This window comes from Erythrolamprus reginae, chromosome 5 (assembly GCF_031021105.1).
Source record: "Erythrolamprus reginae isolate rEryReg1 chromosome 5, rEryReg1.hap1, whole genome shotgun sequence".
In the NCBI taxonomy this organism is placed as follows: domain Eukaryota; kingdom Metazoa; phylum Chordata; class Lepidosauria; order Squamata; family Dipsadidae; genus Erythrolamprus; species Erythrolamprus reginae.
Window position 1 is genome coordinate 75842561 of NC_091954.1, and position 144179 is coordinate 75986739.

At 39.6% G+C, this 144179-nt stretch overlaps 3 protein-coding genes across 3 annotated transcripts; 1 reads left to right on the plus strand and 2 right to left on the minus strand.

The window, feature by feature from the left end:
* Window positions 1–3575: 3575 nt before the first annotated feature.
* RAB6B (RAB6B, member RAS oncogene family) lies at window positions 3576–57223 on the plus strand. Its single transcript, XM_070753177.1, has 8 exons — window positions 3576–3976; window positions 26547–26605; window positions 38593–38646; window positions 43063–43168; window positions 47848–47959; window positions 48832–48925; window positions 49455–49521; window positions 55092–57223. Exons 1-8 carry the CDS (start codon window positions 3907–3909, stop codon window positions 55154–55156), a joined length of 627 nt encoding a protein of 208 aa, XP_070609278.1. The 5' UTR covers window positions 3576–3906; the 3' UTR covers window positions 55157–57223.
* Window positions 57224–66299: 9076 nt separating this feature from the next.
* On the minus strand, window positions 66300–77282 carry SRPRB (SRP receptor subunit beta). Its single transcript, XM_070753179.1, has 7 exons — window positions 77058–77282; window positions 73649–73743; window positions 73375–73452; window positions 73064–73146; window positions 72338–72474; window positions 70707–70761; window positions 66300–68084 (listed from the first exon to the last, which is right to left on the minus strand). The coding sequence occupies exons 1-7, from the start codon at window positions 77191–77193 to the stop codon at window positions 67868–67870; spliced, it is 801 nt and encodes a 266-aa protein (XP_070609280.1). The 5' UTR covers window positions 77194–77282; the 3' UTR covers window positions 66300–67867.
* A 3802-nt stretch (window positions 77283–81084) lies between these two features.
* On the minus strand, window positions 81085–119282 carry TF (transferrin). Its single transcript, XM_070753178.1, has 17 exons — window positions 118976–119282; window positions 110337–110506; window positions 108421–108532; window positions 106492–106686; window positions 101915–102041; window positions 99792–99847; window positions 97559–97728; window positions 95143–95305; window positions 93468–93625; window positions 90819–90909; window positions 89077–89121; window positions 88233–88397; window positions 86049–86205; window positions 85078–85142; window positions 83088–83272; window positions 82326–82509; window positions 81085–81290 (listed from the first exon to the last, which is right to left on the minus strand). Exons 1-17 carry the CDS (start codon window positions 119016–119018, stop codon window positions 81250–81252), a joined length of 2127 nt encoding a protein of 708 aa, XP_070609279.1. The 5' UTR covers window positions 119019–119282; the 3' UTR covers window positions 81085–81249.
* Between the last annotated feature and the right edge of the window lie 24897 nt (window positions 119283–144179).

Sequence of the window (144179 nt, forward strand, 5' to 3'; positions counted from 1 at the left end):
TGGATTTGCACACATTATTTGCTTTTACATTGATTCCTATGGGAAAACTTGCTTCTACTTACAAACTTTTCTCCTTAAGAACCTGGTCACGGAACAAATTAAGTTCTTAAGTAGAGGTACAACTGTATTTCTAAAAAAATCTCTGTGGAATCTCTAATCCTGAGATTGCCTGGTAGTCTTCCACGCACATAATAATCAGCTCTAACCAGTCTTAGCTTTTTCAAGATCAACTAAGATCAGTTACATACTATTATTTCTTTGACTTGCACTTTTAATTTAGAATTTCATGGACCGACATGTATACACACACACACACACACTCGTTGTGATATAATGAAAAAAATATATCAGTTCTCACAGATTTGGGCTTGGGATTTTAAAGCAATTACCTTACCTATCAGATAGAATTGGTCCCAGTCAGAATATGATTATATGAAACAATGAGACTGATACTTTTCTTCACCACACTCCATCATCCTAGTTGAACTAACTTCAACTGATAAGTAACCAAAGTGGGAAAATATGCATGTCTTTTCTTTCCTGCTTTCATGTTTGTTAAAAGGCTCCTGGCGTGATTCCTAGCCACAAAAAGAATATGTACAGACATGTCTTTCTCATAAACAGGAACATGATATTGATACACATTGGAGTAGATGAAGAAAGCAGTTTTCTAAGGAATTCACCAAATCAACAAAAATCTCATTTATGTAGATAATTAGGGCATCAACAATGTTTAACCTGTCATATGAAATATTTTTAATAATACAGTACTTTGGTAGCCACTGTTTTATTTTTCACCTTAAATAGAATCAACAAGACTAAATGTCTCCCAGATGTCAAACTTACAGTGTAATGTTGCTGTTACATGACGTATCACAACATTTTTCCCTTCACAGAGCAGGGGTGGGCGTAGCTCGTGCATAACGCATCTGGACCGTGGGCTGCCAGTTTTGATACCCTGTTGGATCCAATATAAGTTACTATAACTCCAATCTTAACTACTCAAAAGTCTTACAAAGTTCAGTAGGTATTATTCTAACCCAAGTGAGTACAAGAATGCAAAATTTATTTTTATTTATTTATTTATTTATTTATTTTGTCCAATACACAATGAGTGTTTTAGTGGGTATACACATAATAAAATACATAATGAAGGTTATAGAGGATATACTCATAGTAAAATATATCTAAGAAATAATAGAAAAGAAGATATAGTAATAGAACATATCAATGAAAGAGTAGAAGAGGAGATATAGGAATAGAAGAAAGGTATAGAGATATAGGAGAGCAATAGGACAGGGGACGGAAGGCACTCTAGTGCACTTGTACTCGCCCCTTACTGACCTCTTAGGAATCTGGATAGGTCAACCGTAGATAATCTAAGGGTAAATTGTTGGGGGTTTGGGGATGACACTATGGAGTCCGGTAATGAGTTCCACGCTTCGACAACTCGGTTACTGAAGTCATATTTTTTACAGTCAAGTTTGGAGCAGTTAATATTAAGTTTAAATCTGTTGTGTGCTCTTGTGTTGTGGTTGAAGCTGAAGTAGTTGCCGACAGGCAGGACGTTGCAGCATATGATCTTGTGGGCAATACTTAGATCTTGTTTAAGGAGTCTTAGTTCTAAGCTTTCTAGGCCCAGGATTGAAAGTCTAGTCTCATAGGGTATTCTATTTCGAGTGGTGGAATGAAGGGCTCTTCTGGTGAAGTATCTTTGGACATTTTCAAGGGTGTTAATGTCTGAGATGCGATATGGGTTCCAAATTTAGTGGTACTGATCATCCCCCCAATATTTCTGCCTCCACACTTTCATCATTTGCAGTTCATGCTTGACCTGACTGATTTCTTCTGGTTACAGCTACTAACTCAATGAAGCAAGCTTAAGTGAGCTAATATCTGAACTTACTTTTTGGCTGCAAGTTAACTGCCATTTAACTGGTTTCAACAAGACTCTATTTGGATGATTAGAAATCATCTTTAATGTTAAAATAAAACTTTTGGAACCTGATAAAATTTTCTAGCGAATCGGGTTCAAAAAAGCAGGTATTGAGAACTGAGGATAAATTTCCTGACAGTGAGAAGGATAAATCAGTGGAATAGATTGCCCCCAAACATTGCCTCCATCACTAGAGGTTTTTAAGAAGACATTGGAAAGCCATTTGGAATGATTGAGCAGGTGATTGGATTAGAAGATCTCCACAGTCCCTTCCAACTCCATTATTCTGTTAGTTTAGATTATTAAAATACAAAGTCCTACCCAACTTATGTTAGAATTTTTAGGGGAAGGATAACACTTTGAATAAGTGTTGTTTCATGGATGATGCCCTGCAGTTTTCTTGGCAACATATTTTAGAAGAGGTTTGCCATTGCCGACTTCCTAGAGTTGAGATCGAGTGATTGGACCAATGTCATTCTTTGGCTTTGCTCCTAGCATGACTAGAATTTATGTTCTCCTGACTTCTAGCCTAGCGCTTTAACCACTACACCAAACAGTCTGTCATTAGGAACATGGGGTTATTATTTCATGTGTTTTAATTGCAAAAAAAAAATCAAAGGATTTTATATCAATGAAACAGTATAAAATATGAGTACTTGTGCATGCATTTAATGATTACCCCAAATCCACGAAGTCACTTGTCCATGTATCTCATCTGCTCACTACCCCTAATTTCCATTGCCACACCCAATAAATACAGCCAGGTAATGTCAGACTTGTGGCTGTGTTACCAGTATACATCTGTATCTGTATACATATATGTATCTGTATACATATGTATCTGTTTACCTACCTCTAATGGATAGATAGATAGATAGATAGATAGATAGATAGATAGATGACAGATGGACGGATAGATGGATAGATAGATAGAAAGAAAGAAAAACAGATAGATGATAGATGATAGATGGATGGATGGATGGATAGATAGATAAAGGACGGACGGACAGATGGATATAGATAGATAGATAGATAGATAGATAGATAGATAGATAGATAGATAGAAAGACAGATAGAGGATGGATGGATGGATGGATGGATGGATGGATAGATAGATAGATAGATAGATAGATAGATAGATAGATAGATAGATAGAGAGGGTGAGCGTCAATTAGAAACTGATGTTGCTAAAACCGCTAGAAAATAATTATAATTTAGGATCATTTCGTGCCAAATCCGCGGTTGGGGAAAATTTCATCATCAGCCAGCCAATTCGTCTGCCTTTTCCTACTCAAGGGACACACTTGTGGCTTATGTCGCACCTGCTTCCTCCCAGCAGGTGCCGGTTAGATGCTCGGGGGGGGGGCGGACACTAGACGGGAGTGAACGAGCTGCGACCGAAGCCGCTGGGCCTGTGTCCCTTCAGGAATAAGACGCCGGCAACTCCTTCGGGGGCTCGGATCACCCCCGCCCCGGGATCCCAGACGCCCGCGGGCCCCTCCCTCCCCTCCCCCCCGCAGCAACCCGGGTCCGTCAATGCACAAGCACACTCCCCGCTCTCCTGCAGCACCGCATTGGACTGCTGGCGCTCCAGCATGACATCAGGCTGGCCGGGAGAGGGCCAGAGCGCAGGCGCCGCGGACCGGGCGGGGGAAGGAAGGGAGGCGAGCGGGCGGCAGGAGGAGAAACGGGCAGCAGGCGGCCGAGAGCAGCGCGCCTCGCTCCAGCGTCTCCCCCGCAGCCCGGACTCGCGTCCTTGCCTGTCACCCCGCAGGCTGCACCCGGCTCTGGCGGCTCCCCTGTAGAACCGCCCAGCTCGGGAGCCTCCCTCCGCTGGTGGGCGAGGGCAGGGCAGCGCTAAAAGGGTCGCCCCGAGACGAGGAACCCCCGGTCTGCAGACGCCGCTTCTCCCCGCCCTGCCCCCTCGCTTTCCTCCCGGCGCGGCCCCTCTCTGCCCAGCCAGGCGCACCATGACTGCGGGAGGCGATTTCGGGAACCCGCTCAGGAAATTCAAACTGGTTTTCCTGGGGGAGCAAAGCGGTAAGTAAGTGGCCGGGCGCGCTTCTCTCCCCCCCCCCCCCACTTCCTCCCGCTCCCCCATCCGCTCCTGCAAAGTAGCCGGCGACCAAGGGAGCGTTTGCGCGCGGGGGGCTCCCCGGCTCGCTGCGGCAGGTGCCTCTTGGAAAGGCTCGGGCGCTGCGTTGCGCGGCGGACAGGGACGAGCTCGGCTGCTTCTCAAGAGGGTGGGAGGCTCGCTGTACCCCGACCGGTCCTCCTTTCAGGCGGCGGGAAGGCGAGCCGGGTTCTATTGCGGCAACTCTTGTGTTGCCGGGGCGCCGCTTTCTCGGGGTTGCCGGGCGGACCGCAACGCCCGCTTCTGCCTGGGAAAGAGCATCCGGGGAAGTTGGGAGGGCCGAGCTGCTCGCCAAGGAGAAACAACGGGGATAGAGGGAAGTCTGGAGGGGTGGCTTCCCAACGGTCCGCCGTCGCTTCGGCTTTGGGGAAAAAGGGGGCAGCCTCCCTGGGCTGCTTTATGGGAACTATCCGTGAGGGACGAGCGGACGGCAAACCTGCCATTCATGAAAGAAGCCCTGCTGTCTGCAAAAGAGATGAGGGCGGGCGGCAGATTATCGCCTCAGGTTATCACCTCAGGGGGATAGCGCAGGTTATTACCTCAGGGGATGTTTATTTATTTATTTTGGGGAAATCCCCCCTCCCCTTTTCGCCTTCCGGGTGGTTTTTTCGGGTTTTCGACCTCCCGGGTGGCACCGTAAGCGAGCGGGTGATCTCCCCCACCAGCCTTCCCGCTCGGCTATCCGGCTGCCGCTCCTTCTTTGAGGGGAAAGGTTTGCGCAAATAACGCAGGAGGCGAGATACGGGAGAGAGGACACACCCTACCGCTGGGCAAGTCTCTCCTCCTTCCCCCCCCCCGCCCTTTCCTCCCCGTCTGTGACCAGATAGAGAACTTCCTGGGTTGTCTCCGCCGCCAGGGAGGTGAGAGCTCTGTCTCCGGCCTACCCGACACTTAACGCCCCCACCCATCCTTGCCCCGCGCATCATTCCTTCCTTTTCTCTGAAAGGATGGAGAGAGTCCAGCAAACCTTTCCTCCCGTTTGCATCCAGAGGTGGGCTGCTAAGGTGGAACCGTGACATGTGCTCGGCCCCCATGGCTCTGAGTGCTAGTGGAGTCCAGTGCAATCCTGCTACTGCACCTGGGCAGGTAACAAACCTGCATGCGGACACGTGGGTGTGCCATAGGTTACCTTCGCTACCTGCCCAGGTGCAGTAGCAGGAGTGCTCTGGACTCCATGGGCGCACCTGCTTGTCCATATATGATTTCACTACTTGCCCAGGTGCAGTAGCAGGATTGCGCTGGACTCCATGGGTGCACTTGCTTGTCTATGCATGATTTCACTACCTGCCCAGGTGCCCTTCCAACTTAGTAGCCCACCTCTGGATGCATCTGTCTGTGGAGTCTACCTCGCAGACAAAAGGGAAAGGGCTTGCCTCAAGGTACCCTAAAACTGAAGATCCTGGCAAGCTTTTTCTCTAAAGCTGTTTTTTTGGTTGTTGTTGTTGCGTGTATTGCGTAAAGAGAGAGTACAGCCCAGCTGGACTGGACCCCAAAGGTACCTGCATCCTTTTTTCCAGTAGGATGCTCCAGAGAAGACTTGCCAAGAGCCTAAAAAAAGAAATGGGAAAGAGGGTTGACCTTCTTCAGGTCCTGTCAACTAAACAATGTTGGCTGGTGGGTCCACAGGGCAGAGCTTCTCTGTAGTGGCTCCGACTCTATGGAATCAGCTGCCTCTTGAGATCCGCACGACCCCCATCTTATTGGCCTTCTGGAAGGCTGTAAAGACCTGGCTTTTCCGACAGGCCTTGGACCATTGACCTCAGGGGGAGAGGAGATGATTAGTGAGGTTGGCCCATGAATGTATGGATGACTGTAACTATTTTAAATTGAAAGGTTTTTATATTGATCTATACGTGTTTTTGTTGTGAGCCGCCCTGAGTTCCTGGGGAGTTGGGTGGCATAGAAATTTGATTAGACAGATGGACAGACAGAGACAGACTGACAGACAGATGGAAATTTGATTGGATGGATGGATGGATGGACGGATGAGCTGCTTATAATGCAGTGCTGGGAAGTTAATTTTCCCAAGGGCCCACTTGAGAACCTAGGACTGTTGTGAAGGCCTGAACTTAATAGGGCTGTGACGTTGCATAGGCATACAGGCACGTTCATATGTAAATTGGAAAAAGAGAAATGCGTCACCTTCAAAATGGAGGCCATCTATGAGGGCTGGACTCAGACAGCCAAAGGGCTGGATATGGCATAAAATGGCCTTGGGCTGTAATAAAGATTGGATTTCTACAACAAGCTTAACCTTAGGCTGTATTGTTTGAGCAACAGTGTAATGGGTAACATACATACCTGCATTAAATCTTAGTTTGAACCAATTCAAGTGCAATCTATCTTGTCTGGCTTTGCAAATCACTCTGACAAATTCAAAACATCTTTTAAGCAAATGTTGAACAAATAAACTTGCGATTTGATGTGCTGGGCTAAATTCATTGAGGTCAGTAAGTCATGTTTGTGGCCTAATGTTAGTGAACACAACCAAAACTATGATTTAGTGCAATGCAGTCTTAGCCTCTGATTCAAACCATTGATGCATCTGGACTACTATTGTTAATCTGCCAGATATTTAATGGATGTTTATCCAGCCTCCATAATACTTAGGAGTACTGGGATTGAACCTGGAGCCTTATATCTGTGCAATTTGAATTATGGCCCTGTTACTTTTATCTCTGGCTCCAGTATGGCGCTTCCTTGTCCCACTGCTGAAAAACCACAAGCCGGCTTCTGCATTTATGGAAGATGGAGCACATGACTTCAAAGACTCTTGAGACCCATCATTTTTTTTCTCTTTCTTGAAATTAAGCATCCATGTCTACATCGTAACAATTAAAAAACACTAAAGGGAGGAAACATTATATACAAGGAGAAGAAGAACCTAGTGCACCCTTCCCTGCCAGGCAGTAAATGCTAATAGTTATGGTGGTAATAATTATCTTTCATGACACATTTTGTGACTATATGTATTACCTTTCGTATAGTGTGATAGTTTCAGCAGTTGCCACAAAATGCCTCCTGATGGGGCTGGCCCTCAAGAAAACATTCATCACTGAAAAAACAAACAACAACTACCCCCTAATGTTTACATAGCCAATATACAGTAAGTACAACAGGTTAGCCCTTTTATGTGATTGAACTGTTTTATATCACCATTATTGTGTTCCCTAGAGCAGTGATTTTCAACCTTTTTTGAGCTGTGGCACCTTTTTTACATTTACAAAATCCTGGGGCACACCACCAACCAAAATGACACCCTAAGACACTCTCCTCTCTTTTTCCATCCGTCTCCCCACCCCTTGTGTGTGTGTGTGTGTGTGTGTGTGTATACACACACTCTTGAACCATTTCCAAAAACAGGTGACGGCTGGGGTTTTTTTCTCTCTTATTCTTTGGGTGCTTTTTATCATATGCTTTAAATCAAGAGTCACTTCTCTCTCTCTTTTGTTTCTCTCTCTTTCCTCTCATTCTCTGTCTCAATCATTTTCTCATTTCTCTTTTTTCCTCCCCTTTTTGCTCATTTCTCTCTCTCCCTTCCTCTCCTTTTCTCTCTCTCTCTCTCTCTTGCTTTCTTTCTCTCTCTTTCTCTCTCTTGCTTTCTTTCTCTCTCTCTCACTCTCTTTCTCTCTCAGCAAAAAGTTGCGAGACTGGAACCTGAGCTTCCTTCTTCGCGGCACACCTGACCATGTCTCGCGGCACACTAGTGTGCCACGGCACACTGGTTGAAAAACACTGCCCTAGAGAGACTAATTCATTTTCTAATTTTGAAAATGTAAAGTAAAAAATGCTTTATCAAACTCTGAAAAAGATAGTCCCGTTTTTCCAATCTTTTCCAATCTGCAGCTCTTTGAATTGCCTGCTACACTTACATGTGAGTTGAAATAAACTTGGCAAATAGCCAAGACTGGACCGTGGATAGCATCATAATGTAGCCAGTGTAACGAATAGCTACATCGCATGGCAGATATTGTAAGCTGTGGACACTTAAGTTTACTGTTTCTGTCTAATGTTCTTACTGCAAGCTGTGTTTTAAAACATGATTTGGCCTGTAGGTATATGAGTTGGCTATATACAACAGAAAACAGCCACTTAAATACTATTCTTTCCATTTTCAACATACTGCTTTCAATGGCACTTAATGGCTGCTACCTTTCAGTAAGCCCATTATTGTGCTTTCAACAGCACCAGAAATTTGGCAAGGAAGAGGTCATCACATAGAAAAACAGAGGAAGTTCACTTGAGTAATTTTGCCCACTTAAAAGCAATGAGGAACAGGCACAAAGTACAATGTGACAAACTTGTTAAGATGGTTAGTTTAAATTAATTAAATTTCTATGCTGCCCAACTCCCTAGGGACTCAGGGCAACTCACAGCAAACAACAGGTATAGATCAATATTAAAAAAAATTCAATTTCAAATAGTTACAGTCATGGGCCAATCATCCCCCAAGATCAATAGTCCCAGACCTGTTGGAAAAGCCAGGTCTTTATAGCTTTTTGGAAGGCCAATAAGGTGAGGGGTAGGGCAGATCTCAGGAGGTAACTGATTCCAGAGAGTTGGAGCCATCACAGAGAAGGCTCTTCCCTGCGGACCCACCAGCCGGATCAGAAGAAGGCCAATCCTGTGGGCTCTTATCAATCACTGGGAGGTATGTAGTAGAAGACAGTCTCTCAGAAACTGTGTCCCTGAGCCATGTAGGGCTTTAAAGGTAATAACCAACACCCTGAATTGTGACTGGAGACCAATAGGAAGCCAGTGCAGCCCGCGTCGAATCATTTGAAAGAGAAAGTAATGCTGTAGAGCAGGGATCTTCAACCTTGGCAACTAAGACTTGTGGACCAACTCCCAAAACTATGAGAGTTGAAGTCCATAAGTCTTAAAGTTGCCAAGGTTGGAAATTCCTGTTGTAGAGTACTCTTGCATTTCTTAGTACCCTGTACTCTCTAGGCTCTGGTTCCCAAGTTGGTTTGGAGCACAAAAAATGTAGCCCCTGTCTCCAATTTTTAAAAATTATTTTGAAGGAATCATACAGGAGTTTTAAATACTGGAGCAACTTGAGTAGAAATGAGAAATGTGGTCCAGACACCATTTGGGGAGTTCCAGGTGTCAGAAATTATTCTGAATATGGATTTGAAAGCACTGGAAACTTTAAAAAAAAATAAGAAAGCACTTGAAACAGCTCCTAAAAATGAAATGTATCATTTATCAAAGCTTTCTTATGAAGAAAGGGGATCTCTGATCTAAAATATAGGAGTGGTTTGGTTAACAGACTTGATGCAGCAAATGGGTGCTTTTGTGCTAATTTTTAAAGAGGAAGGTATGCCCCAAGAGGATGGTCCCATATATTGACCTATTATACTGCTCATCAAAGTGATTATCCATAACTATTAGCATTTACTCCCTGGTAGGGAAGGGTGCATTGGGTTCTCTTTGGATATTATGGATCTTGATTTGCAGAACACTGTGGTAGCTTCATCACTCTGCCTTCAGCAGCATAATTCTTTGAGCTGTCCCTACTCAGAGACAAAAGGAATGTTAATTGCATTTTGAAAATGTAGCATTCAAAATTGTGCTAGAGCAGAAGAGGGGAGGCCAGGTGACCTTGCTGGGCTGCCTGGGCCCATGCATCAAATAGACTGCTATATTTAAAATAATTATATGGCTTTATATTGAACAAAAAATATTTGATTCATCAGTGTTTGCCATTCTTCCTTATATTCAGAACATTAATTACGTTAATAGCTTTGGTATATTTCCTCTTCTTCACCACCTCTCCTGATTGTGTCATCCTGTGGTTTCCTTGTCAACTGTATATTCTTGACCCATGGGGGAAAAAATCAGTTGTTGGCATGGATTGCTATCTGAGGCTAAAAGTGGAAGGAGATAGCCTCTTAATTTTGTTTCGGTTCTTAAGGCAGATAGACAATTGAAGTGGTATAGAAATGCATGCTCTGGTCTGAATGGGTCAGGGAGAGAAATGTGAAATAATCCAACATGCTTCTTTGTTTTTAAGCATTATTTCTAATTTCCTTTTTCTATAGCATGATAGGCTTAAGCCCCAGCAAAAACAAAACAAAGAAACAAACTTAAGCTGCATCCCTGGAAACACAAGCAGGCGTGAACCTACACATTGCAGCTATTCAATTGGGTTAGAGGATGTGATTAAGTGAATGAAAAATTAAAATATGTTTAACAGCTGAAAAATGGGTCTAGTAAAGAAATAGTGGCCTGCTTATTTGTGGCCATTGGGGATAATGAAAATTTTAATGAACTGAGAGTGTTCTCTCTTTTTTTGTGACTACCATTCATTTCTAATATAGGATTACCAATGGATCAAAAATATGATTTTTAAACATTTCATAATTTCTTCCCTTTAAAAACTTGCTGACCTCCATTTTTATACTATTCTTTCTTATCCACTTCCTTTGAATAGATAGCTTATGTCCTCTCTTAAAAACATAATGTTTTTTTAAGTTACTTTCAGATGCTGATGGCTACATGGAATAGCTAGGTAGTTTTCTTGGTAGAAATACTGAAATCGGTTGCCAGTGTCACTCTCTGATGTGTTCTATTGACTTCATTGTCTTATCTACCAATATGGAATTTGTTAGCCAGTATCTAGATGTTTAAAAATCATCAGGAACTGTTCACTAAGGTAGCCATCCTATTCATCTAAAAAGTTGTTCGTAGTAGATTAGGTACCAAATGTAAATAGTTATCAGATATTGTTAAAGAGAATTTAAAACTTCCGTTTCTTAAAGGGAAAGACATGGGGCTACTTTAAACTCCCTTTCAGTAGGCCTGGGTTTGATCTGAACCAACTGATTTGTGACAAAACAGAACAAATTTTGCCGTCCTTTTGGGTGGTTGTTCTTGTTTTTACAGTTCTGTATAGCAGCTATATCCATACAAGATTCTTTTCTGTTTGTCATTCTGTTTATAATAATGTGAGCAGTGCAGATTCTAAATAGCATTGCTGCATTTTCATGCATTTTACGATTTTGCTTTTAGTGGTATGTTCCTCAATGGGTTGTTGCAAATAAACTATCTTTTGGATCATGCATTTGGCGCTCAGTAAATCAATTTGTTTAAACTTTTTATTGTTGGGGTGAATTTAAGGAGGAGAACTCATTCTCTTCACTTTTAGGAAAAACTTACTGGTGCAGATCACTAATTAGCTCTTATCTATAATATTAAACATTTTGGAACTTAATTGAATGTTAATTAAAGCAATAGATATTAATGCAGTATTTCTCAACTTTTTAAGATGTGTGGACTTCAACACCCACAATTCCCCAAACAGCATGCTGGCTAGGAATTTCTGAAAGTTGTAGTCCACACATGAAAGTTTACTGAAAGTTCAGCAAATATCGCTGTTGATTGAGGTCCACAGGAAATAGTGAATTTTGCTGATCTGGGGGAAAAAGCATTGTCAGACCTGCTTATCCTTGGATGAAGATGCACCAGGAAATCTCACAGTCATAGATAAGCTGGAAAGTTCAAAGAACACCTGGAGGGGATAGCAAACCACTTCCTATTGTTGAGGGGGGGAAAACCCTTTACAGTTTATTTCCAAGAACTATCAAAAGGATTATCTTTCTAATACCCAATCATGGAAGTGTTTTGCAAGAGAAACAGGGTGACTTTCTTTCTTTTTTCCCAGATTACCACATAAGACTTCTCACCTCTTCACCAGCCTGGTCTCCATGATTGAAGAAACCCTTGTTAACATTATTAGCAGCACAGGGCTGCAAAATTTTTTACTACCACACTGTGGACGTGGCTTATTGTGTGGGTGCAACTTGCTGATCATGTGACTGGGTAGGAGTGGCTTGGTGGCCATGTGACCAGGTGGGAGTGACTTGACAATCATGTGACCGAGGAGTGACTTAAAGGTCATGTGAATGGGTGGGAGTGGCTTACCAACCAAGATAAGTTTTCAAATAGGTGCTTGGACTCTTTTTCAGTTGATTAAGTCACATTATTTGAATAGCAACAAAAAGGACAAATGATAGACAACATTATTTGTTGACGAGCACAGTAAAGCTTTAAGATTTTGTACTGAACCTGCAAGGTTCAGAGTGATAACAGATTAGGCAAGTAGATCAATTTTCTTTAATTGCTATAAAAGTTCAGTTCTAGATAATGATTAAAATGATTAAAATTATTTACTTATTTCCTATTTTAAAAGTAATTAGGGATTATACTAAGGTACTAGAAAAGGAAGGACACTAAAAAACTATTAAGTATTCAATAAGTAGTGCATAAACTTACTACCCCCACTTCATTCCCACACACACACCAGTGGGGGTAGCAGCCCATCACTGAGCACATCCCTGGGCAAATCTTCGAGAGAGTTATTAATTGAAAAAGTCACACTTTCCTGGACTGAATGTAGTTCAGTATTTTAGCCCCGTTCGATAGTTTCAGGAGGATAACTAAACAGGTGTTCTGTACATATTTATACTGTTTAAAGTCCCATGGTGCTCAATAGATCTTTCTCTTTAATAAGTGTGAATGAATTGCAGTGGGTTATAATGCCTTGTCCCCTTGCATACGAATGAGTCCTGTTTGAGTCTGGGTGAGATTTATCTCTGAGCACTTTCATGCCTGAATCACACATTAATTGGGTGTTTTTGCCCATATGTCAGGGAAGTGGCCTGAAGCTCATCACCAATCGGCAGGGCTCCCCCTGACCTCTCAACGCTTTCTTGATCACTTGACTGCTGGTTGCCTGGCAACTGAATAGCAGCATTCTGTATCTGTGTACCTGCTGTCAGGATCACACTTTCCCAAAGGCCAGCGGTTTACACAAAGCGAATGGAAGAATTTCTCTCCCACTGTGATGGGGCGGAAGTGCGGCTAAAGAGGCTGCGATGCTGGCTGGCATGATGGGGAAAGGAGCACGGTTTGCTATGAATGGCACATGTACTTGAACATTATTTGTTCCAGCCCACTGCGTGGAGAGCAGCTACTTGTGGGAGCTGCCAGAGTAAGCAGCCAAAAGTGATGCCTGCTCTTCGCCCCAGATTCTGTGCTACCATGGAAATGGGGCTGCTTGGTGCTGCACCCTTCCCAGTACATGTCTGAGTAACCTTCCCATCCCAGGAGCCACATTCTTTGTGACAGATGCTTTTGCTGCCCAAGCATGACTAATTGAGAGAGCAGACATGGGAAGAGTGGTTTCCACTCCATAAGACATCAGGATGGGCTTTAATTATGCATCAGGATGTTTGGCAGTACCATTGCTTATCTCTGGTGAGTTTTGTGTTTCCCTTCCCAGCTCTTATCATCTGCTGCTTTCTCAGTAAGTCAGTTTATGGTTTAACTCTTTCTTTCATTCATGCATTCATATAATGCACAAGTTCTTTTCTTTTTCCTGACTGAATCTTCTATTTCCCTGTTCCTTATTTGTTTGTTTTTTGTTTGTTTGTTTGTTTGTTTGTTTATTCATTCATTCATTCATTTATTTGATTTTTATGCCACAGTGATATAGAAGAAGTAATTTGTAATTTAAAAGTACATACCCGGTAAATATGTCTCTAGTTGTCTCCTGGTTCATTTTGGTGGAATGGATGCATTTCAGATCCCCTTTATTTTTATTTATTTTATTTATTCGATTTTTTACTTCTCCTTAGACTCAGGGCAGCTTACAACATGTTAGCAATAGCACTTTTTAACAGAGCTAGCATATTGCCCCCATAATCTGGGTCCTCATTTTACCCACCTCGGAAGGATGGAAGGTTGAGTCAACCTTGAGCCGGTGATGAGATTTGAACCGCTGACCTACGGATCTACACAGGCAACTTCTGTGGCCTGCAGTACAGCACTCTACCTGTGCCACCCCGGCTTATCATCTTTGGTACTCAATGCTTGGGACAAAACTGTAGATGTTCCATTGAGAAAATGGTTTTGCTATTTCCTACTGCAACAATATTAATAATATAATAAATAATATAGTGATAACAACATCCAATCTGGACATCTGGCTAACTGTGCAATGAAGCAACATAGCCGGAGCAGAAGAGAAAACACTGGAGAAAATTGCAAAATAAAATAGAAGTAGAATGACAGTATATCAATATAATAGGCACTTTGAAGGCAATCCCAAAACATAGGAGCATCACCTGAATGCCATTAGTACTGATAAAATCAGTCAAATTTAAAAGGCAACTCCCATGATAGTACCTGTAATACCTTCAAATCCACTCTAAATGTCTAGCTAAGTGGCTGACCAACCAAAGCAATTATTGTGGTGGGTCACACACTAAGCCAGATGTTTAGACCAGATTTGGCATTTTTGTCCACTGACCGAGTCCTTCCCAAGGACTTGGGATAGGGTGGTTGATGTTGCCAGGCAGATGTTTCTGCCAGTGCAATAAAAAAAAAAGTTATGGTGACAGTGAGTGTTCTTGAAAGACTGTTCTCTTGATATTAACCTTTCTCAACATGGCCAGGCCTACATATAGATAAATATTCCAGTTCTAGAGTGGGGAAACATTTCACTTTTTAAATCTTCCCTGCAACTGGGGAAATGATGTGCATTTTTGGCCAATAAAACTACATGACAGCAGGTCAGAGATGGTAGTTCCATCATATAAAAATAAATAAAATGCAAATAAATTACAAAAAGGTGTACTTTTTCATTAATATGAATATCCAACTGAGACTTAATAAGAGTTGTAAAATGCATTTAATGTATCCAATTGTAGCCCATTCATTAAATGTAACAGAAAGAATCACATTTAAGGCTTCTGAATAAAAGAAAGATCTTTGGGACAGATGTTTAAAACATTTTCCCCCAACTTCACATTGCCCACAGTTTCTGGAGGATGCAAAATTGGAGAAAGCACATCTGGATACTCCCTTTTCCATGAATCACTGAAAGATTATTATGAGAAATCAAGTGGTAAGTGTAATTGCATAGAAAACCTGTTCTACTAATGGTTCATATTTTCAAGTTGAGGGACCACAACTTGATTGGCAGTATTAATTGGCAATATTAATTCTAGTTATGACATGGATAAAATCATTTATTACCCAAAGATGCTAAGCATATCATCATAATATTCTTGTTCTGTATTTTTATCAGTTTTATGAACTTCTATAACATTTTCTTTGTTATTTCCTCTTACATGAAATGCTTTGAGTGATACACAAATTAATATAATAATTTAATATTCAATTCTGTAGGCACCAAGGGATTTGCAGAGCACTTTACAAGATCAATCAGTAAACGAAACAATATAGCTATAAAACTTTTTCAGCCAGTATAATAAAAAAAATTCAATGTAAATAAATAAATTTAACATTTAAGAGCATCTTTAAATCATGAAACTGATTCTTGATTAATGGCATCCTATTCTGAAAAAAACTATGTGTTTTGCAAGTCTCAAATCATGCTCATCTTGTTGAGCTTCTGATTATGAGTTCTCATTTGGACTATTATTGGCTCCAAAAGCTTTGTAGCATATGCAGTGAGAAGGGGATAGTTAAATGTCATCTGCTTCTGCTTTAATGTTTTAATCTAAGTTCTCAGATGAACTCAGAGCAGTATTTTCAGACCAGCACAACCATAGACATAAAAAATGAAATTAGAGTGCTTTATGGAACACTGATGATAATAAAAGATCCCAAGGATTTGTAATGGAAGAAATATGCTGCTTTGTAGTTATGAATATAAATTGGAAATATCTATCTTAGTAGCATATAAATATCTTTCAATGGTGCTATTAAGATACTTGATACCTTCTGCTTTTCCATCCAAATAATAATTTTGAATTTAGAACATTTATAAAACTGGTGAGGGTGTAAAGGGTACATCAAGTATCTGCATCTAAGATCTTTGTTCCTGTCCATTCCATTTTCTCCCTTTTTGCATTGAGCTAAAATGCCAGAAATATTCAAAGAAATCCCAAGGCCTTTTCTCACTGTACAGGAACTATAGCAGGAACCCAGAATACTACTAATCAGCGGCAACTGACCAAGAACAGGGAATCAAAATCAGCCTCCAATGGTACCCATCACCCATCACCTTGCTTCTTCATCTCAAGTTTGTGATTGTTTGTGATATAAACTTGCAGAAATGTAGGTGACAAGTTCAACATCCTCATAAAAGCCTATGGGGCATTGAAGCAGTTGAATGGCTTGTGGGAAAAGACAAGAAACAACAACAGCAACAACAGCAACAAAAACAACCCACCAGCAACCCCAAACCACTCCAAGGCAGAGATTGGCATTAGTTCCTGCCAACAGGAAATTGGAAACTTGGAATATGCATATTTCAGCTCTTGATTCTGAAAAAAAAGGAGTTGGACAGTCTCCAATCTTTTCATCTAAAATTGCAGTAAGATTAGAAAATGCCTTGTGTGATTTGCAGATGTTGCAGAAATGGCATGTGTGCTGCTATCTTTTATTTAGAGGCACCTGACCAGTAGCCCCGGCTACTCTGCTGCAGAAAATGCTAGAGCCTGTGCAATTTTTTTTTTACTATTTAAAAATGTGATGAAGAAGAGTAGCGCTCTGTTCAAGATCAGCAGCCTATCACAAGCAGACAGTTGTCTCTAGACAGACTATAAAACAGTTATTTGTTCAAAGTCACAATACCTTTTTCTCCTCTAGTCAGTGTAGCTCAGCCCGGACAGATTTTTCTTGTGTTCCACAGATATTGTCAAAGAGGCCTGTGACCTCCATGATGAATTGCTGAGACTGTTTTGTGCTAGACACCTTTGATCTAGTATTGATTTGGCTAGGCTGCCTGGCTAATGGATAAAAATTGTCCTTTTTTCTTTCCCTGCCTTCGATATCTTCCCAAGAAGAGCAGTGAAGTGGCAATTCTCTCTGTCCCTGCTTGCACAGCCCACTGAATAATAAAATAGCTAACCCATTTTAGTCCTTTATGTTGACTGAACTTAGATCATGTTGCTAGTAATAATTTAGTGTATTCCATGAAGCCCCCAGAATGGCTTATTTAAATTAATCATGTGCACACCTGCTTGTGAATAAAACATCTGGATTGGTTGCAGTATACTAAATTCTCATCTGGACTTCCAGATAAAGCTAGATTTTAATAGTGTAAAATCAGATCTCTGTAAGCTGATGTGTGATAAGAAACTGTTGCTTATTTGTATTAGGTTTCCTGGTTTCATTATGCATCTGTTTCACTTTTCATAAACCCCATCCTTAACAACCAAGTCAATTGAACCACAGTCCCTGAATGTGAAGCATTACGTGGTTTCTTGTGAAAGGAATTTTAGATGAATTGTTGGACCCTGGGATCTTGCATCTACTCTTTTTTCCTGCCGTTTTATTATTTTAGATTTGTAGGCAAAGAAAAATGGTAAGCTCGTGTTTCTGTGAAAGTGGCAACAGATGAAAACTCGGAAGAGCAAATGTTTATAACCTTTTCCAGTTGCCAGCTTGTAATGGTCAAAAAAATAAAAAAGGCTCTTAGGAGAGAAAATCTCTTGTGAGTTTTTGCAAGATTCCGGTGTTCTTGCATGAGTTCTGTGCCTGGAATACAAATAGCCTCCCTGTTCAGGGTTTGCTGAGTAACTGTTCATCGGTTTTCCAGGCAATGCATGTATGAAGCAGGTTTCAGTTTTTCCTTTGACTGACTGGACTTTGAAGAACTGGATTGACTGATGCAAGTGTTAGAGAGATTGGCAGTTGAATATTTGTCTCTTTCTTGGATTCTCTGCATGGATCCTGCGCTGAATGTGTGCAATATGCATTGCTGTATGTAATGTCAGTATTCCTACATAAAATCCATAGGCGAAATCAAGTGCTGGTTATGACCAAAAGAGCCCTACATGCTTAGGACCAGGTTACCTATGGCAGTGTCTCCCAACCTTGACAACTTGATATTTGGACTTCAACTCCCAGAATTCCCCAGCCAGCTGGCTGGGGAATTCTGGGAGTTGAAGTCCAAATATCTTCAAGTTGCCAAGGTTGGGAAACACTGACCTATGGGACCATCTTCTGCCTCATGCATCCCAGTGGCCAGTTAGGTCCCACAGATTTGGCCTCTCCAGGTCCTGTCAGCCAGACAATGTCATCTGACAGAGCCTAGGGGAAGAGCCTTCTCTGTGGTGGCCCTAGCCCTCTGGAATGAACTCCCTCCGGAGATACATACTACCCCCTCCCTCCTGGTCTTTCATAAAGCTTTGAAAACCTTTGAAGCGAACATGCGGATCATGAGCCATGAGATTGGATGAATTTGATGAATGTGGATGACTGCATGGGTTCTTTTAGATTTTTATTAATTTTGTACTGTATATGTCTTTTTAAAATAATTAGCTTTCTCATATATATTATGTGCATCTACAATGTTGTACACTGCCCTGAGTCACTTCGAGAAGAGCGGAATGGAAATTTAATAAATAAAATAAATATGATTTACTTAGGCCAAATAATATTGGAAGAAGAGAAACTTTTATTTTTTTTAAAAAAATTCCTGGACATGCTTTTGCCTTGCAGCAAGGATAGGAAATAACAAGTTGGAGAAAGCAGTTGCAGTGTAGGGCAGAGACAAGCAACCTTTAGGACATGTTTGGGATTTGGAGTGAATGGGGCTGGTTATCCAAAATGGCTTTCATGGTGACCAAGATCAAGAAGACAGACAAAGTAGCGATATTCCTCACATCCCCTGGCTCTTCAGGTCTTCCCTATATGAATTGATGTTATTTATTTTTGTTTTCCTTTTGCATTACTGTACTTTATTTACTTTATAACATTATTTTTAACTGAATATTATTTTATACTTTTTAACCTAGAGTTTGCATTCAAATTGAAATTGTCTGAATTATAAATGACTTCATTCTACATGTCTACTACTACAAAAGGTAGGAAAAAGCAGAATTGTAAGCCACAAAAGGGTAATCAACTAACTTCTCATTTTCTTCTACCTGGACCAGTATAAGGACCTCTACCCTCATTTGAAGATGCTACTCTCTGCATCTGAGGAACTTTATCTCATAACTCATGTACTAGAACAGTGATGGCAAACTTTTTTTCCTTGGGTGCCAAAAGAGTGTGTGTGCACACTATTGTGCATGCGCGAGTGCCCACACCCATAATTTAATGCCTGGGGAAGGCGAAAACAGCTCCCCCTGTCACCTGGAAGCCTTCTGGAGGCCAGAAACAGCCTGTTTCCCAACTTCTAGTGAGCCCAGTAGGCTCATGTCTTACCCTTCCCAGGCTCCAAAGGTTTCTTGGAGCCAGGGCAGGGTAAATATGCCCTCCCCATCAGCTAATAGCGGATCCATGATGGTTTTCAAGTAGGACAGCACTAGCCTTTTAAAGGTTTTAACCACTACATATATTAGAGCAACTGGTGTGTAGTCATTCAGTTCCTTGATGGTGGACTACTTTGGTAGAGTGTTTGAAGCTCTACTATCAGAGAGCAAGAAGGAACATAGCACATATCTAGCGATTTATTGAAGATTCAGATGAAAATGGGAGCCAATTGGTCAGCACAGACTTTTAAGCAAGAGGGAGTTATCTTGTCTGGGTCTGAAGCTTTTTTTGGCTTTTGTCTGTGAAATAGGTGTTGCACTTCCTTTTATGTGATCACTAGGGGCTGTGAACTCAATGGTATGGGGTCAGTTGTAAGAGGCTTGGCTGTTGTTGGTGTATCTGAGATGGGGGTTGTGGAGATAGGTGGCTGAAGTTTTCTTTCAAACTTGCAGTAAAACATGTTCAGGACATCTGCTATTTGTTGATTTCCTTCAGCCTCGGAAGGAGGTTTGCCATAAACTCTGACATTTGTTGAGAATTGATTCTTTAGCTTTTCCAGAGTAGCTTCTTTCTGCTGCTCTGATCTCCCTCGTTAATACATTTCTGGCCTGATTCTACAGTGTTTTATCATCTTTTCTGTAGGCTTCCTCTTTGGAATGACGTCGCTGCTTAAAAGATGCAACTCTCTTTTCAGCCACCTTGCCTAGCAACAAAAATACTGGTCCCAATTGTGGTTCTAAGTCAAGGACTAGCTGTCATTTCCCTTCTCTGTACGGCTGACTGACAATAAGCTTCTTCAACAAATGCACATAGCAAAGAGCAAGAAAAACCTGCTTTGCAGATTTCTGATATCAGGAAACTCACTGCTATTTTCTTTCTTTATTGGCATATTTTGCATAATTTTCCCTTCATACAAATTGATAAATCTTTTTATTTTTAAGGCAGTTTCTATGTCCTTGACGGGAGGCCTCATGGCCTTATCCTTCCTTCTCTGCTTTGATTTACTTGCAGTTACCTTCTGTTCCTAAAATGAAAGATATCAATACCTTATTTGGTCTTTGATTGCTAGTTTTTGTCCTGAAAACTATTTTTTTTTCATCCTCAATTCATTTTATTACCAATTTGCCCCAAATATTTTGGGCAGATTTCAGTTACCAAAAAATGTTTTTGAAAATATTTAATATTTTTAAATATCACTAAGGAAAAACAAAACCATTTTTTTAAAAAGTTAACTTTTAACCATAGGTAAACAATTGCTTATGAGAGAATTATATACAAAAATTATATACTGTAAGCATTCTAGTATATAGAATATATCTTGTGCCCTTTGCAGCATTTCAGTAAACAAATGAATAAAACTATTTAGCTCTATCAGTTTTCTTGAAATAGAAATTCTCAAATACTATATTTTATCTTTAAAAGTATTTTAAAAAACTAACACAGGCAAATAATCAAATTATTTCTGTCTGATTATTGTTCCAGCAGTTTTCAATCACTTTGTGGATTATCCCAGAAAATATTAGCGTACTTTCTTGCAAGACATATACAATGAATTCAGACACCTATTAAATCGGACTAACCTTTTTTATCATCTTGTTTATATCTATATATTAATGGAGGTGCTTGTTTATATTTAATAGGATATTTAGATTTTGATGTTTTGATACATTTAATTATTTTGTTATGTGTTGTTTGTGATTGCTTACATTTTATCAAGAAGAGAGGAGATTTGTGTCTGTTCTTTTCGTACTATTTTGCAACTTCCAAATTCTAGCCCTTTGTGATGAAACAAATAAGCTGCCAATGTAGAAACCCTCTACAGAGAGGGGCGGCATACAAATCTAATAAATAAATAAATGTATAGGATCCACCCCAGGGAAGCTGGGAGTTCTTATTTCATTATACAAAAGCCTCAAACCAGTTTGTATTTCTCATTTCATACATTTTAGTATAGTCTCTGAATTAACAACTGAATGCTGTTGTACAAAAGGATTCTTGGAAAGAGAAGATCCACAACTGGAACTTTTGCTATTTTTGTGTTATACAAAGTGAGAGCATGGTTGATGGAGGTGTGTGTGTGCAGGGGTTAACCTTTTTCCAACTAATGGCCCTACCCATAAGTCCCATAGTGGAAAATGTAGATTTAGGAGTTTGTTTCACCAATAGAATTAAAGTTAGCTACTAAAAACGTATGTGAATTCTTGCAACATTGCAACATCTACCAGCCAGAAGCAGGTTTTCAATTATTTATATTCAGAATTTTTTTCTTTGTTCTTGTTATAAGTCACCTTGACTTTTGGAAAAAATAAAAGCTTTAAATTCAATATGAAAAGTATAATTTCAGAATAATTGCTAAAATTCATTCAATACGTTTCTTCCATTACCTCAAAGATGTCTAGCTGGGTGTCCTATTTTACACAATCAATTTGAACATTGTCTGTTTTTTAAAGCCATTTAAATGGAAGCAGAAGCTATGTGTGCACAGATTACCTAGTTGTAGTTTTTCTGACATAGTGAGTTTCTTTTTAAAAGTCAAATTTACATCCATAAATTAACAAACATAAGATTTTATGTAAATATTCTTTATGTTATGCTCTGTATTTTTGGACTTTGTTTGTTTGTTTATTTGTTTATTTGTTTATTGATTGATTTGATTTGATTTGAATGTTGCCCCTCTCCGTAGACTCGGGGAGGCTAACAACAATAATAAGACAATATAAACAAATCTAATATTTAACTTTAAGTTAAATTAAAAAACCCTAATTTAAGAAACTAATATATACAGACATACCAAGCATAAATTTTATAAGCCTAGGGGGAAGAGAATATCTCAGTTCCCCCATGCCTGATGACAGAGGTGGGTTTTAAGGAGCTTACGAAAGGCAAGGAGGGTGGGGGCAACTCTGATCTCTGAGGGGAGTTCGTTCCAGAGGGTCGGGGCCGCCACAGAGAAGGCTCTTCCCCTGGGTCCTGCCAGACCGCATTGTTTAGTCCACGGGACTCCGAGAAGGCCAACTCTGTGGGACCTAACTGGTCACTGGGATTCGTGCGGCAGAAGGCGGTCCCGGAGATATTCTGGTCCGATGCCATGAAGGGCTTTATAGGTCATAACCAACACTTTGTTTTGTTAATTCCTTTTCCCTTTCTTGACAATGCATAAGTGGCCTAAGATAGAATTCTCAGTTGATGCTCATGATAGTACAGTATTATAAAATGTCATGGTACAGTAGAACCCCTCAACAAGGGATCATTCCTCCTATTTTTCCCTGTTACTGTTAAAAATGAAATTGTGTCTAGCATCGATAGTGATAGCTGCTGGAGGCAATATTGTTTGTTTTCTCCTTTCCCATTAAAGGAAAATCACTCTGCTATGTCCATATCTTGCCATACTTTTTTTAAAAAAAGGTGCTCAATAATTGTATCATTCCTATAAACAGTGTTTCCCCTCTTTCCCACAAATGAATCATATTTTTAATGATAGCTCTGGAATGCTGGAAATTAGCTGGCATTAAGCCTTATCCACTGAATATCGTGTTGAAGCAAAATACAGTATTTTCTTTTTTTTTCCCCAGCAGGAGATTTTGGTGGAATGGAAATGTGGGGGAAAAAATCCCACCAATAAAGATCCTTGCTGTTGCGCTCCTGCTGGTGTAACCTCCGCATAGGATGCTCATTAAACCTAAAGAGAGCTCCTATCTTTACAGCAGGCACAACAGAGGGAATTAGCATACTTAATTAAGGCTCTTGATGAATGTCTCTGTAAAGTTTCTTAATTAACCAATGTTTCCTAGGGGGGAGATGGTGTTAAACCAAGGTTGAGTTAAAATGTTTTCCTTTTTATGCATTTAATTAGCATAATCACAAGTGCTGGGGTTTTTCATTGTGGTGTGTAGAAAGGTAGATTTTTCTGAGATACGTTTTACATTTGGGAGCATGTCGCGAGAAGGATAGATCAGACCCCACCGTGTCTTCTCATGAGTTAGCAGAAGAAACTACAGACTATGGAAAGGTAATTAGTTGCCTAGTGAGAAACAAGTCACTCACCTATCTTAAAACTAAAGCAAATGCTGGAAACATAAAACTACAAAGAAAGTAACATTAAAGGACGTGCAAAAGCACACCATTGTGCCTACTGTCCCTATCTTACTGTCCTATTGCCTAATTTACCTGTACCAACCTTATTTATTTTTATTTATTTATTAGATTTGTATGCCGCCCCTCTCCGTAGACTCGGGGCGGCTAACAACAATAATAAAACAACATATAACAAATCTAATATTTAAAATAACTAAAAACCTTTATTAAAAACCAAACATACACACAGATATACCATGCATAAATTGTATAGGCCTGGGGGGGGATGAATATCTCAATTCCCCCATGCCTGACGACAGAGGTGGGTTTTAAGGAGCTTACGAAAGGCAAGGAGGGTGGGGGCAAGGAGGGTCTGCATGTCTCTTATTCCTTGTATCAGTAACTACATTGATAACATTAAATACTTTTCTTAAAGGTATACAAGCTACCTTGCTAATATTTATGCTTATATCAATGCCTACTACTTGGTACATGCTTGACAAACAAACAAACAAATAAAATGCAATGAGAATAATTGAAAATAACGCAGTAGCAGTTTTTGACAGAGTAGTAATATCTGCCTTGATAATAAAATAACTTGTGATATGAAAATGGTACTTAATTGTTCCCCCCCCCCCCCAATCTAGCCTTCATAGTAGCACTAACCTACTACTAACCTACTACTTAAGTAGCCCCTGTACTGGTTGGCTGGAAAGAAAATGTAAATATAGCATTGATTATATTACTGAGATGGGTAATGAAACATCTGCAAGTAATCAACCCAGCTCAGAGAACATCAAGGACTCCACAAAAAATATAAGCAATATCCCACAAAATCATGACTAAAGAATTGAAGATTAGGGCACATTTCTTAACACCTCCACAAAACAGTTCTCTGATGGGACTATGGATTTGCTTATTTATTTATAAAATGTACCGGTATACAGTATGCCATATTTTTTGGAGTATAACACGCCCCTTAGTATTGGGGGAGGAAAATAGGGTGGAGGGGGAATTCTGCCTACCAGGTATTCATCTGACTAGACTCCTTAGTCTGGTCAGCTTCAGCACATTAGTTCGCTGGTTTCGAACGTGTGCGTGCACTTTTTATCCCTTGATTGGGGATTAAAAACAGCTTCTAAAGCACAGCTGATCATTGGAGAGAGGAGCAATGAGAAAAACATGCAAAGCACGGAACATCACTTCACTCGCTAGACCTGTACAGCTAGTGCCTTATTAGGGCTGGAAAAAACCCTCTCAAAAGCTACATTTGGAGTATAAGGCCACCCAAATTTTCCATCTCTTTTTGGGGGGAAGGGGAGTTCATCTAGCCAATCAGCAGTCAGTATTTTCCCTCCAGAATGGAGGACCTGACTGAAGACTATGTGCTTCAGTCTCAGACTGTAACACTTCCAAAATGAAAAACCTGTTTTTTAAAAAAAACTGAATTGCTTATATAGTTTGCTTACAGGGTCTCTGGTTGGGTAGCTTTTTGTTTCTAGAGTTTCATACCTCATCGCTCTGTAGAGTCTGCATGCTTATTATTTCTTGTATCAGTAACCAAACTGAAAACATTAAATAATTTTCTTAAAGGTATACAAGCTAGAAATTTAAATCCATGCTGTTTGAATCCAATTATACCTGATTTTTAGTTTTGTCTAATTCTAGAGCCCAGAGTCAGGAATTTAGATAAAGGAATCAATATTGCCCAATAAGATGAATATCTAGCTTTGCAGTCCTATAGGGTAAGCAATGGTTTGATAATATGCCTGCAATGTACTGGACACCAAGAACCAGATTTTCTTTAGGAAATACATCTAGAGAAGACAAAAGTGGAGTGTATAGTATAAGCTTGACATATGGCATAATGTTATATCATGGTAGCTTGCAGTGCTTCAAATCAATCATATATTTGGCATCTATATGTTTTTAGTTTAAATCTTGTGTTCCATCTTTTCTCAGAATTACATACACCAGCTCTAATCTTGTGATTTCTCCCTTACTTAAGTTGAAAGTTCATTAAACTGCCTTTGATTCAACATTTCTTGTACTTGGATAGGTTTTTAATTCTCTAGAAAGTGACTGAATGCAATAAATTTCTAATAATTACATTAACAAAATAATAAACTACAGATAGATATTGTTATGGTTTGCCTTGTTGGAAAATGCCTGTAATAATTAGAATCTGTCCATAAAATAAGATGTTATGAAAAATATACCTATGATATCAGAATCTAGAGAATTAAAATGTCACTTTGAGTTTCTTGGGGAGATAACAAAGGAGAAAACTAATTCATTTTTAGTCAATCAAGTTATATGATAAAACAAAATTTCATCTTGTTATTTTATTATCTTATATTCCTTATCATTCTAGTCTTATTTTTTCCCAACATAAAATAGTTTTACTAAAGTTTTAACTTATTGAACTTTGGGGTAGCTTAGGAATTTAAAATTCCTGCATATTTTAGTATGCTTTACATATTATAAAATAATTGAGGATATACAGTACTTAGATACAGTATTTGAAATCTGGGGATTTAAAGAGAATGGACAATTGCTTAAGGAGTGGGGTTTCAAATGTTTCCTGTTTCCTAATTTGTTATGGCTACCTACTACCAACCCTCATACCATCCCCCCCTCCCATTTCCCCACATTAGAAAATGCATAGTAGAATAGTATAAGGTGTGGCAAGCCAAAGATCCCAAATAAAATGGCCTCAGCCTGACATATCTATTATTCAGAAAATTTATCTGGTAATCAAGCAGCACAACTTGCCAGTTGATGGAATAAGGTGGCTGCTTCAAAAGGAAAGGTGGATGGCCTTCATCTACTCCTTTGGCAACCATTTTGCTGTAACTCAAATACACAGTTCTTAGGAATGTCTGTACATAGCCTGCTCCTGTCATCCTTTTACAGATACAGGTTTAAGAAACCTTGTTGAATGTTTTTAACAATATTTAATATATTTTTGTCTTTGACCCTGAGATCTTTTGTGAATAATTGTCAAAAATAGGAAATAAATTTAAGCATCCCCCTTTTCACATCTGATTTGAATAAGAATTATGCTTCTAAAATACCTGCTTATGGGATATACAGGATTGTGACTGATTTCTCCACATTCATGGCTACTATTCAATATCTAACTGTTGTTTTTCTTTACAGTTGGGAAGACATCCCTGATCACAAGATTCATGTATGACAGTTTTGACAACACATATCAGGTTAGCTATTTTATATTCAATCACGTGATACAAGCTAATAAAGAGAAATGTTTCTGGGTTAACACGCTGTGACTGAGAAAGCTTGCATTGATAATAGAAGAATGTTTACTTTTCTAATTTTATTTAATAGCAGTGCTACATACTTATTAAATTGTTTGCTGCACAGTCAGCCAGATGTTGAGACTGGATTTAGCATTTTGTCCACCTAGCAAACCCTTCCCAATAGACATAGGTGGATGTTGGGTCATGTTAAAGACATTCTCACAGGATATAAGCTGTTCCAAGTAATATTAATTGCCTTTTGCAATTGACTAATGGTGATTTTTGGGGTGTATGGGGTGTTTAGGGAGTGGTAGCACCTCTAGTGTAGGGTATGTCATGTCCTTTTATGGCAGCTCATTTTAGGGCAGTTTTTAGTTTAGTTTAGTTTTATTGGATTTATATGCCGCCCCAATAAACAGCTCATTCACCTCTGGTCCTCACCTGTCACTTAGCTCTCACCTGTGACTTCTAGTAGCTGTAGCAGGTGTTGCAGCCACGCTCCAGGCAACAGCTTTGACACACTGGCCACACCAGGTTGAGAGGGGTCATTGGGTCATTGACCTTCGGTGAGATGAAGACTTGCTTATCCCGAGTATGTGAAGACAGATTCCAGCAGATTGAGCAGATGAAACCTACTAGAATAGGACAAGAATCATGAAAGCAATATTTGCAAGCTAAGTAATATGCTAAGAGCACAGCAAGACATGAAAGATGCCCTGGTCAACCCCTGCAACCAGCCCATCTCCAACTGTCTTGACTCTTGTCCTGCTATTGGAACAAGATGGAATCTGAGAAGAAAGAGTGAGGCTGACTATGTGCACCTCTCCCTCACTTTAATCCAATCCAGCCCTCTCTAGGACCACACTGCTCACCTCCATAGTAAGAGGTAAGGGTCTAGAAAAGGTGCCCCAAACATTGTTGCTTTATGGAACCCTGTCCAGCTTGCCACGGTTGGAGGAGATCCCATTTCATGCGGCCGAGTAACAAAATCTCAAAGAAAACGTAAGGTGACACCACTCACCATTGACACATGGATCGTATGTACACTTCAAGACAACTCCTTAGCAAATCGACCAGAAAGAAGAACAGCCCTGGTTTCCAGAGAGCTCGCAAGATTTAACATTGATATTGTGACCCTGTGTGAAACTCGTCTTGCCAACCAAGGTCAGCTTACAGAAACAGGAGGTGATTATACATTCTTCTGATGTGGATGCAGCAATAATGAATCCCGCATCCTGTCAAAATTTGGGTGCCCTGATAAATTCATCATGATGGTACATCAAATTCACGATGGTATGATGGCCGATGTGCTCAACAATGGACAAGCTTCAGAAGCCTTGTCCGTCACAAACGGTGTCAAGCAAGTGTGCATGTTGGCACTGACCTTGTTCAGCATAATAGTTTCAGCCATGCTGTCAGATATCTTCCAGAACAGTTCCTTGTATTAGCCTGAGATACAGGACCGATGGGAAACTGTTCAACCTGCGAAGAATCCAGGCTCTCACCAAGATAAAAGAGACTGTGCTACATGACCTCCTCTGCTGATGACTGTGCCTTGAATGCTGGATCAGCTAGCATGGATAATTTTACAGCAGCATGCGACAACTTTGGTCTTCTTATACAGAAAACCATAAAGAAGACCAAAGTAATATATCAGCCAGCTCCAAAAGCCAAATACCAGGAGCCCATCATCACAGTAAAGGGATAAAAGCTACAAGCAGTGGACCAATTTACATACCTTGGCAGCACTCTCTCCCATGTAGTGACAATTGACATTGAGGTCAACTGCAGAATCGCCAAGGCTAGCTCTGCATTTGACAGATTAACAACCAACATTTGCGACCGATGTGGAAGAAACCTTGCTACAAAATTCAAAGTCTACAGATTAGTAATTCTAACTACCCTGTTGTATGCCAGTGAGACTTGGATTGGATACAGGAGACACACTAGGCAATTGAACCACTTCCACATGACCTGCCTCCATAGAATTCTGAGGATCCAGTGGTAGGACAAGGTTTCAGACACTGAAGTCCTCTTCAGAGCAGGCCTGCCATCAATCCCCACCCCGCTGATGAAAGCCCAGACACCCTGGGCAGGCCAAGTTGCTAGCATGCCAGACCATCGCATCCCTAAACAGCTCCTCTATGGTGAGTCATCTAGAGGAAAGTAATTGAATGGGGGACAAAGGAAGTGATACAAAGACACATTGAAAGCCTCCTTCAAATCCCTCAATATTGACACCACCTCCTGGAAAATCCTGGTACAAGATCAACCAACATGGTGCATGCTGATCCACCAAGACTGTCAGACATCGGAAGTCAGAAGAACACTCATAGCAGAAGAGAAGTGAGCACTCCGCAAAGCCAGAGCTGCAAATGCTGCAACAATGGTGCTCACACATGTCTGCCCAACATGTGGCAGAACATTTTGTGCCCATATAGGCCTTACCAGCCACCTGCAGGCACATCACATACAGCCCACAACCCATTAGATGTCAAGGTCCTCTTCAAACATGATAGATGAACATGATCAATGGTGATTTTGTCAATGTTGATGGTATTCAAGCGATACGTCAGTTGTTTTGGAATTGTTCCCATGGCATGTATTACTTTTGGAGCTACCGTTACTATCTTTTGCTATAGTAGTTCTATTTCTATTTGCAGATCTTTGTATTTTGTTATCTTCTCCAGTTTTTTTCTCTTCTCTTCTGCTGTCTCCAGCTATTGCCACATCCATTATCCAGAGTTTTTGTCTTTTAAAAAATTATTATTCGCCACCTGAAACCTGAAATTTCCTAATCATCTTCAAATAAAAAGCTCATTGCAGTAGGCCAACCTTTCAATTAACAAATATATGAGTTACCAAAGCTAATCTGCCTTCTTCAAGGATAGATGTTCCTACTTTATGAGTCAGAACCTCTAAAAGACCATTCTTGCCACTAATAATATATGGCCATCCAGCATCAATGATGGACCCTGGACAACTCCTAGTGTACAATTATATAACTTAATGGAGAATTACAACTCTATCAAAATTTTGTATTTCCCAAAATGTCCAAACTCTGCTCCTAGTTATAGCTTCATCTAACTTGGATTCAGTTTCATTTATTTTTCTACATTCATTCTTTTATGCCTGAATAAATTAGCAAATCTGCTAACGGCAGTCCTGAGAAAATAGGAGAAGTACATTGAGAAAATAAATATAGCTGAACATTATCAGCATATACACATACTTATGATGCTGAGCCTTACTGAGTTCCATTAATTTTCTTGCTATAGAGGCTCATAAAGAAGGTTTTTTTAATATATTAAATTCAGTTGTGTTTGAAGGCCACCCACGAGCCACTTTGGTTCTCATTGGATTATAGTATCCTCTTATACCCAACCCCCAGTCTGTTGGAAGGATCCAAGCAAATTAGAGCAGATTTGAAGGTCAGGGACATTATGGAACTTAAAAGATAACTAATGAATTGTTTAGTGTTGTTCAGAGTAGCAGACATGGCTTGCCCAGAATGCCAGCTATTGGTGTTAGTCATGTTCAGTACACTCCTGTCTTTTAATTACTTCCTTTCCCCTAGAGAATGTTAAGAGGTTGTAGCAAATAATGGTTTCTTAGCAGTTAATATGCTATAAAACAGTGTTACTTCCTGCTATAGATAAAGCTTCTTCTGAATGGTAAGTAGCTTCTCTGGATTAAAAGCATTGAAAATCAAAACATAAGCAAAAGTTCTTCTAATCTGGATCAAGAGTAAGAAATCAGAAGGGGTGAGAAAAGCAGTCCTAATTGTGCCTTATATGTTAACCAGCTGCTGTGCTGGTCATTTTTCCCTAAGCTACAAAGCTCGTAGCTTCTAGGTAGGAAGACACTTTCTATGACCATGTGTTCATAGTTTACCATTTGAAACAGGTTTCAACCAGCCTAAAAGGCTGTTGGCCTTCAGCTATCATTTCTTCTGCCATCCTAGGTTTAAAGAGCCACCTGACTCAATCATGATGGCAATTTAATGTGGTAAACAAACTCCCCTTTCACCTTTTGACAGGCAATTTAAAATGCATGGCAGGAGCAGCAGCATTGCTTGAGTGAACCTAGAAGATTGATTTTCCTGTTAAGCCCTGCTTCAATTTCCACAATAGCTTCATGGGGCTTTACAGAGTGGCATCTTTTCTCACAATATTTTTCACATTATTTTATGGCTACCTGTATTTGATGCCAATAAAGCACATACAAGGGCTAGAGATGGGAGCAAAGTTAATTTAGTTTGTATTTAAATGCAGTGCTATCTAATTTTTATTTTTCAGTCAGTTCAGTTATTTAAGATTCACAGACCTCCAAATGTCTCAATGTACTTCTTCTAACAAATGCAAAGTTTGTATTCATGAAAAAAACCCTGTACAAAGTGCATATCCCCATGAAAATAATTTGTAAAAATGTATCATATTAATAGAACTTGTTTAATGGAAATATAGATCAGGTTACATTGTAAACTAAAATGACATAGATTTTAGTAATCTAATAATAATCAGATTTGATAAATGAACTTGAAATATTTTATAACATGCAAAACGGAGGTAATGTGTTCAAGGGTTGTAACTTCAGAGTGACTGTTCCTTGCTACAAAATTAAAATACTGCATATAAGGGGCATGTTGTAATTTTCATATATTCACCAAGTACAATACATCATGATGTACTCTATGCTTCATTGTGTCAGATCTTCTTATGAATGTATAGAGACACAACTATTCTTCTGAATGGGTTCTTTTGGTATGTGCCTTTGTCCTTGTTCTTTTTCCTTTCGTGGCTTTTCATCGCAGAGGAGGAAGTGTTCTAGGGGAAAAATATGTTTATTCTTGTCATAAAAAGTGTTTCTCTTAATGGCTAAGAAATTAGTGTAATAGCATAACTCAGCATTGTCTTCCTGATTTAGACTGTAAGGTAGGACAACTTTTTGATTTCTGATACATAATTTTAGCTATTTTCATGGTACGGCAGACAAAATGACATCAGATATGATATTCAGAAATTAAAGCAGCTTCATCTGTATTCAGAAAAAAATCACATCTAATTGCATTTAATTTCTACATCTTGCAAATGAATCAGATGGATGAAGCATCTAAACTGAAACTGGGAGATGAAATATATATCAGGGATAGCATATATGAAAATCAAGGATTGATGGAAATATTGTTTAGCTCATTACCCCCCTTTACAAAATGTTTTGCAGATGTTGCTAACTCTCAGAATTTGTTGTCCATCAACATTGCTGTTTCTCATATTAGCCAAGATGCCCCTAAAGTGACTACAGGTCCCTAACTAGTTTCTGCTGTATTGGTTCTCTTGCTATTGAGTAGAAAGTGACCAATTTTTGCATAATATATGTCCTTGGAGATTTAATTTAAATAATATTTCCAGAATACTATTTCTCCTTGTTCTACAAAGGAAATGCAATATCTAGATTTTCCTTGTTTTTAATTTGAAAATATTCATGTCTGGAGATTAAATCTGCATTCTTTGTTTCATGTATAATATGGTTTGTGTTAAACATATTTTAAATTAACCAGTTCTTGTAAAATCTTGGGAAGGCTTGCCCTGAAAAATGAATAAATGAATTAACAAGAAAGGAAAGACAAGGAAGTCATCTACAATTTGAATGAGTCTCCTGGCCAATAACAGCCATTGCAACCCAACAGCACATTTTGTATTAGAACTCAATTGAAAAAGGCTGCTTTAAAGAAAAAAAAAAATGCCTGATGCTTTCAAACAGCTCTGGCTTCAGACTGACTTTGACACTGATCTCATGTGGCAGGGATTTCACACAAGAATTGCCATACTGCTCCATTTAATGCAGCATGCATGTTCCAGGAACAACAAGCAAGACAATATTCCTGGAATGCAGAAAGATTTTTCTCTCTTGCTTTGACTATGAGCATTGGGTATACAATATATGATGAATCCATGCATTCATCAAGTACTTCAATAAGATTTGCTAGGAGTGTTTTGGTTTATAGTTCATGCTCTTAATTTTTGGGTATCATAGGTTTTCCCAGCTTGGCAAAAAATTGGCATTTTTTCCAATTCCAAAGAGATTACCTGTAATAAGATGAATAGCAGGAATTAGGAGACTGTATGAAACAATGTATGCATTAGTGGAGGTCCAGGTGTGTAACTTAATAGAACTTGTCTTGAAGTAAATGAGAGGGAAGTCCTAAAAGGACAGTAACCCCACCCTCCCCCAAAATAAGTATATTATTAAGGATTGCTGGAATGTATACCTATGCTGCAAAACTATTACAAGAATGAAACGATATAAATATTGAAGATAAATGGAATTATACATGACCAATCCCTACACACACACATATGAATACACACACAGACACACAGAGAGAGATACAGTATCTATTTCTAGTAGAGTTAGAGAAAATCCTTTGAAATTAATGCCACACTGGTATTGTATAACCATGCTTTTAACAAAAAATGATAGATAGATAGATAGATAGATAGATAGATAGATAGATAGATAGATAGATAGATAGATATATGGATATAAGGTTTATGCTGATAACAGCTAGAATTGTTATTCAGAAATCAGGACAGGAATTTTAACACTGGATTTTTGATAGTATTGTATTGTTTCAATGGAAGGACTTACAGATACAAAAATGCATGTTCTTTGGGTATAACATTCTTTTTAATTTATTCTGTAGAGGTTGTGTATTTTTTTTGTATAAAATTAGAACCAACAAGGAGGTACCTCAACAGCAGGGTGAACTTTGTGGCATGAAGATATATCATTATCTTAAAACCCTGCTGTTTGTTCGCATTTACTATACACTTGTTCTGTTCCCGGGTCTATTGCATTGGTATACTAATGTGAACATGCCTGATCATAAACAAATGAAAAGTGAAATGAAAAAAATTAATGTTTATTTATTTATTTTGCTCAGAAAAGCCTCCCACCCTGCTGTGTGCAATTATGTTCACTTTATATATAGATTAGGCTGCAAGTTCCAAATTACATCCTTGTTTTTAGAATATATTTCTTGCATATGACTAATTGTTTGGTTATCATGTTCCTCTTCATATTCCACTTGCATAACAATCACAGGCTGTATCTGTATGTATGTGATGGGACCATGTTCAAATCTGCACTCAATGCTCATTCAAGCAATCAGTATATCACAGCAGTGATACATTGATTTATTGATTGCATGGATGATGTGATATGTGATCATATCTGATATGATATGTGATCATATGTGATGTGATATGTGATCATATGATATGTACAATGGCACATATTAGCTTGCTTCATGGCACAGTAATCCAAAATGACTTTACAATATGCACCTTGTTGAAAAATGAGAGGAAGTACATGATACCCAGACAACTAATTTTATGAAAGAAATCCATTGTACTAAAAACAAGGATGTAATTTGGAACTTGCAGCCTCGTCTATATAAAAAGCGAACATAATTGCAAACAGCCCGGGGGGGGGGGCTTTTCTGAGCAAAATAAATAAATAAACATTAATTTTTAATTTCATTTTTCATTTGTTTATGATCAAGCACAGTATACTATAGTATACCAATGCAATAGATAAAAAAACAATAGCTAAAATCAACCTTTTTCTTAGTCCAGGTCAAAAATAGACCCGGTAACAGAACAAGTGTATAGTCATTGTGCCCAGCAAAAACTAAGGAACCAAAATAATAATAATAACCATCATCATCATAGAAAGAATCCCTCAAATAAGGCAAAATCATGTAATTTCAAATTTCAGATATGGAGGGAAATTTTTTTACAGGGTCTCAAACTTCATTTCGGGTCAAATAGACCAGAACAGAACAGCAGAGTTTTAAAGGAGAAGAAGTCTTGAATTTATTATGATATACTTTTTTTGTATTTACTTAAAATTAATGTTCAGTGGGTGTTGGCTTGATATTGCAGTTCCCTTATATACTTATTTAAATTCTGCTGCATTAAAAGTGGTATCTGGCAAAGATTTTCTGGCTTTCTTTCCTCTCGTCATTTTTCTATGATCTCACCTCCAATATGACCTTTGCAGAGAAATGATTTGGTGCCACTCCTATTCATCTCCCAGTAGCCCTCCCAACCCTTTTTGTTGTTCTGTCTGACTTTCTTGTCAAATGCCTTCTTCTTACTCCTGAGATTCAAAAGCCTTAAAACTCAAAAGATTATTTGTTTTTTTCTCCCCCCCTGATAGGAACTGTGCATATCAGGATCTGGAGCTTAATTAGCTTCCAGACCCTACTGCTTTTCTTTCTTTCATCCCTCTCTATCCCCTTCTGACAGCTGCAGCTACAAAGCAAATCAATAAAAGAGCCGTAAAGTAAAAGGATATTTTCTCCATCATCTGAGTACAGAACATCCCCCCAAAATATGAAATTAAACTATATTATTAAACCGTAAAGTCAAAGTTCTAAGAAACTTTAAAAAACTGAATCTAAATTCAGTCATTGCTTTCTGCATTTCTTAGAGCAGATATGTAAGTAAACACCAGATAAGACCAAGCCCATCTGAAGTAAGGAAGATGAGTGGGTGATGCTTGAACTACCTCTAACCCCAGTCATTTCTCTCTTGTCAGTTTTTTTGGTGAGAGGCTATTTCTATATGTGCTGCTATTTGGTCTTCACTATTACATTTATTAGGAATCAGTGATAAATATTTGTACTTTTGTGGTATGGATACAATAGAGAGCAATTTAAAAACAAGGTGGCATTAATATTTAGGTGGGAGGATATGTAGCTACTCAGAATTCATGCTCTCTGTTGCTATGGAAGTCTAATGAAGGCAAACACTAATCCCTCTGAAATGCAATTATTTTAGTGAGATGTTAGAATTTCAGCAACAACCAGAAGTTCTAAATAAGTATTAAATGGAGCTCCTTTGGCCATGGGAATATTTCTTCACTAAACAATGTCGTCTGGCGGGACCCAGGGGAAAAGCCTTCTCTGTGGTGGCCCTGACCCTCTGGAACCAGCTCCCCCCGGAGATTAGGATTGCCCCCACCCTCCTTGCCTTTCGTAAACTCCTTAAAACCCACCTCTGCCGTCAGGCATGGGGAAATTGAGTCACGTCCCTCAGGCCTATATAATTTATGTATGGTATGTTTGTGTGTATGTATTGTTTTTAAATAAGGGGCTTTTAGATATTTTTAAATATTAGATTTGTTATTGTATATTGTTCTTCGTCATTGCTGTGAGCCGCTCCGACTCTATGGAAAGGGGCAGCATACAAATCTAATAAATTGAATTGAATTGAATTTCTTTGTTTTCCCTTCCCTACTTGTTGCTTTTCACAGAAATAATAGGCAGGACAGAATAAATCCATCTGCCAGGGGCGTGAAAATGTGCAAATTAAATCCCATCTATTTCTTTCTCTGTTGTGCCACACTTGTAACTGGAAAGACTCTCCTTGATGTCTGAGCTGTATCACTCGGTAGCTTAGAACACTGATTTTCAACCTTTTTTGAGCCGCGGCACATTTTTTACATTTACGAAACCCTGGGGCACATTGAGTGGGGGGGGGGGGGGGGCTAAAAAAAGTTTGGACAAAAAATTCTCTCTCTCTCTCTTCCTCCCCTTCACTCTATTTCTTTTTCCCTCCCTCTTTCTCTCCCTTCCTTCCTCTTTCTTTCTCTCTCTCTCTATCCCTCTTTCTTTCTCTTCCTTCCTTCCTCTCTTTTTTGCTCTTTCTCTCTCCCTCCCTACCTCCCTCTATGTCTTTCTCTCTCTCTTTCTTTCTCTTGTTTTCTCTCTCTCTCTCTCTTGTTCTCTTTCTCTCTCTCGCTCTTTCTCTCTCTTGCTTTCTTTCTTTCTCTCTCTCTTGCTTTCTTTCTCTCTTGCTTTCTCTCTCTCTTGCTTTCTTTCTCTCTTGCTTTCTCTCTCTCTTGCTTTCTTTCTCTCTTGCTTTCTCTCTCTCTTGCTTTCTTTCTTTCTGAGCTTCGCGGCACACCTGACCATGTCTCGCGGCACACTGGTTGAAAAACACTGGCTTAGAACAGCCATCTGAGTTCAACAGTAGAATTTTTGTCATCTTATTTTCAAATTCTATTTTTGCATTTCTGAAAAAAACACACACCAGAAACAAATAAACGCAACTCATTGTGGAGTGATAACCATATGGAGCCAATGCTGCGTTGGCTTGGTAAATATTGGCCAGCTGCCTCTGGAGAGAATGCCTTTGCAGACTGCAGCACACACTGTTTGATTAATCAGCTAAACTCAGAAGCAGATGTGACTTGAAACCCAAACTTCTCCACCTGAGCTCTGCTACACAGCCCCTTTTGACTACCCTGGTCAGCTTTGTGGCCATGAGGTTGTGGAGCTCCTTTGCCATGCACTCCACTACAATGTGCATATTTGACTGGGGAAAACAATCTGAAATCAAGTAAAAGAAATAGCTAATATCTGTGTGTATTACATCAAGTAGATGCAATTATTTTGCAGCCAGGGCCAGGTTTAAAAATCAAAAAGACTTCCAAGGAGCACAGAAGGTTTAGTGATGAAGCAATGTAAATGATGCTACCTGTTTCCCCGATAGTAAGACACCCCCGATTGTAAGACATATCGGGGGTTTCAGGGGGGTCGGCTAATATAAGCCGTACCCCGAAAGTAAGACATATGTCTTACTTTCGGGGAAACACGTGGGTATTGCCGGGGGGGGAGCTCGATGACGTTGCTTCCAAGCTCCCCGCGCGCCCCTCGCCTTCGCTTCGCCTCGCCGGCACCGCCTCTTCCCCGGCTTGGCAAAGCGAAGGACGGCGCTGGTCCGAAGCGAGCCGAGCGGGCGGCGGCTTGCAGCGAAGGCGCTCGTCCCAGCAACCGAGTCCTGCCGAGGCTCGGCTGCAAGCGGCCACCGAGGCCGACCGGCTCCGAGGCGAGCGGCCGGAGCTGCGCCCTCCTTCGCCCGCCTCCTTTCCAGCAGGCAGGTGGGGCTGCCCAACTGCGCAGAGCGGCTCCTCCCCTCCAGACACACGCTTCCCCGACACGCATCTGTGGCTCCACGCGTGCACGCCGCTTGGAGCCCTGAGGTTGAACTTGGAAAAGGGCTCACGAGGCTCCTGTCCCGCGGCTGCCCTTCTGGACTCTGGGGAGATGCCTTCGGGAACGCGACCCTTTCAATTTTTTTCCAATGTAAGACATACCCCGAAAGTAAGACGTAGTGGGGCGTTTGGGGGTAAAAAGAAAGTAAGACACTGTCTTACTTTCGGGGAAACACAGTAGATTGGGGACAGTGATTGTGGACAGTCTATGTAGGACAGAACTTCATTATGTGAATTATATCCTAAGAAGTATGCATCTACTTTCTGCGTTCAAGGAGGTTTATTATTTAATTTAATTTAATTTAATTTAATTTTATTATTTAATTTTATTTTATTTTATTTTTTATTATTTTATTTTATTTTATTTTTTTATTGATTGATTTTATTTTATTGATTTGATTTGATTTGAATGCCGCCCCTCTCCGCAGAGAGATAATAACCTTCCATTTTTCTTTTCAGATTGATTTTTTTCTGGAATTTTGTCTATAAAGTCTACAGGAACTTGACATTCAATGGAGGGGGTGACATGGGGGAACAATCTTACTGTCTATCTTACTAACCCTCTCCCCACAGTTTTTCTCTGCTCAATCGACATCCATCTTTTGGGGGTTGTTGTATTGATGTATTCTCATTGTGTTCTTTTGCTTTGTTTATTAACTTATTTCTGTTCCCCTTACACTCTCTTTGTTTCTTTTTACTATTGTAAGCCGCCCAGAGTAGCCCCATGGCGAGATAGGCGGCAAATAAATTTAACAAACAAATAAATATATCTGCTGCAATACTTGAATGCACTTTTCCTGTTGAAACAGTATAATGTAAAATTAATTTTGAATCAAAATAGCTGCTGACATTTCTTCCATTTTCCTTCTTTCGTGCAGGCTACAATTGGAATTGACTTCCTATCTAAAACCATGTATTTGGAAGATCGGACAGTAAGTAGCAGGAAGTGCTGAACCAGTGGTGAAATCCAAAAATGTTACCTACCAGTTCTCTGGGTGTGGCTTTGTGGGCGTGGCTTGGTGGTCATGTGACCGCATTGGCATGGCCAACTTGACGTCACTCATGTTAGAGCCAGGAGCTACACATTCTGAAGCACATTCTCCTCTTCTGTAGCCTCCATTGCTTTGAGTTTCCTTCTGCCATCTGGCTTGACTGCCCAAATAAACCTTGGAGCCTTCTCTTGCCCCACTTCCCATCCCATACCTGCCCCCTGCTAATCCTATGTACAAACCACCTGCCCCGTTTCAACAAAGCAGAGCCCCCCTTGCATGGCAATCCAAAGAGGGGAGGGGGATGCTGCAGAAAAGCTGCCTTCCACCCCTGCCTCTCATGCTGGCTCCGCGAGGCTTGGGGTTGTAAAGTAGCCCACTGGCTTCCCATCCGCCCACCTGTCTTCTCTCATTGACCGCTGGTTCCATTCTGGGAACTTGGCCCGCAGAGTCCAGCGCTCCAGGGGAAAAAGGCTCAGCTGCAGTGCTGCTTCCTGCTGGCAAAAAAGTGGACCGAGAGGCGCAGAAGCCACCAGGGGCCAGTGGGGCGGTACCTCTGTTCCTGGGCAGGTGTGTTAATCGTTCAGCCAGGGCAGCATCAGCAGAGGCTGCATCGGCCTCTCTGCCCACACCATGTTCCACTCCAGCTACCTGCACAACTATAAGCGTGGCAATCTGGTCTTTAGCAAGATGAAGAGTTACCCACATACTGGCCCACCTAGATAACCACCACTGCCCAGGCCGATGGGAAATCTTTTCAGTGGCGCAGCGAGCCTGGCCCTTTCCCTGCAAAGGGAGCTGCTGCCACCTGCCGGCCGGTGGTGGCTTCTGCCCCTCTTGCCCCACTTCTTCGATGGTGGAAAGTGACGCTGAGCCTCCTTCCCCAGCATCCATGAGTCATGTTCCCGGAGTGGTGCTGGCAGTCAAAAAGAGCAGCCAGGTGGCCAAGCCCCATGGAGGCATGGGAGGCACGCGGGTGGAATGTGGTCTTTTCTGCAGCGTCCCCCTCTCCTCTTTGGATCACCCTGTGGGGGAAGCTCTGCCTTTGCCGAAACAGGGCAACCAAGGGACCGGTTTAGGGGTGTGGCCAGCCAGCGGTTGCTATCAGTTCTGTAACCCAAGCCACATGTCCACTACTGGTTCTCCCGGACCAGTCTGAACTGGTAGCATTTCACCCCTGGGCTGAACTGCTGAGATTATGAAGCGCTGTGTTCAGAAAGAAACAGTGGGCAAACATCAAGAGGTTTCCATGCTAAACCCCTCCTGTTTGACCAAACTGATAATAAATTTGTCCACTGACAGATACCTAGTAGAGGTTTAATTTTGATATAATTTTGATATATTGCCCTGGACCCTTTTTAAGAAAGTGGTGCCCTAAAAAAATATTGAAATCACACTTTTTCCATGTGGCCGCTTCTTGCTTTTCACAAGATTCTGCTGTTGCTCCTTACGATGCAGAAGTAGGACAAATGAAAAGAATTTCACCTAGCAATTATCACCTTCTGTAAACAGTGACCACAAATTCTATGGATTACTGTAAAGCCCTAAAAACACTTGTCTCTGATTTGGGCTGAATCTTAGTTCACTGCATTCCTTCCATGGCAATAAATAAATTTACCTGTGAATTGACCTTGATTGCAGAAGGCGTTGTTGGTTTGGCAAAAGTACCAGACTGGTTTGTCATTATTTTCTTCTGGATGCATTTTTGACTTTCTAGTCTTGAATACCGCTATTTTTCTTTGTAAGTCTCCCATTCAAGGCTTCATTTTCTTACTTGCCACTAGCATGATTGCTTGCCATCTCCGGGAAGACACGGAGCATGCAATTTCTTCAAAGAGGGACACGCGACCTCTTCGCTAGGAAGCTTTCCTTAAGCGCCTGTGTTTTGAGCTTTCTGATTTTTCTTAGAAATGTCACTGCCCCTACTTAAAAAAAACAACAATGTATAATGCAGGGAAAACCTTTTTGTAAAGATAATCCACTGTCAACATAGATGGGCGTCAGCTATAATGAGAAAGAAGCAGCCGCAGCAGCACTGCATTAATCCGTAGCATCTCATGCAGTGTTAATGCAATGTCAAACATCCATCTTGGTCCTAATGGATTGTTTCCAAGGTTTTCCAATTACTTCTATGAAAATGACAGGCTGAGTATAATAGAAACGCAAGAGGAAAAGTACTGGTAAATTCCCATAGGCTGCCCACAGATTGTATGATCTAGGGATACAATGGCTAACCTTTTTGGTGCTGAGTGCCCAAAGCACACATATGCAAACGTGTGTGTGCGAAACCCCAGAATTCAATGTGAGCGCCCCCTATGCATGTGCCACACTCCCATGCATGCTTCCCCCCTATGCATGTGTATGCATCCCTACACACACTGTTTTGGCCTCCAAATTGGTGCGAGAGGCCTTCCAGGTTCAATATGGGGGGCGTGCATGCGCACGAACCCCCAAAATGCAATGAAAGTGCCCCCCATGCATGCACACAGTGGTGGGCTGTCGCCAGAATGCCTAATTGCATGCAGCTCTGCGGCTCTGGAATAAGAGTGCCGGATCGAGCGCAATTATTCTTCCTGCACCTGTGCAGGTAGCAAAATCATGCACAGGGATGTGCGTACAGGCACGTTTCTTGAAGGGAAGCAAAGAACATTGCCGAAATGCACCTGCAAGTGCATTCCTGTGTGTGGTTTTGCTACCTGCACAGGTATAGGAAGCATAATTGCGTTCGATCCCACATTCGTGTTCCAGAGCTGCGGAGCTGCGTGCAATTAGGCGTTCTGGCAGCAGCCCACCTCTGTATGCACGTATGTCCCGCTCATATACCCCACCCACCCCCCCATTCATGTGTGGCAGAGACCTGAAGACTATCTGGCTGGCAAGAGATGTGCGCATATGCACGGTAGAGCTGGGCAGGGCTGACGGCGTGCCCGCAGAGAGGGCTGTGCATGCCACCTGTAGCACGTGTACCATAGGTTCACCATCACGGATCTAGGGGCTGGAAGATGAATACTGTAGCTTTCTTATTTCTGCTGTCCTTTCATCAGAAGATGCCAACTAGTTGTTTCTCTAGGAAAGCAGGTCAAATGTACCAAAGGGTAGGTTGTCTGCATTTAGACTAGGTTTGGTGAAGCTTTCCTTTGGCAAATATTCCTGAGATAGTTTGTATTTTGTATATGTGTAAACCCTTATGCCCAGTTGTACTTTATGATGACACAATGTTTGAGTATTCCTTTTGTATTGATCCTCTTGATCCCTAATGCAGATAGCTGTACCCTATGTTGCACATCTCATGAATCAGTGCAAATCTTGCCTTCCTTTCAGTAAATCCGGCTCTGTCTTTTGTGATACTTTTGTAGCCTGAACCTAGTTGCTTTTTAAAACCAACTATTAAAAGCATCTCTCTTTCAAATTTCTATCTCAACGGCACCTTTATACAGTGATACCTCGTCTTACAAACTTAATTCATTCCGTGACCAGGTTTGTAAGATGAAAAGTTCGTAAGACAAAGCAATTTCCCCCATAGGAATCAATGTAAAATCTAATCTAAAAGCAAATAACGCGTGCAACCCCATCCCAAAAGTCACCCCTTTTGCCTTGTGTCACTGGGAATCCTCGCCTCTGGACTTCCATTGCCAGTCGAAGTGCTGGGATTCCCCTGAGGCTCCCCTTCATTTTTGCCGGCGCTGCTTTGAATCCCAGCGAGGGGAGCTTCAGGGGAATCCCAGCACTTCGGTTGGCAATGGAACTCCAGAAGTGGGTTTTCCCAGCGAGGGGAGCCTTGCGAGGTATCACTGTATTCATTATATAAAACTTTCACAGTTATAACATTTGTAATATGTTTTTAAGATGCCAAGTTTTTAAAATAAGAATTTTTAGATATTTCAACCTCATACTTTAAAATATACAACCTTTTCTGGATCAAAGATTCCATGAAGGGACTACAAATATACCAAAGTAGATAATATGCATGTCCAAAACTTTAACAAGCAGCAGATTATCTTCAGCCTGGTGTCCTGCAAAGGCCAACATATTTTAAGGACATCAGGTTATGGGAAACCAATGTACAAGATATACATAGATACTCTTTCTCCCCATCATCCATGTTCTATAGATTATAAATACACAAAATTATGTTTGTAATCTTGTATGGACATTACATAAGATTATAAATAATGTTTTGAATAACTAGCACATATGTTCAATTTAAAAAAATAAAATACATAGCTAGAAGCCTCTTCTGTTTAATTCTTTACCACTTTTGTTTTCTTCCAGTTGTTTATATCTGTTTCTCTTCCTAATTGTGTGTGTGTATATGTATATGCCTTTCTCTTTGCTGCTCTCCTCCCCTGGCCCTGGCAGGTACGGTTGCAGCTCTGGGACACAGCAGGCCAAGAGAGATTCCGAAGTTTGATTCCCAGTTACATTCGTGACTCTACAGTAGCTGTGGTGGTTTATGATATCACAAGTGAGTTAAGTTTGGATGTGGTTGCTTAAGTGGAAATGGCCTGTTTTCCAAGTTCTGGTGGGCCCAGTAGGTTTGTGTTTCGCCCTTCCCAGACTCCGAAGGCTTCCCTGGAGCTGGCGGGAGGGTAAAAATGCCCTCCCCCATCCTCCTGACAGCTCTCTGGCAGCCAAAAATGCCCTCCTAGAGCCTCTGTGCAAGCCAAAAATCAGGTGGCCAGCACACACTTGCACACTGAAGCTGAGCTAGGGCAACAGCTCACGTGCCAGCAGATATAGCTCTGAGTGCCACCTGTCGCACCCATGCCATAAGTTCGCCATCACTGCTCTGTAACATAGACAATACATCACATTTCTCAATATAAAGTGAAGCAAATGATTACATTAGAAGGATTTATGACTGCCATCTGTCAGAAATGGTGTAGGATAGGGGTCTCAAACTCAATTTCATTGAGCGCCGCATCAGGGTTGTGTTTGACCTTGGCCGGGGTGGGTGTCGCCAGTGTGGGCGTGGCCAGCTTGACATCAGTCAAGTTAGGGGCGCCTGTGGCGGCCCGAGTGCTCTGCCTGTGAAAATGGGCTCAGTAGGATGCCGGAATTCTAAATGTCCTTGTTGGCAGCTTCCAGTACCCTTCAATCTTCTTTAAGTAAAGCTTCCTTTATGTGGATAATTGTAATCCAAGGTTTTATTTTTCTTCTGTTTCATCATATCGATTTTTGCAGATTGCCCGGACAAACCCCTGTGGTTTTCTTAGCAAGGTTTTTCAGAAGTGGTTTGTCATTGCCTCTTTCCCCTGTCCAATTGTCTTTCTTTTATCTCATATATATTTTCTTCCTTTCATATATCTTCTCCTCTATTTTATATTTTTCTTTATATATATTACCTCATGTCTATTCTCTTCTATATGTTTTGTGTATTGGACAAAATAAATAAACAAACAAATGTGGAACTAGAACTCACAGTTCCTCAGCTTCTACTCTAGCCCAATGCCATAACCATTACACCAAACTGATGGTGTACAGTATATCTACATTGGAGAAGGCTAATTCTTAAGAGGTTCAATGCATATTAGAGACATACTTTAAATTCCTAGTCAGGTTCTCGGAGTCCACAGATCTTAAGGTTAAGGATCACTGCCTTAAGGAGTAGATAGTCCAAATAAGTATTCTGAAATCCCACATTCTAGTTTCACTATTATTTGACCTGATACCACTGGGAAGTCTCATGCCAAATAAGCAGGGATTCTTTAAGTGTACACTGGTTCCTTCCTGAGAAATTAGATCAATGCTTTTTAAATCTTGTTAAGAGTACATTATTTCCTTTTGTGTGTATAATACTGATTGCCCACATGGTAAAGATGAATTGATTTATGGGCTGAGCGATTTCAGTGATTTCAGGAAAAGAGAAGACTGGCATCTTCTGATTGGTATTTTTATAAATAGACTGATTTAAATTTTTGTGGGTCTTTTTTTAAAAAAATGACACATTAATTTACTTTCCTGTAATGTTTGCATTTAGAACGATGGTATTTTCGATTGCACTCCTGTTGCAGTATCTACCACTATAATATTTCTCTGGCCCAAGATGGTTTGAACTGCCAACACCAGAACAATCTGTGGCAGTTTTGCTTTAATACGGTGCTTGTATTTTTTTTTCATTTATTATATTTACACCTCATATTTTCTTCAAATTACATTTAATTTGTAATATTCACATATGCCCATTTTATCCTCATATAGGCTGAAATTGATCACATGATTCCTTGTAGCTGAATGTCAGTTTTAATCCATGGATCCCAAGTGTGATCTACCCACTATAACCACATTGGCCAATCCAATTCACACGAAAAGTCTCCTGGATCAGATCTACATTATGGGAAAGATAGAAGTCTTATCTCCAGCTTCAGGGTGAAAATCCAGTGTCCAGTGCAGAATATTTCCAAATGATCCCTCAGAGAGGCAGAGATTTTAGGAGGCATAATAATGTCCTAAAGGAGCCCTCCTACAGGAGCCCACTAGGTTGACTTTTTCCCCATGCATCTCCCTTTCCTGTGGTTTAAAAATATACTACAATCAAGACAGATAAATGTTTGTGTTTACACAAACACAAATGTTTGATATTCCATTGTCTTAGAAAAGAACTATTTTCTTCCTCTACAAAGATGAAGTACCTATTCTCAAGAAATAGTATTTAACATCAGGGTGAAAAAAAACCATTCTATTTGATGTCTGTAACTATACTGCATAAGCACTTTTTAAAAAAAATCAGCAATGGCATCTTTTCCTTGTCTGTAAAAAGTGGCTGTAAATCAGGGAATAGAAGTTGGAGAAAGAATTATCTGAAATAACCACAACAATCTAAATCGATTATTCATAAACTTGCTTAACCTGCACTACTGGTTATCCTTCATGAATTTGTCTTCTCCCATTTGTAAGCCATTTGAACTGTTGGCCATCCACAATCTTTCTGGGGTCAAATTCCATAGTTTAAGTTCCTCAATGATAGATGATTTTCAGATAGCAGTCATTTTTTTTCTTCCCATGAAACCTGTCTCCATGCTGAAGGAGCTACCAAGGTAAAATACAGTAATTCTGAACTTGAAATTCTGGATCCAGGTTCTGCCATGAAAACACTAACTTCTGAAGCCATCTCTCACCATTGTATTTTTCCTATTGAAAAAAAATATTAACAGGAGCCGAAAGAGGCAGAAAGGAAAATCTGCCTCCCTCTGGTGGCTCCAGCTGACCAAAGCAGTTGAGGAGTTAACAGAAAAAAAGTGACTCAATATACGTAAATGCTCCTATTCTAATAGATTGCTTTGGAAGGACTGAGAGGACTGCTTTGGTTGCTATAGTTGCATTAACTCTCTAATTGACAACTGACCTTCATAGAAAACAAATGTAGGCATTAGTGATGTGTTGAATAAAAAACTTGGGCCTTCTGTCACAGTTTGTTTGCCTTAGAAGGAACGTGTGGTTGAAGCTGTTGCCAGTGAGGAGACACACAGAAAACTAGCTCTGTGAACAATGGATACATACGACCAAATAGTCTACAGCAGAAGTCTCCAACCTTGGCAACTTTCAGACTTGTGGACTTCAACTCCCAGAATTCTTGCTCCCCAGAATTCTGGGAGTTGAAGTCCATAAGTCTGAAAGTTGCCAAGATTGGATATCCCTGGTCTACAAAACAAGGATAGTGTAGAAAAGAGCATTACTGTACTTGGAATTTACTGCTGTGCTAAGAAAAAATGTCTTTCCTAAGGGAAAATTCATCTGAACAATGGCTGCAGCTGCAAGTGGCTAGTACAGAAATGCTTGAAATGTTAGTATTAGCTCTGTTTGCAGTTTGAGCTTGAAAAATAGATTAGTTTTCAATTGTATGAATGTTGCTTGTGATATGCATGTTTTAAAATCAATTGTCTAGGGCAGTGATGCGAACCTATGGCATAGGTGCCACAGGTGGCACACAAAGCCATATCTGCTGGCACGCGAGCTGTTGCCCTAGCTCACCTCCATCATGCATGTGTGTGATAGCCAGCTGATTTTTGGCTCTGGGAGGGTGTTTTTGGCTTCGAGAGAGCCTCCGAGGGGATGTGGGAGGGCATTTTTACCCTCCTCTGGCTCCAGGGAAGCCTTTGGAGTCTGGGAAGGGCAAAACATGAGCCTACTGGGCCCATCAGAAGTAGGGAAACAGGCCATTTCTGGCCTCCAGAGTGCCTCTAGGGGGTGGGGGAAGCTGTTTTTACCCTCTCCGGGTAAATTACGGGTATGGGCACTCGTGCATGCCCGATAACTTGTGCCCACACTCTTTGGGCACCCGAGAGAATAAAGGTTCACCATCACTGGTCTAGGGGGTGGGGGAATAATAATCACTGTGTTTTGATTTTAAAAATGTGCTACCTGAGAGAAATTTCTCAGTTGGCATTAGTTCTGTCTCTTCTACAGACATGGATCAGATGCTGCTGACAACATTCTATAGGACATCATGGTGAAAGGCACATTTGATGTCATGCCCAAACACTGTTACAATTATAAAGTCTTCAACCTTCTGTTCACTTCCTGCCCATCCTTGTCGTAAAAATACCTTGTGTAATTTTTTTGTGTTCAAACCTCCTCTTTTGGCTTTCATTGTCCTGAAGTTTGTATCCAAAATCTTAGTTCAGATTTCTTTGAATCACTTTTATTTCTTCCTTCCTCTAGCCTCATAAAATAGGCAGAAAAGTTGATATAACTTTTTTATTGTACAATTTCTTTGTACACTTTTATCTTTTTTTACCCTTTTTCTAAGGAAATGAGTTTCTCTTTAAGGAAATCCAGTCACCTGTCCAACTTCTCTTTAATTTCCAAATTATCCTATGAAATAGCTTTAGTAATTGGTGCAAAATCCCTTTAAATTTTCACATATAAATAAACAATTTTAACTTAAATTCAGTATTGAGTCAGTCTGAACTGATTAATCTAGGGGGAGGAACCCAAATATGGGTGGAATAACTGGCTAAAAATTACACGAGTTGTGGTTCAAAAACATTTGGGGACCAGAGTTTCTGCATTCCTGAGTCTGAATGAATTTTCTCAAATGTCAGAAATTATAAATATTTTCCAAATCCTTTGAGTAAGTCATTTCTACCATCTGTTGAAAGGCTGGCATTTGCCCTGTACCTAATTTCTGGTTTTTCTTCACAGATCTCAATTCATTCCAACAAACTTCCAAATGGATTGATGATGTCAGAACAGAAAGAGGAAGTGATGTCATCATTATGTTAGTGGGCAACAAAACTGACCTTGCAGATAAAAGGTAAATACCCACTATTAGAATGAATAGGAAGCATTGCAGGTACAGAAGGTCTCTTAATTTGTATATACTTACACAGAAACATTGAAGAGAGGTAGTTTGTCTTACACTCTGGAAGAGCTCTAAGATCTTTTTGTCAAAGGAAGAGATTCCCTAGAGTGGTATTTCTTCTTGCATTTGTTATGGATAGTGATGGGTGAACCGAACTCGCACAATTTGGGTCCATACCGAATTTTGCGGTGTTCGGTATGCCAAAGACGAATCCGAAATTTTTTGAAACTTCGGGCAAAGTTTGGGGTTGTGTTCGGCGTTCGGAGCTTTGACGTCACTGGCAGGTTGCTAAGGACGCCAAAGTGATCACTTCCTGGATTCCATGGAATCCAGGAAGTGATCACCTTGGCGTCCTTAGCAACCTGCTGGTGACATCAAAGCTCCGCCCCCGGAATCTCTTCGTGGGAGGGATTCCCCAGCTCCTTCAAAGGGAGGTCTTCATGTAAAAATGAACATTGTTATTTTTATGTGAAAGGACGGCGCTGCAAGCAAAGGGTAGTCCTTTCACGTAAAAATAAACATGTTTATTTCCATGCAATCCAGGAAGTGATCACCTTGGCGTCCTTAGCAACCTGCCGGTATACGCAACATCAAAGCTCCGCCCCCGGAATCTCTTGGTGGGATTCCCCGTTCGGGTTCGAGTTCGGTTCGGGTTTGGCTGAATTTTGCTTAAAGTTCGTCCGAACTTGCCAAACCCAAACACCATTGGGTTCGCCCATCACTAGTTATGGAAGTAGGTGAATCCTAATTGCAAGATATCTTGTTTTCCACATTTTCCCCAGCTGCATTGAATCAGCTACAATTTTCCCTTTGTCTGATTTTAGGCAAATCACCATTGAAGAGGGGGAACAGAGAGCTAAAGAATTGAATGTCATGTTTATTGAAACAAGTGCAAAAACGGGATACAATGTAAAACAGGTAATACATGCTTATTCTTCTGTAAACATAAGAAATTGTATTTTTCATAGACGAGAAAGGATACATAATGTGAGAGGGGGGAGCAGAATATAAAGAGAGATGGTTATTTTGTTAGTAAAAAGTGTTATATAACAAATAGGTCTTCAAGATCTGAGCATTTTCAGGATGCCATCACTTAATAGCCTTTATACAAAAATAATTTTTATTTAATTCATCTCTGATTTGCAGTCAGTTGGCCTCCTCCAGGCATATTACTTGATATGTTAGAATTGAAATGATACCTCCTGGAAACATGTGGCTCTCACTGCTCAGTGGAAGGGCTTTCCCTGTGATACTAATCTGAAGAGCACTCATTTTTGTAATCTTCATCTAACACACTAGTGGAAGATAGTTTGAGGTTCTTCTTTTATAAATGTCACATGCACACTATTATTGCTAGTTTCAATTTCATTTTTTTTTAAATGCAAAGTCCTGATTGTTTCTTCTCTTGTTGTTTAATCCCATCTCCCTTTGGCCTTGGTATCTCTAGCTCTTCCGACGTGTTGCATCAGCCCTACCAGGGATGGAGAGTGTTCAAGAGAAGAGTAAAGAAGGGAGTATCCTTTATTAATTAAGGACAACAGTTTCACAAAGGGAATTTCCCATTTAGGAACTCAGAGGCAATTCTAATAAATAAGGAATGGGATATTTTAAGTGGCAAGTAAGTTAGTTTGTGGAAATAAGTATGTACGTTGCCTTATATGTAAGATGTACTATATGCACTATGTCAGTGTTTCCCAACCTTGGCAGCTTGAAGATATTTGGACTTCAACTCCCAGAATTCCCCAGCCAGCAAATGCTGGCTGGGGAATTCTGGGAGTTGAAGTCCAGATATCTTCAAGTTGCCAAGGTTGGGAAACACTGTACTATGTTACATAACTTCCTCCAAATTTATTTAAGCTTGAAGAGATTTCCTCTGCTATTCCATTTACGCACACACCCTGCGTCCCCAATTATCAATAGCTGGAATAGGGAAATATATATTTTTTGTAATTGTTTTTATTTTTGTCTCCACATTTTCCATTTTTTATATCAATACACGTACCTTAAAATGTCAATAACATACATATTTATACATTTTTGTTCAATCAATCAAAATTCAATGTCCTATTTTTCACCTATTTTTATCCTGTTCATCAGTCTGTTTTCCTTCATTCTGTTACACTCCCTCCTTCTATCTACATCTCCTCCTTCTTCCTTCTCTCCCCTTCCTACTTCCCTCCACTCTTTCCTCCAAATAGGGAAAATATTGTTTCTTTATCTAGAAAAATGTATATGGCTTTGCAATTTAAGTAAATAACTCAGAGGCCATTCACACTTGGAAAACTAAAAGCAGAACAGAAAAGTCCAATTTCTCTAAAAGTAGTTGTAACAGAATATAGAAACATAGAAACATAAAAGACTGACGGCAGAAAAAGACCTCATGGTCCATCTAGTCTGCCCTTATACTATTTCCTGTATTTTATCTTACAATGGATATATGTTTATCCCAGGCATGTTTAAATTCAGTTACTGTGGATTTACCAACCACGTCTGCTGGAAATTTGTTCCAAGGATCTACTACTCTTTCAGTAAAATAATATTTTCTCATGTTGTTTTTGATCTTTCCCCCAACTAACTTCAGATTGTGTCCCCTTGTTCTTGTGTTCACTTTCCTATTAAAAACACTTCCCTCCTGAACCTTATTTAACCCTTTAACATATTTAAATGTTTCAATCATGTCCCCCCTTTTACTTCAGTCCTCCAGACTATACAGATTGAGTTCATTAAGTCTTTCCTGATAAGTTTTATGCTTAAGACCTTCCACCATTCTTGTAGCCCGTCTTTGGACCCATTCAATTTTGTCAATATCTTTTTGTAGGTGAGGTCTCCAGAACTATAAATCTGATATAAGATATAAATCTGAGACATCTTTAAAGCAGGTCACACCCTCTATAATTATATGTTGAGCTTCTCTAGCAACTTTGCCCTAATGTGAGGTAGCAACCAGGTCTTCACATCCTTTACAAGGCTGGCAAAATTTGGGCAAAGCAGACCTTGGAGGAAGGCTGGGCAGGTGCTATCACAGAAGAAGGCATGTCACCTGGATCACACAACATGCAATGTCCCACTGTTCCACAATCTATCTAGAGCCATGACTATCTTGTTGGATCTGTTGGAGCAGCAAGAAATATTTTAACAATTAAGTTAATATAACTGAATATATAAAAGAACAAAATAATTAATAGTACCACCTAAAATAATACAAATATCCAAGATCTCTAAAGCTAAAAAAAAATGAAGAATATTAGGTCTAATCTAAGGTCTGTCTCTTGCCATGGGCGATATACAATATATGTATTGTATCCTTTGGACTGACAGAATGCAGAAATTAAAAGAAATACCAATTGTTATATCAAGCCTGGGAAATAATTTGGTGAATATATTAAGTACAATATAATTAAACCAATTTTTGTAGCCTAGAAAATTGATTTAGGCCATTTTTAGTACAGATAATCTTGACTTATGACCACAATTGAGCCCAAAATTTCAGTTGCCAAGCAAGACAGTTGTTAAGCCCCATTTTACAACTGATTTTGCTACAATTGTTAAGTGAATTATTGCAGTGGTTAAGTGAATTATGTGATTGTTAAGTGAATCTGATTTCCACCATTGATTTTACTTGTTGGAAGCCAGCTGGGAAGGTTACGAATGGTGATCACATAACCTCAAGGCAGTTTAATTGTGATAAATAAATGCCAGTTGCCAAGAGCCTGAATTTTGATGATGTTCCCATGGGGATGCTGCAATGGTTGTAAGTGTGAAAACCAGTCAAAAGTCACTTTTTACAGTGCCATTGTAACTTAGAACAGTCACTAAACAAATGGTTGCAAGGCAAGGACTACTTAAATTGCCTCAATGCAAATTCAGCTCTCCTAGAATTTTATTTAGTTTACGTTAAAATTAAGTTAAGGATGATACTGATGTTTTTAAATTAAAGTAGCTCTTAGTGGTTGGGGTGAGAAATATATTAGGCTGGTTGTAATTATCAGTACCCAGAAAATTAAGCTTTGCACTTTTCTTTGTATCCCCCTTAATGTTCAGTTAACATAGAATAAACAAGGGACAATGAGCAAAAAAATGCATTTTTCTTGATATATGCTTACATTAAAAATATGGAAAGCTATATTTCCCTAAGATAATAAGTTCTAAGCTAATAAGAATAATAAGAATGCACTCATTTAGAATTCAGCATTTCTTGGTTTAGAACTTATTATCTTAGGGAAATATAGCTTTCCATATTTTTAATGTAAGCATATGTCAAGAAAAAATGCAATTTAAGTTCAATCATTTTTAGTTTAATTTAAGATCACTACATAGTATTCCACCTATGTGGATTTCAAAAGGCAACTGTTTTGAAAAGTATCAGAAATCCACTTGCAACAATCTATATTTGTTCCAAATCCTTCAAGAATTGTATATCTCTCCAATTTTTAATCGCAGATGTGTAGAAAATGTTTCGTGTTGTTTTGGCTTTTGTTTTCCTACTGAGAAAGACTGAATGTATAAACCAACAACCATGTGTCTTGGTAACATTCATCTTTGCATTGCCAAGTATCTGAAGGCAGATGAGGAATCACCTAACCTCTTCCTTCCTATTGTGAATTCCACAGACAGACAAAATGACTTTAACTCAGAATCTCATTTTTCCCATTATGGGATGAAGACACTAAAGGAAGACATTAGCACAGAACAGTACTAATGAATATTGTTTAATTAACTGTTATTTATTTGAGATAAATGAAACCCAGCCATAATTACTTCCTTCTGTCCCTGAGGCTGGCAGGAAATAGCAAATACACATGAATAGTTGCCAACTAATGACAATTTATACCATGTTAACATTCTTTCTGTAAGTTATGCAACAGGACTGTGTAAGTCCTCTTCCCCACTCCCCCACCCCCGAATTGCTGATCTTTACAAATAAATGTGGATTTAGAAATTAACTCAAGGACAGTCTAAAGTGCCAAGTGATTACTTGAACACTACTTTAAAGGAGCGTTAAAAACATCTTATTTTAGCATTCCTATCTGAATTTTAGTTTATTTAGTTATATCAAATGTGCATTATATTTCCTTTGTTAATGTTATGTCATGCCTTCCCTTTGTAAAAGTAGTCAGTCACTTCAGGGGCTTCCAAATCAGAACAATAGTTGTTTCTTCGCTAAATAACAATGTTCAATTTAGGAATTGTTTCCCCTTTTTTCATTTCCATTTTACTTACATTCACAGCAATCACAAACATAATTTAAACTGTCCACATTTCAAGTTGTTTTAATTATTGAAAAACTTAATCTTGTACAAATGAGATATCAGAAATTGAAAATTTTCTGATCAAGGTTCAGCTCATTCATGTCTCTTTTACACAATATGAATGATGTGATTGGGCTATTCTTTTTTCAATCTAGTTTTTGCAATATTCAGATAATGTACATTTTGCCATTCAGTCCTTATTAAATGAGCTACAAGTAGTCCTTCCCTAACAACTGTTTGTTCAGCAACCTTTTGAAATTATAAGCATGCTGAATTTACAACATATACCCAGAGTTACAGCCATTGTAGAACCCTTGTGGGTCTTTGTAATGAAAATTCAAGTGTTTAACAGTCGGCTGGCTCTTATGATTGAATGCTGCGCTCACCTGCCTGTCTTGTACTCCCATCTTAGCTGCCTGTTCTGCCTGGCCTCGAGCCACCCAAGAACAAAGTAATTAATCAAACACACACACTCAGATTTATAAAAATCAAACAAGGATTGTTCTTTATGTTCAGAAAACTGCAAACCATGAAATTTCAGAGCAATGTGAGTTTAAATAGTCAATAGGTCAGTTAATTACTCCAGTCAGTGCAGGAGCCTTTCAGGCTTACAGCAGCCAGCAATAACTCACAATTGGAATGTCAGAATGTCCAGAAATCCACAGCAAGCACCAAACCACAATTCATCAAACTTTCCTCAATGCTGAACAATAATCTCCCACACAGATCTCTCCAACCCTCCCCTTTTTCAAGGTTGAAGCAGCAGCATCAAGTCTTATCACCTGTGCCCTATAATTTGTTTCTGCATTTGCACAGCTGCTCTTGTCTTCCCAGCATTTTCTGGACCTGAGCATTCAGAATAGGATTCAGATGAACCTCTGGCTGGAGAGCTGACTGACTTCATTCCCCTCTCTGTCTCTCCAGTCCCTTCCTGCTCCCTCTCTCTCTCCCTGTCTCTGCTTCTGGTTCACTGTCTGATTCGTTCTCCAGCCAGATTCGTCCTCCCCCCTGGCCTCTGGAGTGGAAGTGGAGGCCATTTTCGCCCTTCCCAGGTTCCTAGAAAGGTTCTGGAAGTTGGGGAGAGTAAAAAACAGGCCTTCCCCACCCACTCCAGAAGCTGGAAACAGCCTGTTTCCCAACTCCCAGTGGACCCAGAAGGCCTAAAAACCAGTTGGCCAGTGCGGCACAATTGGGCTTGAGCTCGCATGCCCACCGATATGGCTGTGTGTGCCGATGTGGCATGTGTGTCCTAGGTTCACTATCACTGCTATAAGCATTCCTAGCAGTGTTTTAAAATCAGAATTGTCTCTATAGTGCACTTAATAAACTGACAGTGCTTATTTCCAACCCTTCAGAGTTGATGCTGCTGATTAATGCAATAAAGGATGTTCCCAGCTTACAACAGTTTGCTTAGTGACCATTCATAGTCACAACAGCACTGAAAAAGGTGACTTATGACCATTTTTCACACTTATGGCCATTGCAGCACTCCCATGGCAACATAATTTACATTCAGGTGCTTGACAACTGTTTCACATTTCTGACAATTGCAGTGTCTCTGCGTCATGTGGTCAGCTTTTGCAGCCTCTGACCAGCAAAGTTAATGGAGAAACCAGATTCACTTAACAAATAAGGCTGTAAAATGGGGAAGAAAACAAATTTCTGACTTAGCAACCTAAATTATCAGGTCAATTGTGGTCATAAGTCAAGGATTACCTGTTTTTGCTTACTGAAATATGTAGTAAAATCTTGTTCTCTCAAAGAATACAGTTCTTAATATCATAATGACCAAGGGAATAACTTTTTTGCTTATCTCCCTTAACCCTTTTCTTCAGTGATAGACATTAAATTGGACAAACCACAGGAACCACCAGCGAGTGAAGGAGGATGTTCTTGTTAATGCAAAATGCAGGATCTGTCAGCTTCATTTGACACCACGCTTGTTGTGTTGCTTCCTATTGGTTAGCTTCCTCAAAATACAAATTGAGTTATTGGTTGGGGAGGATTTTTTTTCTCTCAATACTTCTCTTGGGTGGGGAGGCTCAACACAAATCAACAGCTGGCTCTAGCCTTTTTCTTTTCTATTTTATTTAGTTGTAATATAATGTACTTTATTAAAAATGCCAAAACAATTCAGAATTTTCCACAAGACACTTTAATCGTGTGTATACAACTTTCAGCCATGGGGACTTTTATCCTTTTTGGGGCACTTTTTTTTTAAATTGTATATTTGTAAAAAATAAAAGTCAAGTCTCCATCAACTTGAGCTAAAATTTACAAAGAAAAACCCCAAGATTATACAGGCTGCCTAATTTCAAAGTTTAACATATTAGCTGTAGCTGCTTCTTGTAGTAACCTAATACTGATCAGTTCACTGAGCATTGCCATTTATACACCAGGGACAGCATAGTCAATCCCGTTGCAACTGTCATAATAGAGGTCTCTGATTCTATAACTATAAGAAGGAGGAAGAGCTATAAATGAAATCTAATCCATGACAGTGGCAGTCTTTCTGCATAGTACAACCCATTCTCGGAACATCTTGGCACACTCTGTGGTGCATGTACAGCTTCCTACATCCTATTTTAATATCAGAAATGGTTTAAACTCTTCACTTATGTCACATAGTCCAAATGTGTGACTTTTTAAAACTTTAATGGAAGCCCTAGAACAAATGTATAATTGAATGTATATGTGGAACCAATAACACTGCTGTCTATTTACAAGCATCATTTGGATCAGGGAACTCGGAGTTACACTTTATTCCCTGCATAAATCACTATAATCAGTAAGAGCGCCATTAAATTTAGGTTGAAAAACATGTAGTTCTCCTTCCCACTCCCCCAAATATCTTTATGCAATGCTTTCAATTGTTAAAAGTAGATTCTTCTAATGAAAAAATTCAAACCAGTTGCCAAATTTCAAACAGGATTGTTAATTAATATAACTTCAAAAATTTACTCTATAAGATCACCATTTTTAACCAACAGGGCTATTCAAGGTGGTTTATTATTATGAGTGATAGTAATTTCTGCATGAACGAACAAAGGTTGAGAGAGAATAAATGGTCCGTCTCCATAAATTTACCTTGGCAATGACGAAGCGATGATGTATGTAATTTTGGTATACATGTGTATGCATGTCTCATAGTGACATAAAACATACATTAACACACACAGCTGTGTAGAGGTGTATGTATACACATCCAAGCACAATATAGATGCTTGGTTTCACCCACTATTACAGTTGAAAATGCAGCCAACAATCATTGTAGAAAATTATAGTTGCTGCAGTGTGTGGGTCTAGAAAGTCTTTGTTAATTGTTGGGGAAAAGTGTGATTTGTCAATGTCTTCAATAAACGAAACTCAGAATACATGTGAAACTAGAAAAAAAAAACTACACAAAGACATATCTCCAGATGTTGTCAATCAATGTGTGATAGTCCATGTAGTCACATTCTGGATGCACTACAGAGAAAGTTACTTTCTGAGATCTCATTTTAGCTGTCACTTCAGCTAAAACTATAGAAAATGTTATAGAAATAACTACAATGTTATAACAAATGTGGGTTTTCCATTATGGAATAGCATTTTTCAATCTCAGTTCTGTACAGTCAAAATATTTCTGTTATATGCTTTGGAAATTACTTCTGCTAACTTGTAGCCTTACCCTATGCACAATTTGGTTTGTCTAATTGTAGTCAAAGCTATTGATCATCTGTCTAAAGTTTTCTTTCCTTCTCAAATCCATTGACCTATTAATTTCCTTGCTGATTCTTCCTGGATATTGTCATTTTGCACAAGCACCTCTGTGACTTCCCTGCCTCGTATATTGCTTCATTCACTTACCGCTAGCAGAAGCAGCTTATTACCTCCACTGCTATTTTCACTTTATGCTTGTCACATTTGTTTTCTGCTTTGTCTTCAGAATTGATTATAAAAATAAGATTCTGGTTTTTAACAGGAATTTTGAGCGCTACCATATTTGATCAGCTATTCCAGGTTTGAATGGTCACATACCATTTTAGTTAGTTGGATGTTACTGCCCTGCAGTCTATGCTGAAAACTGGCAACCAATCAGATCACGTTTTTACTAGCAAGTGAGCAGTCAAATACACAGCAAACCACTGGCCATAACCTAGTACCACCTTGCTCCATTTGTGGTGAAAAATGTATTCCTTTCCCATAAGAGAGACATCATTTCCTTCTCATAGCAAAATAATTTTATATTTTACTCCCTTTACCCTTTTGCTTTTCGATTATTCTGGACGACTAGATGCTGAGAAGCACAATCAATCGGGCTTCCCACCCAATAACCATGTAGGCATCCTTATTCAAATAACCAGAATAAAATATAACTGTTTTTTGCAGTGCTGCTCACCACTGCAAAAATAAAAATTAAAAAAAGGAGGGGGCGACAGTAATTAAAAGACAAGAATATATGGTATTGTCTAATGGTTTTGAGGTGGCTATACTAGGTGGCTATACTGTTCTTTTTGCATTTCACCATTGAAAACCCAAATGTTCTAAATCAAATAGATTATTTGAAGTAGTCCTTCAAATAATCTACTATACATATTGTCTTGTCTTGCTTTCTTTCTCTGGGGTATTTTATGAAAAAAAGATCATTTTTAAAGGTAAAACCAAATTTATTTATTTATTAGATTTGTATGCCGCCCCTCTCCGTAGACTCGGGGCGGCTCACAACACAATAAAACAGTTCATGACAAATCTAATAATTTACAATTTAAAATATTTTTTTTAAAGCCCCATTATTAAGCAGACATACATACAAACAAACAAACAAACATACCATACATAAATTGTATAGGCCCGGGGGAGATATCTCAGTTCTCCCCATGCCTGACGACAAAGGTGGGTTTTGAGGAGTTTACGAAAGGCAAGGAGGGTAGGGGCAGTTCTAATCTCTGGGGGGAGCTGGTTCCAGAGAGTTGGGGCCGTCACAGAGAAGGCTCTTCCCCTGGGGCCCGCCAAACGACATTGTTTAGTTGACGGGACCCAGAGAAGGCCCACTCTGTGGGACCTAATCGGTCGCTGGGATTCGTGCAGCAGAAGGCGGTCTCGGAGATATTCTGGTCCGATGCCATGAAGGGCTTTATAGGTCATAACCAACACTTTGAATTGTGACCGGAAATTGATCAGCAACCAATGCAGACTGCGGAGTGTTGGTGTAACATGGGCATACCTGGGGAAGCCCATGACTGCTCTCGCAGCTGCATTCTGCACGATCTGAAGTTTTCGAACACTTTTCAAAGGTAGCCCCATGTAGAGAGCGTTACAGTAGTCGAACCTCGAGGTGATGAGGGCATGAGTGACTGTGAGCAGTGAGTCCCGGTCCAAATAGGGCCGCAACTGGTGCACCAGGCGAACCTGGGCAAACGCCCCCCTCGCCACAGCTGAAAGATGGTTCTTTAATGTGAGCTGTGGCTCGAGGAGGATGCCCAAGTTACTGAAAACCTGTCAGCCTTGTGAGATAGTTAAGACAAGAAGTACACCTAGATAAACAAATTATAATTATAAGATTACATTATAATCTTGCAAGTTGGAATGTACATTTCTACATTCTCAGCTTTACAGCTCAAGAAACTAGGGAGGTTTCCTTCTGAGTGTTTGCCATGCCCACATACCTGCTAGGGGCAGCTTAGCTGAACATTCACGTAGTTGTAACTCTTCCCCCTACCATTCCCACATACCACTACAAAAAGAGATTAAAAAAATTAAAGGAAGGCAAGTTAGAACATTTTTTAAAAAGGTAGTCATTGTAACTATAGATGTATTAGACTGAATTGATATTGTAGGCATGAATTGACATGCATCTAAATGAAAAATGACATAGCTGAAATGAGTTGGAGATTTTCTAAATGTCTGAGGTTTGATGACATGGCAAAAGTATTTCTGCAAAGCGTAGAAGTCGCAATCGTTAAATAAATCTCAAACACATTGGAAAGCCTCTTCCACAACTAAATAAAATTTACATTTTTAGATACCATAAGCACAAACATAAGTAATCCACAGCAAAATTTGGAGTGAAGAGAACAATTTTTCAATATTGTATCAAAAGAAACTGAACATTTTTTACTTACGAAGAAAATTCAATTATAGTATTTCTTTTCAATATATATATATATATATTAACCCACTACTCTCTAAAGATGTGAAAGAATCAATGTAGAATGCATCAGTTTTACACATTTCTAAGGAACTGAAAAAATATGTGACAAATTAAATAAAACCATGGTGTAATTTATTTTTCTTCTGAAAACTCATCTGAACAGAATAAGAGTAGAGATGGGGCATACATAATAATTTTGAGGCATACATGAGGCATACATAACAATACCAGGGCATAAGGCATTTTGAAGACACCTTGACCTCCAAATCACAATGTATGAAGTACATGAACTGACAGTTTTTTTAAAAGGCGTTATTTGCAAATCAAGGATGCAAACTCATCAGAAGGAATAGTTCAACTGCTTCAACTATAATCTTTAGCAACAATTATGCATAAGTATACACTTAGATCCTTGAGTTAGAAATGTTTATGTTCCTTCTCCAGAAGATCACAAAGATCTAGATATTCAGTTCATTTCCAATAAAATCACAAAAAAATGATTACTGGCCTATGTTGATACGAGGGAGGGTTTGTTAGAAACATAGAAGACTGACGGCAGAAAAAGACCTCATGGTCCATCTAGTCTGCCCTTATACTATTTTCTGTATTTTATCTTAGGATGGATATGTGTTTATCCCAGGCATGTTTAAATTCAGTTACTGTGGATTTATCTACCACGTCTGCTGGAAGTTTGTTCCAAGGATCTACTACTCTTTCAGTAAAATAATATTTTCTCATGTTGCTTTTGATCTTTCCCCCAACTAACCAGATTGTGTCCCCTTGTTCTTGTGTTCACTTTCCTATTAAAAACACTTCCCTCCTGAACCTTATTTAACCCTTTAACATATTTAAATGTTTCGATCATGTCCCCCCTTTTCCTTCTGTCCTCCAGACTATACAGATTGAGTTCATTAAGTCTTTCCTGATACGTTTTATGCTTAAGACCTTCCACCATTCTTGTAGCCCGTCTTTGGACCCGTTCAATTTTGTCAATATCTTTTTGTAGGTGAGGTCTCCAGAACTGAACACAGTATTCCAAATGACACAGTATTCCAAAGGTTGTGTTTGTTTGTTTGTTTGTTTATTTATTAGATTTGTATGCCGCCCCTCTCCGAAGACTCAGGGCGGCTAACAACAATAAAAAGACAATGTAAACAAATCTAATATTAAAAATAATCTAAAAAACCCCCAATTTAAAAAACCAATCATACATACAAGCATACCATGTATAAATTCTATAAGCCTAGGGGGAAGGGAAAAATTTCAATTCCCCCATGCCTGACGACAAAGGTGGGTTTTAAGGAGCTTGTGAAAGGCAAGGAGGGTAGGGACAACTCTGATATCTGGGGGGGAGCTGGTTCCAGAGGGTCAGGGCCGCCACAGATAAGGCTCTTCTCCTGGGTCCCGCCAAACGACATTGTTTAGTCGACGGGACCCAGAGAAGGCCAACTCTGTGGGACCTAACCGGTCTCCAATTCATATAAATACTACACCTTGCTGAAATTTCAGATGTATCTAAGTCTCTCCATAATTTATAATTTACCAGAGATGAGAAATTCCAGACTGCTTCCTCACCCCAATGCTAAGTCATATAATTGAAGTTTTTATAGTTTGGAGGCAAACATAGCTTAAAAGTTTCTTAACTATACACAGCTAATATTTAAAACAATCTGTGCAGACAGACCCAAGCGCTGTTGTATTAGTTCACCCTCAAAGCAATACTCCAGCTGACCATTAGTTTTATGTTTTGAATAAACATAAAACTATGTTTTATAGTTTATTGCTTCAGTATTCATTCTGGTTTCACACAATGATTCATGAAGCATAAAAGTAGTTCAACGTGTATTTCAAATGTCTTCTATGAATGAAATTGGCACTAATTCTCACCGTGCCACGTGGTTTTAAGAAGATGAGGTGGAGCAGTATTTTCATAATTAGAATAGAGTTAGAGAAAGATTTATAATCTTCCCCAAAGATTGCCTTATCAAAAATCAATGTGCAATACATTACTTCATTAATCATAATAGGAATGTCTGAAAAAAGGGATTTTGAATGTTATTGTTTTGAATGTATTGGCTAAAAAAAGCCCCAAATTTCCTGCTGAAAATTTTCTTTTCTGCAGGAAGATATTTTTTTTCTCCCAGACCATTCATTACAGGACCAAACATAGGATGTTTGCTATGTGCATCTTTAAACATACTACTGATATTGTCTTATAAAGAAATAGGCTTCAGATTCTATTTTAGCTTGATGCAAGAGTCTATACTCAGAAGAAAAAATAAGCTCATTCTCCACCTACCAGCATATAACTATCCAACCATTTGGCCTTGTTCATGAGTTTGTTCAAGTTTAAAGTAGTATTCATTAAGCAAATATCTTCCAGGTAGTCAAGACTACAATTTTCAAAAACCCTGGCATTGTCCGTATTAGCAAGATGTAATCACCAAGATGGGATAATTCTGCTCTGCCACATTGCTGAGGCAATGATTATATTTTATTATGTTAATTCGTGAGAACTCCACCCCACCCCATCTTAAATTATCTCTGTCCTTGAGAAGATGGCTTAGGGTAAATTTTGAATTTATCCCTAGTAAAATACAAACTCTTCTCAAAACCTTTTCAAAAATTTGACCTGTTAATCTAATGGTTTACCTAGAATACAATTTCTGTAGTATAATTTATTATTTATTTATTTATTCGATTTTTATGCCGCCCTTCTCCTGAGACTCAGGGCGGCTTACAACATGTTAGCAATAGCACTTTTAAACAGAGCTAGGCTATTGCCCCCAAAATCCGGGTCCTCAATCCTTCTAGTAATAAGTTGTTGGAAAGGCAAAATTGTGCATTTTAAAACTGCACTATTAATGAAAGTTCCTCTAAACTTAGCTGTCTACAGCTACTAATATGAAGACAGACCCACAAAAGACAGGTGTAATTGAGTATCTTGTTAAAAATGTATTTAGTGAGCAAAAAGCCCATTTACTCATATCATTGTGCTCATAGTCAAACCTTTATTATCAAGATGATAAGGAGGCTGGAAGGCAAAACTTTTACAGAACTGGAAAAATCCCAAAGGCCATGATGTAAAATATCAGCGTCCAATCTTTGGGCTTGCCTGGGCTGCATTGAGTGAACAGGAATCGTCTTGGGCTGCATATAAAATATATTATATACTTTATATAAATAACATATTAAAAGCCACAGGTTGGACACACCTGATGTAGAGGATGGAATTGTAAAGTTGGGAGTTGTTCCAGAAGAGTTTTTAAAAAAAAGGATTTAAATTATGAACAGGCAAATTTGAATGGCCTCAGGATAAATTTCCTAAGCAGTTGTTCCATAATGGAACAGAATGCCTCATAAGGTGTGAAGGCAAGCTGCCCTCCCCCAGTGGGCTAACTTCTAGGAAGGCACAGGATGCCATAATTGCCACATCAAAATGAAGCAACAGAGAAAATTTTCTCAATGAGACGACCTCGATTGTTTTGAGATTGCTCCTTTTATTGTATTTCACTTTTCCTGACGTGGTACAGAATAACCAATTCGCGAACGCCACATACATTAAGCCATCCCCCAACTACCATTCACTCATGCGCTGTATAAGGCAACCTCCTCATGACTTCCCTATAGATAATTAATGGAAGCTCCATTCATTGCCTTTTCCTGGATTGTGTGTTTACTGGTGATTAGCAAAGGAATGAGAGTAAGGCATATATTTCCTTATATGGAAGTTAGCTATACATTATCTTCATGCTGTACTGTATATCAAGTTAATTATTTTCCACGTGGTCATGGATTCTGCAGCTTGCTTACTCAGCCTGGACTTTGCTTCCTTTCAATAGAGGAAGAATAAGGTTTATACAGCACCCATTAGGACTAAAACATCACCCTTCAGCAATATTCTATCCCAAAGTTCAGTGCTTATGAACCTAGGATTACAACAAAGGTGGAGCCTTCTTCACAGGACTTTAAACAGGATAGTTGGCCATCTATTAGGTTTGCCATAGTTATAGCTTTCTATACCAGTGGAATGGGAGGGTTCTTTCATACACGTTCAAAAATATTTTATTATCTGTGGAAGTGAAAGCTAAAAACATGGCCAGCGATATTATGCCATCAAGCTAAAATTCTGGGAGTTGTTATTCCAACATATTTGGCTGCAGAAGTTGCAGAAATGTGGTTCTGATAAATATGCACACAGATTATAAATATGTAATTTGTATTAACTGAAAAAGTTCAACATAGCTGAGCTGAAGAGCTTTCAAAATAAGAGTTTCTAGAGCATTCCCCAGAACAATTTACAGAAATCACACAATGGAGAGTCTCCCACTCAAATGACAGTTGAGAAGAAAAAGACTATAGACAAAAAATGAAGAAGAAACAATCTCATTGGACCACCTTTCATTGGAATGGGTAGAATAATCAAACTTTCATTTATTTATTTATTAATTTTATTGGCTGCCCATATTACCACATGGTATCTGTGGGCAGCTTACAATACTGAAAAGATAAAACTGAATACTCCAAAAATAAAATACCTAAAAAATGGGGAGGGAGGAGGATGAGCGGTGGGGGAGATGGGATCTGATATTATCTACCACTCCCAATATGAAGCCCCTCCTTTGGAATCCCAAGCCAACTGGCAGAACAAAGTTTTAAGCTCCTGGTTATAAATGACAATAAAGATAATTAAATATATAAATACATCAGAGTTTATTTTTTAATAAAAACAGCAGCATCTCCATGCAAATGTTCTTAGCACCATTAACAAATCTTTTTTTAAAAATTAAAATGTTGTCTTCAATTGGCAAATACATATTGAGTGGATAAAACTATGGGGAGAGTTTCCTATTGCAATGGGAAGAGATTTTTATTTACTTTTATTCCAGCAATTATTTAAATACAAAAACAGACAGCATACATACGTATTTTTTATAAGATGCTGTTTCCACATACCTTGTGCTTTATAATTCTTTGTAAATTCACATTAATATATACTGTATATAGGGTATTTTTATTACTACATATAGAGCATTTGTATTCACACATGTAATTCCAGCTGTGAAGTTTCTGAAAGATATCCTAATTAATTCAAGAGCCACGAGCCAAACTCCAAAAGAAATATACCAAGAGGATATATTAGGAGCGACATTTCAGCAACACTCTGATGCAGTCAAAACTGAGCCCATGTAGGCTGCATGCCCTCATGACTGATTCCCCCCTTCTCATTGGACATGTCATATATCACATTCTCCAATGAATCAAGTTGGCGGGCTATGAGTCCCACCCCCCCCTTCTGATTCCGGTAACCTAGGACACAATCAGTAGAAGAAACATTTGTGGAATGTGCTTTCAGTTAGTGCAGTTCTTCTCAATTATTTTCTGTTATGCCTCCTTTCCCCCCCCCCCCCAGGAAGAAGTAAACATTTCATGTCCAAACTCCGCCACAACTGTAATTCCCAAATTGCACAGTGGGGCGTAATTTTGGAGTGGTAGGTCAGGCGGGACAGGTCACAAGACACACATCCTATGTGACACTTGTACTAGTACCTCCGTCGCATTCCGTGGCAATGTGTCCAGGGCAGCCCATTCTAAAAGAAAATGTCTAATGAGTTTGAGAAGTTTGATTGAACCCGCGAGACATTTTCTTTTAGAACGGGCTGCCCTGGACACATCGCCAAGGAATGCAACGGAGGTACTGGTACAAGTGTCAGGTAGGACACATATCCCAATCTCTGCAGCAAAAACAAAGCACGTTCCCCAGGGTCAGATGGCCCCCTGGCATCACTCCATGCCCCCCAGTGTGGCGTACCCCACTATTTGAGAACCACTGAGTTAGTGCAGACAATCCGCCAGTTCTCCCCACTCCCGTCTCTTGGCAACTTGAAAGTTTTGCAAATTGACATTAGCATTTCTCAAATCTGAAGGGCCCTCTTTAAACCCAACATTCTGCAGCAGACAGATTTTTAATGTTGGTTCGTAACTGTGATATAATTTTTTTACATGCTGCAATTTGACACCGCTCCAGGAATTAGTGTTTACATCCCAAAACAAATTAAGTTCTACAATATCACTGTTGCTTCTTTTCAGCCTTCCTCCCCAATTACAATTTAGACCTGAAACACACAAAAAATATACAGTAATTCCTGTTAAAATACATATTTTAATCAGTACAATAGTGCCTCTACTTACGAACTTAATTCAGTCTGTAACCAGGTTCTTTAATAGAAAAGTTTGTAAGAAGCAGCAATTTTTCCCATAGGAATCAACGTAAAAGCAAATTGTGTGTGTGATTGGGGAAACCACGGGGAGGGTGGAGGCCCTGATTCCTCCCAGGAGATTCCTACAGAGGCCCCATGGAGGCTTCTCCTCGCCTTTTCTGGCCGTTTTCTCCCAGAAGATTCCTAGAGAGGCCCCATGGAGGCTTCTCCCTGCCTTTTCCGGTTACAATTTCGGAGGCTTGGGTTTGTAAGTGGAAAATGGTTGTTGAGAAGAGCCCAAAAAATCTTGAACACCCAGTTCTTATCTAGAAAAGTTCATAGGTAGAGGCATTCTTAGGTAGATGTACCACTGTAGTGGGTTTCTCTTTCCTTCCCTACCAGTTCGGAAGTGCACACATTACATCCGGATGGTGATCCTTTGCCAGCCATTTTCAAGCAGGGAATTGGTTCAAGAGCATGGCAAGCTGGCCATCACTACCAATTTGGGGAACAAGGCCAAATTTCCACTACCGGCTTATGCGAACCAGTCCAAACTGGTAGCAACCAACCACTGCTTTTAATCCTATAGAATTTGGTAGCAAGAGTCATAAGACTTTCACAAGCAAAAATAACCATGTTTAAAAATGCATTCCAAACAATGCATTCACACTTTCTATTTAAAGAAAATGTGACTGAGAAAATCAGAGGTATGTTAGGGAAATATATCTTTATTTGTAGACATAAATAATAATGTAAAATGTGTGGGTTTCTACACCTCTGCAGCTTATTCAAGGACAGTGAGGGCCATCAGCCTCAAAGCAAGCAGAATACTCATGATTTATTTACAATTTTTATTCTGGATTTGGCAAAATGCTTATTAAAAAAAGCAAGAGAGCACAACTTCATTCCTGAGCTCAAACACATAGAGGCATGGCTCTGATGTTCTATTTGCAAGTCACCCAATGCACAAAAAGCTATTTCTAAGTCTATATTTTGGAGTAAATCGTGAAGCTACTAATACTGAACAGACTTTTGTGGGATGTGCATAAATCTTAGGGACCAATTCACATAAATTAAGAAACACATTTTAATAGAACTTGATCTTTAGTAACAAATACAGGACCAAAGAAATGTACATTAAGCATTCAAAATAATAAGTAAATGTGTTTTCTGTGTATCACTATTTTTTACAGATCACACTTTGGAGAAATGCAACTCATCTAGAAAAAGTATCAAGTCCAGCTTGTAAAGACTAAAAAAATTCTAATTTACCTATTTCTGCTGTAAAAAGTATACAGTATAAAATACATTGTTAAACAAGAATATAACTGAGAACAGTTACATCTTGTTTGATAGAGAACCAGAGGTACACAGTTCTAATGGTTACTCCTTCTCTTGAACATTGAACATTCTACAGGAGAAACCTCTTTCAAGAGCTGATGGAATGACACATCTTAAAGCACTAGTGGAAGTTTTAAATCCACTAAAACGTAATATGCTCAGAGGGTAGCATGTTACATTTCAGTAGATTTATAAACTTGGCACACTGTTTCCATGAAGGCGCTATATCATTTAACATTTGCTAAGAAGTTAGTAATCTAACCAAATATATATTAGACAAAGAATAGGGAAGTGCCTTATCAAAAGCACAATTGAAATACCAAAATAACTTCGCAGGGAAAGGAAAGGGGGGGAAAAGGAAACTTCAGTCAATTTTTAGAAGCAAAACAACACATATCAAGGGATAGAATGGCCACACTGCTAGGCATTGCACAGATAATTGGAAATAGTTACCTATCAATTTTTTTTTTAAGAAGGAAAGAATGAAATAAGTTGACATGGATCACAAGCATCTCAAATGAGAAGAATATTGGAAGGAAAATAGAAGCAAAGGAATTTGAATCTAGGAATATCTAGAAATGTTCTTTTTCATCTTGCAACTTTTGTATAAGGAGGATTCTCCTTTTTAAGGGATCGTTTCCTAAAATAGAGTAGGTAAATTATCAACGACAATGGGAAGTAGAAAAGGGGCTACACTTTGCTAGGCTATATTTAAAAAACAAAGATACTTCAGCAGGGCCTTATGTGAACAATGAATAGAAAGTAAAAACTTATCTGAGCAAAAGACTGAATGTCCTCAGCACTGCTACAAGCTCCAAGGGTGCATCTTTTCTTAGCTAAACTGCTATTTAAAACTCAAGTTCTTGCTCTATTAAATTGCAAGCCTCATTCCAATACCTACTCTTTCCAGGGCACGTTCTTTCCCACCTTCTTATTCTCAGGCAATTTTTGCTAGCCATTTTTCCAAGTCATTAATGTCAGCATCGCCCTCCTCTCCCTTGCTTCCTCTGGCACTACACTCAATAAATTCCACTTTCATGGGCAGCTGAGAGAAGTCAAACTCCTTTCCCTTTTTCCCAAGCTGAATGACAGATCCCGTGCTTGAACTATCCATGGTACTCGGGGCAGCAGAGACGGTCACTCGTAAGGTATTACTGTAAAAAAAGAAAAGAGAAGAACAAAGTTAATACAGATAAAATGGGTCTGCATAAAATCAACAATTGGCACCGGGTCAGTTGCGTAATCTTGGGAGAGAGATATGCTTAAAACTAGCTAGTATGGATAGGATCACAACTTCACCACAACCAAACTATTATCTGTTTTAATGGATTTTCCTCTTTAAAACATAACTTTTAGGATAAAGGTGTGTTCTCCGAGCTTGTGGATTGGTTTTCGAACATTTCATTACCACTCTGAGTAACATAGAAACACAGAAACATAGAAGACTGACGGCAGAAAAAGACCTCATGGTCCATCTAGTCTGCCCTTATACTATTTCCTGTATTTTATCTTAGGATGGATCTATGTTTATCCCAGGCATGTTTAAATTCAGTTACTGTGGACTTATCAACCACGTCTGCTGGAAGTTTGTTCCAAGGATCTACTACTCTTTTAATGAAATAATATTTCCTCACATTGCTTTTGATCTTTCCCCCAACTAACTTCAGATTGTGTCCCCTTGTTCTTGTGTTCACTTTCCTATTAAAAACACTTCCCTCCTGAACCTTAACCCTTTAACATATTTAAATGTTTCGATCATGTCCCCCCTTTTCCTTCTGTCCTCCAGACTATACAGGTTGAGTTCATGAAGTCTTTCCTGATACGTTTTATGCTTAAGACCTTCCACCATTCTTGTAGCCCGTCTTTGGACCCGTTCAATTTTGTCAATATCTTTTTGTAGGTGAGGTCTCCAGAACTGAACACAGTATTCCAAATGTGGTCTCACCAGCGCTCTATATAAGGGGATCACAATCACCTCTTCCTGCTTGTTATACCTCTAGCTATGCAGCCAAGCATCCTACTTGCTTTTCCTACTGCCCGACCACACTGCTCACCCATTTTGAGACTGTCAGAAATCACTACCCCTAAATGCTTCTCTTCTGAAGTTTTTACTAACACAGAACTGCCAATGCAATACTCAGATTGAGGATTCCTTTTCCCCAAGTGCATTATTTTACATTTGGAAACATTAAACTGCAGTTTCCATTGCTTTGACCATTTATCTAGTAAAGCTAAATCATTTACCATATTACAGACTTAAAGATGTTACCTAGCCTGGTAACAAAATGTTCAGAAACCAACCCATAAGCTCGGAAAGCAAAGCTTTACCCTCATTCTACAAATATTTGCTGCATAACTTTTACATTACTTTATTTTCATGTTTTATTGGCTATACTGTTTTAAGAGTCCTTTCTTGTATGTCATTCTGAGACTGTCTTACCTTTCTCTACCCTCCATCTTTGGGGAAAAACTAAGTATTAGATCATAGATATTTGTAGCCAAAACACAGAGAAAGGAAAACCAAGTGATATTTCCTCTCGGCAACATCTTTACAATATTTTGTCATTTTTGATGATAATCGAAAATAAGATTATAATGATACAGGGACTAGCTTTAAGGATTAATTTAAAGTTCACAAAAGAAAACACCTTTTTGTGTGTTACTTCTGCTGAGAAATTTAATTTGAAAAAACCCCAAAACAAATTAAATGTTCCTTATTTTAATGGACGAGAGACACTCAGGTAGGTATATATATAGGTAGAGTGCAGTACTGCAGGCTACTAAAGGTAACTGTTGTATCTGCAGGTCAGCGGTTCAAATCTCACCACCGGCTCAAGGTTGACTCAGCCTTCCATCCTTCTGAGGTGGGTAAAATGAGGACCCGGATTGTGGGGGCAATATGCTGGCTCTGTTAAAAAGTCCTATTGCTAATATGTTGTAAACCGCCCTGACTCTAAGGAGAAGGGCGGCATAAAAAATTGAATGAATGAATGAATGAATGAATGAATAAATGTCAACTATATATTTATTGCTTCTCCTATAGAATAGGAATGCCTTTCGTAAGCTCCTTAAAACCCACTTCTGCCGCCAGGCATGGGGGAATTGAGATGCTCTTTTCCCCTGGGCCTTTACAATTTCATGTGTGGTATGTCTGTATGTATGTTTGGTTTTTTATATTAATGGGTCTTTTTAAATCATTTTTAGTATTTATTGGATTATTATTGTACATTGTTTTATTACTGTTGTTAGCTGGCCCGCGTCTTCGGAGAGGGGCGGCATACAAATCCAATCAATCAATCAATCAATAAATAAATAAATAAATAAAAATATAGTATGCATGAAGCATATTTTTAAAGCTAATTATAAAGCTAATTTTCTATTCAGATTATAAAAGAAATACATTTCTGTAAAATTGTCAACATAAAATCAATGGCAAGGCAAAGAGGGAGGGAGGACACCAATTGAGATACTAAATCAAGAATAATTTGAATAATATTTAAAAGCAATGTTTTAAAAATATACTCCATCTAACAGACTTGATTAAATTAATATGTATGTTGCTATTTAAAACTCTAGCTGATCTCATGCATTAGAAGAGCTTGGAAATTTTACATGCAAAATCAGTTTTAATTTTCACTGCTCAATGTTACTTTCCGCTGTGCCTTCACAACTATGTGAAAATAATTTTTAAAATGTCATCACTACTGAGCAGTAACCTTGCATATAAAGAAAGATGCATTGAAGTGACCCCTGATAAGCTGGACCTTTGAACTTACAGTTCTCTTTCCAGTTGCTGCTGAATGAGCTTAGAAGATTTTGCCATTGTAACATCTATGGAAGAAATAAGGGGGGAAAATACCTTCATTACATTTGTGTCTGGATAATTGGTTGAGTCCATATAGCACCAATAAAATAAACCATGATTTCCCATAACAGGATCCAAATTTCAGCAACAGATACAAGCTGTTAATTAGTTTACCAGGATTAACAGAAACTAGTTTCCAAAGATGCATTTATTCTAATGAAATGTATGGCAAAATACTAATCAGTATAAACATTTTAAATTACAGTGGTACCTCATGATACGAACCCCAAGTGATACAAACCCCTCGTGATACGAACCCCTCGTGATACGAACCCGGGGTTCGAAAAAATTTTTCCTCTTCTTACGAACTTTTTTCGGCTTACGAACCCACCGCAGATCGCAAAATGGCGCTCCTCTGGGCGCCGCTGCCCGGCTGTCACCTTTTAAAACAGTCGGGGGGCTACTCGGCGCTCTCCTGAACCCGAACCCAAACTTTTCGGGTTCGGGAGGCCGCCGAGAAGCGCCGCCGCCCAGCTGTCACCTTCTGAAACAGCCGGGGGGCTTCTCGGCATTCTCCCGAATGCCGAACCCGGAAGTTTGGGTTAGGGTTCTGAGGGCTGCCGAGAAGCGCCCAGCTGTTTCAGAAGGTTACAGCCGGGCGGCACCACTCGGCAGAGCACCGTTTTTGCGATCAGCGGCGGCATTTTCGGCCGATCTGGAAGCTAGAAAGGAGGTGGGGAATCCCAATAGGGAATTCCATGGGCGGAGCTTTGACGTCACGAAGACTGTTTCAGAAGGTGACAGCCTGGCGGCGGCGCTTCTTGGCAGCCTCCCGAACCTGAACCCGAAAAGTTCGGGTTCGGGAGAACGCCGAGAAGCTCCGGCGGTTTTAAAAGGTGACAGCCGGGCGGCGGCGCCCAGTGGAGCGCCATTTTGGGATTTATTTATTTTTTTTGCACGGGTTAATCGCTTTTACATTGTTTCCTACATAGTTCCCTCTAAGCTGAGCAGTGAGCAATCACTCACTTAAAAATCATCATCAACTCAGAGTTTTCCAAACCTGCCCAGAAACCGAGAGGGAAAGAGTGAGAGGGAAGGAGAAAGAGAGGAAGAGAGGAAGAGAGAGAAACAGATAGAAAAAAGAGAGGAAGGAAAAGAGAAAGAAAAAGAATGGGAGTAAGGAAGAGAGAAAGAAAATCAAAATCTAGTTTGAAAGTAGCTCAACTATTTAAGTGGCATTTTGATATTAGTAGTTGCCCTATTATGAGCTCACTGTTATAGACACTCAGTACAGTATTTTATTTTGATATTCTCTGAGGCAAAACAGTGTGGGTTTTTTATTTGTTTGTTTGTTTGTTTATTTATTTATTTATTATTTCTGTGCCGCCCAGTCCCAAAGGGACTGCCGCTCAGACACTATACTTTTCCGCCCACCCCCCCAAAAAAATTAGAGGGAACACTGGTTTCCTATGGGAAACAATGTTTCGTCTTACGAACGTTTCGCCTTACAAACCTACTTCTGGAACCAATTAGGTTCATAAGACGAGATATTACTGTATATGTAAATGAAGGCTGGCATATTTCAAACATGATAGGCATTACCTTGTTTGTTGCAGGCTATTAAGAGGGGAGGTGCATTTTTCAGAATTATGTGGTCAGTCAGGAGCTGGTACAGAAATTCTGCCACGTCTTTCATCTCCCGTTGGAAAGATACACTATCCACAACAAACACAATTGCCCTTCACACAGAAAAAGGCAGTGCATTATATTAACTTCAATTGGTTATATCAGCAAAATAAACAATTCCCTCACCCACAATACAAAACTGTTTATAATTGGCACTTTTTCCAAAGTTTGATAGAAACATAGAAGATTGACGGCAGAAAAAGACTTCATTGTCCGTCTAGTCTGCCCTTATACTATTTCTTATATTTTATCTTAGGATGGATCTATGTTTATCCCAGGCATGTTTAAATTCAGTTACTGTGGATTTACCAACGTCTGCTGGAAGTTTGTTCCAAGCATCTACTATTCTTTCAGTAAAATAATATTTTTGCACGTTGCTTCTGATCTTTCCCCTAACTAACCTCAGATTGTGCCTCCTTGATACTGTCCAAATTTGCTATCTTAATGTGAATTGTTTTGTTTAGAAACTCTTCTCTTCTCCAATTAGCAGGACAGAATAATTTAGGAAAAGAGACAAACAAAATCCAACAAATGAGATGCACATATTTTATGACACCCTTCTATTTATTTGCAGCTATCCTAAAGGTCTATACAGCTATAATGTCCTGAAAATGCTAACAGAACCATTCTTTTGAAACTTACCTAGCTGCAGCCTTGACTCTATCCAGGAACTGAAGCCTCAAGCTCTCATGGCCAGGGAGGTCAATTAAAGTCACATTCCTATTCTACAGGAGAAGGAATAAATATTTATCATGGAGCAATTTTAGCCAATATTTTGCTTAGGCGTATACATTTTTATTGCCATCTACCATTGAGTTTATTTCAAATGAATAACAATCCTTTCATTCATTCATTCATTCATTCATTCATTCATTCATTCATTCATTGGATTTGTATGCCGCCCCTCTCTGGAGACTCGTATATACCACAATATGTAACATTTTCATCCTTACCTTGTCATTTTTTACTCTGTACAAGGCAGAACCATCGGTTATGGAAGTCTGAGTATTTCGGAAATTTCCTGTTAAGAGCTATGGAAATCAAAAGAAAGCAGACAAAATTAAATAATCTCAGTAAAATTACTGATCTAATGCTTTCAAAGACTTCAAAAGCAAGAAGAAATTAAAAGTGCTTAAGTTTAATCTTCCAATAACATGAAAAAAACCACAACAAAATATTACTCTAAATAATACAATCTTATAGAAATTATGAAAGAAACTTGCATACCCTAACAAACAGAAGTGTTTTTCCTGAGTCACACAGACCAGCCAGAAGCACTGCTGTCCGACTGCTCTTCCTTGCTTGGAAAACTTTCCAAAGTACTGAAAAAGACAAGCAATCTACTGAATAATTACAGTAAGCTATATGCATAGATAACATTGCTATCCATGAAAATTACATTATATACAGAGAGTATAAATTATGGTTTTAAAGTCATATATGAGTTTTTCCAAACCTGTAACTTTTTTCTGGGTTGTAAACAGTTGGTTTGACAGAATAAGCAGGCAATTCACAATATTTATTTCCTGTAAAATTTATTTTTACCACTTTCTGTACAACTATGATACCAGTTTCATACCAGTCATTTCAGAGAGACATGGACACCAAATCAGAAACATACACACCAAACAAATAAATATATTTGTTCAGAAACAAGCTTTAATCATTTATCTTTTATTAATATGATCAGAACAGATTGTCATCATTGATGGAGGTATGAAATCTGAATTGTAAGAATATATTGTACAAATTGTCACGGTATCTGTTCTTGAACTGAAGTTTAAGAGAAAATGGTTGTGCAAATTTAGTGTTAAGATTAGGAATGCAGGAAGACAATGACCCAAAATGCAAGTTAAATTACCAAAGAATGGCTAAAGCAAAGAAAATTAAATATTCTGGAATGACCAAGTCAAAGTCCTGATCTTCATGGTGTATAGAAATATTGTAGAAGTGGGCAGTTCATGCAAGGAAATCCACTAACATCCCCTTGAAGCTGTTAAGAAGGAATAAGATAGAATTCCTCCAAATCAACATGCAAAACTAAACAATATTTAGTTGCACTTACTGATGCCTAAAGGTGGTATATCAGTTAAGGTTCACATACGAGATGTGGCATATTTTTGTCACACAAAGATATATAATTCTGGATTCATTTTCAAATATATAAATATAGTTTTGACTCACTGAACTGGATTTATCTAGTTTTTAGTGAAGAACAGAGCATATTTTATATCATATCTATGGTATGTAGAAATAGTGAACATTTACAAACTTTTAAGTACCTCTGTAGTAGGATAGCAGTTCAATGATAAAATACTATGCCAGAATTACAAATTACAATTGTCAGAAATCAGAAACCTTTTTGTCAATTAAATTTGCCTATTTCTCACTTTCTAAATTTGCCTACAAGCTCTCTTTCTCCTGCACTTTCATCAAATATTATAAAACCCTTACAACAATTCTGCCGCACGAATCCCAGCGACCAGTTCGGTCCCACAGAGTTGACCTTCTCCGGGTCCCGTCGACTAAACAATGTCGTTTGGCGGGACCCAGGGGAAGAGCCTTCTCTGTGGCGGCCCCGACTCTCTGGAACCAACTCCCCCCAGATATCAGAGTTGCCCCCACCCTCCTTGCCTTTCGTAAGCTCCTTAAAACCCACTTCTGTCATCAGGCACGGGGGAATTGAGACTTTCCCTCCCCCTAGGCTTATAAAATTTATGCATGGTATGTTAGTATGTATGATTGTTTTCTAAATTGGGGTTTTAAATTAACTTAAACTTAAATATTAGATTTGTTTACATTGTATTATTGCTGCTGTTAGCCGCCCAGAGTCTGCGGAGAGGGGCGGCATACAAATCTGATTAATAAATAAATAAATAAATTCTCTACATGGGGCTACCCTTGAAAAGCATTTGGAGGCTACAGTTGGTCCAGAATGTAGCTACATGAGCTGTTGTGGGTGTGCCTAAGTACCCTCTATATCACACCAACACTCTGTGAGCTGCAGTGGCTCCCAATCGGTTTCCGGATGCAATTTAAGGTGTTGGTTATCACCTATAAAGCCCTACATGGCTTAAAGCCAGACTATTTACGGGACCGTCTTCTGCCGCATACCTGCCAGCAATCGATTAAGACCCACAGAGTTGGATTCCTCCTGGTCCCATCAGCTTGACAATGTCAGTTGGGGGGGCCGCATGGGAGGGCCTTCTCTGTGGTGGCGCCAGCTCTCCGGAATCAACTGCCCCATACCATACCATCCCCACCCTCCTGGCCTTCCACAAAGCCATGAAAACCTGGCTCTGCCCACAGGCATACCATCTAGCTCTGGCCAAGAAGGAATGAATGATTTTATTCTCAGGGGTTTTAACTATTTCTATATTGTTTTTATTGTTGTACACCATCCTAAGTACAGAAAGAGTTGGGCAGCTTATAAATCCAATAAATAAATTTTAAAAACAAATCCAAAGCAATTTTAACCAGCTGCTGCATTGCCAGATGTGTTTTATCAGAATACTGATTTTCCCAGCCATTTTATTTTGACAGTGGAAGATTGTTTGGGGTCAATTACCAGAAGGGGGCAGAAAAGTAGGTTGAACACAGCTTTTGCAAAACTCCCCCAAATCAATCCATGAATAGCAGCCTTCAATGAAAAGAAGTGAAAACATAATACATTTGGGAGCAATCTACTACTTGTAGACATTCCTCAAGCATGGCAAGATGTTTCTCTAGGACAATCAAAGGCATATTTCTTATTTTATTTATTTGTTTTGTTTTGCCAAGTACATATTGGTGGTATACAAAGATATAATAATATTTATATACATGATACTAGTAAAAGAGAAACATTAAGACAGGGGACGGAAGGCACGCTGGTGCACTTATGCCTGCCTTTTACTGACCTCTTAGGAATCAGGACAGGTCAACAGTGGATAGTCTATGGGTAAAGTTTTGGGGGTTAGGTGATGATACTACAGAGTCAGGTAGTGAGTTCCATGCATCAATTACTCGGTTACTAAAGTTGTATTTCCTGCAGTCGAGTTTAGAGCGGTTTACTTTTAAGTTTGTAAATATTATATCTCTGTATACCACCAATACGATTTACTTTTAAGTTTGTATCTGTTATGTGCTTGTGTGTTGTTGTGCTTGAAGCTGAAGTAGTCGTTGACAGGAAGAAAGATGTTGTGGCAGATGGTTTTATGGGCTATGCTTAGGTCGTGTTTAAGGCAACTGTAGTTCTAAGCTTTCTTAATCACCTACCCAGTTTCTCCTCTCCGTCTCTAGGACAAGACCCACTGGTGAACTTCACACAAGCCCCCTTTGGAAGATAGAGGCCACCTGCCTTCAAATAATCATGCTGTAGGCCCGTCTTGCGATTTGTGGTTTTAAATGGCCAGAGCAGAGGTAGGCAAAGTTAGCTGTTTTATGACATGTGGACTTCAACTCCCAGAATTCCTGAGCTAGCATGATTGGCTCAGGAATTCTGGGAGTTGAAGTCCACAAGTTATAGAAGAGCCAACTTTGCCTACTCCTGGGCCAGAGCGATGAAAGGTTCCGCGTCACCAGGAGCCCGGCTCAGCTTCCATTGCCCGCTTTCTGCGTCGCTCGAAAGCAACCGCCGAGCAGCGCCGAAACTCACCCAGAACTAAGACGACGAACACGGCCACCGCCACCGAGATCAGGAGCCGGACCTGCGCCGCGTCCTGGGCCGGCAGGGGCGCATCTTGGGGAGGGGGGAACCCCTCGCGCTGGGGCGTCACTTTCGCATCGTTCATGCTGAGCCGCTCAACACACCTGACAGCTTTAATACGTCCAATGCAGCGACGTGTCCAGCTATGGAATCGTCATCTTCCGGTTTCTATAGTGAGTGGCTGACTACTGGGGCTGAGGAACATGTTCGAAAAGATTTATGGGAATTGTAGTTCACTCATCTTCAAGTAAGGAAAAAAACAATAAAGAGGTACAGTATAGGTGCATTGGACTACAGCGTCCAGAATTCCTAGGGAAGAAATTTAGCGCGGAACCTTGTTCTAATCTAAATCTAAACCTCATATTTGTCTACGGTTGACCTCTCCCCGTTTCTAAGAAGTCTGTAAGGAGCGAGCATAGGCGTACCATTGTGCCTACCGTCCTGTCCTACTGTCCTATTGTCCTCTTTTATCATTACTTTTTACTTATGTTTATACAAACTACTACCCTATCCGTGTTTGACAAATGGATGGATGGATGGATGGATGGATGGATGAATGAATGAATGAATGAATGAATAAATAAATAAATAAATAAATAATCCATTTCTTGTAGGGGGAAAAATCATCAGAATAAGAATTTAGAGGATGATCCAGATTTAAACATTCAAATATGATTTTACTAGCCCATTTCGTTCGGCATGGAAAGTCTTGGCAGATTTATAAAAACTATAGAAGATGAAATGGGGAGCGCCATTTGTTAGTGCAATTGATCATTGTTCACACATATGATGATCTTGATCGTGACTCTTGAAAAACCGAAGCGAGAATAATATTTCTTGCTCCGTCAGTCAACTCGTACTCCACTGACAGAAGGACGGAAATGGTTATTACATTTGGTTCCCAACACAATAATGGGAGTGTTTTTTACTAAATTCAGAACAAACCTGTGTGGTGTAAATCCTATATTACTACCTCTGTAATGGTAGCATGTTTATTCAAACCTGAACTGAGTAATATTTTTAATTTAAATAATCAAAGTGCTCTGAAGCAGTGACTTTGGGGTTCTTCAGAGCTGTTTATTGTCTGATGTAGGTTTAAAAAAAAAAGCTTAGTGAGAATTGAAGGGGAAAACATGACTGTTTATCTAAAATGTATTGACTACAATGTTCCAATATGTCATATACTATGTCATATACAAATATTAAATGTAGAGCACTAATCCTTCTATCTCTCTGGTCGTTCACAGTCAGTGTTGGCAGGAGGACAGAGGACAGCCACTCAATCTTGCCTGGGTTAAGTCTGAGCTTGTTGACACCCATCCAGACTCTCACAGCTTGCAGGCACCAGCACATCACATCTACTGCTTCACTAATGTATCGAAATCCCCTGAGAGATCGAGTGCAAGACTATATCGACTGCCCATCCTTGGCTCTGGGGAAAGAAATTGTTTTCCCCTCAGAAGGGTCTGCAATTTGGGTGTCCTCCTAGACCCACAACTAAGATTAGACCAACATCTAACAGCTGTGGCTAGGGGACCTTTGCACTGGTTCATCTGGTGCACCGATTGCGACCCTACTTGGGTCAGGAGGCTCTCCTCACAGTCACTCATTCCCTTATCAGCTCATAGTTGGATTATTGCAACGCACTCTACATGGGGATATCCCTGAAGAGTGTTTGGAGATTACAATTGGTCCAGAAGGCAGCTTGCACCTAGGTACAATCACATTGCACCAAACCTCCATGAGCTCCCTATTGGTCTCCAGACTCAATTCATGGTGTTGGTTATTTCCTTTAAAGCACTGCATGGCTCAGGGCCAGGCTATTTATTAATTGGATTTATATTTATTTATTTGTTGGATTTATATGCTGCCCCTCTCCAAGGACTCGAGACTGCCTTCTACCTCATAATTCCCAGCAACCGGTAAGATCCCACAGAGTTGGTCTTCTCCAGGTCCTGTCAGCTAAAGAGTGTCGGCTGGCGGGCCCGCGGGAAAGGGCCTTCTCTGTGGTTGCCCCAGGTCTCTGGAACTAACTACCCACTGAGATCTGGACTGCCCCTACTCTATTGGCTTTCTGGAAAGCATTGAAGCCCTGGATTTTCTGGCGGGCTTGGGGCTGTTGATCTCACAATTTCCAGCCTGAATGATATGTATGTATGTGATTTTTAAATTGTTTTTTTTTTAAATATGATGTTTTAAAATGTATTTTCTATATCCTGTTGTAGGCCACCCAGAGTCCTTCAGGAGTTGGGCGACATAGAAATAAATTGAATTGAATTGAATTCCTCCAATATCTGGATAGCCCCCACTCTGAGGTTGTTTAGAAGAGTCATGAAGATAGTATCAGTAGTAATAGGTGGCTTGGGTGCAATCCCAAAACATCTGCAGAACACTTCAACACCATTGGCATTGCTAAAATTACCATCAATCAATTGCAAAGGGAAATTATACTTGGAACAGCTGTCTATACCAGGTCCTTGGGAATCACTCAATAAAAAAATAAAATCCAATCTAAATACCAGTGACTGTAAAACAAACCATAGCAATTAATAATCATAAGCAATTACATGGTTGGTTGCAGCAAGATGTTTCGACTTGATTTGGCATTATTATCCACCTACTGCAGTGATGGCAAACCTATGGCATGGGTGCCACATGTGGTACGCGGAGTCATATCTACTGGCACACGAGCTGTTGCCCTAGCTCAGCTCCAACATGCATATGTGCGCCAGCCAGCTGATTTTGGGCTCGCACAGAGACTCTGGGAGAGCATTTTTGGCTTCCAGAGAGCCTCTGGGGGGATGGTGTTTTTAATTTCCACCGGCTCCAGGGAAGCCTTTGGAGCCTGGGGAGGACAAAACACAAGCCTACTGGGCCCACCAACCTCCATTCTGCCTGCTTGCTTCGGCTGCCATAGAAACCGGGGTGGTGGTAGGTTTTTGGGGCAAGGGGGGAAGCGTGCTGGAGATTGCTAAACTTATTTATTTATGCAGCAGCATTGTTGGTGGTGTTGAATAGTTTTACATTGTCAGCGAAGAGGATGCAGTTGCTTTTAATTTGATTGCAAAGGTCATTTATGTAAAGTATAAAGAGTGTTGGTCCTAAAACAATGCCTTGTGGGACACCACTGTTAACAGGTACAGGATTTGATGGAGCACTTCCTATTTTGATCACGTTATACCTCTTTTACAGGAATGCAGTTATCCATTTATGCAGGGGTCCAGAAATGCCCTAAGATTTTAGAAGCAGTTTCTTGTGTACCACTGAGTCAAAGCTTTGCAGAAGTCTATGCAGTGAAGGGACACTTGTCTTACCTCCTACCAGTGCACCCTCTGATGCTATCGCGGGAGTGCACATGCCCATCAGCGTGAGATTTGGCATCTGCGCATGCGCAGCAAGTGAAATCTTGTGTGAGTACATGCACGCGAGCGAGATTTCAGCAATTATCACTGGTATTTTTGCTTCTGTGCATGCGCAGAAGCAAAAAGTTGCTGAAAATTGCCAAAATCTTGCTCTTGCGAGCCTTCTCACATGGGATTTTGCTTGCTGTGCATGCACAGAAGCCAAATCTCACACAGGGACATATTGGGGGCACACAACTGCACGCAGATCCCAGAATTTCCTATCGTGATGGAGAACCTGACCGTACCGCCTGCTGCCCACCACTGAGCCTATGTAAATTATGTCTGTTGTTTTGCTCTGTTGAGTTGTGTAGTCCATATGATTTTACAGGAGTTTGTAGAAGTTGCAGATTACAGCACAATTTTTTTCTGAAACCAAATTGTCTGTTAGAGAGTAGATTGTTTGTGGAGGGAAATGGATTTGTTAATGATTGATTCTATGACTTTGCAGGTGACGCTACATAAAGAATTTGGTCTTTAATTTTCAACTAGGCTGGGGTCTCCCTTTTTGAAGATAGCAATTCTAATATATGAAGGCAAGCTACTAAAACAATCATAATAAACAGAAATTGAACTATAGATGTTAATTCTATTTATTTTTTGCACTAGTGACTACAGAGTTACAAAGTCATGATGGAAAGTTTAACAGATTGTTGGTATTAAAGAAGAATAAAGTAAGTATGGTAGATTTTTGTCAACTTTTGGCAAGCATCCATTTTATTTCACTGCAAGAACTTGATTCACCAGTCGTGAGTGTGGAAGGTGCAGACTTTAAGGAGTTCTGTCACAAGAAAACAAAAAAGAAAGTATGAATTAAGAGACAGAACTAAATAAATTGTTCTACAATAGCATAGTGTGGCCCACAAACTCTTTAATCTTTAGGAAATGTAGTTAGAATCTTTTTAGTGGACTAACTATTCCAGCCCCAGCTTCAATCCCTAGAGCAGACCTGGGCAAGTGGTGGCCTGCAGGCCGCATCCGGCCCACCCGATGTCTGTGACCAGCCCACCTGCTATCTGACCGGTTCGCAGAGGTCAGGGTCCGCTCATGCGGCCCCATGGCAAAATTAATTGCCCACCCCTGCTCAAGATGAAGAAGGACGGACTCCAACTCCCAGAAGGCCCCTGGGAAGCCAACCAGGCCTGGCTGAGAGACTGACACGTGTAAAGGGGCGGAATGCGCAGGGCTTTCTGGGAGATGTAGTCTGTCCCACTCTGGAGCACCATCAGGCTGCCTGGCAAGGAGGCAGCTGCAGAACTACAGTGGCAGAGGGAGGGCGGAAGCGGGCCCGGAGCAGGAAACGTGGGTGATGCTCAGAGTGCCGGCTTCGAGTTTGCAGGCACCCCGGTGCTCTTTTCCTAACTAGGCAGGATGCACTTCTCTTTGGCTGTGGGGCTGGTCTTCAGGGGATACTGCAGCAACGTGGTTTTTCTGGAGCTGCTGAGTGTGGCTTGTAAAGGGTGGCTGGACTGGAACACCCTTCCTCTTGCCTTTCCCCAGTGCATTTAACAGTAGCTGAAGATGTCAGTTTGGAATGAAGTGTCTGTGACTGGCCCGTGGAGGTCAGGGTCCGCTCATGCGGTCCCATGGCAAAATTAATTGCCCACCCCTGCCCTAGAGGATACCTTGGGATCCAAATACTTAGAGGGAGCATGTCAGGTTGGGAAGGTCGAAGTATGGCTTTTTATAGTTACAATCTTGCAATATGTGAAGATGGCCTCCTGCATTTTATTTTAAAAGATACTTTTATAACCAGTTTGAAACGAAATTACTACTGAAATGGATGAATGCCATTCATCTTAATCTCAATTATTACCTGAAGGTGAACATTTGGTGAATCCTTCAAGAGACTGCCAATATTGCGGCCCAAGATAGGTCTCAGGGGTCTTTTCATTTGGAACAGCTAAGCATTCGGTGCCATCTTTGAACAAGCTATCTTTGGCTTCAGATTGGAACAACTGGAAGACATCTTTCTGAGTTCCATGGCTTCCAAATAGTTTCTGTAAAAATCAACAAAAGCAGGATTTCAGTAGTTAGATTAAATTGAATAATACATACGATAATAATAAATTTAAATATGATAATAATAAATTTTAAATTTATTAAAATTTAATAAATACGATAGTTTCCAGTGAATGCATTATTCTTGTATTTGGATTACTCAGTATTCTCAGTATTTGGTACTATTTCTTCTTTTTATTTGTGCCTCTTATTTCTAATGGAATGTTATTATTGGAATATTATACCGGTAGATGCTTCTCACAGCCAACTCATTTCAGGACAACTCATCAGGGCTGACTTGCCATGAGACCAGTTATACTAATATCGAAGAAATGGTGGAATAGATTCATTAAGTAAAGAATGCAAAAGGAGGGACAATGTGAAATTTGATTAACATAAATTAAAACCATTTTTAATTATTTTAAATAACTACGGTAAGTTGAATTGTCTCGTGGTGAATTGGCCATGACAAGTTAGCTACGGTGAGTTGGCCTATCAGAGCTGATGCACATCTCCCCCATATATATGTGTTATATAACTTTACTATTAAACATAACAGTGTCAATTCAGAGCTTACCTGTTGCTCAAGTACCACCTTTTTCACCAATTCTGCTCGTTCAGGTCTTGAAACTACTGCATGGTGGCTAACTTGGGCCAAATGACATGTTGCATATTCATTATAAGCACAACGTCCACCATTTAGGTTCAGAAGCTCAAAATCAGAAGGATTTACGCCACTTGCCCAAGCAGGTCTGTTCTCTCCTATTAAAAATGATTAAAATTATTAACAAGAATAAGGACTCCCTGCACCACTATGCATATATTTTCCTTGTCAGTCCTACTCCCTGGAAAGAGGAGATGGGACTTTGCCAGCTGCCCCTCATGCCATTTCGCATTGCACTGGCAACACAGTCTATATGACAATGTAATAGTTTCGAAATTATTTGGAGTGGTGCGAATATATGACATTTTGTCAATATGTTCATATTTATTTATTATTTATTGAGCGTATGGCATGTCATACATGCAAATAACAATGCATATATATAACCACATGCAAGCGAGAGCTACGGTATGCAGGCAAATGGATGGGTAGGCACTACAGAGTGTTGGCAGAGGGGTGGATGCTTGCTGCAGAATGCAGAGGGGCAATGGCAAGTGCTATAGGCATACCCTACGGCAGTGAAGGTGAACCTATGGCACGGATGCCACAGGTGGCCTATGGAGCCAGAGCTGCTGGCATGTGAGCTGTTGCCCTAGCTCAGCACTAACATGCATGTGTGTGCCAGCCAGCTGATTTTTGGCTCACACAGAGGCTCTGGGAGGGTGTTTTTGGCTTCCAGTGAGTGAGGTGGGTGGGGAGGGTGTTTTTACCCTCCCCTGACTCCAGGGAAGTCTTTGGAGATTGGGGAGGGTGAAACACTAGCCTACAGGGCCCACCAGAAGTTGGGAAACAGGCCACTTCTGGCCTCCAGAGTGCCTCTGCGGGTGGGGGAAGTGGTTTTTGCCCTTCCCGGGCATCGAATTATGGGTGTGGGCACTTGCGCATATGCAATAGTGCGCGCGCATGCTCTTTTGGCACCCAAGGAGGGAAGAAGGTTCACCATCACTGCCCTGTGGAGTCTGGGCAAGATGGATGATGTTACAAAGTGCTGAGAGGTTAGCAGCCACCGTGGAATGCAGGTGGGTGATATGGTAGATGCACACTACAAAGAACAGGTGAGCCAGCACATATTATGGAATAGATTTCCCCATGCCGCCCAGGGGTTCCTTAGAAGAAAAAAATGGCAGAGTAGGAGCGATTGCAGGAGTGACTGGTGTCCTCCTGCCAGCTTCCACATTGACTTTGCTTTGTGGGAAGCCAGCAGGGAAAGTCACAAATAGTGATCATGTGGCTATGGGCACTTTGTAAGTGTGAGCAGTTTGCCAAGCACCATAATTATGACAATGTGACTGTGAGGACTTTGAGGCTGATGTTTGAATCTCCCTCATCACCAAGCAGTTGCTGAACGTGTGATTATTAAGCAAAGACTACCTGTAGTATTTTCTTTTCCATGAAGTTATTAAAATTAATCTGATCCTTCAAACTGAAAATTTTGATGGGCGTATTTGAGGCATGTAGCAGTGCAAGATCTTCCTTTTTTTCTGTGCTGTTGTAACAGTTCCAATAATGTAGATGGTTGAATTTTCTACATGAATGCCCCAGAATTACTTGGCCAACCCTAGTATTCTGCATCTTAACTTGAATGGGCATATTCAACTTTGTTTGGTACAAATCAACCACAAAATGAACTTTGAGATACTTCTAATTCTACTGGATGATGCTTTCTAATGCATCATGATTTTGGATCAAAGTTAATTTATCTTATAATATTATCATTATATAAACACCATCATTATATTATTATTATTATTATTATTATTATTATTATTATTATTATTATTATTATTATTATTATTATTACCATTCTTTTGATTATGCCTGACAATCTTCATCAGTTTGTTATTTCTCAACTATCATAAATAAGATGATCAACAGTTGTATATTTATTTATATAAGTCCATACCTTGTGTGACATCAGTGATGGTGGTATGTTTAACAAAAGCTACTTTTCCTGCTTCAATCAAGCATCTGAAAAATACAACCAAATAAAAGGGTAAGTGACACATTTTATTTCTTGCCTTGCATAGGTTTCTCATCTTAAGACAAATTCCTTGTGTGTCCAATCACGCTTGGCCAATAAAGAATTCTATTCTATTCCATTCTATTCTATTCTATTCATAATTATTCAAAAATAAAAAATATTCCTCCATTGTTTACATCATGTTTTAATTTGGAATTAAGAATTATAAACAGTTATGATCTGAAAATTTCCAGGCCTGTTTATTATATTACATTAACATGCTTGGGATTACTTTTTACATGTTAATATAAAACATAAAAGCTTTTAACAGCTACATATAAAGACAGAATAATATGCTTATACTGTGGAATGACAGTGATCATTATACCACTAGGTGGGGTCGTAATTGCATCTAAAGAGGACTTCCAATCTAGTTTCAGTACCAAGGATTTGCCATGTATGTGTGTTACAATACTTGTCACAATAAAAAAATTATAATAAAATTGTTCATGTGATCCTATGCAGAGCCTCTGCTGACTGATCACAATCAAATTTAAAGGAAGATTCCAGTAGACAGAATCTTGCTTCAAAAGTACACTATAGAATCTTGTATTTTCACAGAATTCTCAGTGCTAGGTATTATTTAAAATAATATAGCATTTCAGAACAATTATTGTTTTAACAGCTTAATTTCCCCATAATAAAATAAAATAAAATAAAACATAAAATAAAATAATAAAATAAGATAAGATAAAATAAAATAAAACAAAACAAAATAAAATAAAATAAAATAAAATAATAAAATAAAATAAAACATAAAATAAATAAATCCCGAACTGGAATGGAAAAAGAGGAATCGTCAACAAGTGTCTTCCCATTCATCTTCTATCGTATTCCAAGGAACAGCAACCTACCGAAGAGCACCAGTATATCCATAGTATATTTCATTGCTGTTAGGTTTACATTTGTATTTCTGAGAGAGGCCACCTTCTCCACCGCTGCCTTTGCAGAGTTTGCACAACGGAGACTGAAGAGAGGCACCTGGTGCACAGCTTTCACTGAAGAATGTATCTAGCATGGGATCAAAGAACAAACATTTTAATACTATTGTTTATATTCTTATAAAACGACATATTGCAATTGGTTGTCTGCCTGATGTGTTGGATTTCAGTTTGCATAGTCCCTAGAAGGCATATTAGATGCATCAGATTGGTGATCTAGGTCTAGCAATCCTGTAGTTGTAAATAAAGCTAAATATTGACAACTAGATCTACAAAATCTGGACCTAAATCCAAAATATTATTGGAAAGCATGATGGGCCAAAATATTATTAAGAAGTATGATGTGCCAGGAATATAGCAGTTCAAGCTAATCGTTGAAAGGAAAAGATTTCTTTTTCATTGAATTTTCATCAGAAATTTTAGATAAAAATTGAACAATTGAATGATCATTGACTTTCTGCTGCTCTATTTATTCCATAAATTTCAATGCAATAGTCTAATATTGCAAAATTCTTTTGCACTCCTGCATTGTCTTAGCAGAATCTTTAAGGACTGATATACATACATATCATAAGCATTTTAATCAGGGACAGAACCAAAGGTGGGTTACTCTTGGTTCAGACCGGTTCACTCAAACCAGTAGCAACCTGCTGGTGCCATCACAATGACATCAGGGAACCAGTTTGGTTGGTGCTGGTCCATGGGCACCACCATCATTTTTTTACAAATTAATTTTATTTTTCTTCTAAGCATGTGCAGAAGCTGAGTTTCCTGTACATGCAATTGCCATCTTGTTTTTGGCTTTCCCCCCAGCACTACACATGCGCAGCCACGAAGTCCAGCCATGAGGCACAGGAGGGAGCAACCTGGCAATGAGGTATTATTTATTTCTTAATATTTATTTTATTTTATTTAATATTTATTAATATTTATTAATTTGTTTGGATTACTATGCCGCCCTTCTCCGTAGATTCAGGGCAGCTTACAAAACAAGAATAAATACAAAATACAACGTATAAAAAAATCCAAAACATAAAATATGATTCTAAAACCCCAGGATTATTAAAAACAGGCACCCACATTCATCCTATCACAATCATACACTCACACCATCAGCCGGATTAGGATACCAACACTCAACGGCCTCAGGGCCTGCCAGCAAAGGTGAGTTTTTAAAACCTTATGAAAGGCCGGGAGGCTGAGGGCAGTGCGAATCTATGGAGGGAGTTGATTCCAAAGGGTTGGAGCTGCCACAGAGAAGGCCTTCCCCTAGGCCCTGCAGGCAGCATTGCTTAGCTGATGGGACCTAGAGAAGGCTGACTCTGTGAGACCTGATTGGCCGCTGGAATACGTGAGGCAGGAGACAGTGCCATAGGTAATCTGGTCTTAAGACATGTAGGGCTTTATAGGTCATGACCAACACTTTAAATTGCTTTTGGAGACCTATTGGTAGTCAATGCAGCTCTTGGAGTGATGGTGAGATAATGTGTATACCTTAGTAGGCCTGTAACGGCTTGCGCGACTGCATTTTGCACTAATTGCACTCTCTGAACGTTCTTTAAAAGTAGCCCCATGTAGATTTATAGCCAATCACTTCTTCTTTCTTCTTTTTCCATGAAAAATATTTATTTTGGAGCAGGGACACAACTTATGACTGTATGACTGTAACTTGTTGCTTGCATTCTTAAGATTTTTATTAATATTGATTATTTCCTCATTGTTTATTTGTAACCTATGACAATAATTAAGTGCTGTACCTCATGATTCTTGACAAATGTATCTTTTTTTCTTTTATGTACACTGAGAGCATATGCACCAAAGACAAATTCCTTGTGTGTCTAATCACATTTGGCCAATAAAGAATTCTATAGTTCAACCCTTTGGTAACCCTTTGGAACTACACAACTACAGAAGCTGTTGTCCTAGAAGCACTGGATCCTTTACAGCAGTGTTTCTGAGTTTTAGCAGCTTTATGATGTGTGGACCTCCATTCCAGGATTCTTCAGGCAGCCTGGTTCAGAAACACTGTTTTAAAGGATGAGTGACGTATTAGTATAAAAAAATAATAAGCAACCAAATGGATATAAAGCCACTCACCAAAGTTACAGCTAAGATTATTTTGGCTGTTAATGAGGCCCATGGGGATAATCCAGCCAGCATTTCTACCAATACTCGTATGACAGGAGGACTTTCCTCTCAGATTGGTCCAGTTGATGTCAGCATCACGTTTCTTAACAACAGCTACAGCATAGTAGCCTTTAGCTAGAAAGCAAGAAGCAGACATTGAATGGGAATTCAAATAACCGAACAGAAGATAGGCATGGTCCATTGACGCCTTCACATCTTTTGCGAACATTTAAAGGGAAGAGAATTCATATGCCTACAGGAAGTGCAGGTAGACCTCCACTTACAACAATTCATTTGGTGGCCATTCAAAGTTACAACGGCACTGAAGAAAGTGAGATATGATTGTATTTCGTGCTTGTGACCGTTGCAGCATCTCCATTGTCACAAGATCAAAATTTAGATGCTTGACAATGACTTACGTTTATGATAGTTGCAATCTACTGGGATCATGTGATCCCCTTTTGTGACCTTCTGACAAGCAAGGTCAATGGGGAAGCCAGATTCATTTAATAACCATGATACTAACTTAACAACTAACTTACTAACAACTGCAGTGATTCGCATAACAACCGCAGCAGGAAAGGATGCAAAATGGGGCAGAATGCACTTAACCACTGTCTCAGCAACAGAAATATTGGGCTTAGCTGTGGTCATAAGTTGAGGACTATCGGTATTTTGTGCAAAGAAGAGGAATTTCCTTCAACAGATTAGGAAGATAGGTACAGAATGATTTGACCATGTTTTAAATTGCCAAATAAAACTATAGATGCTTGCAGGTGTCTTAAGTGGCAATACATTCACCATAATTACCTACCTGTTACACCTTTTGCGGGTTCGGCACAGAGACTAGACTCTTCACCTGGAAGAAATAAAATTAAAATTGGATTTTGAGAATTCACTTCAAGCTTAAGCACATTCCATTTTCATCTACCTTTGTCTGGACTCCAGGAAAGTTGCCTTGTACACATAGAACGAAAAACTACCATTATGGAATGCAAGGCAACTGAATCCAAGACATAATATCTATGATCCAGGACTGATGACAAAAAGAACAAAAAGATGGACTCAGTTTCTATCCATCCCCTTATGATTTTGCAATGGGCCATGCATATTACTCTTTGGGGATGAGATAAAAGCATTAGATCACCTGGTGAACATGACAATGAAAAGGAAGAAAGATCATTTATTTTATTTATTTATTTATTTATTGGATTTGTATGCCGCCCCTCTCCGTAGACTCGGGGCGGCTAACAATAATGATAAAAACAGCATGTAACAATCCAATCCAATACTAAAATAACTAAAAAAAACCTTATTATAAAAACCAAACATACATACAGACATACCATGCATAAATTGTAAAGGCCTAGGGGGAAAGAATATCTCAGTTCCCCCATGCCTGATGGCAGAGGTGGGTTTTAAGAAGTTTACAAAAGGCGAGGAGGGTGGGGGCAATTCTAATCTCTGGGGGGAGTTGATTCCAGAGGGCCAGGGCTCTTCCCCTGGGTCCCGCCAAATGACATTGTTTAGTTGATGGGACCCGGAGAAGGCCCACTCTGTGGGACCTAACTGGTCGCTGGGATTCGTGCAGCAGAAGGCAGTCCCTGAGATAATCTGGTCCGGTGCCACGAAGGGCTTTATAGGTCATAACCAACACTTTGAATTGTGACCGGAAACTGATCAGCAACCAATGCAGACTGCGGAGTGTTGGTGTAACATGGGCATATTTTGGGAAGCCCATGACTGCTCTCGCAGCTGCATTCTGCACGATCTGAAGTTTCCGAACACTTTTCAAAGGTAGCCCCATGTAGAGAGCATTGCAGTAGTCGAGCCTCGAGGTAATGAGGGCATGAGTGACTCTGAGCAGTGACTCCCGGTCCAAATAGGGCCGCAATGAGGGCATGAGTGACTCTAAGCAGTGACTCCCGGTCAAAATAGGGCCGCAACTGGTACACCTGGCGAACCTGGGCAAACGCCCCCCTCACCACAGCTGAAAGATGTTTCTCTAATGTGAGCTGTGGATCGAGGAGGACGCCCAAGTTGCGGACCCTCTCTGAGGGGGGCAGTGATGGACGGACAGATTGTCCTTGGGAGGCAAAATCCACAGCCACTCCGTCTTATCAGGGTTGAGTTTGAGTCTGTTGACACCCATCCAGACCCCAACAGCCTCCAGGCACTGGCACATCACTTCCACTGCTTCGCTGACTGGACATGTTTCCGCTATGATCCAAAAAACAGTAGGGAGGAATGAGGTGACTTGAAATAGATTTTCCTCTCTTCAGATCAGATGCCTGAACACCTAACTTTTTCTTAGTCTAAAGCACAGAGCTAAAATGGCAAGCCATCAGAAGTCATTTTCATGCACATAATTGTGGCTATTACCCTTGATGGCAGTGGGATTGCTTCTGAAGACTATCTGCTGAGAGACTAGTAGATGCTGTAATGCATTTGGATGGACACAAGGAGACAAACTATGGGAATCAATGGGCCGGAATCTTATATGACAGGTCACTTATGTACTTACAACAGCTATCGATCTACTCAGTTCATACTTACGAGGGATTTCTGTCAATACTGGGACAAGGCCACATTTTCCTGCAGTGTAGATATGCCCTCCATCCAAGGTAATGGCATCAGCTCTTCCTTTCTGCAAAGACCAAGGTATTTTCTATCAGCAAACACATTTTCTAATATGTGTCTTTACATGGTTAAAATGAATCATTCATGCTCAGCAGCGATTCACAGGTTTTTTTTTAAAAAGTATGAGGTGAGGGTAATCCCTAGTTACACTACTTACCAGAGCTTACAAAACTTTTGCCAGACCCATCCTCGAATACAGCTCATCTGTTTGGAACCCATATTGCATCTCAGACATCAACACCCTTGAAAATGTCCAAAGATACTTCACCAGAAGAGGCCTTCACTCCTCCATTTGAAACAGAATACCCTACGAGACTAGACTTTCAATCCTGGGTCTAGAAAGCCTAGAAGTAAGACGCCTTAAACAAGATCTAAGTATTGGCCACAAGATCATATGCTGCAACGTCCTGCCTGTCGGCGACTACTTCAACCACAACAACACAAGAGCACACAACAGATTTAAACTTAGTATTAACCGCTCCAAACTTGACTGTAAAAAACATGACTTCAGTAACCGAGTTGTTGAAGCGTAGAACTCATTACCGAACTCCATAGTGTCATCCCCACACCCCCAACAATTTACCTTAGATTATCTATGGTTGACCTATCTAGATTCCTAAGAGGTCAGTAAGGGGCAAGTACAAGTGCACTAGAATGCCTTCCATCCCCTATCCTATTGCTCTCCTATATCTCCTATACCTTTCTTCTATTCCTATATCTCTTCTTCTATTCTTTCATAGATATGTTCTATTACTATATCTTATTTTCTATTCTTTCTTAGATATATTTTACTATGAGTATCTCCTCTATAACCATCATCATGTATTTTACAAAAACCCTCATTGGACAAAATAAATAAATAAAATAATAAATAAAATAAATAAATCCAACCAATAGTTTGAATAACCAACCAACCAAGCACACTCAATAAGACAGCGAGGTGACTGAACAATGAGTGAACAAAACTGAAAATCATGGGCAGGGAAACAAGTATCTTATAAAAAGGCTTATCTGACAGGGCAGTATTAAGCAAGTGTGCACTCTCAGCTCTGCCTATTGCAATTTCTATATTTTTAAAACGAGGAGAAGAAGAAAAATGAATCATCTTCTTGTTTCCTGCCGTTGGATTTTCTCCATATATTTTTCTCCAAAGGAGTGGAGAGAGGTTATGGCAAGAGAGTCAGGGGAAATCCAACATTTTCAGGACCTAGTCCATAGAAATCAAGCTACAGAAATTTCTAAATTCACAAAAACAACATAATGGAAGAATATTGACCTAACTGAATAGCAATAAAGCACCTCGAGGCTCGACTACTGTAACACTCTCTACATGGGGCTACCTTTGAAAAATGTTTGGAAACTTCAGATCGTGCAGAATGCAGCTGTGAGAGCAATCACGGGCTTCCCCAGGTATGCCCATGTCACACCAACACTCTGCAGTCTGCCTTGGTTGCCGATCAGTTTCTGGTCACAATTCAAAGTGTTGGTTATGACCTATAAAGCCCTTCATGGCATCGGACCAGAATACATCTGGGTCCGCCTTCTGCCGCACGAATCCCAGCAACCGGTTAGGTCCCACAGAGTCAGTCTTCTCCGGGTCCCGTCAACTAAACAATGTCGTCTGGTGGGACCCAGGGGAAGAGCCTTCTCTGTGGCGGCCCCAACCCTCTGGAACCAGCTCCCCCCGGAGATCAGAATTGCCCCCACCCTCCTTGCCTTTTGTAAGCTCTTTAAAACCCACCTCTGTCGCCAGGCTTGGGGAAACTGAACTACCCTTTTCCCCCCTAGGCCTATACAATTTATGCATGGTATGTTGTGTGTATGTTTGGTTTTAAATAAGGGTTTTTATTTATTTTAAACATTAGATTTGTTATATGCTGTTTACTACTGTTGTTAGCCGCCCCGAGTCTATGGAGAGGGGCACTATACAAATCTAAAAAATAAATAAATTAATTAATAATAAATTAATAAATAAAGGGTACTGTCTCATGCTATGGATAGACATTTTCTGGTTCACGTTGGGATTTAAATATCCTAGGGACCAAATGATATCACCAAAGAAATAAAATACAAAGAGGACAGGTTACAATTCCAATCAAAATAAAATAAAGGGAGAAAAATAAGGGAGAGAGAATCCAAATGGAGAAGATAAAAGGCCACTGAGTATGTTCCCTGGGAACCAAATGGCACTGGTATTGCGAGCACAGGCATCACAGTAAGTGCACAGAAAGCTGTCCTCATACTGCTACTCTAACTATTTCAATCATTCCCAGCTTAGAAAAATAGGGGTTATAATTCAACATATCTATAAGATCTCATGGTGGGCATTGTTGCAGAGGCCTCTTGCCCAGTATGAGAGACTCATAACATGGGATTCCTTGGATATATTCAATTAACACGTACCAGCAAAATCACAAACTACTCGTTTATTTTACTCGCGTCTTTTTCATGGATTGCACCTAGTACAGTACTCTGTTTTTTAAAAAAAATATGTTTTCAGCTAAAGTGCCTGGACTCAGACACCGTTTTCATGTGAAAAGGTATGTGGAAACTTCAGGCACTTACCATGATATTGATAAGGCAATCTTCTGTAGTTTCTGCAACAGCGCATTCAACGACACCATTGCTCTGTGCACTCCACACATCGCATTTTTTCTGTTCAGCCTTACCCACTGCACACCACACAATTCTTTCCGTGGTATCAGGCTCTGGATCAGATCTCTCTAAAGGACAAGAAATACCTCAATTAACCAAGCATTCAGATTCCTCAGGATATTGCAAACTAATTGTTGGTAAATAGAGACTAGCGATGTAAGAACCACTGTAAACCTCAATGTACCATCTTTAGACCAGTGGTTCCCAACCTTTTTTTGCCCATGCCCAGCGACAGGCTACCATTCCCGGTGCTACCGGAATGGCACGACACACAGTTCAATAGTCCTGGACAGTAGCCATGCTGAAACATGGCCGCACCTGCGTGTCCCCGCATGATTTTGCTACTTGCCCAGGTGCTGTAGTGTAATTTATTTATTTATTTATTTATTTATTTACTTACTTACTTACTTACTTACTTACTTACTTACTTACTTACTTACTTACTTACTTACCAACACTTTGAATTGTGACCGGAAATTGAACGGCAACCAATGCAGACTGCGGAGTGTTGGTGTGACATGGGCATACCTAGGGAAGCCCATGACTGCTCTCGCAGCTGCATTCTGCACGATCTGAAGTTTCCAAACACTCTTCAAAGGTAGCCCCATGTAGAGAGCATTACAGTAGTCGAACCTCGAGGTGATGAGGGCATGAGTGACTTTGAGTAGTGAGTCCCGGTCCAAATAGGGCCGCAACTGGTGCACCAGGCGAACCTGGGCAAACGTAATTGCGCTGGACTCTGGTAACACTCAGAGCCACAGGGGCGAGCACACATCACCATTCCACCTTAGCAGCCCACCTCTGCCACGGCTGCTAACAAAGTCCCACAGTAGCTCTGGGGATAAAAGGCAGAAGGTGGAGATAAACAGATGTGGCAGGCAACTATTCATCCTCTGCACAGATGGACGGACTTGCTGTGAGAGATAAACTTTTTGCCAGATTCCTAATAAAAGAATCTTTGGGTTAACTTCCCGGCCATATGGATGAATGTTTTGTAATTGTGTTACAGCTTTTATTGTTGTTTTTCATATCATTGAATGGATGAATGTTTAAATTAAGGGTTTTATAATTGTTTCTAATTTTTATATTGCTGTTTTTATTGTTTTAAATTGTTTCTAGCTGCCTAGAGTCTGCGAGGAATTGGGTGGCATACAAGTCGCAGAAACAAACAAACAAACAAACTTCAGGGGGTTTGTCGTGTTTGGGGAGCTGGACCAGAACATCTACACTGACTTTTGCTCTCCTATCCTATTGCTTATTGTTTGCTATTATTATTCTTTTTATTACTTCAGTGCAACCTTCAGCTCAGTGTAAAATATGAATCTTGGTCATAAAGAAACAATCCCATTACAACACGAGTGTAGCTAAAGCATAAAAGTTTCTACATTGACCAAAGTTTGACATTTTTCCCCATCACAGAGTTTTTAGAAGCAGTCAACTGACTGAATTGCAATTAAGCTAGTATTGCTGATAACAAGTAAACTAATTACAGTATTTTTTTAAACAGTTTCCTAATGCCTCATTTTCAATGCCTGGTGTTCACCACTGTGACTTCATAATGCATAACAAGTCCTGCCCTGCTTACCTTTTTTGAGACTCTGTATTGCAGCACAGTACTTAGGACCTAGGTAAAGTTCAGCATCTGCTCGTGCGGGCACTTGAACGAGACCAGCCGCACTATCCTTGAACAGGAGATCTTTGCCGGATTCTTGAGTAGATGTAAAAAGTTGACATTTTTCTTTGTTTTCCTTCACATTAAGAGAAAAATGAATCAAAGAAGAATGAGATGAGATAGAATATGAAAATTAATGCAATGTTTTATTTTATTTATTCAATTTGAATAGCTGCCCGTCTCACTTTTACACGACTTGCAATAAAACGAAAGCACAGAATGCATAATAGAAAACAAAAATCAAAACCCATAGCAGCTGGGCATGATCTAACATCACCCATATAACCAGAAGATGGGCTTTAATCCACAACCAGGCCCCAGGCTCAAGCACAAAGCCAAGTTTTCAAGATCTCAAAAAAAAAAAAGGTAAACAGGGATGGGATCAATCTAATTTCAGAGGGGATGATGCTCCAAAGATCAGATGTCTGGCAATGCTTCCTATCTGATAACCCTCGAAGAGTACTCTTTCTGCAAAATCAGATAAGACTGATAGAGACAATTGCGGAAAAATGATCCTGTATATAGTTCAGTCCAAAGTCACAAAGGTTTTTAAATTGGCAACCAGCACTTTGAATTTCATCCAAAAACATATCAGAAGCAAATGCAGTTTACGGCGCAGTGGTGTTACATGTGCCAAGTAACTGGTACCAGTAGCTGTCTTCATCACCCTATTTTGTACCAGTTAAAGCTTTCATATACTCTTCATGGTCAGCCCCACATAAAGGGCATTACAATAGTCCATTACGGAGGATCAAAAGGGCATGACTGTGAACAGGGCCTCCCCCACCCTTTGAGAGAACAGAGAAATTAGGAAGAACAAAGAATCTTGAATAATGAAACTGTATGAAAAATTCAGGAGGTACTGTTTGGGAGAAACCTACTGCAGTGTGAAAAAACTCAGAATTAAATTCAGATTTTTTTTTCTAAACTAGAGCCTGCAATTGAAACAGGAAGGAGAATTGCAGCAGTTTTGGCTTTACCTTACCCAAAGTATTCTGTGACCCACTCACCCCTCTTTCCTTGCATATAATTCTATTGCAATTCTCTTCATTTAAATGAACACTATCAGGAGTCAAAAATATCAATTCTTTTTTCTTCCTCCATTTTATTTTCCAATTTCTCTTTCCTTGGCATCTATAATGTTTTGATTATTTATCTAAACAATCTTATACACTATACCAGTGATGGCGAACCTATGGCACGGGTGCCACAGGTGGCACACAGAGCCATATCTGCCGGCATGTGCGTTCCAGTTAGCTGATTTTCAGCTCGCACATAGGCTCTGGGAGGGCATTTTCAGCTTCCGAAGGGCCTCTGAGGGTGATGGGGAGGGTGTTTTTACCCTCTCCAGTCTCCGGAGAAGCCTCTGAGGCCTGGGGAGGGTAAAAAAATGGGCCTGCCAGGCCCACCAGAAGTTAGGAAATGGTCTGTTTCTGGCCTCCAGAGGGCCTCCATGGGGCAGGGGAGGCAATTTTTCACTCTGTCCTGGCATTGAGTTATGAGTGTGGACACTTGCGCAGGCTCAATAGTGTGGGCACACGCGCTTTCAGCCCCAGAGATAAAAAATGTTCACCATCACTGCACTATACTATTATTGTTCAAATATCACTCCGTCTTATTTATGAAATGGTAGGGGAGATAGGAATTCAGATGATGAAAACTTTCACCTGTAACTCTTCCATATTTCCTCACCAATGCACTGTCCTTTAACTGAAACCTGTAGAAACCACCCATCTGAAGATATTCAGACTTCTTTGGGTAAATCTGCTTGGGAATTTCAGCATAATTTTGACTTGGCAGCAGTTTACTACTTTTCCCTTTAAAAGATAGTGGCAAATTTGTTATTTTCAGCCTTTAGTATAAAGAGTGAAAATTTGTACTCATTGTCTATTTGGCTGATTTTTGTGTGTGTAGCAATCTAAAATATCAGTTCTTCCATGAAACTATCACAATGATATCATTATTATTTTAACTAATGGGTCAGGCAAATTTTGAATTATATGAAATTTATGAACCATTGACAAAAAGGCACAGTGCTGTCAGTCAAAAGAACTTCTATTCTCTAGCTGGCTGTGGTCAAAATGACTCACAATACCAGGTCAGTGGGAACAATGTAAATGACTATTTCTTTGTTCTTTTTAAAATGAACTTCATAGCATACAAATCAATCAAAATAGCTTTATTTGTGGCACTCCCTTTTCAAGCTAGCATTTTCCTACTCGTAGCTTTAAAACATTATTCTTCTTTTAGTCCTTCGTAAAATTGGAATTGAGACATTCGTGATATTTATTTTTGTCCTCTGTTTTATTTTTAAAAAAATGATAAATACCAGTGCATAAGAGAAGAATTTCCAGATGTTAGCTATCAGAGCATCATTTCGGGACACCACAGCATGAGCTGACACTCTAGCCAAGTGACAGTCTTTATATTCTTCAACAGGCCTTTTGGTTCCATCACGACAAACTAACTCATAGTTGCTTCTTTCTTCTGCACTGTCAGCTGTGGAGAATAAAAGGCAACAGTGAGTGTATCTAAAAAAAACAAAGTAAGCTCCACTATGTTGCTGCTGTTGTGATTTATTAAATGTGTATGCCACTTGAATTACTTTTTTAAAAAGCAATAATTTCAAGAGTAAAAAAGAAAGACAATGGAAAAGACAAAAAGCAAAAAGGAAGGGGAAGGATACCAAAATAACAACATTTTAGAAATCCTCCTGAAAGGTCTGGGTGAAGAGCCAAATCTTCAGACTCCTTTAAAACATAAATAGAGGAAGGACCAATAGTGTGTTCCTACCGGTATGGATGAGAATGCCTCACCGGTAGTAAAACTGGAGTTGTGTGTAACTTTGGGCCTCTGGCGTGCATGTATGCGCACCTGAGAGAGATTTTGCTTCTGTGTATGCACAGGAAACAAAATCATGTGAGGGGACACACACGCGAGAGATTTCTGCAATTTTTTGCTTCTGCGCATGCGTGGAAGCAAAAAGATCACCAAAATCTCTCACACACATATCCCCTCACAAGATTATGCTCCCTCCGCATACTTCTGCATGCGTGGAAGCAAAATCTTGCTGGGATGCACAAGTGGACACACCAGAGACCTGAAGCTGCACGTGCAGCACACTGGTAGCTGCAGTATTGGCAACCCCCAATACTGGTGAGGACCGTTCAGATCCTGGAGGGAAGGCAACAACTCATTCCAAATGGCAGGAAGTGCAACAGAGGAGGTGTGTTCTTGGGATGCTGATAGATGGAATTGCTTAACTGATGGAATGGAGAGTGCCCCAAATGTGCCAAATTGAATTGGGAGACAGGTGGTCTTTCAAGTAATTATGGGAGAGAGGGAATCCTTCAAGTAATTCCCTATGCCATATAAGGCTTTATGGGTTTTGTGATTGGCTTCAGGCCAGCTCCTATGGCTGTTGATTTTGACTCACAGGAGCTGGAGCCGTCCGTTCACAGAAAACCTGTCTGGTTTGATAAGGAATCAGACAGTGAACCAGAGGCAGAAAAGGATGAGGAAGGGGTTGGAGAGGCAGAGAGGGGAAATGGAGCTGGTCAGATCTCCGGCCAGAGTTTCACCTGAGTCAGATGGGGAGGACATAAGAGACGACCCTATTATCAATGTTCGGGTCAGGAGAATGCTGGGACACCAAGAGCAGCTGCCAGGTTCTAGGTCACAGGTATTAGGAATGAAAGACACTGCCGGAGCCTTGAAAAGGGGGTGGTTCAGCAGAAGACGTTGTGGGAATTTATTGTTCAGTTTTTGGAGAAAGACTTTGATGAATCATGGTTTCATGTTTGCTTTGGATATCTTTGGACATTCTGACACTGAAGCTGTGAGTTATTTGGCTGACGTGAGCCAGAAAGGCTTCTGTGCTGACTTGAGCGATTAACTCTGACCTGTTGCACACATAAACTAACATTGCTCTGGCAGATGCCAAGGCTTGCAGCCTTCTCTATATAAAAAAAACCCTTTGCTTTCTTTTTACAAGCCTGCGAGTGTGTGTGTGTGTTTGGTTAATTACTTCATTTCTGGGTGGCCCACAGCCAGGCAGAACAATAGGTAACAACTAGCTCCTTAAATAACATATGGAAACAAACTGGAAATCAATGCAGCTTTGAAGTGGAAATGTTACTTCAGTTATCAAAAAGTGGAAAGGTTTCACTACCCAGAGGAAAAGAATAATTGGTGAAGATGCTGAACATGCAACATGACTAAATTAACCTTTTTGATTAGAGAAAAAAAAATCACCAGATAAATCTGTGCAAAGGTCTTTCTGTAGCTGACAGCTGAAACCTGCTCATTGAACAATCACTATGAATCCAGGAAGACCTCCAAGTTACGCACCATCATTGAACAGGAAATCATAATTCCATGAAAGACCAAAGATAAAATACCTGCAGATCTGGGTGACCAAACCTGGGTTCCTCCAGGTTCAGACCAATTCATGATGATGTAAGAAAATTGGTTTGAGAAATGAAATCCATCTGCAAATAGTCATAGGTTTAAGCACTTTTTGGTATTTGAATTTACAGGTTAGCATTTTTCCAGATTCATACCTAATAAGACTGCATCATTCACAAAAGCCACATGTCCAGCTCCAGATTTCAGACACCTTATGAAAGAAAAAGATAAAATATTAGGAATGGATAGTGGTTAAGTATTATATTTCTTGCATATTGTAAGTGCAGCACATATGTATGTGAGTCGGGGTTGCATAGTGGTTAGAGTGCAGCATTCCAGGCTAATTCAGCTAACTGCTAGCTGTAGTTTAGCAGTTCAAATCTCACCACCAGTTCAAAGTTGACTCGGCTTTCCATCCTTCCGAAGTGGGTAAAATGAGGACCCAGATTGTTGGGGGCAATACACCGATTCTATAAACCACTTAAAGTGGGCTGTAAAAGCACTATGAAGCGGTATATAAGTCTAAATGCTATTGTTATGTTGCTAAGTAATCCAACCTGCAGAGGCTGAGACTGGTGTGGATAGCTTGAGCTCACCAGTTCAAGGCTGCTTTGCTCCCGGGAGAAATGCCGGCCAACAGTAGGCCGAGTACCAGAAGAAGGTTGTCCTAACTACTGGTGGGTGAACCGACCTATGTCTGAACATTTCTGTTTTTTCAACTGAATAGAAGCAACCTATCCAAACTGCCCAAATATGACTATCCAAAGCCAACAAGGCACTTGCTTAGGGTACCAAACTTTAGATTGCTCCAATACTGCCTCATTCCAAAAGCAAAGACGATTCTAAAAATATAAATCTATACTGTACATTGATGGGAGGTAGTTGGTAACACCATCAGTCAATGTGACCTAGAGCAGGGGTCTCCAACCTTGGCAACTTTAAGACTTGTGGACTTCAACTCCCAGAATTCCCCAGTTAAATTCTTCATTCCTCTTTGTTAGAAGGTCACTATAAGGGCTTTCTTGGGCACTTCCATGGACAATAAGAAAACAAAAAGATGGTTCTTCCCAGTTCGGACCAGTTTGGCCCGAATCAGTAGCAAACCACTGGTGACGTCAAGATGATGTCATGGAACAGATTTGGGCACCGCCATCGTTTTTTTAAAATTATTATTATTTTGGGGGAGGGGTTCTGTTTTTTTTTCCCTTCAAAACTCAGGAGCTGAGTTTTTGCCATCTTGTTTTCAGCTCTTTTGGGGAAAATTTTTTAATTTTTGCCACTGTGCAAAGCTCACGAGTGCCCATGAGGTGCGTCCATGTTGCACTGGAGGAAGCGAACTAGTAGCAAGATAAATTAGAACTAGTGATGGGCTTCCACGGGTATAGTCAGGTATGCAGAACTGGTAGAAAAATTACTGCGGTAGGAAAAACATACCCAGAGCCCAGAAGGGAAAAAAAGAAAAAAATTCAAAATTTTTCTACCAGTTCTGCGTATCTGACCATACCCATAGGCGCCCATCACAGGGTGGGGGTGTTGGGGCTCCTTGATTATAATCATTCATTTAGTGACCATTTGAAGGTACAAGAGCACTGAAAAAAGGGACTTATGAGAGTTTTTCGCATGACCATTGCAACATCCCCATGATCACATGATCCAAATTCAGATGCTTGATCACTGGCGTGCATTTATGACCCTTGTGACTAGTGTCCTGGATGGGGATGCAATGACCTTTTCCGACCTACTGACAAGCAAAGTCATTGGAAAAGCCAGATTCAGTTAACAACCATGTTAGTTACAGCAATTCACTTTATAATTGTGGCAAAAAGTGTTGTAAAATGAGGCAACACTCTCTTAAGAATGACCATTGCTTAACAAAAGAAATTTTGGGTTCAGTTGTGGTCCTACATTGAGGACTACCTGAATATGAACACTAAAGCGATTTCATATTACCTGAGCAGGAAGTGGGACAAAAAGATGGGAATTATCTTTTAAATGAAGGTCAGAAGTCATTCACATATGTAACTTTATCTTTTTCTTTCATTTCATTTCCTGAACTTTCTTATTTCTTGCTCTCTTTTTTCTTTTCTTTCTTTTTTCTTTCAAATTGTCTTTTATTCCATTAAAAATATCTTTTGTTCTATATGTGAACAGAATATGAACTTTAAAAAGTTGAACTTAATTGGAGGGCATGCACCCTGATAAACTATATTTCAGAAGTAGTTATAGACGCACGATCAAAGTTTGCCGTGGCTTGTGGGAAAAAGAATGTGCTACTTACTGATACGCTCCTGAATATCCAGCAAAACCATCATTCCAGTCACAGGTTCCGGTCTTGCAAGCACGGCACAGTTTTGGTAAATCTTTAAGACCTGGGACACAACCGGCTGGAAAAAATCGTCCTACAGCTGTAAAAAGAAATCATATGGGTAAGCTTTGACAGTCCTTTATTAGTACAATAAAGGTAGTAGGTCCTTTACATTATTAAATTTATTTTATTTATTTATTCATTCATTCATTCATTCATTCATTTATTTATTTGATTTGTATGCCGCCCCTCTCCGGAGACTCGGGGTACAATAATAATCCAATACTAGAAACGATTAAAAACCCATTAATATAAAAACCAAACATACATACAGACATACCATGCATAAAATTGTAAAGGCCTAGGCAGAGATGGGTTTTAAGTAGCTTACGAAAGGCAAGGAGGGTGGGGGCAATTCTAATCTCTGGGGGGAGTTGGTTCCAGAGGGCCGGGGCCGCCACAGAGAAGGCTCTTCCCTGGGTCCCGCCAAGCGGCATTGTTTAGTTGACGGGACCCGGAGAAGACCCACTCTGTGGGACCTAACTGGTCGCTGGGATTCGTGCAGCAGAAGGCGGTCCCGTAGAGATTCTGGTCCGGTGCCAAGAAGGGCTTTATAGGTCATAACCAATACCTTTGAATTGTGACCGGAAGCTGATCGGCAACCAATGCAGACTGTATTTGGGAAAGCCCATGATTGCTCTCGCAGCTGCATTCTGCACGATCTGAAGTTTCCGAACACTTTTCAAAGGTAGTCCCATACAGAGAGCATTACAGTAGTCAAGCCTCAAGGTGATGAGGGCATGAGTGACTGTGAGCAGCAACTCCCGGTCCAAATAGGGTCGGAACTGGTGCACCAGGCGAACCTGGGCGAACGCCCCCCTCGCCACAGCTGAAAGATGTTTCTCTAATGTGAGCTGTGGATCGAGAAGGACGCCCAAGTTGCGAACCCTCTCTGAGGGGGTCAATGATTCTCCCCCTAAGGTAATGGACGGACAGATGGAATTGTCCTTGGGAGGCAAGACCCACAGCCACTCCATCTTGTCTGGGTTGAGTTTGAGTTTGTTGACACCCATCCAGGCCCCAACAGCCTCCAGGCACTGGCATATCACTTCCACTGCTTCGTTAACTGGACATAAATTGTATTCTTCAAGTTTGGATCAACCGTACTGTGCCTCACATCATGGCATGCTTATATTCAAGAGTGACAGGAGCCTCTTTTCCTTCAAAGAAAGTAGACGGTAAACAATCTCAGATCAGAAAATTATAGATTCCCCTGTGATGTCAGAAATCATAAATCTCACACATATCTTACTTATGGACAGCAGCTGCAAACCATTTGAGAAAGTATGATCCCTACAAGATCATATAGAAACATAGAAACATAGAAACATAGAAGTCTGACGGCAGAAAAAGACCTCATGGTCCATCTAGTCTGCCTTTATACTATTTTCTGTATTTTATCTTAGGATGGATATATGTTTATCCCAGGCATGTTTAAATTCGGTTACTGTGGATTTATCTACCACGTCTGCTGGAAGTTTGTTCCAAGGATCTACTACTCTTTCAGTAAAATAATATTTTCTCATGTTGCTTTTGATCTTTCCCCCAACTAACTTCAGATTGTGTCCCCTTGTTCTTGTGTTCACGTTCCTATTAAAAAAACTTCCCTCCTGGACCTTATTTAGGTTTATTGGATTTGTATGCCGCCCCTCTCCGCAAACTCGGGGCGGCTCACAACAATAACCCTTTAATACTGTATATTTAAATGTTTCGATCATGTCCCCCCTTTTCCTTCTGTCCTCCATATAAGTAAACACACTTTCTAGATCCTGCTCCATAGTTACATAAGGCAATAAAAATGTAAGGCAATCAAAAATATTGTTTTATATAGGGAACATTTTCCTATAGCTGTGTTTATATGAAAATAATATATGGAGAACCAAAGGCGGGAGAAAAGATGAAGAAATATTCCTATTCTTAAACATATTACACAGGAGGGTTTTTTGGAGAAAGCAACTTGTGTAGGGTACAAAATGGATGGTAATAAATAATATGTAAAAGAAATTAAATATATAAAATAAAGATAAAGAAGTGTATGTAAAACCATTTTATATTCATACCATTCTTTTAACATTTCCATATAGCATCCTGTAAACTACCCTTTCTTTATCACAACTTTATGTGTTAATTTGTATTTTGGGGAATTTTGAAAGATTATACAAAAACCCTCAACTTCATGATGCCACTTATGATCATTCACATGTGGAGCGTACACTTTTATAAAGTTTTAATGGTGCCAGATGTATTCTCTGATATCTTGGCTATCCTTTTCTGCTCTGCTCTTTAGAGCAGTGTTTCCCAATCTTGGCAACTTGAAGATATTTGGACTTCAACTCCCAGAATTCCCCAGCCAGCGAACGTTGGGAAACATTGCTTTAGAGCATGATCATTTGCCTTTATTTATTACCATTTCTGCAGTTCTCGGTTCCTCCTGCAGTATAATTTATTTCCGACAATTCTGTCCAGGATAAATAATGTCTTCATGGAAGTATTGCCCTTACTGAGAGGCTAATTTCATACATTTAAGCATTATGCTTTCTCTAAAATTATTTCCATTATGAGTATAGCTGGAAAATCTCTGAGGAATTGTTAAAACAAAAAATGACTAGTTTGACCAGGAATATAAGCTTATGATATAAGCTTGCAAAAACATCAAACTAGATTTAAAGGGAATAGAATGGAATAGAACCATTTTTATATAATTCTATCCTCAATATGAGCACTTTCTAAAAGCCCCCCAAACCTCCATTATTACAAGAACTAATAGAAAGAGGTGGATTTCCACATTGTACAAGAAACAATTACAGAAGGTTTTGGTGTTATTTGTATACTATTTATTTATTTATTTATTTATTTATTTATTTATTTATTTATTTATTTATTTATTTATTTATTTATTTATTTATTTATTTATTTATTTAGTCAAACAATTATAGGGTGGTCATTTGTACAAATAAAACATTAGATAACTAATGATAAAAATAACAAAAGAAGTCAATAGGACAGGGACGGCAGGCACGGGGGTGCGCTTATGCACGCCCCTTACAGACCTCTTAGAAAGGGGGAGAGGTCAGTTGTAGATAGTCTAAGATTAAAGGTTTTGAGATTAGGAGTAGAAACCACAGAATCAGGTAGTGCATTCCAGGCGTTGATTACTCTGTTGCTGAAGTCGTATTTTTTGCAGTCAAGTTTGGAGCGGTTGACATTTAATTTAAATCGATTTCGTGCTCATGTGTTGTTGCAGTTGAAGGTGAAGTAGTCATTAACAGGTAGGATATTTTGGTATAAGATTTTATGAACTATAATTAAGTCGGAATGGAGACGACGGAGTTGTAAATTGTCTAAACCAAGAATTTCAAGTCTGGCGGAGTAAGGTATTTTGTTGTGAGAAGAGGAGTGAAGGACTCTTCTTGTGAAATATTTCTGGACTGTCTCAATTGTGTTGATGTCAGATATGCAATGTGGGTTCCATACAGGTGAGCTGTATTCTAGGATTGGTCTGACAAATGTTTTGTAAACTCTTGTTAGCAGTTCAAAATTACCAGAGAAGAAGCTGCGAAGGATTAGGCTAACAACTCTTAAAGCCTTTTTGGCAATGTTGTTGCAGTGGGCTCTAGGACTTAGGTCATTGGATATGAGTACTCCAAGGTCTTTAACAGATTGAGGGTTATCAATAAGTTCAATTCCTCCAAGTTTATATGTAGTATTCTGATTCTTTTTACTAATGTGTAAGACAGAGCATTTAGTGGTGGAGATTTGAAGTGGCCATGTGTGGCATCCCATCACATTTGCCCGTATTCCATACTGAGATAACATTCTACTCTTTCTTGGCCATCTATTATTATTATTATTATTATTATTATTATTATTATTATTATTAATCAGATTTGTATGCTGCCCCTCTCCGTAGATTCGGGGCGGCTAACAACAATAAAAAGACAATGTAAACAAATCTAATATTAAAAATAATCTTAAAAACCCCAATTTAAAGAACCAATCATACATACAAACATACCATGTATAAATTCTATAAGCCTAGGGGGAAGGGAAAATTTCAATTCCCCCATGCCTGACGACAGCGGTGGGTTTTGAGGAGCTTATGAAAGGCAAGGAGGGTGGGGGCAACTCTGATATCCGGGGGGAGTTGGTTCCAGAGGGTCAGGGCCGCCACAGAGAAGGCTCTTCCCCTGGGTCCTGCCAGACGACATTGTTTAGTCAACAGGACCTGGAGAAAGCCAACTCTGTGGGACCTAACTAGTTGCTGGGATTCGTGCGGTAGAAGGCGGTCTACAATAGTTTCCACCATGAATTACCGTAATCCAAATTACCCACTACCTAAATTAGTTTTATTTCCAGAGTGACCTATACCCTCAGCCCCAAAATGCCGATTGAAGCCATGACATTAGGAAAACCTTCTGTGCTTTGTAAAAAATAATAAATATGGATATAGATGATAAATAGACAAATAGAGCTCTAGAGATTTTTCTTACCGTTTTCTACAGGTTCTGATTCTGTTCCCTCCCACTGCATAAGATTCAAAGACAGGAAAGTTCCTACTGGGATGTACCAGCCTGCAGATTTTCTAAAACCAGTGTGACAAGATGTCTTTCCTCTGAGGTCTTCAAGTGAAGAAACAGTTCCTTTCTTCACAACAGCAACAGCATAATAACTAGTAGTAGTTGCCGCTAAGGAGAGAATGAGAAATCAAATGTAGGTTATAACTATAGTCTCTGTCTATTTCCAACAATATTGTTTAAGAAACTATTTGTAGCAAAGTGAACAAACGTCATTAGCATGTAATATCCTTAGTAAGGATTCCTTACACTATATTGAGGAAGCATCTGGCTATATTAAGCAAACTATATATATTTAGGAGTGTCAATGTACTTTTATTATAATTGCTTGTAAGGTTAACATCTTGAAACTATTTGCATAAATGAATTAAGTAAATTAAAGACTGTTTTAAGGTGAAATTGATTTCCTTAAGGCAGGGGTCCCCAACCACCGGGCCGCGGACCAGTACCGGGCCGCAGGGCATGTTGCACCGGTCCGTGGAATCAGCAGCTACCGGCCGTCATCCCGCCACCCCCTCCCTCCAGCGCTTCGCCTCCCGCCGGGCAAGAGGCCTCGGGAGGCAGGTTCTGCCGGCCACAGGACGATGGACGGGACAGAGGGGCGGGAAGAACCGAGAGGCTCAAGCCTCTTTTGGCTTCTGTGGCGGGGCGCTTTTGCGTTTTTGGCTGGGGGGAGGCAGGAGGGCCAGCCTGACCCCCTCTCTCCAGCGCTTAGCTCCCGCTGGGCAAGAGGGCTTGGGAAGCAGGTTCTGCCGGCAACAGGGTGATGGTGGGAAAGAGGGGCAGGGAGGACCAGCACCCCCATGCTTAATCCCGCCCCCAACCACACCCCTTTCCACCCCCACCGGGCCATAGAAAAATTGTCTTGTGAAACTGGTCCCTGGTGGAAAAAACGTTGGGGACCACTGCCTTAAGGTGTTAGGGAAATGTAAAACACAGAGACTGTATCTTGAAAAGGAGAAAGGACACGCTTTCTCTTTTGATCAATCCAGAGGACTTCACCAGTAATTGATAAATGTGATCCAAAGAAAACATCAGGCCACCATCATAACTATAGGAGAGGAAGGAATGGAAATTCTGAAAGGGGATATCTGAAAATGACTTGGTTTCCAGAAGTTTGGGTACAAGAGTCTGGCAGCCTAAAGCTGAAGAACAGAAAATACCCTAAGCATGTGAAATTATCCTAGCACTTGGATCACAAATCCAAAACTCATCTTAAATAAATCTGGAGCCTCCAAGGGTCAATATCAATACCAAGAAAGTCTTTGCAGTGTTTCTCAAACTTGACACGTTGAAAATTAATGGGCTTCAACTCTCAGAATTTCCAGGCTGGAGAATTCTAGGAATTACAGTAAGTCCATACATCTTCAAGTTGTCAAGTTTTACTGAACTGGAACATAAACCCTGCATGCAGCAAATCCCCAAACCCAGTCCCTTATGGCTTCGTTTGAGTGAATTTCCAAATGGATTCTGCATGGTCAGCTATAGCAACCCACAGATCTAGTTTAATTAGCAACTTTATCTTTATTTTGTTATCAAATTTGTAAGGCCACTTATCCTTTACAGTATACAAAACTGTGGTTGGCAAATACCAGCAACATAATAGTAAAAATCCAAGCCAAAATCCTCTTATTAAAAACACAAAATATCTATGCTGTATGTCTACCCCAGAAGCTCCAAATTAATATCCTGGCGGAAGACCCACGTTTTCACGGCTTCTAAAAGGCAGTATGGTTGGAGTCCATACTCTGGGCAGGTCCCATATCATCTTCCCTCCCAATGAGCAACCATTGAATAGATTATGCAGCCTCTTTGCATTTTCAGATCAATCCTATTCAAATTTACCTCCTGAGTCTTTTGAATGAAGTTCAGCTATAATAGGCTTTAGATTATAAGGGGTCAAGCTTGCTTCTAAAATGTGACCAGCATCTAAAGTAATGATATCTGCTTCTGAGTTCTAAAAAAAACACATAAATGTTAGATAATATTAGATCTTGCCCCAATGAGCAATAAATGTGATACATGGTGTGATTTGATTGTCTGATTGAGTAACACATAGGGTTTTTAGCTATAAAGTTTTTAAAATATATTAGATTTGTCTTGTATGCTTTGTTCCTATATTTATTCTGTGAGCCACCCTGCGTTTTCGGAGAAGGGCGGCATACAAATCTAAATAATAATAATAATAATAATAATAATAATAATAATAATAATAACAACAACAACAATAATAACAATTATTATTATTATTATTATTATTATTATTATTATTATTATTATTATTATTATTATTATTTTGGGACTTCTGACTTCAGACTGACCGAATTCTGAAACATAACACACCAGACATCCTGTTTGTGGAGAAAAAGAAAGCATGGATCATCGACATCGCAATCCCAGGAGACAGCAAAATTGAGGAGAAGCAGGTAGAGAAATTAGTGAAATATGAAGATCTAAAAATCGAGCTGCAACGACTCTGGCATAAGCCAGTGAAAGTGGTCCAAGTGGTACTTGGCACGCTGGATGCAGTGCCAAAGGATCTCAGCGGACATTTTAAAACCATCGGAATTGACAAAATCTCCATCTGTCAATTGCAAAAGGCTTTACTGGGATCGGCCAACATAATTCGCCGCTACATCACGCAGCCCTAGGTGCTTGGGAAGCACCCAACTGGTGATGAAATACGAAATCCAGCATAGTGATCTCGGTTGCTGTGTTGTATTGACATAATAATAATAATAATAATAATAATAATAATAATAATAATAATGATGATGATGATGATGATGAAAAATATTACTTTGGCATAAAATATATCATGAATGCATGACCATTTTATCTCCTTGTTTTCTCCTAGATCTGGAAATTACACGACTTCCCTTTTTTTCACAACATATTTGCCATGAAGACTGATAATGCTATCTTGAACAGAGCTTCTAGGCTTCTAGGTCAGTTGATAGTTTCATGGGATTCTTAAGCTGATTCTGTCCAAAGTCAGGAGCATCCACAGAGGAAATCAAGAAAATTAAATTAATCTACAACTTTGTGATTGAAGCCTGGCCTCTATTATATAGGGAAGGTAAAGGAATGGAGAATTTAATCATATGATCATTGTAACCTTTTGACTATATAGACCAGGAATCTCCAAGCGCAAGGTTGCGGCTCACTATTGGGCCTTGGCCCAGCATGCCTCTCACACAAATTGGCCAACTGTTTGTGTGGCCCAGTTCCCTCCTTCCTCCCTAGCTGGGCTGACTACAGGGAATCCCTCTGCAAATTCCCTGTAGTCAGCATTTTATTGATCTAATGCAGGGGTCCCAAACTCTCAAACCCCAAGTACCGTTCCATGGCATGCCAGAAACCGGTCTTCACAAACAAGTGAAACCACACCCACTCTGTTCCATGGTAAAACTTCTTTCCATGGTGCCCAGAAGGTTGGGGGCCTCTGATCTACTAAATACATTTTGCAAACAATAAATGACTGTTCTGAAATCTGAAAATTCAATAAGTGGCCAAAAAAATATTTTATACTGATTGCATCATTTGAGGCTATGTCAATTTCCCATCATCCAAGTATATTTTTCCAAATTCTGCTTCCATGTATGAGATTCTATTTTCTACAGTACTTGCTCCTGTTTTCTTTCTCTTTGGAACCTTCCAAATCAATCATTCTTTGAAGAGGAATTTTAAAAATTAGATTCTTTGAACAATGAACTCAGGAAGTTTCCCAGCTTCCTATGCAGACGTCAGCAGTCACTTACTTTAATAGCTACTATGCACTCCTGGTAATCATTCTTCTTCACACAAACCAGTTCTGGAAAAGTGCTGGATTGTTGTTGGGCAAAGCAGTCCCGCTTAAGCCTTAGGCATTTGTCCTGCTCTTTAGGGGATATTGTGCACCATCTTACGGGAGGAATTGCAAGACACAGAGCTATAAAAGAATGAAAAGGTTGCAGGTAATGTTAATATCACAGATTTTAAACACGGATTGTTGATAGAGTTGCCTGGTTGAAGCTTTTTCTGCATAAGAAATCAGATCAAAAGGGGCAATGAGCTGAAGTGGATTGAATTCATTTTTATTAACTGTAGGGATGCGACTTTGCATCTCTCAGACAAGAATATCTGACTTGCATTCGGGTTGCCACCATAGTTCCCTCTAAGCTGAGCAGTGAGCAATCGCTCACTTAAAAATCATCATCAACTCAGAGTTTTCCAAACCTGCCCAGAAGCCGAAAGGGAAAGAATGAGAGGGAAGGAGAGAGAGAGGAAGAGAGGAAGAGAGAGAAACAGATAGAAAAAAGAGAGGAAGGAAAAGAGAAAGAAAAAGAATGGGAGTAAGGAAGAGAGAAAGAAAATCAAAATCTAGTTTGAAACTAGCTCAACTATTTAAGTGGCATTTTGATATTGATAGAGTTGCCCTATTATGAGCTCACTGTTATAGACACACAGTACAGTATTTTATTTTGAAATTCTCTGAGGCAAAACAGGGTGGGTTTTTTATTTGTTTGTTTGTTTGTTTGTTTGTTTATTATTTCTGTGCCACCCAGTCCTGAAGGGACTGCCGCTCAGACACTATACTTTTCCGCCCAACCCAAAAAAAAATTAGAGGGAACATTGGTTGCCACTTATCGAACAATGTCACCTGTTATTTAGAATCCATTTTTGTATGCGAGGTTAGCTTATATCACTAATTTTGTAGAATGAGAAGCAGTACAGATCTTCTAGTTTCTAAAAGGCAGTTCTCAGTTTGAAGATTGGTCAGTAGACATTCCTAAAATCTAGGTAAATCCAATTTTAGTTTACGATGACATAGGAAGAGGAGATACAGAGAAAGAAAATTGGAGAGGGGGCATGGCCAATGTCCCAGTGCTAGGGTGTCTCCCTCTGCCCTGCAAGAAACCTTGAATCCCAGATGTTTGGAGACCTGGAAACAGGTTGGAACCAGGTCAAATACATCCTGGAGGGGTGTTGAAGAAGAGAGGCACCAGTTGCAAACCCCCCAGGGAACTGGCACCAGTCTCTTGGCCAGCAGTTGTGGAAGACGACTCTGTCGCCATGATCAGAATGATTGAAATGAAAGGATCATGAATTGCCTGGGTTATAAGATCTTGCGCTGGAGAGGGATGAGGAAGTGCTGGAGCTGGGTGAGTGATTTAATGACAAAAGAAGAAATTTAAAATTCAAAAGGAAACAAAAGAGACATTAAAGTGGGATGAGCGGCTATCTAGCAATTGGAAATACCATAGAGACAATTAAAGGAACAATTTTAAAAGCCCAAATTTGAGGCTTTCTTCATGATTGGACTTAGTGGAAGTTAAGCAGACTGAAAAAGAACAAGAAATTTGAAGAAAAGATCTTATAAGTGCTAAGTGGACTTAAAATACTTTGGAAAATTTGTAAAACGGTTGTTTTTGTTATATTGGAAAACAAGCAATGCCATCTGCTGGTTAAAAGAAAATATTACAACAGACTATGTAAAGTTTGAATTTGCTGTCAGCAGGAGACTGACTTTATTTCTCAGAAGAGAACAGGAACTTGAAAGGACTTGAAAGCAGTGTGCATTGTGCTATTGTGTTTGATGATACACTGTTTTAGTGAAAGAAGATTTTGAATTGGATTGGACTGAAATACAAAAAGAATATATGGACCTAAGCTGCAAATTGTGTGAATTGTGAACTTGACAAGCGTCGGTCTATGAAGAATTGATGAGGATGCTAAAATATATTGATGAAGACATAAAAACTTACCTTTTGGAAATCAGATGTGAAAAGAAAATAGAAATGAGTCTGGATCATAAAGAACACAATGGTGGAAAAGGAGAATGAAGAAAATGAAGAACAAGATTACACATATGAAAATGGGACTGAGAATAAAACAGATTAATGATTACGTTGGGATTTACAGTGATAAGAAAAGAAGAAACAATTCAGAAGAAACAATTAAAAAATAAGAGGGGTAATAGGGTGAAGAGATTAGGAGGAATTGGGAGCAGATTTACATGAATAATAGATTTTAAAGGAAGGAAAGGAATTCAGAAAAAAAGATGTTATTGGCATAAAAATAAAAGAAAGAAAAAGTGAAGAGAAGAGGTTGGAAGGGGAACAATTACAAGAAGTGGAATTTTTGAGAGACCAAAAGAGAATGGAAGAAAAGGGGAAGGTTAATAGAAAGAATTTTTTTTCTAATTTTTAGAATTATTATTTTACATTTAATTGGTCAACATTATTAGTTATGTATAAGAGTGTATAATTAATAATTATCTTGTTAAAAGTTTTATATATATATAAGTTAAAAGTTTATATATATATATATAAGTTTTATATATAAATTAAAGATCTTATATTAGATTGGTACATGATGGTTTGAATTAAATTTTGATGATGAAAGAAAAAAAAGAATAAAGAAAAGAAGAGAAATAAATAAATCTGTAGTTTAAATTCAATTGTTGGAACATTATAAAATTTGAATCATTACTACCTTTCTGTATAAGATATAGTTTATAAAAGATATACATAGTGTATAAAATTGATTGAATGTGGAAAAGATTTAAATAATTACTGAAACTGTTGGAATATTATAAGAGCTATATAATTATTTTTTAAATGTCCTTACATAAGACCATACACTTTATAAATTGGACTTTTTGTTGTAGATAATTAGGGGTTGTTTTTTATTATTGAATATTGGGAAGTTAGTATTGTTATTAACCAATGGATGGAAGTGTAGTGATAAGATTAGAATTTGCTTAATATGAAAAATGAGTTAAAATAAAAAATTGAATAATAAAGTTGTAAGGGAGATATGACATGGAAAAAAAAGATTAGAAATTTAGAGCATTTAGAAATGAGAAAAAATAGGTGTGGGGGGAAATGATGAGTAAAGATAACAATTGAGGTAAGGGAGGAGCATGGCCTAAAATTAACAGTACAAGAGATAATAAGAATGTTTGGAAGATAAACTATAGTGACTAATTTGGAAGAAAATTGAAAATTACAAGTAGTAGACAAAAATTACAGGTGACAAAAAATTACAGGTGACAAAAATAGGAGTAAGGAAGTAGCATTAGAATAATAGTAGATATACCTAGGAAAATATAAATATATATTTAAATATGGATAAGAGATAACATTTTGGACAGCAACATATAAGTACATTTTGGTTATTATGATATATGTATGCATGTTTATGTAAAGATGGTGAAAAAATAAAAAATATATTTAAAAAAAGAGAAAAAGAAAGTTAATAAATGAAATTAACTTGTTGCTATTGAATATCTAAATAGATAACATTACAAATACTGTACATCTATTCTCTCTTTGATAGATTCTACTCGTATATATCCTCTATAACCTTCATTGTTTATTATTGTGTATTGGACAAAACAAACAAATTTAAAAAAATTCTGGCTTCCTTTAAATTATTATTATTAATTATTTATTAGATTTGTATGCCGCCCTTCTCTGAAGACTCGGAGCAGCAAGAGCACTTAGTTATCTACCACTTCATAGTGCTTTACAGCTTCTCTAAGCAGTTTACAGAGTCAGCACATTGCTCCCAACAATCTGGGTCTTCATTTTACCAACCTCAGAAGAATGGAAGACTGAGTCAACCTTGACTCAGTGAGGATTGAACCCTTGACAGTTAGCAGAATTAACCTGCAATACGGCATTCCAATCATTGTGCCACCACGGCTCCTAAATAGAGGCAGTGCTGCTGCATGAGTTCTTCTACTAGCCTAATAGAAATCTTTTAAAGGAACTACATAACGTATGATTCATTGGATCATTATATCAGATATTTTTCCATACATAACAAAGAAATAAAATGATATGGTTGGGTAAAAATGCAGTTTGATCAGAAGCAGCTTCTGACTTCCAGCCATCTTCTTCATTGACTTTTCTTGTAGTAAACTGGCAGGGAATGTTGGAAACATTACAACACTTTTTGGTCATAGTGACATGGCAGTACAATAGCATTGAAGTGGCCACACCTTTGTCAAATTCCAATGGCAATTAGTCATGGGTTCTGGATTTTGGACATGTTCTGTAAGTTTTTTATTTATTTTATTTATTTATTTTGTCCAATGCACAATGAGGGTTTTGGTGGGTATATATCTATATACACATAGTAAAATACATGATGAAGGTTATAGAGGAGATACTCATAGTAAAATATATCTAAGAAATAATAGAAAAGAAGATATAGTAATAGAACATATCAATGAAAGAATAGAAGAAGAGATATAGGAATAGAAGAAAGATATAGGAGATATAGGAGAGCAATAAGACAGGGGACGGAAGGCACTCTAGTAAACTTGTACTTGCCCCTTACTGACCTCTTAGGAATCTGGATAGGTCAACCATAGATAATCTAAGGGTAAAGTGTTGGGGGTTTGGGGATGACACTGTGGAGTCCGGTAATGAGTTCCACGCTTCGACAACCCGGTTACTGAAGTCATATTTTTTACAGTCAAGTTTGGTGCGGTTAATATTAAGTTTAAATCTGTTGTGTGCTCTTGTGTTGTTGTGGTTGAAGCTGAAGTAGTCGCCAACAGGCAGGATGTGGGCAATACTTAGATCTTGTTTAAGGCGTCTTAGTTCTAAACTTTCTAGGCCCAGGATTGAAAGTCTAGTCTTGTTAGCCCATTTGAGGTACATTGATTGAAGAATTGTTGCCTTATGGTGTATCATTTCACCCAATTGAAGGTTACAAGCAACCAAACAGACACAAGAGTTTTAGATGGATATAATTGTTTTTTTAGCAATTCATTCTACTTGATAAGCTCAATTGCAAAAACAAAAGAAACACAAACAGAAACAAGAACAAAAAAAAGTTCCTGATTATTTTTAATGTACAAATAATTTAGACTTCAGATATGCAGCCTGATGTTCTCTAGATCAGCGTTTTTCAACCAGTGTGCCGGGGCACACTAGTGTGCCGCGAGACATGGTCAGGTGTGCCGCGAAGCTCAGCAAGAGAGAGAAAGAGAGAGAGAAAGAAAGAGAGAGAGAGAGAGAGAAAGAAAACAAGAGAGAGAGAGAAAGAAAGGCAGGGAAGGAGGGAGAGATAGAAAGAGCAAAAAAGAGAGGAAGGAAGGAAGAGAGAAAGAAAGGGATGGAGAGAGAGGAAGGAAGGAAGAGAGAGAAAGAGGGAGAGAAATAGAGTGAAAAGGAGGAAGAGAGAGATAATTTTTTCATCCAAACTTTTTTTAGCCCCCCCACTCCCCTCCTGCTCAATGTGCCCCATGATTTTATATATGTAAAAAATGTGCCGCAGATCAAAAAAGGTTGAAAATCACTGCTCTAGATCAGTGTTTCCCAACCTTGGCAACTTGAAGATATCTGGACTCCAATTCCCAGAATTCCCCAGCCAGCATATGCTCATAGAGGGGCGGCGCTGATGCTCCCTCTCGCCGCCCCCATCTCCCCGTGACTGCCTGGGGCCGCTGCAGCCGGCACGCTCCCGCTCCCACCGCCAGTGCCCTCCCGCCGGGCCCAAAGGACACTTGCCGCCAACGCCAGGAAACTCCAGCTGGGCGGGGCGCTGCCGGTGCCTCCGAGCTCCCACTCGCAGCTGTCCCCCGGCTCCTGCCTGATGCCGCGGTTTCTGGCGCTCTCCTGCTGGGCCCCAAAGAAGGAAGCCAGGAAAAAGTAGGCACGAAGAATCAAGCTCTCCTTTTTCCCGCCTTCCTTCTTTGGGGCCCAGCAGGAGAGCGCCAGAAACTGCGGCAACGGGCAGGAACCGGGGGACAGCTGCGAGTAGGAGCTCGGAGGCACCGGCAGCGCCCCGCCCAGCTGGAGCTTCCCTAGGAGCTTGGCGGCACACCTGACTGTGTCTCGCGGCACACTAGTGTGCTGCGGCATACCGGTTGGGAAACGCTGTTCTAGATATTCCACAATTCCCCTAGACTTAACCAAATTAGTCAATACAAACGACAAGCCAATCTGGTGTAGTGGTTAAGACATCAAGCTAAAAATTGTGAGTTTTTCTCTTGCCTTAGGCACGAAACCAACTCTTTCTCTCAGCTTTAGGAGGGAGGCAGTAGCAAATCACTCCTGAAAAAATTGCCAAGAAAACTTCAGAGACTAGTCCATGCAATCACCAGCAGTCAAAAATTGATCTGAAAGCACACCTACCTAAAGGATTATAAGGGTGTAGTCTAAAATATTTTAATGCTCCCCCTTGGCCTATTTTTGATTTAGACTATCATAATACATTCAAAAGGTTTCCAAGTTGTAGTTAGATGAATATGATAGTAGATTTTCTTTATGCTTTGCACCGTTCAACAACTTGTCCATCAAGTTCTTCAACCAACTTTAAAAGAAAAACCTATTCCAACTTATGTACTTATGTACTAATACTATTGTATTATTTCCTATTTAGAGCAATTTCACTATCTGATTGGAAGTAGAGCCATGGCAACTGGACTTCTTTTCTTTCATTGCTTGAAACATTTCACTGCTTATCCAAGTAGTTTTCTCAGTCTTAAAAGACTTCTTCAGACTCAAAAAACTACTTGGATAAGCAGTGAAACAAAGAAAGAAAAGAAATCCAGTTGTCATGATTCAAATTCCAAACAACTCTACCTGGATGACTTAGAATATTCATAATATGTTTCACTATTTATTAAGTTTATCAATACAGGGTCCTTACCTATGCATACTAATCCATTGTTTTTTATTATTTGTTGTTATATTATTTGCTGTTATTCAGTCACTGCTGAATTACAGCTGTATTAGAGCAATTCATTTTAGCAGTGTTCCGGACATGACATGTCGACTCGTGACATGAGGTAATTTTCATATTCTCCATTATATTACAAATGTTCATTGCTGGAAGTTGTACTAATGCAGGACAGTAACGTATAAAAAGATTTACAACCATTAACCATACAACCACAGTTACGAATATTGGCATTTGAGTTGAATTTGGAGACCTATGATCATCTGTTCTGCAAAAGAACTTCCATTGGGATTTTGATAAGATCACAGATAACAGGAAGATTGCTTTAATTTCCCTTTGCTAATACTCCAGGTTCATGATCTTCATTCCAGGTCCAAAATTAACAGGTTTTTAAAAATGTTTGCATATTATTTAAAATAACAGAGCTAATGCAATGTTTTGTTGTTCCTACTTCAAGGAACAGCATTGGGCTGGAGGTGAAAAACTCGTCATTCTGAAGCCTAGGAAAGCCACTGTCAAATAATTTTCCAAAATTTCTGCCTTCCAGATGTGTTGCACAACACACCTTATTCTTTTCAGTCCTCAAAATCACATTCTAAAATAAATATAATGGGCTTCTCAACTCAGGTTTATTCTGTAACCTGTGTAGAAGACAGAGATAACAATAGCAGGGACTAATTATCAAGATAAGGGTGTCTATTCCATTCCATACCTGCCCCTTATACCTGTATTTGTTCAAATCATACCAGAAAAGGAAAAAAAGTATTTTCAGGGATAATTTAGACGATAGAGGAATAATTAACCAACCTGTTTCTTATTCACCATTTTTCTCCTACAGTTTCTTTTAGTATGCAATCACATTAATTTGGAAATATTCCGTTAAGTATCTCATCGCACAGTATTCCTTGTTCAAAGCACATTCATTCATCCGTAATAACAATTAAAATGGTATTCTTCTTTTTCCTTTGAACTAACATCTAATTAAATAATTCATGTTTTATTCCCTCTTTCAACCCCTATGAAAACATAACTCCTAGTTCAGCATTTGCTTAAACTGAAACTTAAATCTTCAATTTAAAAATGTATATTTGGCAAAATTCCTGAACCAGATCCTCAGTTAAAATTAAAATGTCTGGTGGGTTTTAATTTTGCAATTTTCTAGTTCTTAAAAAGAATATCTGAAATAAAGCAATTGATGTAGTACAGAGGGTAAGGTGCTGTAGTACAGGGGGTAAGGTGATGGAAATCTATATTCATGTCTTCATATGATCTTGGAATATGCTGAGTGATTTTATTTATTTATTTATTTTATTTATTTATTTTGTCCAATACACAATGAGAGTTTTAGTGGGTATATATCTATATACATATAGTAAAATGCATGATGAAGGTTATAGAGGAGATACTCATAGTAAAATATATCTAAGAAATACTAAATATACTAAATACTAAATATTCTAAATACTAAATATATCTAATACATACTAAACTTTTCCTCAGCCAAGCCAACCTTTAGGTTTGGTGAAAACATAAAAGTAAAGAAAGTCCCATATATGCCAGCCTGAGTTCTTAGAAGAAGATGTGGAAAACAAATGCAATAGAAAGAAATACTCCACGATATTTCATTTTGAAAACTAGTGCATAAGTTGCCCCTTTAAACACCTCATGCAACCCTGGTGCTAGAGTTGTTACTATCTGTTAGTCTGCATTCACTTACCCAACAGCCCAAAGGACAGAGTGGCTTGGAGAGTAAATTTCATTTCCCCCCCTTCTGGTGGCTTTCAGGCAAGGTGTTAAGAGAGCTGTCAGTCACAGACTTCTCTCCGAGTCTGTGAAGGCTGTTGACTCAGCTGTCTTGCCTTTTTATAGAGAGCCTGGACTCTGCAGGGTTAGCAGAAGCAGTGACCCAACAGTGTTTGTCCTTCCTTGTTTCTCAATACTCCCTCTCTCCTGCTCTATCTCACCAGCCCACTTTAGGGAGAATCTCACATGGCACTGAATTCACTGCCTGCCCGGAATGGAAAGGGGGGGGATTGTTCGAGAAGCTTCAGCTGGGAATTTCCACATCATTTAAATTCTTCCTTTACCTGAAACTCAGTTCTATTAGCAAGGACACATTCTTCCCCTCCCACCATTGCAATGCCATCTACATATGCCTGCTGAAACTGTGACTAAATTTTGCCTACTTATGCAACAGCTCCACACTGTTAAAAGTGAGAGATTTCATTTCTAGACAACTAAGACTATACCTTAAAAGCAATAACCATTATTGATGGCTCTCTGTTAGGGGGCCTCAATGAGCAGAGGGTTGAAAGTCAAGGAATCCCTTCCTTCTGTCCTTCTGTCCTTCCTTCCTTCCTTCTTTCCTTCCTTCCTTCCCTCCTTCTTTCCTTCCTTCCTTCCTTCTTTCCTTCCTTCCTTCCCTCCTTCTTTCCTTCCTTCCTTCTTTCCTTCCCTTCTTCGTTCCTTCATTCCTTTGTTCCTTTGTTCCTTTGTTCCTTTGTTCCTTCTTTCCTTCCTTCGTTCCTTCTTTCCTTCCTTCGTTCGTTCGTTCCTTCCTTCTTTCCTTCCTTCCTTCCTTCTTTCCTTCTTTCCTTCCTTCCTTCCTTCATTCCTTCCTTCCTTCTTTCCTCCCTCCCTTCCTTCCTTCCTTCCTTCTTTCCTTCGTTCCTTCATTCCTTCGTTCCTTCGTTCCTTCTTTCCTTCCTTCCTTCCTTCTTTTCTTCCTTCGTTCCTTCCTTCTTTCCTTCCTTCCTTCTTTCCTTCCTTCCTTCGTTCCTTCCTTCTTTCCTCCCTTCCTTCCTTCTTTGCTTGCTTGCTTGCTTGCTTCCTTCTTTCCTTCCTTCCTTCCTTCCTTCCTTCCTTTTACTTTTACAAAGCAATGTATTCAAAAATCCATTGTGACCCAAGACTTGTTTCAAGTAGGAATCAAATAAATAATTGGCATCCATGTCACTCCAGTTGCTATCTGATTCTGAGCACTTTATAATCTTACTACCCGTAAACAGGATTTTAAAAAAAATAAAAAAATAGACATAACCAAATAAATAAACATCATTGCAGAATAATATATTTCAGTGCCAAGAACCCCCTAGGAACCCTATGCAGAAATATAGAGATGCTATTCTTTTCTGGAATAACAACTTTTAAAGACCTTTATTTGTTACAAAACATCCACCTTTTAGCAACTTAAAAACCAATGACACAGTGGGTGGACAAGAGATTTTGCAGATTCTTTAACTTTGCCTTCTATCTATCTATCTATCTATCTATCTATCTATCTATCTATCTATCTATCTATCTATTTATTTATTAGATTTGTATGCCACCCCTTTTCTTAAATCTTCCAGTGAAAGGTAATACAGTAGTACCCCTAGATACAAGCATAATTCGTTCCAGAAGGAAGCTTGTATGTCGAGGCAACTCGTATCTGGAACAAATAACTTTAGATGTTGTTTTTCCCCTCCGAGATAACCAAAAGCAAGGATTCTTATGCCACCTAGTGGACGCTTGGCTCGTATTCCAAATTTGAGCTCGGGACTGGAACAGAAATGTCTCTTCCCTCGTGGCTCGTATCTTGAAATACTCGCATGTAGAGCAGCTCGTATCTAGAGGTACTACTGTACTTTGTATCTGGTCATAGTGATGGATTTGGGGGTAATATCATATTGAAACTATTGAAGTGCCCGGTAGTGCAGAACCTTTGGGAAAAAGTGCAAGTAGATATTAATAGGATGTTAAATATATGATGGACAATTACAAAGGAAATGGCAGTATTAGTTAAAAGGAACAAGATGGGAGAATTTAGAGAAATAAAAGAAGCAGTGATAGAAAGCGCTCAGGCGGTAATAGTCTTAGGCTGGAAGGATGCGACAAAATGGACAATACAAAATTGGTATCGGTACATGGTGGATCATATTCAATTTGAGATTATGGATAAGAGGATGAACTCGGCCAATGAAACTGATCTGTGGGAACTGATGGGACGATGGGACAAGGTAAGATATGGTCAGTAAAATTCAAAACCAGGCTACAAGGAATAAATTGGAATCACTTTATAATATGTAAATAGATATTTGCTCTTGAGTTAAAATGGTATATATAAAATATGCCCCCATTTTGGTAGAGGGGTATGAATGTTGTCTGGTGGCGGGCACTAATCACTGAGCACCTGTTGTATGTTGTGTATGTGTTTTATATTTCAAAACCAATAAAAATATTTTTAAAAAGAGACTATTGGAGAACGGTACTTTAGCTGGCTTTGAAATCTCTATGGAAATTTCATCTGCTTCACAATACCGTAACACAATTATTGACCAAATAAAGTAACAGAGACCATTTCAAGGTTCAATTCAAAAGAATAGTTTAAAATACCATTAGAGCTCATCTTGGTCTCCTTACCAGTTGAAGCAGACATATACTGTAGAGACAGTAGCAAAAATGCCCTAACACAAAAATACCACCTGTATGCCACTAGAACTTTGGCAAGGCCTCAGACCATAGTTCCCTCTAAGCTGAGCAGTGAGCAATCACTCACTTAAAAATCATCATCAACTCAGAGTTTTCCAAACCTGCCCAGAAGCCGAGAGGGAAAGAGTGAGAGGGAAGGAGAGAGAGAGGAAGAGAGGAAGAGAGAGAAACAGATAGAACAAAGAGAAGAAGGAAAAAAGAAAGAAAAAGAATGGGAGTAAGGAAGAGAGAAAGAAAATCAAAATCTAGTTTGAAACTAGCTCAACTATTTAAGTGGCATTTTGATATTGATAGAGTTGCCCTATTATGAGTTCACTGTTATAGACACACAGTTCAGTATTTTATTTTGAAATTCTCTGAGGCAAAACAGGGTGGGTTTTTTATTTGTTTGTTTGTTTGTTTGTTTGTTTGTTTATTATTTCTGTGCCGCCCAGTCCTGAAGGGACTGCCGCTCGGACACTATACTTTTCCGCCCCCCCCCCCCCCAAAATTAGAGGGAACACTGCCTCAGACATGGAGTAAGAATTGACTATGTGAAATATAGAAACATGAAAGAAAGGAGAAATAAAGAAAAAGAAATAGGAATTACTATACTGAGAAAATATTGCATTTTTCAGAGGTTTGAGAAAATGGAATGTGACAAAGAGCAGAACAACCAAAACTGCTTGGATGTCAGAGAGATAGACTACCATGAAGATGGAGATGGGAGTGCTGTTTGTGGCAAAAAAAAGAGTTCCTGTTCAAAGAGGAATTGTAAGGAAGATTAGACAGATCTTATCAAGAAGCATCAGAAAATATAGATTGAACCTTTTCAAGAGCTGTCTCTGGAACTCTTTACAGAAGGAGACCTGCCTAATCTCATTTCCATTGACTTCACACCCCCAAGGCTTTTTCCTAAAATAGTTATTTAAGATGATCTGCTGTTGGATGAAATGGATTTAATTTTAGGTGATGATAACTCATCATTTGCATTGATTTTACTGATATGTTTCACGTCCCTTGCTTCTTTGTCAATCTAACATAATCTTTGTATTATGTAAACTAGAGAGTAGATCATTGTAACTTGAAGGTAGAATCAGTTCTACATCTACACCAACCTTACCTAAAATGGTATCTCCAAGAGATATTGCACTGCTACCATTTTGGTCAATATGTTTACAATGTTTAAGAATGCTTAACTTTATTATATAACATATGATTGCAGTTAATTTCATGTATAACTGGTGAAAAAATATAGGTAAAATGATTGCTTACTTTTCCTTGAGACTTCCTGTAGTGAAATACACTAGTTATTGTGTAAATAGTCAGCCAGAAATTATTAATATGATTGTTGTCATATGATGCAAATGTAACCTGTGTCATAAAAATGGGGCACTTAGCCAGAGTTGCAGAACATGGATCTCTTTAATAAACATTTATTATTTTTTGCAAGCTAAATCTCAGAATTCATGGTATTTTCTTAATAGAATTTTGGATCAAATAAAGGGGAAAATATGTGAACTAGTTGCATTCCATTGTGTAAGCCTCAGTGACAAGATATTTATCTCACATTATATGAATAAGACAGTTGGGAAGGCATTCCGTTTCTGAAGAAACAATGGAAGGCTTGGTTTAGATCATAGGGGAATGAGTACTATTACGATAGAGGGAAGACAACATGTGATTATGAGAACTTAGAAAATACCTCACTCCTAAATACATGTCTGTTTCATTGCAGAGTACAAACGGCTCCTTAAATCATATAATGATTCTAAACCAGGGGTGTCAAACTGGCAGCCTACAAGCCAGACATGTCACATACAGGCCATGGCCACTCCAGCTCGTTGACTGGGGAAAATGTCACAAAACATCGCACAATGGCAATGTGATGCCACTGTCGGGTTCCAAAAAGGTAGCAAAGATTCCAAACACAAACCTGGTTTGTTAATTGCTTTAACTCCCCTTCTGGCATGAACTGACAATCACAGGATTCAAAGCTCAATGAAATTCTAGTTAGGGCTGAATGCCTTGGGCTCCCATCCACCTTTGAACACTTGTGCCACCCTGCCCTATCGCATGCGCAGCCCACATCACATGACCCTGGAAGTTGCTATGGATGGCTGGATTCCTGGGACAACCTTGGTGGGATGACCTCACAGTCCTCAGTCACTCCTCTGTCGGTAATCTCAGAATTTGATGTCCAGTTCAATTGCCTAAAACCACAGCGTCAATCTGGGGGCCAAACAGTACATACAGGCTTGCCGCAAAGTTCAACCAAGCCCGGCCTTGAAGTGATATACCACTAAGCGCTCTGGCCAGCTGCACACCTTGCCAGAGAGCCGGCAGAATTCCTTGATATACTTGGTCACTCACCTCCCTCTTTGCCTTGCCTTCAACAGTTCCCCTTCTGCTTGCTGTGACCTGGTGCTATACTCAAATCTCTCTTGGAGGGGAGCTAGGAAGGCTACTATACACATCCACCACCCAATCAGTGGCTTCCCCATCCATTGCTGCCACTGTTGAATGACCATGTCCCACTGTGGTGTAAACAAATGGCCGTAACAATCCATATAGTTTCATTTCTGCCCCATAAACAGGGCCTCCTTCTCAGGGCTGCCATCGAACATAGCCCACACCACCAGTGGGTCCCAGTTCCCCAGGATTGTGATTGGCCTAGGCAATGAGTGTATGGTTTTCGTAGTCATGGGCTTCTCCCCTTTGCACTGCTTGTAAGGTGACTCAGATTATTTTATTTATTTATTTTATGTATTTATTTATTTGTCCAATACACAATACATATAGAAGAGAATAGACATGAAGTAATATATATATAAAGAAAATATATAAAAATAGAGGAGAAGATATATGAAAGGATATATATAAAGAAAATATATAAAAATAGAGGGGAAGATATATGAAAGGATATATATAAAGAAAATATATAAAAGTAGAGGGGAAGGTATATAAAAGGATATATATAAAGAAAATATATAAAAATAGAGGAGAAGATATATGAAAGGATATATATAAAGAAAATATATAAAAATAGAGGGGAAGATATATGAAAGGATATATATAAAGAAAATATATAAAAGTAGAGGGGAAGGTATATAAAAGGATATATATAAAGAAAATATATAAAAATAGAGGGGAAGAGATTTCGTATAATTGCCTAATATAAGGCATCCCCTGAAAGTAAGACGTAGGAGACGGAACATATAGAATAGAATAGAATAGAATAGAATTTTATTGGCCAAGTGTGATTGGACACACAAGGAATTTGTCTTGGTGCATATGCTCTCAGTGAACATAAAAGAAAAAGATACATTTGTCAAGAATAACACTGCTGTCCATAAATTGCAACCCAAAACACTGCATCAATCAGATTTAAAATATATCCAACATGCGGCCGCATGTTTGGATGCATTTTTTCTGCAGCAGGATACAGGATACAATTCATTGGGGGGGGAAATAAGACATCCCCTGAAAATAAGACATAGCAGATCTTTGTGAGCAAAAATTAATATAAGACGCTGTCTTATTTTCAGGGAAACACGGTAGAAACATTTATTTAAAATGGGGGTGGGGAACATTTTCTTTTAGAATGACTTCATCTAGGCTGAATATCTTTGTGATCTTCACTGTGATCTGAACAATAAAAAATGTATAATGTGTATTATTGCCCCATTCTAAAACTGAATGTATGTAATAAAAATTCACACATATCCAGACTAGCATGAAGGTGTAAAACAGAAGTATGTGAAAAAAGACTCTTGAATCATGTTAATTAAGTAACCATTACCAAATGTCATGAGTTCATACTGTTACTAAATTTATGAAAAACTGGAAAGTCATTCCTTTCTTTTTGCTTTTTATCAACCCCAGACTATTAGTAATCTGTAAATAGCGCTTATTTCAAAGAGGAACAATTCATGTCAAAATAAGGACTCATAGAAATTAATAACAAAGCACATCATGTTTCTCCACCTCTAACTGTAATTTAAGAAAAACAACGCCCACAGCTTTTCTACATCATTATTCAACCAAAAACAAAAAAGAATTTGGGCCAGACTTTCCATCAACCAACCCTATTTTACAAGGTTGTTGTAGGAAAAATATGAGAATATGAGCACATGTAATATGCCTTGAATTGCACATAATGAAAACTGCATATCAATTAAAGAACCAGTATTGAACTATTTGTAGAGTTCTGACAAGCAACCTATGTGTACAGTGTTAATTGGGAATAAAGTTCTGAGTCGATTGGATAATATAGAATGTTTCCAGGGCTCTTTTCACATGTGGGCTAGACTTGTAGATCTTGCACATGGCTTGGGAGGGTCAAGAGGAGGGTCAGCTAAAGAATCAGCTCTTAAGGAAATGCTGGGGAAATTGCTGAGCACTCTTGGGAGAAATTTCTAATAGTCTTCGACACATACTCTAAATGGTTGGAAGTTGCGTTAATACCCACAACAACAACAGAAGCGACTATTAAGCTATTAGGAAAATTATTTGCCACGCATGGGCTGCCAGATATAATAGTGTCTGCAGAGGTGGGCAGCAGGATGGACAGGTTGGAATGCAGTTCCACTGGCGAAAATGAACCTGCATGCCCAACTCCAGCTGACCAGCGGCAGTCACTTCCGGGATTACAGGTCTCAGCTTGGCTCTCCTTTTTTCCCCTGCCGCTGTGTCTGCGTCTGTGCTCCTTGCTTTTTTCCTCTTTCCTCCTTCCTGGCCTCAGACGAGCTTCCCTCTCTCCTGCCCAGCTCCCCTCCAGCCTCACGCGGCCACCTCCTGAGACCAGGAAGGAGGAAAGAGGAAAAAAGCAAGGAGCACGCAGCAGCAGCAGCAGCAGCAAGGAAAGAAAGGAGAGCTGAGCCCAGCCAAGCCGAAAGCTCAATGGTCTTCAAGTGGCAATAGAGTAGTGCATAATTTTGGTAACGCCTCATCCCGGGAATAAGTAAACATTTCGCACGTTACCCCAATTCTCCAATCTGGGTCCCAATGGAATTTTAGTGTCAATATTTATAATTTTACTGATTATAAACTGCAAGAAAACTATTGGTTGGGGAAGGCTGTTCTACCCACTTACCTGGGAGTCAGTCACATTGTACTCAGTGGAACCTGTTTTCAGTTAGGCAGGCATAGGTTACCGTGGTTAGGACCCTCTTTTGACATGAGGCCAGGTCAGCTTAATCAAGCTGATGTTTTGGGGTTGCCATAAGTGCTGTCCCTGCCAAGAATTCAAGCGAATGGTGTGGAAGGAGGCCAGAGCTAACCACAATATACTGTATACAGTATTGTGTATTATGTATTTTGCTTTGCAAACTGCCCAGAGGTTTTCAGGATTGAGAGGTTAATGCACACATATGCACATGTATTTGTGGATTTGGAACATCTGGGTGGGAACCAGATGGGGAAAGTTGATGCATACTTTTTTTTAAAAAAATCTTTTATATGTTTAATCTTGTAGATTTCTTTCTTTCTATATATAATTCTTATTAAAGTCTACAGTTAGAAAAACTAAAAACTAAAACAAACTTCCAAAAAATATAAAACAGAAAATAGAAGGTGAGAAAAGAAAAAAAAGGAAAGAGCAAAAATATAAAAAATAACTTTTTACTTCCACCTGATAGGTAGAACTTTGGTAACTAATTTAATAATTTAACTAATTTAATCATTACGGTAATCATTATCTATTAAAAGGCACTCTTTTACTCATAGTTCATCTTTTGACTATAAACAAAATCTTAAAGCTTTGTCATTCATTCTAACTCAGAACAAATCCATTAATAATTATCAGAAATAACAACATATCTATTTTAAACTGAATCAAATAAACTAAATCTAAACTTCCCGATACTTTCAACAATCTTGGCTTTTAATCTCCCCAAATAGAGGCTTTGCACTTGATTTCTTTTCATCTTTGTCTCCTTTCAGTAAATCTTTTAAAACTTGAACAAATCTCTTTGTTAAGTTCAATAAAAAACATTACCAAAGTCACTCTTCTGGTTTAGTACCTGTACTTTTCAAATGTCAAGACATCAATTGATTTCATTTATATATTCTGTACATCATCTTTTATCATTTCATTCTTGTCATCTGTCATATTTAAATCTAGATTTAAATCAATTTTAATATTACCTGGGGCAATGTGCTCCTTTTCTATAACAATATTTTACTGAGGATTTTACTACACTAGTTTTTGCTGACTACAGGTGTTGTGGTTAGCTCTGGCCCAGCTCCTGCCCCAAGGACTGTGGATGTGCGGGAGACATCCACATGCCGCAGGCCTGTTTTGCTCCCGGTGGAATCTGCTGATGAAGGCTCCTCTGATCAAGAAGACATGAGAGACAGGGAGGAGGAGAGTTTGGCAGACAGCTCAGAAGGAGATCAATTATCTATCTCCTCCTTGGATTCGGAACAAGAGTTAATGATACAGCCACGCATGCAGAGAGCGATGCATAGGCAGCAACAACTGAGAGATTATTATCAAAGAAAATGAGGCCACCTGTGATTGGGTGGGGCTGTGGTAATTAGGGAGGCTGCTATAAATAGCAGCCTGTGGGTTTGGCCATTGTGGAGGATTATCTGATCGTTGTGTTTCGTGCCTGTCTTGCTGACTTCGACCTTGGTGTGTTGATTTTTCCCCGCTTTGAAACTAAAACAGAGCAAAGTGTGTTTCACTTTGTGAAAGAAGAAGGACTGTGAATTGCCTCACAACTGCAAGCTAAGTATCTCAGAACAGATAAGGGACTTGTACAAATTACCAGTTTGTTTGGAGACGAGTGCTCTTGGCTATACAAAAAGAGTGCTTAGTTTATTTGAATTTTCATTATAAAGAACATAGTTTTGAATTTTCAAACATGTGTGTGTCTGAAATTTGTACCTGTGAATTTTTGGGAGGATTCTACCAGAGAGCCCGACAGAACAACAGGGGGCAATGCTCATCTCCATTTTGAGGCAATTAAGCCACACTGTCTGTTTCCAGAGAAATGTGAGCAAAACCATGACATCACATAGCGCTGTTACCTTCCCACCAAAATAGTATGTGCTTTCAAACTAGATTGGCAGGAGCTGGGCCAACATCAGACACTCATGGCACTCGGGTCTCAAACCAGGTCTGTCAGCTTTCCAGCTGATAAGCCCAGTGTCTAATCTATGATATTACATTGTCTTAAATTAATTTCTGCGTCCATGATTCACAATTCTTCATAAAAAGATTCACTGCTATAATGTTTTGTTCTACTTTATATTACCATGTCAAATCTACATGTCCTTCTCCTTTAATTATGATCTTTAGTTTTTTCTGGTACCTTCCATGGTCTAACATTCAAAGTCCCATTTTATCATGATACTTTTCCAGAAAGCCCAACAACTAATTTCCCATGGGAAGGATTGTGTGAGTGACCAGGACTACACCTAAATTCCAGTTAAGATGATTTATTGCTCATGTCTATGCACAAGAACCTAGGCAACTAAAAGTCAATCCTAAATTGATGCAAGAGAAGAGTTAATGGAATTCAAGAGAGGTTGGACCGAGACCACTTGTGAAAATTTAATGTCTCCAGGCTGATACCTCTCTTGACTCTGATCTCAGGCTCTGCCTGTCCTTAATTCTTATAATTAACCCCAAATTTCTATTTCAAATTACTTTTGACCTTTTTTACATTTCAAAATCAGCACTGTAAACATGCTTTTCCTGTTTTTTTAATGATATTTTTCTAAGTCTTTAAATGTGCACTTCAAGTTTCTTTCACAAAGGAGAAGGAAGCTTATACAGAATAATAAAAACTTGCTGTTCAAAAGGATCTTAATATTTATAAATTTTTTAAAAAGTTATTTCAAAATACAGTGATTCCAATTGTAAAGCTCAGTAAAGCTTTTTGTCTATAACAGAGGTCTTCAAACTTGGTAACTTTAAGACTTGTGGACTTCAACTCCCAGAATTCTCCAGCTAGCTATGCTGGAGAATTCTGGGAATTGAAGACCACAAATCTTAAAGTTACCAAGTTTGTGAACCCTGGTCTATGAAAATGGCTGTGTTGTGGCTGTGAATTTAGATAGTATCCCTCAACGTACAGTCACTTGATTCATAAGCTGATTGCAAAAAATAAATTCCTATTCCAATTTTAAAAATCAATTCCTATTCCAATTCCAATTAGGAAATGACTGTATGGAATGCACATGGACAATTTCACACTCTTTCCTTTTTCTGGAAAAATTTCTGCAGCCAGGATCCAACATCCAGCTTCCGATTTCCATAGTAAACCCTATCCTGCTTCAACAAGGATGTATAGCCTTTATATACATCCTTTTATTTAAATTCTACATACTATTAAAAACTCTCGTGCCTATAATTTGGTGATGAAAATGGTGAATCATAGGCAAAACCTTTCCACAAAGGTGCCTCAAACTTACAGAATGCTGAGACCCATTACTCTACTTCAGGATTCACACTTTCTGGAAGTAGGAATGTCCACAGAGAAGGGGTTCAAAGAATCAAAATGTTAGCCACACCATGGGATTGATATTTTATATTTTATGCCATCGTTACCTTGTTGACGCCACCATCCTCCCATCAACAACCTGCCTAGGAAAGAAGGAAAAATAACTGATCTGATGGATGAATAATGTGCTGTTAACTATATGTCACAAATACAGAAACTCAGAAAGCTCAAACTGTCCAAGAAGCTGCTGATACAGTTCTACAGAGGAATTATTGAATCTGTCATCTGCACCTCTATAACTGTCTTGTTTGATTCTGCAACCCAACAAGACAGATATTATCCATTGAAGACCTGTATACCGCACCAGTCAAAAAGGGGGCTGTGAAAATATTTACAGACACTTCACATCCTGGACATAAACTGCTTCAACTCCTACCCTCAAGATGATGCTGTAGAGCACTGTAGAGCACTGCATACCAGAACAACTAGATACAAGAACAGTTTTTTCCTGAATGCCATCATTCTGCTAAACAAATTTATTTATTTATTTATTCATTCATTCATTCATTCATTCAATTTTTATGCCGCCCTTCTCCTTAGACTCAGAGTGGCTCACAACATGTTAGCAATAGCACTTTTTAACAGAGCTAGGCTATTGCCCCCACAATCCGGGTCCTCATTTTACCCACCTCAGAAGGATGGAAAGCTGAGTCAACCTTGAGCCGCTGATGAGATTTGAACCGCTGACCTTCAGATCTACAAGTCAGCTTCAGTGGCCTGCAGTACAGCACTCTACCTGCTGCGCCACCCCACTCAAATATTTCCCTCAACACTGTCAAACTATTTCCTAAGTCCTTCTATTAATCTTCTCATTGTTCCCATGACCCATCTCCTCCCACAAATGACTGAATGGCTGTAACTTGGTTGCTTGTATCTTTATAATTTATATTAACTGGTTCCTAATATGATTTGATTTGATTGCTTATTTGTACCCGGACTATCATGATTCATGACAAATGTATCTTTTCTTTTATGTACACTGAGAGCATATACACCAAGTTGAATTCCATGTGTGTCCAATCACACTTGGCCAATATATTCTATTCTATTCTATTCCATTCTATATAAGGGAGGTATTTAGAGAGTTCCCAAGTTCCTTCTATTCCTTATTTTTTACCATCTCAGGATATGACAACAATATTAAAATATGCAACTTTTTGTACTCTGATGATTGTGCATTAACTCAGACAAAGCCATGCAAAAATTCTTTTGGTTAAAAGTATCTGCATTTTTAAAAATCTGAGTAAAATTATACCCTAAATAACAGTAAGATGCCAAAAGAATGATTGTCTACTTAAAATCTCAAGGACTGAAAGAGGAATAAAGAGCAAGCTCCCTCCCTCTCCATTTCTACATTGTACATTGTAGGACATTTAGGACACCCTACATTACAGGACACATAGAGCTTCAAAAATTTAGCTTTAGCACCAAAAGGACCAAGTCCAACCCTGCTCCCATCTCTTAGCAAACACTTCACAGAAAGCTAATAACGTTCAGCATGGTATGCGTTCCCTGCAAAGAGAATGAGCTGAAGCAATAAGAGTGAGGAAGTGCTGGTGCCCATTGAATCAATATTTGCATGTAAATATTGCCTAATTTTTACAAACTCGAAAGGTAAACAAAGAGGGCTCTGTCTGTCTGTGATAGCCTGTTCTTGTTCTTCCCAGCATCTTTGACCACATGCTGGGCTATTTGTCAAAAGTTGCTTAACTAATAGAGTTCTTCAAGTGGAAGAAGTTAACAGGTGAATTTTTTACTATTGTTTACTATTACTATTGTTACCATCTGGGAAAATGCTGATTTTGTCAATCCTTTCATGCCCCACTACATCAGACAAGAAAATCTGTACAATCCTGAAGTCTCAGGATCCTTAAGATAATGGATCTGTCTATTGTCAATGAAGTACAGTGATACCTCGTCTTACAAACCCCTTGTCACACAAACTTTTCGAAATACAAACCCGGGGTTTAAGATTTTTTTGCCTATTCTTCCAAATTATTTTCACCTTACAAACCTAAACCGCCGACACTGGGATGCCCCGCCTCCGGACTTCTGTTGCCAGCGAAGCGCCCATTTTTGCGCTGCTGGGATTCCCCTGAGGCTCCCCTCCATGGAAAACACCACCTCCAGACTTCCATATTTTTGTGATGCTGCAGGGGAATCCCAGCAGCACAAAAACGGGTGCTTCAATGGCAATGGAAGTCCGGAGGTGGGGTTTCCAAGTGAGGGGAGCCTCAGCGGAATCGCAGCATCACAAAAACATGGAAGTCTGGAGGTGGGGTTTCCCATGGAGGGGAGCCTCAGGGAAATCCCAGAAGTGCAAAAATGCGCACTTCGGCTGGCAAAAGGGGTGAGTTTTGGACTTGCATGCATTAATCGCTTTTCCATTGATTCCTATGGGAAACATTGTTTTGTCTTACAAACTTTTCACCTTACAAACCTCGTCCCCAAACCAGAGGAAGGGAGAAGAGAGGAGAGGAGAGGAGAGATGAGGAGAGGAGAGATGAGGAGAGGAGAGATGAGGAGAGGAGAGGAGAGTATTTTCTGCCCTCTTCCTAAATATGTCAGGCGATGTTCTTGTTTTTTAGCTTGCATTATTTTATGTTAGAATAACTTTAGACTTAGAATAACTTTATTTTCAGTTTGAATGTACACTAATTGGCATACACTAAAATGAAATTCCCTTGCACATAGCTCTCAAAGGGTCTCCACTTCTAATATACACTACAAAAACATAAACAAACAAACAAATACAAAATTATGCATATAGCCACATATATTATATGTATTTCTTAGTCTCACCTTGAAACATTAAGATATTTAACAATTGGGTTAGGAGAAATTCCAGAGGGTGCAAAAACTGAGTTTGAGCATTGTATGATGTGTCAGGTAACCCACTCTCAGAGGAAGATATATATTTCAACTATTTGTATTCCCTAAACTCCTTAAAAGGCTATATACATTTACCCCTACATTATGCTAAAACACATCAAATAAATAGAGTCATTATAGGATTATATGAAGTCCACTCAGTGGATAAGACACTCATTTATTTAATCCAGGAAAAACATATTCTAATCACATATAATTAGTAGGTAGATGATATTTTAATAGAGCTGGGCTGACATGTCTTTCCCTAATTGCTACTTTTAATTTAGTTTGGAGAGGATTTTATTATTTAGAGTTTCCTCTTTTGAGCTGTTTAGAGTCCTTCAAGCAGTAGAACACTTCATCTCTGCTTTTGCATTTCAAAATACATTTCTAAAGCTGTGATTTGGCCATTCAAGTTGGTGTGTGCCAATCATATTGTGTAATTTGTAGAACAAGAGAGAAAAAGAAGGAAGGAGATGAGGAAAGTGAAGGACTGCAATCAGTGCAGTAAGTATCTTGTCAAATCAAACCAACCAATTTGAGCCCCCAATTGTTGTTCTTTGTTCTGAGGATATCCAAAGCTATACTTTATGAAACTACAGGGGGTGGACAAAAGAATGGAAACACCTTGCAGCTCTTCTGTGGAATCCAGATTTGTGAAGCTCCCTTTGAACAGTTTTTGTGGAAACAGGGTTCCGTACGTGTCTATTGAGCTCTGCAGTGATTTTAGGAGCTGTGGTCTTGCGATCCACTCTAACAATTCACTTTAGAGTCCGACGGTCTCTCTCAGACAACTTCGACTTTCGACTAGACCTGTGCTTGGCTGAGGATGTTTTCCCTTCTCTTTCAAAAGCAGTCATTACTTTTGAGACATTACCTCTTGAAACGCCAAACATTCGGGCACTTTCTGTTACACTAGCGCCTGCCATTCGAGCACCAACGATTTGGCCTCTTTGAAAGTCTGAGAGGTCTGCCATTTCTAGAAGGCTATAACCAATTTCCTTAAATTTCTGTTTTAAAAAAAAGTAGTTTAAAAAAACATATCAAATAACAGATTTTTTTTAAAAAAAACATTAAAACATGTCAAATTTTGATTGATTTGAACATGTTCAAGCATTATGATGCCAAAAAGTCAAGTGTTTCCAATTTTTGTTCTCCTCCTGTACAAAAAGGAAAGCAATCACAGGGTTGTTGTTTTTGGTTTTTGGTTTTTTTGCCAAATGGCAGTACTATATCAAATTGTCAGTTACTCTGCTTCTCCTCATCCACTGATGACTTTCTGGATGAGAGTTCAAAGGCTGTTAATTGTTCTTCAAAAGAGAGATTTAAAGAAAATGTGTTTGTGAACTTAATTTAAAAATGGTTCCTAACTGCTCCCATATACAGTAATCCCTCGCTACTTTGCGGTTCATCTTTTGCGGATTCGCTACTTCACGGGTTTTCAAAGGGGGCTTAAATCCATTGAAAATTTTAAATCCATTAAAAATTCATAAAATTCTTCTACTGTACTACTGTACTCTATTAAAGAAACTGGTAGGAACATGTAGTTCCAGCTGACAAACATTATAGAATGACTGTTTAATGCAAAGGGTGGGTTTTAAAAGTCCAAATACTCATTAAATACATAAAAAAATATCTAGGCCCTCAACAATCAGATTTCAGGCCCGGCTACAGCACGGAAACTGCTTTGGTCGTGCTGATGGATGATCTCTGGTGGGCCCAGGACAGGAGCTTCTCCTCTGTCCTGGTGCTTCTTGACCTCTCAGCGGCTTTCGATACCATCGACCATGGTATCCTTCTGTGCCGGATGGAGGGGCTAGGAGTGGGAGGCACTGTCCTCCAGTGGTTCTCCTCCTACCTCTCCGGTTGGTTGCAGTCAGTGTTAGTGGGGAGTCAGAGGTCGACCTGTAGGTCTCTCCCTTATGGGGTGCCTCAGGGGTCAGTCCTCTCCCCCCTGCTATTTAATATCTACATAATTATAGTTCTGCACTTCAGGAACAAAGTAATCTTGTTAATATAGCATGTTATGTTCCTAGATCTTGAGGACATCTGTGTAAAGCATTCATTATAACACAATTGTTTTTTTTATTTTGGGGGCAAGAAAAGGCTCCCAAAGCAATCTGCCATGTTGACAATTTAAACTTTGAAAATAATCTCAAAGCTTTACAACAACTAACAACAAAAAATTATGGGGACAAACCCAAACTTTTTAAAAGAGCAAAACTAATGATCCCCACCACTGTTATTTGTGTAGTTATTAATTATTTATTTATTCAAATTTGTATGCCACCCAACTCCCAAGGGTCACCCAACTCCCAAGGGTCACAATAAAAAAAAATACAATGTAATATTAAAACCCCTTTAAAATAATCTAAAACGATTTTAAACCAACAAATACGCCCTACATGGCATAGGACCAGATTATCTCCGAGACCTCCTTCTGCCGCACGAATCCCAGCAACCGGTGAGGTCCCACAGAGTTGGTCTCCCTAGGGTCCCGTCAACCAAACAATGTTGGCTGGTGGGACCTAGGGGAAGAACCTTCTCTGTGGGAGCCCGACCCTCTGGAATCAGCTCCCCCCAGAGATTTGCACTGCCCCCACCTTCCTCACCTTCCGAAAGAGCTTAAAAACTCATCTTTGCCACCAGGCTTGGGACTTTTAGTTCTTCCCCCTGCCCAATGAATGTTTTAAGTATGATTGTTGAATGATTGGTTTGATAGATTTTCTTTTTAATTGAATTTAATGGTTCTTTTTTAATGTACTATTAATTGGATTCATATTATTGTTCTGTTTTTGTACATGCTGTGAGCTGCCCCAAGTCCTCGGAGAGGGGCGGAATCCAAATCCAAATCCAAATCCAAATCCAAATCCAAATCCAAATCCAAATCCAAATCCAAATCCAAATCCAAATCCAAATCCAAATCCAAATCCAAATCCAAATAAATAAATAAATAAATAAATAAATAAATAAATAAATAAATGAATGAATGAATGAATGAATGAATGAATAAATAAATCGAACCAGTTAAAACAGTTAAAACCATGCATGTCTTTAATGGCTGGATCCCGATAGTGTGCCATCAGATCAAAGGCCCCAAGTCTGCTGGAAAAGCCTGGTCTTTACAGCTTTCCAGAAGGCCAGTATGGGAAGGTAGTCCGGATCTCAGGAGATAGCTGGTTCCAAAGAGCCAGAGCAGCCACAAAGAAGGACTTTCCTTGCAGGCCCACCAAACAACAATGTTTAGCTGACAGGATCCAGAGAAGACCAACTCTGTGGGCACTTATCAGTCGCTGGGAGCTATATGGTAGAAGGCATTCTCGAAGATAGTCTGGCCCTAAGCCATGTAGGACTTTAAAGGTAAAGATCAACACCTTGAATTGTGTCCAGAGACCAATCAGAAACCAGTGCAGTCCATGAGAATTGGTGTAATGTGGGTGTTCCTATGTACACCCACAACAGCTCGCGCAGCTGCATTCTGGACCAGCTGTAGTCTCCGAACGTCCCATGTAGAGTGTGCTGCGATAATCTAACTGTGAGGTGATAAGGACATGAGTGACCATGAGAAGAGCCTCCTGATTCAAGTATGGTCACAATCGATGCACTAGGCAAAACTGTACAAAGGTCCCCCAAGCCACAGCTGTCAGGTGTTGGTCTAATCCTAGCTGTGAGTCTAGGAGGACAACCAAATTGTGAATCTGTTCTGAAGGAAGTAATTCCTCACCTGAAAAAAACTTTTCCATATCAAATGGACCCAGTGCAACATCTTCCTAGCACAGAGAGCATAGAAGATCCCAAAATGAGTTTCTAGTAGATGCAGTTTATTGCAAGATTTTGTTCTTATGAGGATCCTCGATTTCAGGGAACTTTGAAAATGGCTGGTGTTGTTTTTCTGTAATTTTCTGTGATATTCTGTGATTATGAGCACTGCTGATTTCAGGGATCTGTATCAGTCAAAATGGCAGATCAGCATGAAGGAATGGGCCAGCTGCAACTATTCTCCATGTCTGCTCAAATCCTCACTTGAAAATCAATTAGAACGGTGTTAAAGAAAAGAGAAGCTACTGTAAATAGCAAATAAGCCTATGTATCTGTGCATGGATGGTGTCACAGTCATTATTATTTAAGAGCAATTCAGCATAATTTCACTGGAGTGCAGGAGTTTGACATTCTTTTTTCAAAGACCTCTGAGGAGTACCATTCAAAAGATTATTAGGAAACTGTTGTGGTTAGCTCTGGCCCAGCTCCTGCCCCAAGGACTGTGGATGTTGGGGAGACATCCACATGCTATAGGCCTGGTTTGCCCCCGGTGGAATCTGAAGATGAAGGCTCCTCTGACCAAGAAGACATGAGTGACAGGGAGGAGGAGAGTGTGGCAGACAGCTCAGAAGGAGATCAATTATCTAGCTCCTCCTTGGATTCAGAACAAGAGTTAATGATACAGCCACGCATGCGGAGAGCGATGCATAGGCAACAACAACTGAGAGATTTTTATCAAAGAAAATGAGGCCACCTGTGGTTGGGTGGGGCTGTGGTAATTAGTGAGGCTGCTATAAATAGCAGCCTGTGGGTTTGGCCATTGTGGAGGATTATCTGATCGTTTGTTGTGTTTCATGACTACTTTACTGACTGACTTTTTGTGTGCTGATTTTTTCCCTGCTTTGAAATTAAACCAGAGCAAAGTGTGTTTCACTTTGTGAAAGAAGGACTTTGAATTGCCTCACAGCTGCAAGCTAAGTATCACAGGACTGATAAGGGACTTGTATAAATTACCAGTTTGTTTGGAGACCAGTGCTCTTTGCTATACCAAAAGAGGGCTTAGTTTAAGTGAATTTTCATTATAAAGAACATTGTTTTGAATTTTCAAACATGAGTGTGTCTGAAATTTGTACCTGTGAATTTTTGGGAGGATTCTACCAGAGAGCCCAACAGAACAGGAAACATAATTTGATTAAAATATTTGGTTGTTTTAAAAGCAATTCTTCTTCCTTTGCTGTATCTGCTAACTTTTAGTAAAGGGGGAAAGAATTAAGTTTCTTATAAAACACTACCAAAAAACCCCATATGTACCAATAGTCATAAGGTGCCCCATATTTGAATATCACCTATAGAATATCTGTAAAGAGTTTTCAGAAAAAGTTACAGGATTACAAAACGAGCAATAAAAGAGCAGATGCTTATGAGCAATAAAAATATTAATCCACAGATACCCTGTTTCCTCCCAAAATAAGACACCCCCTGATAATAAGACCAATCAGGCTTTTGAGTGCATGGCAATAAGGCCAAGCACTTATTTCAGGGTTCCAAAAATATAAGATAGTCTTATTTTCAGGGAAACACAGTAGAACAGTTCATGACCTACAGAAAAACACCCTCTTTAAAAACATTTATAAAATAATTTGAGGGTGCGGCAATTTAACTGTACAACAAATGTCCAGAGCCAGTCCAGTCAACAGACAGGTATATGATAGGATGTCCCTGGAGAGCGATGGCTTTTAAAAGTTGGTTCACACAGAGTGCTATGATACAAAGCATGCAAATCAAAATTGTTCCCAGAGCAGACTAAGTCACAAAGAGATCTCATTAAGGCTTAGCACAGGATGAGTAATGTTATTGCCTCCGAGCCAACATTTTTTCCAGTTTGTTATTAAACAAAAGTTGGCATCTGAAACTTTCATGAATGATCCCAGTAAAATGGAGATATCACTTAAGGAGACTGGGGCTGAAAATATGTAGACCCTTTATTGGGAGTTCCTGATGGTTATTTCTTAATTCAAAACAGATTTATTACATGTGCCAAGGGATTAACACACCTGCACACTGAGTGATATGAGTGTTCTTTATTAAAAATACCCAGCAAAAATATGTTGCAGGTTTTTTGTTAGGTGTTGATGATGTTGGTGCTTTAGAGCAGCGTTTCCCAACCGGTGTGCCGCAGCACACTAGTGTGCCGCGAGACACGGTCAGGTGTGCAGCGAAGCTTCTAGGGAAGCTCCAGCTGGGCGGGGCGCTGCCGGTGCCTCCGTCCTGGAGCTCCCGCTCGCAGCTGTCCCCCGGCTCCTGCTCGATGCCGCGGTTTTCGGCGCTCTCCTGCTGGGCCCCAAAGAAGGAAGGCAGGAAGAAGGAGAGCTTCATTCTTCGCGCCTTTTTCCCGCCTTCCTTCTTTGGGGCCCAGCAGGAGAGCGCCAGAAACCGCGGCATCAGGCAGGAGCCGGGGGACAGCTGCGAGTGGGAGCCCCAGGACGGAGGCACCGGCAGCGCCCCACCCAGCTGGAGCTTCCCTGGCGTTGGCGGCAAGTGTCCTTTGTGGCCCGGCGGGAGAGCACTGGCAGTGGGAGCGGGGAGGGGTGGCTGCAGCGGCCGCAGGCAGTCGCGGGGAGATGGCGGCAGCGAGAGGGAGCTCCAGGCGGCGGCGAGAGGGAGCTCTCTCTCTCTCTCAGCTGACTGCAAACAGGAGCCCTGACGGTGGCAGTTGGACATGCTGCTGGACGTCGTACATGCTGGCGCTGCGGGCCTGGCATATACGGTGTCCAGCAGCACGTCCAGCTGCCGCTTGCAGTAAGCTGAGAGAGAAAGAGAGAGAGACATAAACGAGAGGCAGAGAGAGAAAGAGACATAGCAAGAGAGGCAGAGAAAGAGAGACAGCAAGAGAGGCAGAGAAAGAGAGAGAGAGAGAGAGAAAGAGAGACATAGCAAGAGAGGCAGAGAGAGAGAAAAAGAAAGAGAGACATAGCAAGAGAAAAAGAGAGACTTAGTAAGAGAGGCAGAGAGAGAGAGAAAGAGAAAGAAAGAAAGACATAGCAAGAGAGACAGAGAGAGAGAAAGAGAGAAAGAGAAAGAAAGAAAGAAAGAAAGAGAGATAGCAAGAGAAGCAAAGAGAAAGAAAGAGACATATAGCAAGAGACAGTGAAAGAGAGAGAGAAAGCAAGAAAGAGAGAAAAAAGCAAGAAAGAGATAGCAAGAGAGAGAGAGAAAGACATAGAGGAAGGGAAGGAGGGAGAGAGAAAGAGAGCAAAAAAGAGAGGAAGAAAGAAAGAGGGATGGAGAGAGAGAAAGAAGGGAAGGAAGGAAAAGAGAGAAATAGGGAGAAATAGAGCAAAAGGGAGGAAGAGAGAGGGTTTTTTTGTCCAAACTTTTCTTTAGCCCGCCCCCCCCGCCCCCGCTTTCAATGTTCCCCAGGATTTTGAAAATATGAATAATGTGCCGCAGCTCAAAAAAGGTTGGGAAACACTGCTTTAGAGCAGGGGTCTCCAACCTTGGCAACTTTAAGACTTATAGACTTCAACTCCCAAAGTTCCTCAGCCAACTTTAGAGGATGCAGATAAATACCCAATTTTTAAGTGTTTCATATAGTATAATCTCTCCTGCCTGGACTCTTCTCCACCAACACTGATGGAGCAGACCACTTGTATATAAATAGAGAGCAAATTCCACTTCCCTCTAGCACTCGTGATGTCACCTAGTTGAGTAGCGAAGCATCTGCAAGAAAACAACCAACTCAGAAAGCACCAAGGACCCCATAATTAATTCTTGTTATGAAAAGCTATTACCTTTCCAAGAAGAGAAATGTATGTAATATTTGTTTTTGAATATCTGATATACCAAGGAAAGAAAATGCAATTAAAGGCAGGCTTTTGTAGTAGCTAAAATAAGTTTGTTAGCTCTGTTCCATAACTCTCAGGGGCAATTTGCCTTGTAAGTAATACTTGCCTTCAAACCCATCACTGAAATGTCTGTTTTATGTGTAAAGCACCTGTCACATCTAGAAAAATCTCTTTCATCATGAGGGCAGGCCTTTTGAGGAGAGTTTATAACGAGGAAGTCCAAGAGTTTATAGGTGACTGGTGGTACCCATGGGGTGCCCATAATGAGGAACAAGGAAAAATAAAACAGCACAGTAATATGAGTAGCCCTTGTGCTTGGCAGCTTTCCTGCATTGATTCAAATTCCTTCACATAGCTAAGCACAATGTAGTGTTAGCTTCTTTGGTTACAAGCTTGATTCCAAGTGCAATTCAAGAGTCTGGTAATACCTTCCTGATATTAAGGGTGAAGTAGAGCTTTCTCAATCATGGATGGCAGAGCGCTCTTCAGTCATCATACAGAGACAACTGAAAAACAATCATGCTATAAGACTTTTGGATAATTTATCACAAAAATGAAAAGTCATTGGGAGTCTTTCCCTTCTACATTTCTTCTTCCTCCTCCTCTTCTTCTTCTTTTTCTTCTTTTTCTTCTTCTTCTTCTTCTTAATATTATTATTATTTATTAGACTTGTATGCCGCCCTTCTCCGAAGACTCTACATATCTTTATTCAAGTGGATTTTAATGTTGTTCTGACTTCAAGATTTTCTTTCTCATCTCTGATAGTTATGAAACATACCATAATATGTAAAGTCATGCATCATAGTTGTTGGCCTGCAACGTGGCTGATGAGTAGATCACAAAGGCGCCGAGTGGTGAGCCTGCCCCTTTTATGCAGGGGCTCACCACTCCGCCCTCTAGTGCCTCCTGCCCAGCGCCGAGCACTGAGCTTGCTGGGTGATCTTGTGCGTTCCGGCGCAATCACTTTTTATTTCCTGCCTTTGGCGACAGTGGACATGTTCTTCCAGCCCCACCACAAATGTCGGCCAGCCTCAAGTGGCCGTCCTTTACATAGTACAATTGATAATCCATATGCTAAATGTAATGGAAAATAAAGAATATAAAAATACATTTTCTTTCATTTTTTCTTCTTTTTAAAGAAAAAATGTCTCAATAAAAGAAGATTTGGTACTGTTGGTAGAAGCACCAACAGTTCTAAATAGAGGAACCATACCACATAGAAGAAACACTGGTCCTCAATAGCCTCCCTGATATACACTCATGTACAATTCAATTCTAAGTTGTAGTCCCAAAGTAGATCTGTATTTCTGACTTATTCTTTTCCTTATGATTGGTAGCATCTTTTCACTGTAGTCGCCAGGAAAACACAGGCTAAATAAAAAATGTACATGGGTTGATTCCTGAAGCCTGTCAGGAAACACAGCTGGCAAAGAATATGGGGGCCCATATAGAAAAGTACAGTGGCACCTCTACTTAAGAATGCCCCTACTTAAGAACTTTTCTAGATAAGAACCAGGTGTTCAAGATTTTTTTTGCCACTTCTTAAGAACCATTTTCTACTTAAGAACCCGAGCCTGGAAAAATTTCCCAGGAAATTTGAGAGTGGCACGAAGGCCTGGCCAGTTTCATGCCATTCCCCCTTTAATCCCAACCATCTTGGGCTTTTCTGGGCTGCCAAAGGAGCCTTTCAGTGGCGCTTAAGGAGGCTTTGGCAGCCCAGAGCGAACAGAGCGTTTTCCTTTCTCTGGGCGCTGGGAGAGTGAATAAACCACTTCGCTGTGGTGACTCCCTCACACTGTCTCCCATACACCCGGCGCGAGGTTGCCTCCCAGAGCATCTCGGCCTGGAAAGGCAAAAGGGCGTGCTTCGCCCTGGCCAGATCAACTTGGCTTCAGCCAAACTGAGGAGTCACCACAGTGAAGGAAAGGCACCGGCTACAAAGCGAGCAAGCAAGAGGAGAGGGGAGCCCTTCAGCGTGGGAAGGAAGAGGCAGCAGGTAGCAGCGGCAGCAGCAACCACCTTTCGGTCAAAGGACTGGGAGGTTCCCCTCTCTCGCCCGCCTGGGTTTCTCTCTCTGGCGCAGTGTATGGGAGGCTGCCTTGAGCTGCGTGTATGAGGGGCAAGTGCTCCTCCTCGCCGCCTCAGAGTCCTTTTTTTTTTTAAGCCTTAAAGTTTTGGATTATTTTGATTCCCCTCACCTTACCTTCTTCCTTCAGCAGCGACTGTCCTCCTCCTCCTCTTCTTCATCCTCCTCCTCTCACCCAAATTCCAAGCTTTTATTTCTTTCCTAATGGGTTTGCATGCATTATTTGCTTTTACATTGATTCCTATGGGAAACATTGCTTCTATTTAAGAACGTTTCTACTTAAGAACTTGGTCATGGAACGAATTAAGTTCTTAAGTAGAGGTACCACTGTATCTCGATACTCCCATATAATGCCTGTATTGTGTTAACTGCATTGGTTTTCGGTTTGATGCCAGGTGCAATTCAAAGGGCAGTTGAGAATGTATAAACTCCTACATGTTTAGGACCCAGATATCTATCAGGCAAGACTTCTTGCTTGGAGTAGAATCTGCCGATTTGGAGTGTACTTACAGAGAGAACTTGTTAAGACTCTATTCCCTCTGTGACGTGTGATTGAACACCTGGAGATAAGTGTCAGCACTCTGCAGAGAACAGCACTCCCATTAATATTGATAGGTTGCTTAAAATTCAAGAAGGTATTTGTGAATTAAAATTGAGATAGATACCTAGGAGATGTATGGCATTATTCATGTATGATGTTATGATTAATTGCAGTTAATTATGTATTTTTATAGATGATGTTTCCAGATATTTATTATGTGTTACTGCATTATATTCATAAGCTGTTTAGATTCATATGACTGAAATACTATAAAAGTATTTAATAAAAATCACAGTAATAAAATAAATTGCATTTATAACTTTACAGCCAAACCATTGGTCCATTATTTATTTTTTTATTAATTGTAAATGCCTTTACATTAAACACTTGTTCAAATATAGTTATGTATAAATACAAATATAGCATGAATCCAGTTATGTTTATGTATTATTTTTACAAATATGTAATATACAGGGATGCTATTCCTTTGATAAATAAAGCATAACTAAAATTTTAATTGGATTTATTCAAATTTATGCTAGGCTACCAATTTCAGACCTTCAGTTATTCTGCTAATGTATGCATTTCAAAAATCTTCATAGTATTTCTCTGAACAAAGAAATTGTGAATAATTTCTGAACAAGTTAAAATATCTGCTATTCCGAGACATGTGTAATGGATACATTTCAACTACTGTAAAAACACCACTTCAAAAGCTCCTTGAAGGCAGGAAAGAAATGTATCATACACGTATACGGTAAATGTAAGCAGGCATATCAGCTTCGTATGAGGATTTATAATTATCCCCTATTTAAAAATCAGAGAAACTATAGCTTGAAGTAGAACAATGTACTAAT

Excerpts from the sequence above, each read along its gene's own strand:
- RAB6B (XM_070753177.1), top strand. The coding sequence starts at position 3,907 with ATGACTGCGGGAGGCGATTTCGGGAACCCGCTCAGGAAATTCAAACTG. Across the intron at positions 3,977-26,546 it reads TTTCCTGGGGGAGCAAAGCG|TTGGGAAGACATCCCTGATC; the intron begins GTAAGTAAGTGG and ends TTTTCTTTACAG. Across the intron at positions 26,606-38,592 it reads GTTTTGACAACACATATCAG|GCTACAATTGGAATTGACTT; the intron begins GTTAGCTATTTT and ends TCTTTCGTGCAG.
- SRPRB (XM_070753179.1), bottom strand. The coding sequence starts at position 77,193 with ATGAACGATGCGAAAGTGACGCCCCAGCGCGAGGGGTTCCCCCCTCCC. Across the intron at positions 72,475-73,063 it reads AGAGTCAAGGCTGCAGCTAG|GGCAATTGTGTTTGTTGTGG; the intron begins GTAAGTTTCAAA and ends TTCTGTGTGAAG. Across the intron at positions 68,085-70,706 it reads CAGCAACTGGAAAGAGAACT|TAATACCTTACGAGTGACCG; the intron begins GTAAGTTCAAAG and ends CTTTTTTTACAG.
- TF (XM_070753178.1), bottom strand. The coding sequence starts at position 119,018 with ATGAAATTTACTCTCCAAGCCACTCTGTCCTTTGGGCTGTTGG. Across the intron at positions 106,687-108,420 it reads TCATTCAAAAGACTCAGGAG|CGGCAACTACTACTAGTTAT; the intron begins GTAAATTTGAAT and ends TTCTCTCCTTAG. Across the intron at positions 89,122-90,818 it reads AGTATTGACAGAAATCCCTC|GTGAAGAGTCTAGTCTCTGT; the intron begins GTAAGTATGAAC and ends TATTTCTTCCAG.